The 117,022-nt window shown below is 42.5% G+C and overlaps 9 protein-coding genes and 1 pseudogene across 9 annotated transcripts; 5 read left to right on the top strand and 5 right to left on the bottom strand.

The window, feature by feature from the left end:
• Positions 1-2,490: 2,490 nt before the first annotated feature.
• Positions 2,491-18,932, top strand: LOC120027468 (zinc finger protein Aiolos-like). Its single transcript, XM_038972416.1, has 8 exons — positions 2,491-2,579; positions 3,321-3,385; positions 3,574-3,732; positions 12,854-13,231; positions 13,692-13,859; positions 14,805-14,921; positions 15,854-15,973; positions 17,693-18,932. The coding sequence occupies exons 2-8, from the start codon at positions 3,334-3,336 to the stop codon at positions 18,358-18,360; spliced, it is 1,662 nt and encodes a 553-aa protein (XP_038828344.1). The 5' UTR covers positions 2,491-2,579; positions 3,321-3,333; the 3' UTR covers positions 18,361-18,932.
• Positions 18,933-21,596: 2,664 nt separating this feature from the next.
• Positions 21,597-26,341, top strand: LOC120022792 (annotated as a pseudogene).
• Positions 26,342-27,147: 806 nt separating this feature from the next.
• On the top strand, positions 27,148-56,660 carry LOC120022783 (protein AF-17-like). Its single transcript, XM_038966783.1, has 18 exons — positions 27,148-27,512; positions 28,842-28,921; positions 29,111-29,165; positions 29,478-29,587; positions 31,592-31,695; positions 31,853-31,946; positions 32,309-32,428; positions 32,597-32,683; positions 33,086-33,236; positions 33,470-34,321; positions 35,067-35,233; positions 37,849-37,966; positions 39,113-39,179; positions 40,303-40,451; positions 42,494-42,805; positions 42,949-43,025; positions 44,789-45,153; positions 53,127-56,660. Exons 1-18 carry the CDS (start codon positions 27,404-27,406, stop codon positions 53,194-53,196), a joined length of 3,087 nt encoding a protein of 1,028 aa, XP_038822711.1. The 5' UTR covers positions 27,148-27,403; the 3' UTR covers positions 53,197-56,660.
• A 7,766-nt stretch (positions 56,661-64,426) lies between these two features.
• On the top strand, positions 64,427-66,522 carry LOC120066178 (CDGSH iron-sulfur domain-containing protein 3, mitochondrial-like). The gene is made up of 3 exons (XM_039017361.1): positions 64,427-64,745; positions 65,073-65,189; positions 65,424-66,522. Exons 1-3 carry the CDS (start codon positions 64,656-64,658, stop codon positions 65,607-65,609), a joined length of 393 nt encoding a protein of 130 aa, XP_038873289.1. The 5' UTR covers positions 64,427-64,655; the 3' UTR covers positions 65,610-66,522.
• A 385-nt stretch (positions 66,523-66,907) lies between these two features.
• On the bottom strand, positions 66,908-74,396 carry LOC120066172 (polycomb complex protein BMI-1-like). The gene is made up of 9 exons (XM_039017348.1): positions 74,283-74,396; positions 73,452-73,579; positions 73,195-73,291; positions 73,006-73,061; positions 69,291-69,429; positions 69,047-69,083; positions 68,685-68,783; positions 68,376-68,456; positions 66,908-68,205 (listed from the first exon to the last, which is right to left on the bottom strand). The coding sequence occupies exons 2-9, from the start codon at positions 73,567-73,569 to the stop codon at positions 67,831-67,833; spliced, it is 1,002 nt and encodes a 333-aa protein (XP_038873276.1). The 5' UTR covers positions 73,570-73,579; positions 74,283-74,396; the 3' UTR covers positions 66,908-67,830.
• A 563-nt stretch (positions 74,397-74,959) lies between these two features.
• LOC120066158 (phosphatidylinositol 5-phosphate 4-kinase type-2 beta) lies at positions 74,960-85,428 on the top strand. The gene is made up of 10 exons (XM_039017322.1): positions 74,960-75,609; positions 78,129-78,226; positions 79,462-79,558; positions 80,249-80,401; positions 80,694-80,840; positions 81,632-81,670; positions 82,363-82,476; positions 82,738-82,996; positions 84,072-84,175; positions 84,343-85,428. Exons 1-10 carry the CDS (start codon positions 75,466-75,468, stop codon positions 84,421-84,423), a joined length of 1,236 nt encoding a protein of 411 aa, XP_038873250.1. The 5' UTR covers positions 74,960-75,465; the 3' UTR covers positions 84,424-85,428.
• A 328-nt stretch (positions 85,429-85,756) lies between these two features.
• LOC120066165 (proteasome subunit beta type-3) lies at positions 85,757-87,673 on the bottom strand. The gene is made up of 6 exons (XM_039017334.1): positions 87,534-87,673; positions 86,780-86,964; positions 86,558-86,665; positions 86,277-86,454; positions 86,087-86,181; positions 85,757-85,913 (listed from the first exon to the last, which is right to left on the bottom strand). The coding sequence occupies exons 1-6, from the start codon at positions 87,534-87,536 to the stop codon at positions 85,865-85,867; spliced, it is 618 nt and encodes a 205-aa protein (XP_038873262.1). The 5' UTR covers positions 87,537-87,673; the 3' UTR covers positions 85,757-85,864.
• A 445-nt stretch (positions 87,674-88,118) lies between these two features.
• LOC120027459 (pre-mRNA-splicing factor CWC25 homolog) lies at positions 88,119-92,295 on the bottom strand. The gene is made up of 9 exons (XM_038972405.1): positions 92,117-92,295; positions 91,507-91,679; positions 91,050-91,286; positions 90,859-90,928; positions 90,603-90,751; positions 89,496-89,577; positions 89,095-89,363; positions 88,805-88,978; positions 88,119-88,717 (listed from the first exon to the last, which is right to left on the bottom strand). Exons 1-9 carry the CDS (start codon positions 92,132-92,134, stop codon positions 88,603-88,605), a joined length of 1,287 nt encoding a protein of 428 aa, XP_038828333.1. The 5' UTR covers positions 92,135-92,295; the 3' UTR covers positions 88,119-88,602.
• A 5,106-nt stretch (positions 92,296-97,401) lies between these two features.
• On the bottom strand, positions 97,402-98,319 carry LOC120022772 (transcription factor Sp6-like). Its single transcript, XM_038966770.1, has one exon. The coding sequence runs from the start codon at positions 98,317-98,319 to the stop codon at positions 97,402-97,404; it is 918 nt and encodes a 305-aa protein (XP_038822698.1).
• Positions 98,320-114,784: 16,465 nt separating this feature from the next.
• On the bottom strand, positions 114,785-115,716 carry LOC120027453 (gamma-crystallin M2-like). Its single transcript, XM_038972395.1, has 3 exons — positions 115,678-115,716; positions 115,216-115,458; positions 114,785-115,084 (listed from the first exon to the last, which is right to left on the bottom strand). The coding sequence occupies exons 1-3, from the start codon at positions 115,705-115,707 to the stop codon at positions 114,785-114,787; spliced, it is 573 nt and encodes a 190-aa protein (XP_038828323.1). The 5' UTR covers positions 115,708-115,716.
• Between the last annotated feature and the right edge of the window lie 1,306 nt (positions 115,717-117,022).

Below are 117,022 nucleotides of genomic sequence, written 5' to 3'. Positions count from 1 at the left end.
TTGCACACTGACACACAAACACACACACAGAGAAAAACGTATCTGGAAAGCTATTATTCTCACTCGCAGTAAAAGGCATTCATATACACACAAAGGGGATAAAGAGAACCACTTCCATGCCATCTTAAACTCTCTTTCACAGACACACACACATACACCTCCAGCTAATGACAAAGCATTGTTGAAATAACAACGCTTGGGCAACCTCATGTCCCTTTCCTGCACATGGCCGTGGTTAGCGTGGCCAGTGTGTGTGTTGTGTGAGAAGACGAGTCCATTAGGCACCAGCATCCCTCTTTTCCTCCCTCTGCATCTGCCCTTTACTCAATCACTCTCTCTCTCCATTCAATTCAAGGGGCTTTATTGGCATGGGAAACATATGTTTACATTGCCAAAGCAAGTGAAATAGATAATAAACAAAAGTGAAATAAACTCACTCTATCTTTCTCTCTCTCCAACTAGCTGTGCGGGGCAGGTCTAAAAGGCAAATTGACAGTGCCGTCCACACAGTAGACCTGCCCCCACAGGTCTTAAAAAAGCCTCCCCTTTCCAACAGAGGGAACTTTGAACTACACCGCTAGCTGGGAGTGTTTCGATTGTGGGTGTGTGTTTGTAAATTAGAGAATGTAAATTAGTAGGTCGCCTACATGTGTGTTAGTGTCTGTGTATTTTGTGTACGTATGTGTATATGTGTGTGTCCAGGCTCTTTCTCATTCACAACTATTTGGTTCCAAAGCTTACAGAGGGCTGGGACGACGCCAATTCTCTTTTATGTTCCTCTGCTTGTGTTTTACCATGGTAACCCAGCATGTATTGTAATGCCTTTGTGTGCTTTCCTTCCCTCTTTTTTTCATTCTTCAGACTGGTGGCCTGCTGCCATAGGCTGGGCCATGGGCCGTGGGCCAAACCTCACTAGGCAGGGTAGTACCACTCAGGTGGGTGGTACGTGTTGTTAGCGATGAGATTCCTTCCTTCCTCTCTTGATAAATGAGCAGAAAACGACAGGGGTATGCAACAAATGTCTCAGCGTTCTGCAAGATATCAACGTCTAGTCTCGCACAGTGAATGTACGTTTTTTCTATTTTGGACTACATCAGTAGTCCTCTTTACTGATGTAGTGGGCCTCATTTATATTCAGTACAAATCCCCACATGGAACCATCATTGCTTTTTGGTAATACCTTTTGTAATTTCTATCCAAGTCTCTTGGTATAGGGGCCATTAAGAAATGAATAACAAACTATTACAATATTGGAACACGTACTGTAAATAGTACAATATAACCTTTCTTCAACCTTTTGCTTTTGGCATGTCAAATATCTTGTTCAAGACATAACTCGAATAAGGGAATAAGCCTGTACTGTAACAGTGGTAGAGAAATCCACAGGTGTCATCAGTGGAAGTGTTTATTGGTCTCCCATCTCTCGTGAAATAATAAGGCCAACTGTAGTGTGTGTGTGTGTGTGTGTGTGTGTGTGTGTGTGTGTGTGTGTGTGTGTGTGTGTGTGTGTGTGTGTGTGTGTGTGTGTGTGTGTGTGTGTGTGTGTGTGTGTGTGTGTGTGTGTGTGTGTGTGTGTGTGTGTGTGTGTGTGTGTGTGTGTGTGTGTGTGTGATCTGTATGAGAGACAGGGATACAGCATTAGGTGCTGCCTGGGTCAGTTGGTGGATAGTTAGCAATGAAAGGGGGTGAGTCAGTAATGTGCGTTCTGCTTCAGCCCTCACAGCAAATTTCCAGATACGATTGTGATTCTGTTAGTCAGTGTCATACAATACACACACACCTGATTGCTTGTCCCAAGCTGCAGTAAAGCACTTTTTGCTGCTCTGTATTAGTCCGAAATGTCCAATGCCACAGCTCTAATGAGCACATATTCACACACACAGTTTAGGCTATAGAAAGTGATGATCCCGTTATAACCAAAAGGCTTCTTGTGGTAGACAGAACAAAAGGCTGTTTGAACCGGTAGACCACAACACTTCACATGAATGCATCAATATCCATGACTCAAACAAAAGTTTATTCTGACAGCATTACCATGCTTGGTCATGGTCTATTCATACAATCAGTGGATAGACTTACTGGCAAATTATTAAATAATTGGCAGGGATACGTGCACAAAAACACTTTAAATGGAAAGAGGAGGCAGTAGCAGTCTTTGGCCACAAGGTGGATTACTTGTATATTATATGGAGCCCGTCGTTGAACATCTATTGTAATATCCTGTTTTGATAAATCTTAATCATTCATATCATAATGATAAATCCATGCATACATGTATAACGCATATTCACCACTTGTGAATATATTCACAGTTTCACTTCACCTCCATTCTTAAAATGTCTTCAGTCTAGTCTTCCTATACTAGTACAAAGTATTTCCATCCTTTCGTTTTGTCAAAAATTAGTCCCTGTTCCTTTAAGACGGTCTCCAAAGTTTAGCGTATAACGTCAACCTTGGCATATCCATACCGCGAGCCAGATCCAGTGGCGGAGAAGGGAATCTGAACGGCGGGAGAGACAGGTGAATTTAAAACTGGACGTGAGCGCTTCAGTATCAGGAGGAAGGAACATAAATTACAGGTAGGACATTTTAAAAAGAGATTATAAAAACTGCTGTTGTCTTCCTTGAATTAAACATATTTTTAATAGGAACGGGAAATGGGAATAGGAAGATAAGACTACTGTATAAAAACGGAATAGTTCACATTAGAATAGGTGCATTTAGCTATAATTCTAAAAGTCTTATGATAATGACAGTTTTATATTATTTTAAGCATCAACTATTAGCTTTAATGTATCCTCAAAAACAGACGTAGGTGTGCTGTAAGAAATAGGGCTTAACTTTGTCAAATATATTAAAACTACTTCAATGGCAAGGTGTCTTTTCTGTTGAAAATAAAATCATATTCTGGAGAATAGTATGGCTACATTGCCGTAGAAGTTGGACGTCACTTTCACAGTTTTCTATTTGCATCAATTTGGCAGGAAATGCATGTTCAGTGAACTCATATTTTTTCTTCTTCATTTGAATGAACTGCTAGGGTTGAGCAATGGACCATGCACGAACAATTTACCACACATTTTTTTGTAATTTTCACAGTTATTTTCATTAAAATGTTTGAATTTATATACGTATTGCATTGAGTATGCCCTACTTAATGGCTTCTTGCATGAAACGTCACTAATTCCATGGGAATATGCCAAATTAAATGATTTTTATTTTGCATATAATAACTGATTTAGAACTTTCTGAGGTAAATGTTAACTTTTGCAGTAATGGGTTGATTCACACACTGCCTCTTTTGTGTTTTATTTCCACAGAGAATCATTGAAGATGAACACAGAGGAAAAACAAGAGCTCAAGTCATCACAATATGAAACGATGGGTAAGAACTTTCACTATAAGACTTATATTCCATACCGTAGGCTAATATTGTTGCAAAAACAATGTTGTGCGCAGTGCAATGGTCATAAGTTGACTTACAAAAACAATGGTGGCCCAAATAACGTATACGGTTTGAGATGTGTGTTAGGCTCCGTATTAAAGATTAAGATGGTGATGGTCTCTTCACAGACGTTAGCACCGCTGTGACAGATGAGAGGCCACAGACAGAGGAGGTGGAGAGAGGAGAAGAGGCAGTGGAGAGGCAGGGAGTGGAAGAGGAGGCCCCAGAGAAGACCTCAGAGAGTGGAATGGAGTGCTCAGAACCCACAGGAAACGAGGGAATGACAGGTACGAAACACATGTTGATGAGAACATTGCCCCAAAACCATGCTGTATTGACTAGTTTACCCACTTGCGTTCAATACTCAACCGACCTATGGGATGATATGCAACAAGCCATTGGGCTTAACAGAGGCTGTGAACAAAGGTGGTCAGACGCCCAAGACCACCAAAGTGTTAACCAGTCATTGACTCCATTTTACAAGTTAGAGGAGTTGCTGGTAACACTTTATTTTAAGGGTCTCTAATAAACAATTTATAAGGCATTTATTAATCATTACTTCCACATTAATAAACCATTTATTAATCATTGGTAATCATAAGTATACATACATTTTCTTTGCAGTCTCTAATCTAAAGTGAGCGCAATTTATACTTTATGTGTACTTTATAAATGTTTTGAGTGACCAGTGTAATATCTCACAAAAAGACGGGCATGCAATTGGTGGACATTCCTGCAGTACCTGGTAACAACACAGGATGTTTAAGGAAATATATATACATGTGTGAATAACTAACTTACTAACATTTACAGATGTGGGAGCAATGATAAATAAAATGGTGAGTAAACTGTTTTTAAATGCCTTATAAAGGGTTTATTATGGACCCTTAAATAAAGTGTTACCGATTTGGTGTAAGAGTCTACTGGAGCTACTACTGGAGGCCTTGCTCTTCCTTATTTAGTATTTTGCCACAGCTACACGGTCCGGGTGTAACTATGTACCTCTGAATATCTACTGAAGCGTGCCCCGAGGTTCACTGCTCTCAGGTCCTGGACTCTATATGGGGCCTCTCTCTGTGCAAAGTTTCCATCGCACCTCTGAGCGCTTTGCATGACAACGAAGCACGACTTTTCAGCACATCAGCCACCGCTGAGACCACAGTGTGGTTTCTGGATGGAATATAACTTGAGTCTCGACAGGGGTTGGTTGACTCTCAGCAGGGGCAGGCATTGCAGGCCAGAGCCCAGGACTTGAGTTGTACACAGTTGCAGTTGTAGGATATATAGACTGTAGGACTTGGGGGATAGCCTATACTCTGCAGGGCTTGAGATGTACTTGTATGGTATCAGGTGCACACTTGCAGGGTTTGGGGTACACACTTGTAGGGTTTGGGTCTTAAACTTGCAATGCTTGGGGTGTAGGCCTACTCTTGCTGGGCTTATTGGTGTGGGGCTGGGCGATATGGCCAAAATATAATTTCACTATATTCTTCTCATTTTTGATGGTTTGGCGGCATTTGACAGTATTTTATGTTTCTGAATAATACAAGTTCCAAATATGTTTTAGGAGTAGTGCATGACCCTAGAATGACAACAAATTCTGATCGCTTTTATTCGCGATCAAACTAGGACAAAACTGACAGTGAAGTAGTCCAATATGTTGAACTTTTAAGTTATTTAGCACTGTATAAAAATATCTTTAAATATGGTATTGTAAAAATCCATACCGGTATGTAGGTATTCACAATATATTGCCCAGCCCTATATTGTTGTACATTTGCTGGGTTTGAGTTATGCACTTTTAGGACTTGGGGTGCACAGTTGCGTGGTTTGGGGTATACACTTCTAACTTGAAAGGCAATGCTACACTTTTGGGAGGGCTATGCTCTCAACCTATATGTTCAGAAGAAGATGAAGCGTGGTTGTTGTTTTCTTTTCTTCAACGTTGACTGAGAGGTTTCTCTATGCCGCTTTGTCCTGCCCTGGTTCTGGTTTCTAAGCATTGAAAGGAAATGCCTTGCTGTTATCTCAGGAAACATCTACTAAATCTTTCTCTGACACTCTGCCTTGTCCTAAATTAGCCTAACCCCACTAGGAGACGTGCTAGTGTCAATATATTAAAATATTCTACAAATGTAGAAGTGGAGATGTGGCGTTTATCACAAAGCCTTGTGGAAGTTTCTGTCTGATGATTGGCTCCGTGGAGCTCTGCTAACCAAGCTAGCACATTTGATGCCTTGGAAGTTGTGGGAATGTTCAGTACCAGTAAAAAGGTTGGACACACCTACTCATTCAAGGGTTTTTCTTAATTTTTACTATTTTCTACATTGTAGAATAATAGTGAAGACATCAAAACTATGAACTAACACATATGGAATCATGTAGTAGCCAAAAAAGTGTTAAACAAATTCTTCAAAGTAGCCACCCTTTGCCTTGATGACAGCATTGCACACTCTTGGTATTCTCTCAACCAGCTTCACGAGGTAGTCACCTGGAATGCATTTCAATTAACAGGTGTGCCTGGTTCAAAGTTATTTGTGGAATTTCTTTCCGTCTTAATGTGTTTGAACAAATCAGTTGTGTTTTGACAAGGTATGGGTGGTAAAGACCAAGTCCATATTATGGCAAGAACAGCTCAAATAAGCAAACAGTCCATCATTACTTTAAGACATGAAGGTCAGTCAATGCGGAACATTTCACAAACTTTAAAAGTTTCTTCAAGTGCAATCACAAAAACCATCAAGTGCTATGATGAGACTGGCTCTCCTGAGGACCGCCACAGGAAAGGAAGACCCAGAGTTACCTCTGCTGCAGAGGATACGTTCATTAGAGTTAACAGCAGCCAACAAAAATGTTTCAAGTAACAGACACATCTCAACATCAACTGTTCAGAGGAGACTGCGTGATTCAGGCCTTAATGGTCGAATTGCTGCCAAGAAACAACTACTAAAGGACACCAATAAGAAGAAGAGAATTGCTTGGGCCAAGAAACACGATTAGACCGGTGGAAATCTGTCCTTTGGTCTGATGAGTCCAAATTTGAGATTTTTGGTTCCAACCGCCGTGTCTTTGTGAGATGCGGAGTAGGTGAACAGATGATGTGTGATTCCCACCGTGAAGCATGGAGAAGGTGGTGTGATGGTGACACTGTTGGTGATTTATTTATAATTCAAGGCACACTTAACCAGCATGGCTACCACAACATTCTGCAGTGATACACCATCCCATCTGGTTTGCGCTTAGTGGGACTATAATTTGTTTTTCAACAGAACAATGACCCAAAACCCACCTCCAGGCTGTGTAAGGGCTATTTGACCAAGAAGGAGAATTATGGAGTACTGCATCAGATAACCTGGCCTCCACAATCACCCGGACTCAACCCAATTGAGGTGGTTTGGGAGGAGTTGGACCGCATGAGAAAAGGAAAAGCAGCCAACAAGTGCTCAGTTTATGTGGGAATTCCTTCAAGACTGGTTTATAAGCATTCCAGGTGAAGCTGGTTGAGAGAATGCCAAGAGTGTGCAAAGTTGTCATGGCTAATTTGAAGAATGTAAAATATATTTTGATTTGTTTAACACTTTTTTGGTTACTACATGATTGCATGTGTTATTTCATAGTTTTGATGTCTTCACTATTATTCTACAATGTAGAAAATAGTTTTAAAAAATAAAGAAAAATCACTGAATGAGTAGGTGTGTGCAAACTTTTGACTGTTACTGTATATGTTTGGTTTCACATTGGTTGTGGGAACGAAGCCATATGTTTCCTGACCGGTAAAACTGAACGTTTTTTAAACTTTATGAGAATGTTTTATTTTTAAGTTGCAGGGAGGTTATGAGAATCTTTTACTCTGGTTCCTTGAAAGTTTTCCTGGGAGGTTTTATTAAAGCTCTGAGAATGGAAATTATAGGTTATTTGTAGGTGTTTTAATAACTTCCTTAAACATTTCACAAAATGTTTCATTATCACTGCTAGCTTATTGTGGGTTAAATTTTTTGAAATCCAAGCACAGATAGGACACATGAAAATCCATTTCCTTAACATTTCCTGAAGCAATAATTATGCAAACACGTTTATTTTTTATTGTGACACACCATCAGTGAGATTTGAACCTATAATCTTCTGTTCTCTATCCATGGAATTAGTCCACTGCACCACCAGGATGGAGCTAGCATGTCATGTAAGCACTCATTAAGATCAGGTGTGATCAGGTGTTGTGTTCATTTCATGTTAATTAATTCTGTGTTCCCGGTCCAAAATGTCCACCCCATTATAGCTGATTATAAATTCATAATAATACATATATTATCACCTATTAGTGGGCAATTAGTGGGCACGGCCAACACACCTGAACACCATTAACAAGATAGAGGATAGATAGAGTTTTGTTGATGCTGAGGACGGAATGTAAATTTAAATCTCTGAACGTTACGAAAGTGTTCTTATGTTTTTTATGGAAAGTTTTCTTCACGTTCTGAAAACAGAATGTATGTTTTTAAATAACATTCTTAGAACGTTCTCTGAACGTTACAACATTTTGGTTCTCGGGAACAATTTGAGAACATGTTTTTAAATAGAACCATGAGGAAACCTGTAGGAAACGTAATTGCTGAAGTACTGAAATTCCCACAGAAGAACATTGTTTCTTAATGTTCTTGGAACAATTTGAGAACATTACTTTAACCCTCCTGTTGTGTTCATTTCATGTTAATTAATTCTGTGTTCCCGGTCCAAAATGTCCACCCCATTATAGCGGATTATAAATTCATAATAATACATATATTATCACCTAATGTTGTGTTAGTCTTTTTATCTTAAGTTCTTGTGAACATTATACGTTTTGAACTTCTATTTGCTATTTATGGCCTGTAGGCCTCTGACCTGAGCTCATACAACTCGTTTTTTAGTTTAAAAAAAGCATAATGTATGGATTATTTTGACTATAGCAAATACTCAGATGAAACATATTGTGCTATTTATAACAGACTACTTTGTGTCAAAGTTTAACAAGGACATTTGTTTTGAAACCATTTCACATTTTTAAATAGTGACAGGATTTTATGTCATCAACCCGGGGTATTATCACGCCCTGACCTTAGAGATCCTTTATTCTCTATTTTGGTTAGCTCGGGTGTGACTAGGGTGCACATTCTAGTTTCTTTATTTCTAGATTGGCTTGGTATGGTTCCCAATCAGAGGCAGCTGTCTATCGTTGTCTCTGATTGGGGATCATATTTAGGCAGCCTTTTCCCACCTGTTTGTTGTGGGATCTTGTTTTTGTATTGTTGCCTTTGAGCACGACAAAGCTGCACGTTCGTTTCTTTGCTCTTTATTGTTTTTGTGCTGGTTCTCATAATAAAAGATGATGAACCCAAACCACGCTGCATTTTGGTCCGATTCTTACAACAACGTTCGTGACAGGTATGGTGTATCTCGTTGGCCCTGGGGTCATCCTGATAACATTTTCAGCCGACAGCCGACCTCTCCTCTCAGGTGGGGATGAAGACCAGGACAAATTCCCATTCTTTGACTGGAATGTAACAACAACCTCAGCAGGGCCCTCTTTCTCATCACTGGTTGTCTCTTGGTCTGGATCATATTCTGTGGTGTCTTCAACTTCTGACACTTCCTCCTCTAATGCATCTTCATTGTCAGTTTCCTGGCCTCTCTCCTCACCAGTGTCATGATCAAAGATATGAGCCTCACATACAGTATATCGTTTGGTCATTGTGCTGTTGTGAATTGTGAGCAAGGCCTCAAAAAAGCTTTATATACCAGATATACCAAACACACATGCATGTGGGGGTCTGGGAGAGGAAGTGTGTCCATCTGATGAATGGGCATGTGCCTGAACTCAATTTTATACACTAATTGTAGTCTCACCCATTAATTTCTAATGACCGGTCATTTTTGACCGGGAACACCACAGGTGTACAAAAGTTAAATAAAACAGCCAAAATGTTCTTTAAATGTTTGTGTTCAGATGCCCTGTGTGGGCACAAAGTCATGGAACCTTATGACAATCAGATTAAATTAACTACATTTTTCAGAGAGAAAACTTGTAAATCGGTCCAATTCGACCGGAACACAGCAGGAGGGTTAAATGGAACCATGTAGGAAACGTTATAATGAAGTAATGAAATTCCTGAAGAAGAAAGTTTTTTCTTAACATTCTCTCAACAATTTGAGAACATTCCCAATGTCACGTTCTGACCTTAGTTCCTTTTTTATGTCTTTATTTTAGTTTGGTCAGGGCGTGAGTTGGGGTGGGCATTCTATGTTGTTTTTCTATGTTTTGTTCTGTAGGTAATTTTCTATGTGTTTGGCCTAGAATGGTTCTCAATCAGAGGCAGGTGTCAGTCGTTGTCTCTGATTGGGAGCCATATTTAGGTAGCCTGTTTTTCATTGCGTTTTGTGGGTGATTATTTTCTGTTCTGTGGTTTGCTTCACTGTACAGGACTGTTCGTTTGTCGTTTTATTGTTTTTGTTCAGTGTTCAGTATTCTTATTAAAACAATATGGACACTTACCACGCTGCGCATTGGTCCTCCTCTTCTTCCACCCACGACGAGCGTTACAGAATCACCCACCAACCAAGGACCAAGCAGCGTGGTATCGGGCAGCAGCGAGTTCTGGACTCCTGGACATGGGAGGAGATTTTGGACGGAAAAGGACCCTGGGCACAGGCTGGGAAATATCGCCCCAAGGCAGAGCTGGAGGCAGCGAAAGCTGAGCGGCGGCAATATGAGGAGGCAGCACGGCAGCGCGACAGGCACGAGAGGCAGCCCCCCCCCAAAAGAATTGGGGGAGGCACACGGGGAGTGTGGCAGAGTCAGGTTGGAGACCTGAGCCCACTCCTCGTGCTTATTGTAAGCAGTGCGTTACTGGTCAGGCACCGTGTTATGCGGTTAAGCGCACGGTGTCGCCAGTACGCGCCCATAGCCCGGTGCGCTATAGGACAGCCCCCCGAAAGTGTCATGCGAGTGTGGGCATCCAGCCAGGGCGTATTGTGCCGGCTCAGCGTGTCTGGTCTCCGGTACGCCGTTTCGGTCCAGGGTATCCTGCGCCGGCTCTGCGTGCTGTGTCTCCGGGGCGCTGGGAGGGTGCAGTGCGTCCTATGCCTGCGCTCCGCTCGTGCCGGGCGAATGTGGGAATTGAGCCTAAGGGAGAGGTGCGCGTAGGATGCACCAGATCTCCAGTGACCCACAGCCCGGTTCAACCTGTGCCTGCAATCTGGAGGGTCCGGGCTAGAGTAGTCATCCAGCCTGGGGGAGTGGTGCCAAGGCTGCGCACCAGAGCTCCAGTGCTCCCCCACAGCCCGGTCCTTCCGGTGCCTCCTCCAAGCACCAGGCCTCCTGTAGGTCTCCACAGCCTGGTGGGTCCTGTGGCAGCCCCACGCACCAGGCTGTCTCTCCGTCTCCTCCCTCCAGGTTCTCTCTCCAAGCCAGAGCCGCCCGTCTGTACTGAGCTGCCTGAGCCGCCCGTCTGTCCTGAGCCGCCCGTCTGTCCCGAGCCGCCCGTCTGTCCTGAGCCGCCCGAGCCGCCCGTCTGTCCTGAGCCGCCCGAGCCGCCCGTCTGTCCTGAGCCGCCCGAGCCGCCCGTCTGTCCTGAGCCGTCCGTCTGTCCTGAGCCGCCCGTCTGTCCTGAGCCGCCCGAGCCGCCCATCTGTCCCGAGCCGCCCGTCTGTCCTGACCCGCCCGAGCCGCCCGTCTGTCCTGAGCCGCCCGTCTGTGCTGAGCCGCCCGAGCCGCCCTTCAGTCCGGAGCCGCCCGAGCCGCCCTTCAGTCAGGAGCAGCCCTTCAGTCAGGAGCCGCCCGAGCCGCCCTTCAGTCAGGAGCCGCCCGAGCCGCCCTTCAGTCAGGAGCCGCCTGAGCCGCCCTTCAGTCAGGAGCCGCCTGAGCCGCCCTTCAGTCAGGAACCGCCTGAGCCGCCCGTCAGTCCTGAGGCGCCCGTCAGTCCAGAGGCGCCCGTCAGTCCAGAGGCGCCCGTCAGTCCAGAGGCGCTCCTCAGTCCAGAGGCGCTCCTCAGTCCAGTGGTGCCCTCTACTAGGGTCTCCAATCCGGAGTCGGTGGCGAGGGTCGGTCGCTACTCCTAAGGTGCCACATAAGTGGGCCGAGACTGTGGTGGAGTGGGGTCCACGTCCCGCTCCAGAGCCGCCACCGCGGTAAATGCCCACCCAGACCCTCCCCTATAGGTTCAGGTTTTGCGGCCGGAGTCCGCACCTTTGGGGGGGGGGGGGTACTGTGTCTGTGTTTGCACCATACGGGGCTGTTTCGATTTTCATTTGTTCATTCACTTTGTTATTTTGTATTCTTGTAGTGTTCAGTTTTTCATATTAAAATGGACACTTACCACGCTGCACATTGGTCCAATATCTCTTACTCCTCGTCAGAAGAAGAGGAAAGTCGTAACACCCAATTACAAACCATTTGGAGAAGGTTCCTAGAACATTGCTAACATTGAAATAAAATGTAACCATGGTTGAACTTTTAGGAAACATTCTGTTAAGGAAATGAAACACCAAGAATTGTATTATAATTTTTTTGTCATGTTCCTTAAATGTGCTGAGAATGTTCCAAAGCCAAGCAACTATCCTGCACCATTCCCAGAAAGTTGTGGGAAGGTTGTATGTAAAATAACCATAGGACAGACCACGCTCTCACCAAGCTCTATGAAACATCTGGTTCTCAGAATGCTGTGTGTTAGCTGGAAAGCTTTTTTTATGTCCATATTTGCAGAAAACTGCATGTAGAATCATTAGATAGGTTTTACAGCATAGACCGGCATTTTTCTCTTCGCACACTGGCAGTGGACAAAATAATAACTTTTGGGGTTTAAAGTGGTAATCAGCAGTAGAAACAATAACAAAGCCAGCTCCCCACCCCTGGTTCTGTAAAAAGCAGAGGGATAGGGCTGGAGAAATTTAATCACTCTCAAATTCATAGGCAGAGCTATGGATGCAAGAATTGACCATCCATGATATCAAAATAATGGTTTTAACCATGTTTTGAGGCTATACAGTGTTTGTTTACATGTTCTTTGTTTACAAACATTGGAGTAAAACAAGCTTATATTTTGGGTTCTGATGGGCTACGACAGTTGAACTGAGCTCATGAGGCATTTGCAAGTTATATTCTTCAAGAATCAATGTGCACATATAATTCATTTATAAGTCCAAAAATGAATGTAGCAACTGCTGATTGCCCCTTTAAAGTCAGCCAGTCTGTTTATGAAACCGGTCAGCTGAAATAAGACTAGTCAAAAATCCCCCAAATATATTTTTTAATGTTGTTTTACCACCATAGACCAGTCACAACTAGTTTCATGCAATTAGCTCCAGGTGCTCATGAAGTCAAATAACCAAGAGGGAAATATATTTAACCCTCTCTTTCTCTCCCCTCCTTCCTAGATGGGGTTCCCGTGAAAACTGAGAGGGAAGAGTATGACGACAATGACGATCAGTACCCCAAGAGTGAAGAAGAAGGTGAACGAGACAATTACCTTTATGAAGAAGAGGAAGAAGAGGAGAAGGAAGGGGATGAGGAAGACGAAGGAGAAGAAGAGGGGGAAGGGGAGGAAGAGGGAGAAACCCTTAACGAACCACAGGACCTGTCTCTGGCAGATTATGTAAAGTATGAGAGCACAGACCCGCAGGACGCCCACACCAACTCCTCGTTGTACGCAGCAGAACCCCGCAGCCAGGCAGCAGGCAAGCTCAACTGTGACATCTGTGGCCTGTCCTGCGTCAGCATCAATGTGCTGCTCGTGCACAAGCGAAGCCACACCGGTGAGCAGAGTAACACAGCCAAACCAACCCTGATCTTAAATAATGGTGTTTTTTGTTATATAACACTGTGGCATTGTGGCTTTGATAAACTTAGTAGATCAAGGTGTTTGATTATAAGATTTGTGTTTCAATATGTACAGTGACTCATGCGTTACACTTTGAATGGACACATTTGACTTTACATGTACTCTACATTTCTTGCCCTAGTACTGATAAAATGCCATTTCAACATCTGCTATAACACAGTAATTACACTTCACTCAATGGTCTGCTTTATTAGACGTGTGGAACAAACCAAGTGTTACTCCTATTTAGTCACAGTACTACTGAGTAATACATACCAGTAAAGGTACCACAGTAGCTCAACTATATGCTACATAACTACTGTATCAGTAAGTCTTGGCAGTGTTGACAGAGTTTCTCCATGACATAGGATCCTTCGGTTTTTTCCTACACCCAGGTGAACGTCCATTCCACTGCAGCCAGTGTGGTGCCTCCTTCACCCAGAAGGGAAACCTGCTTCGCCACATCAAACTGCACTCCGGGGAGAAGCCCTTCAAGTGCCCTATGTGCAGCTACGCCTGCCGCAGACGAGACGCCCTCAGCGGACACCTGCGCACTCACTCAAGTACCTATCCACCATCTGTGTGCCACCTGCGTTTACATATGTATGACCACACATGCATATTATAATAACACAAACTCAGGTATTTTCCACCTGTTCGCACTTACTCACACACGTACACAAAATATATGTGTACACATGCAAACACACACACACGTAGGTACCTATAACCTGTCTGCACACAGTTATTTAGATATACCACTTCACGTTGGGGCTGTCAGTGACGCTCATTTAAAGGAGGTTCTTGAGGCCTCCTGAGTGGCGCAGACCCAGGTTCATTTCCCGGGCTGTGCCACAACCGGCCGTAGCCGGGAGTCCCATATTTCTTTTTTTCTTTTTATTTATCCGTTATTTTACCAGGTAAGATGACTGAGAACACGTTCTCATTTACAGCAACGCCCTGGGGAATAGTTACAGGGGAGAGGAGGGGGGTGAATGAGCCAATCGTAAACTGGGGATTATTAGGTGACCGTGATGGTTTGAGGGCCAGATTGGGAATTTAGGGTGTGAGGACGGAGCACAATTGGCCCAGCGTCGTCCAGGTTAGGGGAGGGTTTGGCCGGTGGGGCTTTACTTGGCTCATCGCGCTCTAGCGACTTCTTGTGGCGGGCCGGCGGTTGCCAGTTGAACGGTGTTTCCTCTGACACATTGGTGCGGCTGGCTTCCGGGTTAAGCTGACGGGTGTTAAGGAGCGCGGTTTGGCGGATCATGTTTCGGAGGACGCATGACTCCACCTTCGCCTCCCGAGCCCATTGGGGAGTTGCGGCGATGAGACTAGATTAAAAAAAATTGGGAGAAAAAGGGGGTAAAATACAACAACAACAAAAATAAAGGAGGTTCTTGCAGAGATTGTAGTTGCCCCATTATTTAACAACAGCCTCAGTAAGCAAAGTGTATGATGGTTTGAAGTGGGAGTTTGTAGTTTTAACTGAAACTCTTTTCTCACAGTAGAGAAGCCCTACAAGTGCAACCACTGTGGTCGCAGTTACAAGCAGCGCAGCTCTCTTGAAGAGCACCGAGAGAGGTGCCATGTGTACATCCAGAACAAAGGCAATGCTGAGAGAGGTGAGAGGCCCCGGGACACTCCTACATACCCTCTGTTACACACACACACACTTCAGACACCACACATATACACACTTACACAAACGCACTTTAGACATACACACATATACACTTTACTCATGCAAACACACACACACACACACACACACACACACACACACACACACACACACACACACACACACACACACACACACACACACACACACACACAACATTCACAGGCACTCACTTACACTCAGATGTGTGCACATTCTGTTATCTACTCACACATTTGTGCACACACGCATACACACATACACATTTGCTGGCTGCAGAGTTGTGTAGCTTCATTCCATTGAGTTCATGGTCGTAAGTTAGCCCACCATTAGAGCTAAATAGGTTGTGGCTGTTTCTGTGGGAGACGTTGTGATGTAAGGACACCAGAGGGGAAGTCAGTCAGAAGATATGTAGGACAAATGTCTCAGTGTCGTGATCTGACTGCACACCCCCCAGAAATCTGTTTGCCTGCCATGGTGGACAGCCAAGACGGTTGCGACACAAACAATACTCTGTTGTTTTGTGGTCGGTTAAATGTCGTAAGTACGGCAGATAGATAGCGTGTGGTGAGGAAGCACATCCTCGACCTGCGGTCTTCCTCCTGCAGGCCTCACTAGTCGATGAGGCACAACACCAGGAAGTGAGGTCACAGGCTTTGTTATCTTGGCTGCGATCAATTTTTCATTGGTTTCTCTGAGGGTGAGTTTCATTTTAAAGTCATTTTGTTTGTTAGTCCTGTAAAAGAAAAAGATCATTTCACAACCTCAAATGCTCGAGGCAGTGGACAGTTGCAGCACCGTGGACAGAAAGCACACTCTCTGTCCCTACTGTACCTCTGTACTGCTAAGAGGCCTCTCTCTCTCTCTCTCTCTCTCTCTCTGTGTATCTCTCAGCCGGTGAGGACACCCACGTGTCCAGGACTACTCACATGGGCACGGAGCGCGCTCTGCTACTGGACAGGTTGGCGAGCAACGTAGCCAAACGCAAGAGCTCTATGCCACAGAAGTTCACTGGTAAGACCAGTCTGACTCATTCCTCACTTACAGTTCAACTGTCTCGCAGGTTGTCCCCTTGGTAGGGTTAACTAGGCATGGGCGAGTGTGTGGGCGGTAAAAACCGTGGATGTTTAAAAAAATATATATATATAATCATTCAAACAAAATTAGCAATTGCAATTTTGATTTGATGATTACTTTGTGACTAGACTGATGGTTGATTACTCTTTTGAGAAATTGCTCATTTGGTAATTCAATAGCAATTTGATTAATTGTATGTCTGTGTGTAATGGGTCTCTGATTACTGGCTTCATTGCTGCACCTGTCAGATTTTTACAATAATTTGACCCCTTGCTACTTGCTGCTGCTGCTATTATTGTATTCGTGTTTACTGTCAGTTGCATTTAATTAAAACAAATTTAAGTTTTTAGTGTATCATATGGTTGTCTGTCTAAGCTACATGTCTGTCTGTCTCTCTGTCTCTTTCGCTGTCTCTCTCTATCTGTCTATCTGTCTCTCTATCTATGCAGTACTCCTGTCCCCCCTTGCTTTGCTTGCAAAGCAGGAATTTTGGGCAGAACGGCAGCCTCATCTGCTGCACCGCGCCATAGGGTGGTAGACCACTGCCCTAATTTCCCTGCCTGATGTATATGTTAGGTGGGTATGGTTAACCACGCATAGGAATAGAATGCCAATAACATGAAGCAATCGTGGGAGATGTGCCTTTTGCACACTGGAACTCTCTCACACACAAACTGACAAGTATAAACATCCAAGTTGTAGTGCTTCATTGAATTGAAACTTCTACACTACTACTACTGCTGAGTGTTTGAAAACCGTCAGTTTCAGTAAATGAGTGATTTGTCATCACGTTGACTTCCCAAACCCTAAGGCGTTGTATCCATTTCCTATACCCAGGTCACACTTTCTTGTCAAGCATCTCCGCTTATCATAAAGTGTTTAGTTTCAGAATTCGAGTCGCTGCAAAGAAACAGCAAAGCGTCTGGCCTAAAGAGATCCTCCTATCACCCATCACCCTGACAAATGAACTGAAATCTTGCAATATAACGACCACAGGAGGAAAAGAGAGGTGGTGTGTTCGACCACATTGTTGAAAACAGGCGAGAGCGCGAAACGTGAGCAGATGCCTCCGTCTCCTCTTGTGGTGGAACAGCAGCTGCAGCAGTGGAGACTGAGAGGCCTCTTCGTCTCCTCCTCGTCTCTGTGTCTGTCCTAAATGGCACCCTATTCCCTATAGTTCACCAAATGGCACCCTATTCCATAATGCACTATATAGAGAACAGGGTGACGTTTGGGACACAGATTCTCTGTCCTGTCACGCCCTCTTAGTGTTGTTCTGTGGTAAGAAGCTCGTTTATCTACAGGGTCAGCGTCTGCCTGCTAGTTCTCTATTGTACGAGCTATCAAGATTTCAATTGTACAGAATGTGCTTTTTTTCTTCAAGTGTGACCAAGCTTGCTCTTTTGCTGCTGAAGCTCCTTATAGTTAGTGGAGGTGGCTATCTTGTGGCTCCCTCTCCACTGCACATCTCTGGCTCTTTTCTGTCAGCGAAATGGTTACTGCAGAGCCATTTATATAGAGATATATGTATATATATGGCCATATGTATATACTGTATATAGAGAGATATACAGTTGATGTATTTTTGGTTCTGGGTTAATGCACAGTGCTGAGTGAGTGAGTGCTGAGGTGTCTCTCTCTGTGTGGGTGATCCAGGGGACAACGGCGTGTGTCTGGACCTGAGCTTCAACAGGGAGTTGATCCACCGCTCTGACGTCATGGACCCTCCCCTCACCTCCCCAGGATCCGAGAACCACCACATCCACCAGCCCCTCTACACAGGCCAGGACCCTGACTCTGCCTCCCCCCACAGGGCCTACCCCATCCCCCTGAGCCGTGCTGACATGAGCCCCCTGGCCCTCACCAATGGTCACAAGCTGGAGCAGCAGCAGAGCACCGGTCTCGCCTACCTGCCCCGGCCCAACCAGGGCCACCCTAGCATGGACTCACTCCAAGCCGATCGGGCCCAGCTCTCCCAGCCTCTCATCTACAACCTGGGGCACCTGATGGGGCCCAGTCCCCACAACAGCCTCTCACACCCCCATACCCAGGCCCACGCGCTCCCCATGCCCCCCCTAGAGGCTCTGAGGGTGGTAAGGAGCGAGGGGGAGGTAGGGGTTGGGGTAGGTACAGGAGCGGGGGCGGTGTACCCCTGCGGTCACTGCAGGGTGTGGTTTCTGGACTACGTCATGTTCACCATCCACATGGGCTGCCATGGCTTCCGTGACCCACTGGAGTGCAATGTATGTGGCCACCGCAGCCGGGACCGCTACGAGTTCTCCTCACACATTGCACGTGGCGAGCACCGCCTGGAGTTGAAGTAGTGTAGACACACATGTGCACGTGAACACACACATACACCCATACATGTAGTCAGACTCCTAAACGGAATAATGCATACACATTTATACACTTACACACATGAATTGTGTATATACATTACATACACACAAAAAGTATCTCAGGGACTTTCCTTTTTGTTTTTAATTAGCACCAGTATTATCACACACAAACACAAAGAAATGTAGCATTTCAGTAAAGTAGCATTTAAAATGTTTTATAGAGTTTATTTTTCCATCTAAAATGATGGAAATGTATGTTTTATGTGGGACTACATTTTATTCTGCTTCACTAAGCCACGGAATAACTTTAAAAAAATATATATTGTTTATTTTATTTTTGATGACTATTCAACAAAAGTGTCAATAGTGTCAATAGAAGTGGTAATAGGCAGTCAATATTTGGCATTACCTTTGCCATGCCTGCTGCTTTTAGGATGTGATAAACTACAGTATGTCCAAATGTCCTCTGTATATACAGCAGTAGTAGTAGGACATAGTACTGAGTACATTTTACGTTCACTGTAAGCTGACTGACAGACTCTGCTGTACATTTGTTTTCCTGTTAACTGTGCTGAGGTTCGAAAATAAAAAAAGAGAATTAAAGCTAATGTGTGGACTGTACCTTGTGAAAGAAGTAGCAAGCGTCACTACAGACAAATACATCTTCTTAATAGTCTATGTGCAAAAAAAAACAAAAAACTATCCTTATGATCTCAAAGGTCATGTGTCTCGTTTTAGGCTGTGGTTTGAGAAGTTCACAGCTTCAAAGAAAGACAGCACTTCACAATACACTCCCCTCTTCACAACTCCTCAAAGTCAAACTGTTTCTCTGTCCTGGATTTCAACTTACAGTATTTATCTAGCGCTCCCAGAAGTTAAGGAGATGTTGTGCTATGAACACGTGCTGTGAGAGACTGCTCTGTAGACATGTTCTGTGGCTCTGCTTATTGCACAAGTAGACAGTCATTAATAAAGAGCATGTAGGATTGATAGTAGGAATTATAATTTATTGCTGCTTGATTATTTTTCATTAATACCAATGTTTCGGCTGTGTTTTATGTACATACAGTGTGACTTTAATGGGGAACTGTGCTTGCATGTAAAAGTTGGCTAAAGATATGGCAGGTGGGAGCAAAATGTAAAAACACACTTGATTTGATTTGGGGGAATGTTCCAATCACCTTATGGGATTTTGAGATCCATTGTCCAACCCGGAGGCTGGTGCAATTCACTGATAGATTTCATTCTGCTTTTGTGGCTAAAGCAGGTCACTACTGTGGTTCGTCACCCAGTCAATAGTCTTGCTCTCCTGCTACGCTATACGTCTTCAGTTCAAATCAATATGAAACTAGAAGTCTGGCACACAGTAAGCAATTCCCAAAGGGCAGAAGGTCCCTTAGGAAAGAACTTGCCTACCCCAATCCAGATAAGAAATACTCAAACCAATCGAAACTGCTTATGTCCACCTTCACCTGAGTATCAATCAGTCACACCAGTAACCTTAGGGCCAACTCACATACCTCATGACAACAGGTGTAGACTAACAGTGAAATGCTTACTTACAGGTTTTCCCAACAACACAGAGAGAAGAAAATTGAAATTATAGAAAAATACAAAAATAATAACACAAGGAATAAATACACAATGAGTAATGATAACTTGGCTATTTACACGGGGTACCAGTACCGAGTCATTGCGCAGAGGTAAGAACGAGGTCATGGAGTTAGATATGTACACATAGCTAGACTAATCAGACTCCCTAGTCGTATCAGTAACAGTAAGCAGGCAATAAGTTGACGAGCCAGCCACATATCAGACAGACCAGGGACACAGTCAGTCTCAACTCACTGCTCGGGCCGGCGTCAGACCACCAGAACAGGTGTGATTCACATCCAGCTGCTGACATCTCTTTATCTGTCCTTTCCATCAGCACTCATTTCCCCTTTCTTTCTTTCTCTCTCTCTCTCTCTCTCTCTCTCTCTCTCTCTCTCTCTCTCTCTCTCTCTCTCTCTCTCTCTCTCTCTCTCAATGCAGAGTTGAGTGAAGAGACTTGATACCTCTAAAGCAGGCTGTGCTCTCAATGAATATGCCCAGATATGCTTATCAGGTTGTTTATTGTAAAGATGACAGGTTTGTATGTCTCTGCATTGAAAACAATGATGCTAAGTATATATTTGTCAATGTTGAGAGTAAACTGTAATAGAAACAACAGAACTGACTCCTAGGTTGAAAGGGGAGTATAGAAGGGTAGAGAGGTGGGGTGGGTGTCAATGGTAGGAAAGCATACATCCAGTCATTGTTACTTCCCTTGTTTGATGGCCCAGTCTTTTGTCTAACTTTCTCCATCTGCCCAAGTGTCCCTGTAAAGTTCGCTGTCTCCCTGTCTTCTACAAGTTTAAAACAAGTTACCCAGCAGCAATTTACTTACACAGAGAGCAGTGGAGGCTGCTGAGAGGAGAACTGCTCATAATATTGTCCAGAACAGAGCAAATGGGATGGCATTAAACACCTGGAAACCATGTGTTTGACATATTTGATACCATTCCACTGATTCCACTCCAGCCATTACCACAAGCCAGTTCTCCCCAATTAAGGTGCCAACAGCCTCCTGTGAGAGACAGAAGTAATACATTGACCATGGAGAACATACGATGCACAATGGAATAGGGCTCACAGTGACATCTACTGACTGAATCAAGGTCGAACTTATTTTCGTCCAAGAAATTGCTTTGATTGATAATTACACAAATAAAGAGTTTGAGAAGAATATTGATAGTTCACAAAAATCACAAAAGTAATTATTTCCATAAATAGTTTTCAAGGTAAGGAAACAAATGTGTAATTTTGTAATTTAGGTGAACTATCCCTTTAATATCCCTGTGGTCCATTTTATTGGCTGGGGGCTATTGTTCTGTTAAAATTAAGAACCTTGCTCAATTTAGATTTCAAGCACGCATTTCCTACTATGTCCACTCAAATCATTGTTTTCAGTTTCAGTTTGACCTAGTAGGGAGGATTGGGTTGTTTCTGGACTCAGACATGATTTCTATGAAGTCAGATGGTTCATCAAGACCTGCCTATATAAAGGGAAATCCCACTGTGTCCACGAAGATGTACAAACTGAACTTTCTCAACAAGGTCAGTTATCAGTGAAACAGCCACGCTTGAATCATTTTGAGGATCTTCCAGTTTCAAGAATTTTAAGAGAAAACATCAACATGGGTGAGCTTTATTCAGCTCTATCATGAATTCTGCATAATATTGTAGTTGTAATTTTTCTAAAACCAGTTAAAAGATCCTGTCATATCTTTCTGTATTGTAGGATGTGAATTGCCTGTGTGTGTAGTAGAACTCTCTAAACATTGTGTCTGGAATATAAGCCCACAGCAGGGCTTATTGAAAAATAACCATCAATGATTATGTTGTGGTATGAGTTAGTATGCACTCAAATAATAAATAATTGTCTTTATTTTAGCAAATCGTTATGGCGACATTAGGAGATTTGACACTACCGGTGCCTCATGGCCAACAGCAAATGCTGACGGGAAGGGTTCCAGTGGTATGTGGTTTCTGACAACTGTTATATATACAATACCAGTCAAAAGTTTGGACACACCTACCCATTCAAGAGTTTTTCTTTATTTTTACTATTTTCTACATTGTAGAATAATAGCGAAGACATCAAAACTATGAAATAACACAAAAAAAGTGTTAAACAAATCAAAATATATTTGATATTTGATATTCTCCAAAGTAGCCACCCTTTTCCTTGATGACAGCTTTGCACACTCTCGGCATTCTCTCAACCAGCTTCATGAGGAATGCTTTTCCAACAGTCTGGAAGGAGTTCGCACAAATGCTGAGCACTTGTTGGCTGCTTTTCCTTCACTCTGCTGTCCAACTCATCCCAAACCATTTCAATTGGATTGAGGTCGGGTGATTGTGGGGGCCAGGTAATCTCCCGAGTGGCGCAGCGGTCTAAGGCACTGCATCTCAGTGCTAGAGGCGTCAGTACAGACACCCTGGTTCGAATCCAGGCTGTATCACAACTGGCTGTGATTGGGAGTCCCATAGGGCGGCGCACAATTGTCCCAGCGTCGTCCGGGTTTGGCCGGTGTAGGCCGTCATTGTAAATAAGAATTTGTTCTTAACTGACTTGCCTAGTTAAATAAAGGTTGAATTAAAAAAAATATATATAATAATCTGAGGCAGCACTCATCACTCTCCTTGGTCAAGTAGCCCTTATACAGCCTGGAGGTGTGTTTTGGGTTATTGTCCTGTTGAAAAACAAATGATAGTCCCACTAAGAGCAAACCAGATGGGATGGTGTATCACTGCAGAATTGTGTGGTAGCCATGCTGGTTAAGTGTGCCTTGAATTCTAAAGAAATCACAGACAGTGTCACCAGCAAAGCAGACCCACACCAGCACACCTCCTCCTCCATGCTTCACGGTGGGAACCACACATGCAGAGATCATCCGTTCACCTACTCTGCGTCTCACAAAGACACGGCGGTTGGAGCCAACAATCTCAAATTTGGACTAAGCAGACCAAAGGACAGATTTCCACCTGTCTAATGTCCATTGCTCGTGTTTCTTGGCCAAAGCCAGTCTCTTCTTCTTATTGGTGTCTTTAGTAGTGGCTTCTTTGTGGCAATTCGACCATAAAGGCCTGATTCACGCAGTCTCCTTTGAACAGTTGATGTTGAGATGTGTTTGTTACTTGAACTCTGTGAAAAATGTATTTGCGCTGCAATCTGAGGTGCAGTTAACTCTAATGAACTTATCCTCTGCAGCAGAGAGAACTCTGGGTCTTCCTTTCCTGTAGCGGTCCTCATGAGAGCCAGTTTCATTATAGCGCTTGATGGTTTTTGCGACTGCACTTGAAGAAACTTGAAAAGTTCTTGATATTTTCCAGATTTACTGACCTTCATGTCTTAAAGTAGTGATGGACTGTCATTTCTCTTTGGTTATTTGAGCTGTTCTTGCCTTACCAAATAGGGCTGTCTTCTGTATACCACCCCTACCTTGTCACAACACAACTGATTGGCTCAAACGCATTCATTTTAGAAGGAAAGAAATTCCACAAATTAACTTTTAACAAGGCACACCTGTTAATTTAAACGCATTCCAGGTGACTACCTCATGAAGCTGGTTGAGAGAATGCCAAGAGTGTGCAAAGCTGTCACCAAGGCAAACGGTGGCTAATTTGAAAAATCTCAAATATTTGTTTAACACTTTTTTGTTGGTTACTACATGATTCCATGTGTGTTATTTCATAGTTTTGATGTCTTGACTATTATTCTACAATGTAGAAAATAGTAAAAAGAAAGAAAGAGCCTGGAATGAGAAGGTGTGTCCAAACTTTTGACTGGTACTGTATGTATAAATTCAGTACACATAAATAATCAATATTGCTAGTCTATATGTGACATGGTTATGTCTTCATTAATGCCCAGGTCTATCTGTGTGTCTCAAGGTGCAGCTTGTTGCAATTATGGGTGGGGCTTGGCTGTTAATTAGCACGTTTTTAGCTTATTCCTGGGCAAGACCTTAACCATGTCACACACACATTCATCTAATAATTCAATGTCATAGAAAAGCAAACACAGAATGGTAATAACATTCTTATTCTTCTTTGCAATCAATTCTCAAGGTGTGTCAGCATCTCATGAAATGGCAAAGCGTGATCGCCCCTACGTGGACAAGTACAAGGGCCGCATCACCAATGCAGGGCAAAAGTATGGAGTGGACCCAGCTGTCCTCGGTGGTGTCATCTCTAGAGTCCAGGGGTGGGACAGGACTGGTCAATGGCTCAGGGGACAATGCAAATGTCCATGGGCTACTACAGGTAATATAAACATTTGCGTGAGAATGAATGTGAGACTCTGGATCAGGGGTTGAAATAACATAATTACAATCATGATTGTATGCAGGTTGTAGAGACGTCATTTGTACACCCATTATTGTAATCTGGTTGTTTAATTTCAAACGTTTTTTTACCCACTGTGCAACTGCTTCCCAGGAGGTCATGTCTAAGTTTTTCTAGGTTGACAAGCGCTGCCACCGTCCACAGGGGGCATGGGACAGTCAGGAGCATATCGAACAAGGCGCACAGATTTTGGCTGGCTCCTATTCAGATGTTGAGAAAAAATATCCTCACTGGACCAAGGAGCAGAAGCTGAAAGGTATTTACTGACCCACTTCTGGATTGAGCTGATGAATCATACATGTTGTAGTACTGTATGCAACTCCTAACCTATTGTGTTTATGTTTTTCAGGGGCGTTGGCAGCCTACAATATGGGGCCTGGCAGCATCTCCTCATATGAGCAGGTGGACGCTAAAACCACTGGAGGGGACTATTCAAATCAAATCAAATGTATTTATATAGCCCTTCTTACATCAGCTGATATCTCAAAGTGCTGTACAGAAACCCAGCCTAAAACCCCAAACAGCAAGCAATGCAGGTGTAGAAGCACGGTGGCTAGGAAAAACTCCCTAGAAAGGCCAGAACCTAGGAAGAAACCTAGAGAGGAACCAGGCTATGAGGGGTGGCTAGTCCTCTTCTGGCTGTGCCGGGTGGAGATTATAACAGAACATGGCCAAGATGTTCAAAGATGACCGACAGGGTCAGGGAGAGAGAGGGAGGGAGGGAGGGAGGGAGAGAGAGAGAGAGAGAGAGAGAGAGAGAGAGAGAGAGAGAGAGAGAGAGAGAGAGAGAGAGAGAGAGAGAGAGAGAGAGAGAGAGAGAGAGAGAGAGAGAGAGAGAGAGAGAGAGAGAGAGAGAGAGAGAGAGAGAGAGAACATACTTAAATTCACACAGTACACCAGATAAGACAGGAGAAATAGTCCAGATATAACAGACTGACTATTGCCCCCCGACACATAAACTACTGCAGCATAAATACTGGAGGCTGAGACAGGAGGTGTTGGAAGACACTGTGGCCCCATGCGACGATACCCCCGGACAGGGCCAAACAGGCAGGATATAACCCCACCCACTTTGCCAAAGCACAGCCCCCCACACCACTAGAGGGATATCTTCAACCACCAACTTACCATCCTGAGACAAGGCCGAGTATAGCCCACAAAGATCTCTACCACGGCACAACCGAAGGGGGGGGCGCCAACCCAGACAGGAAGATCACGTCAGTGACTCAACCCACTCAAGTGATGCACCCCTCCTAGGGACGGCATGGAAGAGCACCGGTAAGCCAGTGACTCAGCCCCTGTAATAGGGTTAGAGGCAGAGAATCCCAGTGGAGAGAGGGGAACCGGCCAGGCAGAGACAGCAAGGGCGGTTCGTTGCTCCAATGCCTTTCCGTTCCCCTTCACACTCCTGGGCCAGACTACACTTAATCATAGGACCTACTGAAGAGATGAGTCTTCAATAAAGACTTAAAGGTTGAGACCGAGTCTGCGTCTCTCACATGGGTAGGCAGACCATTCCATAAAAATGGAGCTCTATAGGAGAAAGCCCTGCCTCCAGCTGTTTGCTTAGAAATTTTTGGGACAATAAGGAGGCCTGCGTCTTGTGACCGTAGCGTACGTGTAGGTATGTACGGCAGGACCAAAGATAGGTAGGAGCAAGCCCATGTAATGCTTTGTAGGTTAGCAGTAAACCTTGAAATCAGCCCTTGCCTTAACAGGAAGCCAGTGTAGAGAGCCTAGCACTGGAGTAATACGATCAAATGTAGAATCTAGTCAAGATTCTAGCAGCCGTGTTCAGCACTAACTGAAGTTTATTTAGTGCTTTATCCGGGTAGCCGGAAAGTAGAGCATTGCAGTAGTCTAACCTAGAAGTGACAAAAGCATGGATTCATTTTTCTACATCACTTTTGGACAGAAAGTTTCTGATTTTTGCAATGTTACGTAGATGGAAAAAAGCTGTCCTTGAAAAAGGCTTGACTATTCCAATGATGTTGTAGCCAGAGCTCAATATTTCAAAAAGCATGGCTATTAAAGTCTCACAGGTTGACTGGCAGTCTGTCATTCCAAGGAAAGAGAATTATATCTTCTGTTTTTGAGTTCTGCTATAATCTCCTATTAAAACTTTGGATTGCAATTGTATGCTCATAAACAATAGTTGTAATCTGTTGTAATCTGTAGGATATTACAGACATTATTGTATTGTTTTTTGCACATGTTTATGCATTTATCTCTAACATTATAGTTCCCTTCACTTTCTGAGAAAGATCATGTAATAAGTCATGTAAGGCTTTGCAGTCTAAGGGTTTACAACAATGCTTTACATTACACATCACACAAGTGCCTAATAAAACGCATTATAAACCTACAACTATATTTTATTGACCTCTGATTAAGCAACCATCATTATGAGACTTTATAATGCCTCTAGCACAACATACGTTACCTGATTCTGTTTTATGGACTATTGTTATGATAATACTTTTTAATATGCCTACATATTGGATATAGTTGTTATAAAGTCTCTAAATAAATCGGCAAAGTAGTTGACCTGGACTACATATTGCTGAATGATATTAACAGTTTCCTCAAACTATGTCTGGATATTCAATTTAGGTTAGTAGGCCTAGACATTTGTGTTTTCTCTGATCCCTAAAGATGGCGCTATGCATTTAAAGTGCTTTTATCCACAGTTCAAAGAGAAGAGGCATGCTTTAGTCTACACCTGTCATTATTGCTTTTCGACAGCAGGAGATCGGGCTGTTTTGTCATTATAATGAAGAAAGGGAGCATATATATTGTCATTGAGCATGGACAACTGAGGACATACAACTTCAAGGGATGGAAATATTGTCATCTTCACACAGTGAGACTATTCTGCAGATGTGGGCATGCGCACTGCGTCGGTTCTACGGGGGACGGGAAGACATCACGGAAAACTCGCTGTACCCGAACCCCACGCTGAAATTCATTCTTGATTGCAGTGTAGCACGACTACCGACTACCATGTTTGATACACCGTTGAAGTCAGGGACTACTTGACACACTGGCGATTTAAGTCGCCGCAAAACCGTATAAAATACCGTATGGGAACAGTATGCGGGAAATGGTTGGAGGTTGCTGCGTGTGTTCCGATGAGCGAGGCTGGGCTGAAAATCCTCTTGTATACTGTGATGGGCACGGATGCAGCGTCGCTGTGCACCAGGGTAACTAGCTTGCTATATTACAATGTAATTACGCTATTGGGGGAAGGATGGGGTGGTGCGTGCCTACGTGCGTGCGGGTCTGTCTGTGTTTATGTGGGAGGGGGTGTTTTCCTTCAGCACGCGTTGACGTGGTGCGAGCGCGAGAGGAGACATATAAAATTACATCAAGCCCTTATGGCGCCGACTAATGCGGTTTTGGTAGAATGGCTATTATTCGATACAAAGTTACGCACCGTTAGGAAGCATTTGCTACTACTGGAGCAGCAGACTTGCTGGCCTATCGGGCCTTGCGGATGAATTGTTTCCTCAACGATATATCCACATTCTTGGTTGACATCTTTGTATCTCAGCAATGCAACAATGTATCCACTCAATATGTCCATGAGTATTGATTTGAATAAGAGCCATTAATTATGATTTAATGTGTAAATATTTACAGTTGTACACACCTTCACAGTATATCCCCCATGGCTTTTATTTATTGTGTTATGTAGGAGACAACAATAGCAATATCGTATGTAGCTGACACACAATACGATCTGAGTTTATAAACTGTTATTAATGTCAGATTATTATAAATCAGCCTGTCTTGCCAAGTAAAACCACTATGGCTGCATTCAAAACACCACCACTATTTGAAAAAGGTGACCTACATCGATAGCCTATCAATATTTGGGTCATCTCAGAGTATTTGTGACAAGAAATCTATAAATCATTGTCACACTTAACTTCATGCCCTGACTATGCCTTCTCTCAATTCAGTGGCCTTGTGGTAAGAGTGTCTGTCCTGAAAAGGTTGGGAGTTTGATTCCCGCCCGAGTCATACCAAAGACTGTAGAAATGGGACCTGCTGCATCTCTGCTTGGCACTCGGCATTAAGGAGATAGATTTGGGGTAAAGCCCGGTGATAGACTAGCATCCTGTCTGGGGGGTGAACTTGTACATCAAGCTGCTTCACGCTACAGAAACAGGAGACGGGCTCATTCTCCTATGAGTCGTTCCGCTTCGTACAAGCCAAGGCTCGTGCAAGCCAAGGCTCGTGCAAGGCTACTTACTTACTCGATGCTTGCTCTCAACAGTAAAAAAAAAAAGACTAATTAAAAGTTGAAGGTATACCAAGAAGTTAGTTAGTTAAATAACTAATAAGTTAGGTAACTGTTTTTGTTCCTTTGTTTGTGTCTCATTCATTTGAGTGGTAGACTAAAGATGTCTGTATTTGTGTCTTTATTTATGTGTGTGTGTGTGTGTGTGTGTGTGTGTGTGTGTGTGTGTGTGTGTGTGTGTGTGTGTGTGTGTGTGTGTGTGTGTGTGTGTGTGTGTGTGTCACAGCGTGCTATGGCATCGTCCAGGTGCCCACTGGACCGTGGTTCTGTCGAAAATGTGAGTCTCAGGAGAGAGCTGCCAGAGTGGTGAGTATATATGTCCAGTATATCAACATATTATCCGTATACTCATTCAAATCAATGTAATGTACTGCATGTCTATCAATGTACAGCAAATCCCCTGCCTGTTGTAGTAATAACACTGGTAGTACAGTGTGCTATTGAAGCTACTGTGCGTAGTTGGTTATTGTGAGGTGTGCTCTCATTTCTCATCAGAGATGTGAGCTGTGCCCTCACAAAGATGGCGCCCTCAAGAGGACAGACAGTGGAGGTAATCTAGTGGAGGCTGACTTTCTTTCCTTTTATTCTTCATCCTCCACTTTCCATCAATCCCGCCATCCTCCACGTTTCCCTTGTCTTACAAATATATGATGTGTTTGTGTTAATGTGTGTGTATGCACGTCAGGGTGTGCGTGTGTACGTGTGTGTGTGTGTGTGTGTGTGTGTGTGTGTGTGTGTGTGTGTGTGTGTGTGTGTGTGTGTGTGTGTGTGTGTGTGTGTGTGTGTGTGTGTGTGTGTGTGTGTGTGTGTGTGTGTGTGTGTATGTGTGTGTGTGTACTAATGTGAGCTGTTCTCTCTCCAGGCTGGGCCCATGTGGTTTGTGCACTCTATATTCCCGAGGTGCAGTTTGCTAACGTTCTCACCATGGAGCCTATCGTACTACAGTACGTCCCTCACGACAGATACATCAAGGTATTCTTCACTGTTCACGTCAACTTTTGATACGCCTGTTTGTCTTTCGTGAAGGATGTTTTGACCGTCATTTAAAATGCATTTTATAGGCCTGTGAAGATGTAATCCATTTGGATATATTGTTTCTTTAGCCAGAGTAAATGGCTGTCCATCTATGTGCCTATCTTCAATATTCCACACAAACGTGTGGGGGCATTTTTGTCCGATTCTGTGATTTGCAAGCAGTCATTAGTATACAATATATTTTTTTGCACAGGCAAAGCTTTCATGAGATCATCCAGAGTTTTTCCTCAGCCCTCTCTGCAAGTTATCTCTGCAAGTTATCTCTTTTAGAGTTGGCATCTGGACGGTCATGTGCCATGTATCCCACCACAGTCTGCATGCTTTTAGGCCTAATGGTCTTGAGTGATCGCTACTGTGGGAAAAATCTATATACAGCATATGCCCACCAGACAAGATTTTTGGAACGAAAGCTTTTATATGATTGGATTACAGTTCTATTAGAGTCAATGGGAAGCTACGTAGACGCCTGCTGCCGTACAATAGTGAGGGCTTGTCTTGTCGTGGTCTCATGTTACAGTGTCAGGGGCAGCTACAGTAAATGGCTTGCACCTATCTGGTCTGGATTGTCCGAGCCATTCATCCGGATTTGCTGCCCTGCATTCTTAGAGAGCGTTTGACTGGACAATGGCCGTGTCCCAAATAGCACCCTATCCCCTATGGGCGCCTGGTCAAAGGTAGCTTTACTACACAGAGAATAGGGCGCCATTTGGGACACAGGCAATGAGTGAAGGTTCAATAAGCCCACCACCCACCCTCCTTTACAGTAGCTCCAGATGCCGTTTCTCTGTTTCCCTTTGGCCCATGATACTTATGGCTCACAAGAGGAGAGGAGGGGTAGACCAGAAGAAAGGTAAGGAGCCCGCTGTTCCTTTGTCCAGCACCTGTTGCTAGGCAGGCAGCCCCCTCTGTCTCTGTCTGGGTAATAGCCGTGGGGGAGCGAGGTGTGGAGGGGGGCAGAATGTTTCATAACAGCCTGCTATCAATGACAGGCTAGGGTTGGACTCTGGGCACTGTTGAGGCCCATACAGTTGAACAGTATCACACAGGCTGTGTCCCAAATGGAACCCTATTCTCTATGTCGTGCACTATTTTTGACCAGAGCCCAGAGTATAGTGCATTACTTTTTAGCCATTTGGGCCCTGGTCAAAGGTAGTGAGTGCGCTCTATAGGGAATAGGATGCCATTTGGGATACACCTACAGACATCTAGATTTGGCCTGTTCCAACAATTAGGTACCTTTTGAGTAGTCTAACTTTTTATTTCACTTAATTGTGTCATTCTGTCATAAAGAGCACATGTTCAACTTAATAGAAAACACTTTTTCCCATCTCCAATATATAAATATACTATTGTAAGTGTCTATTAGGTGCCAAATAAAGTAACATGGTCGACGACTTCATCTAAAATCAGACATAAATCTCCTTGTGACGGGGAATAAAAGTTTGTACACAGCAACAGATAGGGGCAATTATATGCTTACTTCACTTTAAAAAATAAAATCAAAATACATCTCTAGTCTATCTCTGGATAACAGGGTTGACGTGTTATGCTCGACCCACTCAGAAATGTTGGGGTTAAGTGGGTTAAAATCTTCATATAAGTCACAGAGGATGCACAGAGAGACATGTCATATTGCTGAATTTTGGCAATTTAGCAAGTCTTTATTCATATTAAAAATCAGATGCATTGAATGTTCCATGTGGTCTATATTAGGCCACTTCATTTACAGTAAAATAACACGCTTTTGAAATGCAATATTTGTGCACAATTCCTACTTAATAAATCAAAGAGATGCGAAAATCACTCATTTCATGGAACGACCTGATTTACCTTCCATAGCGAAGTCTGCCCATTACATCTGCGAGTGATTTCAGGTGGACATGACATCTGACGTTGATAAGAGGAGATATGTTCTCCAACTTTCTCCTCCCCTCTCTCTAGACGTGTTATATCTGTGAGGACCATGGGCGAGAGAGCAAGGCTGCTTGTGGCGCCTGCATGACGTGCAACCGTCAGGGCTGTCGACAAGCCTTCCACGTCACCTGGTGAGTGGTCTGTGTGTGTGTGTGTGTGTGTGTGTGTGTGTGTGTGTGTGTGTGTGTGTGTGTGTGTGTGTGTGTGTGTGTGTGTGTGTGTGTGTGTGTGTGTGTGTGTGTGTGTGTGTGTCCTCTCCCATCTGTCTGACTGTCTGACCCTGTGCAGTGCTCAGATGGCTGGCCTGCTGTGTGAGGAGGAGGGCCCTGAGGCTGACAACGTCAAGTACTGTGGCTACTGCAAGCACCATTACATCAAGATGGTAAGAGACTGGCAAATGTATCCAAGTCTGTTTTCAACTTTCTAGGAGATCTCCAATTCTTTTTTATTAAAATGGAATGAAATATGGAAATGTTTTCTAAGAGTGTAGTGTAATAAGAAGACTTTGGAAAGGACTTACAACTTCCTCTTGGATTTGTAACGTCCATTCACGTACTGCATTGAGGAAGGCAAGGAGACATAGCTTTTCAAGCCGGCGTGGAGAAATAGCTTCTTCCCCCTAGTTGCCCCTGTAGCTCTAGCTATTGCCCGTTTAGCTATTGCCCTTATAGCTGTACTTGCCTCTGTGACCGTTACGGTTGGCAGCAGTGTGACTCTCTGCCTCTCCTCTGTGGGGTCCTGTAGCAGAGGAAGATGCGCTCCAGTGGAGAGAACACAGAACGCAGCTCCTTCGGCCACTCCAGGGGGCGCTCCACATCCCCCGCCCAGGACAAACACGGCTCCCACCACCACAGGCTCAGGAAGGTGAGTGTGTGTGTATTGTGAGTGTATTGTGTGTGTGTGTGTGTGTGTGTGTGTGTGTGTGTGTGTGTGCGTGCGTGCGTGCGTGCGTGCGTGCGTGCGTGCGTGTGTGTGTACTGAATGTGCATTTGGCTAATGCTTTGTGTGGCTTTTCCCTTTGGTTTCATTCAGAGTCACAAGGACAAGATGAGGCAAAAGGAGCGGCATAAAAAGTCATCTGATGGTCTGGGGTCCTCACTGTCCAGCAGTATGGACAAGGTAAAGCCAACCCCAATATTTACACCCCTAAAATGCCCTCAGTCTCTGTCTCTTTCTTTCTAACCTCTCATCTTTCTCTCTCTTTCTCTCTCTTCTCTCTCTCTCTTCTCTCTCTTTCTCTCTCTCTAGTCTCTCCCCACCTCCACCCATCCTATATGTCTTCCTTCATTGTTCTAGTATAATCATTTGGGCTCCTAAATAGTTTCAACTATTGCTTATTGCTAAGTTGATACATTTGAGAAAATGGTTTTATTCAGGTGAGGTCCTTGGTTGAACTCTCTAACAGGACCGTATTACAATATTTTCTAACGAGCGTAAATGGCTTTAATCTATGACATCAAACCCCTTCTCAATCCATAATGACACACTTTCCCCTGTGACCTCTCTGTGTTGTTGATTTAGTTGTCGTCGGGTCACCACAGCAACAAGGACAGCGAGGGGAATTCAAAGAGGTTGAGCTCTCACGGCCAGGTGGGACATCGCATTAAGAAGACAGGAAGCATTGGCAAGAGCTGCTCCTCTTCCTCTTGCTCCTCCAGTCCCTTCAACACTGGTACAAAGCTAATCCTTTATGGGCCAACCAACCAGCCATTTTGTGTCCAACAACTTCTCAGTCAGTTCTGTTTGTGAATAACCAACTCTCCAGTGCAGAGCACTTTGTTTTGGTATAACTTCACTGTGTTTAGTCTGAACGTGTGTTTTATAATGGTTTAGGTATAACTGCACCGTATAGTGTTGTCTGGTTATTGTGTTGTGTTTAGGAATAACTACGGTGTGTATTCCCAGGTGGCGGCTCCCAAGACTTCCTCCCGTTCTCCTCTACCTCTCGTTTGGAGCGCGACCCCGACCGAGGAGCGGACGAGCATGGTGCCGAGGAGCACCGCGACGAGCGGACCAGACGGACAGCGCCTGAGGAAGATGACGAAGAAGAGGAGGAGGAAAAGGAAGAAGAGAAAGAAGAAGAAGAGGAGGAGGAATTGGACAATAGTAAATATCACAACAAGGCCTCTCTGCAGCCCCCGGCCCTGACCCCGGTTGACGGACCTCACGGAGGGTCGTCGCAGGGTCACGAGAGGTCAGAGGGCGAGGCCAACTCTTTTGAGACCAAGGTCACAATCTCCACCTTCGGCTCCATCATGCGCATCACTTCCTCCTCGAGTGGGCTAGGCGGCGGCAGCAGCAAGCTCCGCAAAATCTCCTCCTCCTCTTCCTCGGGGGACTACAAGCTTTCAAAGTCGCTTCTCAAGTCCCCGCACCTAGCCACGCCCCCTATACTGGAGGAGGCCGACGTAGAGGAAGACAAGGCCACGCCCCCACCACCGCTGCCAACACACCGGGAGAGGAGGCACCGTGGCAACAAGAAGAGCCGGCACGGACCGGGGCGCCCGCGGGGGAGCAAGAACCGGGAGCGGACGGAGAGGCGAGAGGAGGAGTACCGGCAGCACCATCACCACACGGCTCCTGCTCCACCTCCTTCCCTAACCTCCTCCACCTCGTTCTCCTCGCTCTTCCCCAGCTCCTCCACCCTCCCCCACACAGCGTACTCCTCCACCCTGCCCACCTCCTCCCTCTCCTCCTCCTCCTTCCCCTCCTCCTCCACTTCCTCTAGCGTCAGTTTCTCCACAGGCCGCGGCTCCGGTGAGTCTCACCAGATCTGTCTGAGTGGGCGTACTTTCTGTGCGGAAGCCCTCTAGCTTCCTGTGTGCGCACGAGTGACTGCAAGCGTGCACTTGCATGTGAAAATAATACACAGCATTTCTGTCTATTGTGGCTGTGGATGATGAATGTACACATTATAAGTATGTGTATTTAGAGATGTTCAGGAAGCAAGATACCTCATTTAGAAAATGGCGGCCAGATTTAAGCTTGTACATATTTGCACGACAGAGAAAGAAAAGGAGGAAGAAGTGTAACAGATTGAGTAAAAATAAGAGGGAAGAACCCTGGTATGTGTAAAGCTTTTTGCTTATGACTTTTTGAACAGAACTAGAAGTGCAGACTGCACATACGTAGTACATCTTAGGTAGTTAGTGATCTGTGCGTCGTAAAGAGATTTGTTAGATTGTGGTTTTGTGTTGTGTCAACAGAGAGAGCATGTGCGTCAATGGCTGGGTTGACTTCCTGCTTTTGCTCTCCTCTGACAAGATATGACCTCAACACTTTTAGGTGTGCTGTTGTGTGTGTGCGTGTGTGTGTGTGCGTGTGTGTGTGTGTGTGTGTGTGTGTGTGTGTGTGTGTGTGTGTGTGTGTGTGTGTGTGTGTGTGTGTGTGTGTGTGTGTGTGTGTGTGTGTGTGTGTGTGTGTGTCTGTACATATGTGCATGTGTGTGTTCTATAAATGAATTGCATTTATGAATTAAGTCTGACATTACTCTCTTGGTTAGGAATCCACACCGGTCACAAGGACCCTCTGTCTTTGAGTGACGGTGTCTGTAACACCCCTCTATCGTTGGGCGGGGGCATATGTAGCACCGCTCTCTCTTCAGGACTCCTGCCATCTCACGTCTCCACGCTGTCACTTCAACCAGTCAACTCTGCCCTCAACACCCAGGTACTCCAGAAATCAACATCATGTCTGCGTTAGAGCCTTACCCATACCCGCGACATTCAGGCCCTACCCTACCCAGGCCCGATTGCTTCTGCCAAATTTAAGGCAGAAATCAGAAATAACTTCCTGCGTTAGTCATTCCGTTAGCTGCTCCTCTCTGTCTGTCACGAGCTCCCTGCTCTGCTCATGGCGGCTCTGAGTCTGTGAGTAGCCATAGCAACGGCTCCGCTTGGGCTACTCTGCTCAATGAAGAGACATGAGAGAGCAGTTAGCTGTTGGTACTTTTCATCACTCTAAACTCTGTGATATAAACTCTTCTTGGTCTTATATTTGATGAGGTTGAAGCAATTGTGACGTCATGTTGTGATCTTAGTCAGATATGACTGTACTGCGCAGCAGAGCACGAGCAAATGGCTCAGGTTCAACATTTTTGTGATCAATTTAGTGATACCCAAACCCTGCCCGTACCCTAGTTATTGATGAATAAACAGGCCCCACCCGGCCCTAACCCCATGTATAATGTCAGAGCCCGTCGAGCTCGGGTCAGCTAGCAGAGCTTTAGTCTGCTTCCCAAATGGCACCCTATTACCTACAGTTGAAGTGGGAAGTTGACAGACACCTTAGCCAAATACATTTAAACTCAGTTTTTCACTATTCCTGACGTTTAATCCAAGTAAAAATTCCCTGTCTTAGGTCAGTTAGGATCACCACTTTATTTTAAGAATGTGACATGTCAGAATAATAGAGAGAATGATTTATTTCAGCCTTTATTTCTTTCATCACATTCCCAGAGGGTCAGAAGTTTACATACACTCAATTAGTATTTGGTAGCATTGCCTTTAAATTGTTTAACTTGTGTCAAACGTTTCGGGTAGCCTTCTACAAGCTTCCCACAATAAGTTGGTTGAATTCTGGCCCACACCTCCTGACAGAACTGGTGTAACTGAGTCAGGTTTGTAGGCCTCCTTGCTCGCATACGCTTTTTCAGTTCTGCCCCCAATGTTCTATAGGATTGAGGTCAGGGCTTTGTGATGGCCACTCCAATACCTTGACTTTGTTGTCCTTAAGCCATTTTGCCACAAGTTTGGAAGTATGCTTGGGGTCATTGTCTATTTGGAAGACCCATTTGCGACCAAGCTTTAACTTCCTGACTAATGTCTTGAGATGTTGCTTCAATATATCCACATAATTTCCCTCCCTCATGATGCCATCTATTTTGTGAAGTGCACCAGTCCCTCCTGCAGCAGAGCACACCCACAACATGATGCGGCCACCCCTGTGCTTCACGGTTGGGATGGTGTTCTTTGGCTTGCAAGCCTCCCCCTTTTTCCTCCAAACATAACGATGGTCATTATGGCCAAACAGTTCTATTTTTGTTTCATCAGACCAGAGGACATTTCTCCAAAAAGTATGATCTTTGTCCCCATGTGCAGTTGCAAACCGTAGTCTGGCTTTTTTATGGCGGTTTTGGAGCAGTGGCTTCTTCCTTGCTGAGCGGCCTTTCAGGTTATGTTGATATAGGACTTGTTTTACTGTGGATATAGATACTTTTGTACCCGTTTCCTCCAGCATCTTCACAAGGTCCTTTGCTGTTGTTCTGGGATTGATTTGCACTTTTCGCACCAAAGTAAGTTCATCTCTAAGAGACAGAACGCGTCTGACGGCTGCGTGGTCCCATGGTGTGTATACTTGCGTACTATTGTTTGTACAGATGAACATTGTACCTTCAACCATTTGGAAATTGCTCCCAAGTATGAACCAGACTTGTGGAGGTCTACAATTTTTTTCTGAGGTCTTGGCTGATTTCTTTTGATTTTCCCATGATGTCAAGCAAAGAGGCACTGAGTTTGAAGGTTGGCCTTGAAATACATCCACAGGTACACCTCCAATTGACTCAATTGATGTCAATTAGCCTGTCAGAAGCTTCTAAAGCCATGACATCATTTTCTGGAATTTTCCAAGCTGTTTAAAGGCACAGTCAACTTAGTGTATGTAAACTTCTGACCCACTGGACTTGGGATACAGTGAATTATAAGTGAAATAATATGTCTGTAAACAATTGAAAAATGTATTGTGTCATGCACAAAGTAGAAACTCTAGTTTCTTAACAAGAAATTTGCGGAGTGGTTGAAAATCGAGTTTTAATGACTCCAACCTAAGTGTATGTAAACTTCCAACTTCAACTGTATATACAGATGTATGATCTTCATTTGAGCCAGTTTGCTACAGCAGAAAAAGAATCCTGCTGCAACAGGAAATATTAATTATTATGTGGATTTTAATTAATGGACACTTTTGTAGGGGTTGATAAATGTTTTCGTAAAGGAGTCTGAAGTTTCAAAGTGGAAATTACAAACTTCATGCGCCGTTTTAAACCTCAAGTACACTACAAGTTAAAAATGTCCTGCTTTGCAGGAAAGTTCTCCTGCAACAAGGTGATCAAATTAAGGTCCTACATCTGTAGTGCGCTACTTTGACTATGGGCTCTGGTCAAAGTAGTGCCATTTGACTGAGCCTATCAACGATATCATGTTACACCTAAAATAGTATCCCACATGTATTCAGTTGCCAGGTAAATGAGATCCTAACTTTGTTCTGTGTGTGTTAAACCCTTGTAGGTGCACCCATGTTCCAGCTCTTCCTACAGCCTCAGCTCCTCTCAGCCATTTAGCAGGATCCCTTCTACTGCCCGTACACTGCCCTCACTACTGAGCCAAGCCCAGACCTCACTTCAAGGTAACACACACACACAGTCGTTAGTGAGATACTTATGTTTGCTATGAAGTTACATAGGGGAGAGTGGGGTAAATTGAGACAAAGGCGTAAATTGAGCCACCTTTGTTTCTAGGAAACCATACACAAAATTAATAATCTGACCAAATATTTAGGAATATTTGGTCTTCATTTCAGTCTGAGACGGAAGAAATCACATGGATAAAGTGGTAAGCAAGTTAGGTAAAAAAAAACACCAGGTCAAATTAATTTATTGTGTTAGAGGTTTCATTATGCTTGTGTCTAAGCCAAAGTAGATAATTTGCAGATTGTTCTATACAGCAGTTGGGGTCTCTATAAGCTTCAATATGAGGTCCTAAACCTAGCATGAAAGTACATCCTTGTACCTGTGTGGGATAATATAGTCAAAATGTTTGCCTTGGGGTAAGTTGAGCCAATGACCATGGGGTAAGTTGAGCCAATGACCATGGAGTAAGTTGAGCCAATGACCATGGAGTAAGTTGAGCCATGGCCATGGAGTAAGTTGAGCCAATGACCATGAGGTAATTTGAGCCAATGACCATGGGGTAAGTTGAGCCAATGACCATGGAGTAAGTTGAGCCAATGACCATGGAGTAAGTTGAGCCATGGCCATGGGGTAAGTTGAGCCAATGACCATGGGGTAAGTTGAGCCAATGGCCATGGGGTAAGTTGAACCAATGGTTGAGCCAATGGCAAGTTGAGCAAATGGAAGTGTTTTCTTCCCAGGCAGAAAAAATCAAGGCATTATCTCTGAGATATGAGGTAACAACAGGGCCTTAGGTGTTAAGCCTCTGTTAAAAAATCTTTAAAAGTATTAAAAGACAAAAAGCGATTGTGATTGTGTTGAATTGTGTTTGGGAAATGAAGATGGACATGGTTTTAAAAGGGTAGTGGTAATATTTAATTTAGTACAGAAATGTGTATGCGGCTTAACTTACCCTGTCCCACAGCTCAACTAAGTTGTGCCAAGAGACCACTTTTTTTGGACAAGCTATGTTTCCAAAACAGAAAGACATACTGTATTTCTCTTGACGGAGTGATGCTGAATGTAAAAACGTCTCAACTTACCCCACTCTCCCCTACTGTAGCTCCCTGGTAGTTTATCGGCATTGCTCTCTCTCCTCTCAGAGTCCGAGATGGACGACTGTCGCTTCCCATGTCACGACAACTCGTCACGAGAGAGCCTTTCCTCACAGTAAGTTTCTCTATGACTCACTGTCACTATCAGCACAATTCTCTCTCACTGTCACTATCAACACTTATATCTGTCATTGTCACTATCAACACTGTTCTCTCTCACTGTCACTATCAATACTATTCTCTCTCACTGTCACTATCAATACTATTCTCTCTCACTGTCACTATCAACACTGTTCTCACTCACTGTCACTATCAATACTATTCTCTCTCACTGTCACTATCAACACTTTTATCTCTCACTGTCACTATCAACACTGTTCTCTCTCACTGTCACTATCAACACTATTCTCTCTCATTGTCACTATCAACACTATTCTCTCTCACTGTCACTATCAACACTATTCTCTCTCACTGTCACTATCAACACTTTTATCTCTCACTGTCACTATCAACACTGTTCTCTCTCATTGTCACTATCAACACTATTCTCTCTCACTGTCACTATCAACACTATTCTCTCTCACTGTCACTATCAACACTGTTCTCTCTCACTGTCACTATCAACACTGTTCTCTCTCACTGTCACTATCAACACTATTCTCTCACACTGTCACTATCAACACTGTTCTCTCTCACTGTCACTATCAATACTATTCTCTCTCACTGTCACTATCAACACTATTCTCTCACACTGTCACTATCAACACTATTCTCTCTCACTGTCACTATCAACAATATTCTCTCACACTGTCACTATCAACACTATTCTCTCTCACTGTCACTATCAACACTGTTCTCTCTCACTGTCACTATCAACACTGTTTTCTCTCACTGTCACTATCAACACTGTTCTCTCTCACTGTCACTATCAACACTGTTTTCTCTCACTGTCACTATCAACACTGTTCTCTCTCATTGTCACTATCAACACTGTTCTCTCTCACTGTCACTATCAACACTGTTCTCTCTCACTGTCACTATCAACACTATTCTCTCTCACTGTCACTATCAACACTGTTCTCTCTCATTGTCACTATCAACACTATTCTCTCACACTATCTCTTTTACTTGTGTATACTTTACCATTCCATTTAATTCTGTGTACCAACTTTATTCCATTTCGATCTGTTTCTGTTCTCTGTAGCCGTATCCCTGTTTATTTACCACTGTTCTCTCAGGTCTCCTATGAGCAGTCTGCCCTTACTGTTTGACCAGAGGGAGGGCGTGGGCCCTGGGGTCAGAGGTCGCCCTGAAAACGTCCCTCCATCCAGCTCCCACATAGAGCTCCTCCTGGAGAAGCATGGCAACGGAGAGATGGGAGCCAACAGTAAGTACAGTGGGTTGCGAAATTATTCACACCCCTTGGCATTTTTCCTATTTTGGTGTTTGTATCATTTGATTTACACAGCATGCCTACCACTTTGAGCATGCAAAATATTTTTATTGTGAAACAAAGAAATAAGACAAAAAAACAGAAAACTTGAGCGTGCATAACTATTCACCCCCCCAAAATCAATACTTTGTAGAGCCACCTTTTGCAGCAATTACAGCTGCAAGTCTATTGGGGTATGTCTCTATAAGCTTGGCTCATCTAGCCACTGGGATTGTTGCCCATTCTTCAAGGCAAAACTGCTCCAGCTCCTTCAAGTTGGATGGGTTCCGCTGGTGTACAGCAATCTTTAAGTCATACCAAAGATTCTCAATTGGCTAGAGGTCTGGGCTTTGACTTGGCCATTCCAAGACATTTAAATGTTTCCCCTTAAACCACTCGAGTGTTGCTTTAGCAGTATGCTTAGGGTCATTGTCCTGCTGGAAGGTGAACCTCCATCCCAGTCTCAAATCTCTAGAAGACTGAAACAGGTTTCCCTCAAGAATTTCCCTGTATTTAGCGCCATCCATCATTCCTTCAATTCTGACCAGTTTCCCATTCCCTGCTGATGAAAAACATCCCCACAGCATGATGCTGCCACCACCATGCTTCACTGTGGGGATGGCGTTCTCGGGTGATGAGAGGTGTTGGGTATGCGCTAGACATAGCCTTTTCCTCGATGGCCAAAAAGCTCAATTTTAGTCTCATCTGAGCTGAGTACCTTCTTCCATATGTTTGGGGAGTCTCCCACATGCCTTTTGACGAACAGCAAACATTTTTTTCTTTAAGCAATGTTTTTTTTCTGGCCACTCTTCCATAAAGCCCAGCTCTGCGGAGTGTACGGCTTAAAGTGGTCGTATGGACAGATACTCCAATCTCCGCTGTGGTGCTTTGCAGCTCCTTCAGGGTTATCTTTGGTATTTTTGTTGCTTCTCTGATTAATGCCCTCCTTGCCTGGACCGTGAGTTTTGGTGGGCGGCCCTCTCTTGGCAGGTTTGTTGTGGTGCCATATTCTTTCCATTTTTTAATAATGGATTTAATTTGTGCTCCGTGGGATGTTCAAAGTTTTGGATATTTTTTTATAACCCAACCCCGATCTGTACTTCTCCACAACTTTGTCCCTGACCTGTTTGGAGAGCTCCTTGGTCTTCATGGTGCCACTTGCTATGTGTTGCCCCTTGCTTAGTGGTGTTGCAGACTCTGGGGCCTTTCAGAACAGGTGTATATATACTGGAATCATGTGACAAATCATGTGATACTTAGATTTCACACATTTTGACTTTATTTAACTAATTATGTGACTTCTGAAGGTAATTGGTTGCACCAGATCTTATTTTGGGGCTTCATAGCAAAGGGGGTGAATACATATGCACACACCACTTTTCCGTTTGTTCTTTTTTAGATTTTTTTGAAACAAATTATTTTTTTAATTTCACTTCACCAATTTGGACTATATTGTGAATGTCCATTACATGAAATCCAAATAAAAATCCAGTTAAATTACAGGTTGTAATGCAACAACATAGGAAAAACGCCAAGGGAATGAATACTTTTGCAAGGCACTGTACACTGGGGTGCTTTGTGGCAGTCTATAATATATCTTCATTCTCTGAGAATTTTCTGTTTGTCTTTTTTGGGTGATGTGTCTGCCTTTATGACACAGTCTGTCATACACACCCAATGTCAAATGTATTTTTGGACTCTTTGAAGAGGAAGTGGATTCTTATCAACCCGAGTCAGTCTGATACACTTGCTTTCAGATCCTTTAAAATGGGCTGTGCTGTTCAGCAATGATCATTAGTGTATCCCTTAGGACCTGTCTTTGCACAAACAGTACTGTGTGACACAACACTCAGTATGGAAGCTGTAACAAAACGGAAGGGACTCTAATACAGTGCTATACTCTCACTCTCTTATTTTCTCACTTTCTTTACTACCCCTTTTCCCTGTTTCTTTCCCCCTCTCCCGCCTCCCTCCCCCTTTCCGTCTCTCTCCTCCAGTTGTAGAGATGCTCCAGTCCCTCCACTCGCTGCAGCAGGAGAACCAGCGTCTCCAGGACCAGATTCTCAGCCTGACGGCCAAGAAGGAGCAGCTGCAGCTGCTCAATGTGGAGCTGGCCTGTCCCTTCCCCCCGCAGGTCCATCACTCCCACCACTCCGCCCATGGCCTAGTGCCCACCACCACCCACGCCCACATCAGCTTCCTCTCCTCCGCATACGGTCAGATTCAGAAAGCCCTCCTCATCCTCCACTCCTCACTCATCTCCTCTCAGAAGCTTTCCATCCTCCTTACCTCATTCGTTGTTAGAGTTAGTTTGCTAGTCTGAAAAGAGTGCCACCATCCCCAAACACAAACCTTGTATTTTGACATTATAATCTGGACAGTCGTGTTTTTGTAGTTGGTTCCCTGTCCCTGTATCTATATCCCTGTGTATGTACCTCTCTTGTCCCTATAGACCCCCTCAGCACCAATAAGAGTCCCCTGTCTAAAAGCTGCTTCCTGAATGACACCTCCTTCATCACCTCATCCGAGGTGAGAACCCCTTTGTGCCCACCATACCTTACTTAGTACCGGCCAACACCTGAACCCACTGTGTAGTTAGTTATACAACACTCTTACCCTTTATCCCAAACTGTAGCATTAAAGGTGACATCTGAGTTTCATTTCCAATCAAAGGTGCTGCCTCTACTTGTTTGTACATTGAGTAGCAATGGTCATCTAAATTGTTAAAAAGGTTTTTTAAAACCATTCTAATAAATGCAACTGAAGGACAATGGAGGAAGATACTTCAGATATTGACAGAATTATAGCACATAAAACATCTTACTGGCACGGACAAATAATGAGTTTAGGGATTTAGGTGGGAATTCAGATATTCAATTTATTGTGAAATTGCATTTTTGTTATTAGAATGCAGTCATATATAAATGTTCTTATTGTATTAGGTATTTTGGGGGGTATTTTGTGTTAAAATAAAGAAAATTCTATGTGCAATGTTTGCATAAATACACCAGGTGTATTTGCATATATGAGTAAATTAACATAAAGGGGTGGCACAGGGCTGCAGCCCCCAAACACTACCTCTGTCTACCCTATCTGCACTCACCTGCGCAGACTAGACTGCCTCATTAATTACTGTTGTTCTCACGTTCTCTTGCATAATTCAACAAGTGTGTCAATAGCAGGATACCCTCAGATTAAAATCAACATGCTTGGCTCTAGATTACACCTACAGTATATAAACATACTTTGCATTTTTTTGCGAGATCAAATATAATATCACTATAATCCAAGTGTTCATTTTCGAAAGTTGCTTTTGTTGGGTTCTGAGAATATGAAAATAAACGTATTCATGTCACTGATGGAGTGCTGAGGTTTAGAGGATATACACATGAAGTTAATGGTTATAGGAGGAAGGTATATAGTGTGTGCAACTAAGCTTGGAATGTGTTGAGTGCAGGGAAGTGATTACATGTGGCAGGCATTGATAAGGGCAGAGAGCCATGGATTGGTGATGGAGGGGGGTTGAGGTCAGGTCACCTTAGGGGAGAAATAAACGTTTATGGCCCGTATCACTAGTGTCCTGCCTAGCAGTAAAGAACGATGTTTGTACAGATGGGTAGGAGGAGACTCAGCCTATGAGGAACGGTTAAATATCAGTGCTTGTGTGAAAATGTTTTTGTCTAATGCAGCTGTATTGATCCTCTGGGAAGAATTCGACTTGGTTAAGCTTTCATAATGTCCGTTGAGTGTTTTACTCTGAGAATTAGAACCTAACGCATCTAATTTGTAAACATTTCAACTGTATAAAAGGATTACTTTTTCAAATTCCACAAAAAATGAACACCCATTAAAATCAAGTTATCTTTCTTGTGATGTAAGTGTCAAGATGGTGCGTTATATCCCCAACGAAGGTTTAGCGTTTTTTTATAGAATCAGTGTAAAGACAATTTATTCCATTGAGCCCATTTTAGCCATTACCAGAGTGTGTTTGACAGGTCATTATAAACGTTTCCACGGTCGTGACGTTAAGCAAGAGTATGAAAGAGTCGCAGGAATAAAATGAAAGCAATTCATCCAGCGAGATTTAAGTGACAAGTGGATTTTCATCCATCAAACACAGGAAATAGATGACTGAAAAAGACAGATCTTCAGGTGGGCGCGACATGCATGTTATTACATCGAGGGAATGTTAATATATGAAATATGGGGAAATGAAACTTACAGAATGCACCTGTAAATGAACCATAACTGTCCCATTAGTTTTACCCTGTGTTTTTCTCTTCCGACTCTAGGAGCTCCACTCTGGTAGTCCCTCCCGCAGTAGCTCCTCCCTCTCCTTCCAGAGCACTCCGCCCCCTCAGCAGAGCCCCGCCTCCTTCGGCCAGCCCTTGCTGAACGGGCTGGGTGGGCGGGTTTTGACTGACAGCCTGGGGGGCCTCAGTCAGGCCAGCAGTTCCATGGTGGGCGGGCTCATGGCCTCCCAAGCAGGAAGTCCCCAGCTGAACATGAACGGCGTGCTGGGCAGCCTGAACGGGGTGATCCAGTCACCTGTCCAGAACGGCCCCCAGCCCACCCTGCCGGCCCTGCGGCCCCAGCCTCCTCCTTTGGGCCCCCAGGCACTGGCACAGGGCCTGCAGCTCCCCAAGAGCATGAGTCCGTGAGTACCTCCTCCCTGTCTGATCACCAGAAAAGTATAATGATTGGTGATAGTGTTGGTTGATTGCTGTTGATCAGTTGTTGTTGTTGTTGTGATAGCCACGGCTACTATTTTTGTGAGAGTGATACATTTTTATATAGTCTGACACTGACAGACAGTTGATTTCTTGTTGTTACTGGCTGTGCTGACTGATTCTGGTCTAGACTGTTACTGTAATTGATTTTTGTTGTGACTAATGGGTTGGCTGGGTAAGTGTTGTTTGGACTGGAAGTGTCCCATGATGAGTAATATTTGTATTTCAGGTCTTCTCTCCTGTCTGAGCAGCAGAAGCAGCTCCTTCTCCAGCAGAACTTCACTCCAGTAATGACTCTACCATGCCCTACAAACACACTCAGACATGCAAACACTTGCAGTACACGCTCGTGATGTTTGGCAACGCAATACAACACAACCGTGATGATAAGACGGTTATCATAAGAAGTTAAGATAAAACAGAAACAGTATTAATGGATGAATTGTCAGGACCGAAATAAGAGATACATTATTAAAATATAGCGGCGAGCAGCAATGAACGGGGTTCACAAAGCAAGCACTCAATCATGTAGGAACTATCTTGCTTTATGGGCAATCATGATTCTAAATACAACATCTGGAGTGAATCTGATGTGTGGTTCACGAGGAGAAGATGATTTTGAGCATTAGTGTGACATATGCAAAGAATGAGTTGTTATTCATATTTTCCTTGTTTTTTTTAGATATCATTACCAAAGTCAGTGTGGTTCATCTTAGGGATGTCTGTGATAGTGATGACAAGTTTCAAGTTGATAGGCCGCTGTGGAGTGGATTTACAGTGTTTTAAATGGACATGTGAAATCTGATTTTTTAAATTTGAAGCTAGAGGCTTGTTAGGGGGCGCTACAGGCTGGAGCTGTATAGGGTGAGGTTAGATAGGATGAGTCTGGGGGTGAGGTGGCAGAGGTGATTGGTAGGGGGCGCTACAGAATGGAGCTGTATAGGGTGAGGTTAGATAGGATGAGTCTGGGGGTGAGGTGGAAGAGGTGATTGATAGGGGGCGGCTGCAGCCCTGGAATGGCAGCCCACTGCTGGTGGTTCAGGTGTTGCCTGAGCTTGATCAGGTGTAACTAATGCCAACACTGGGAGCTGCGTTGGTGTACTGTTTTGGACTGGAATTTGTGCTAGAGGTTGCCATCTGAAACCTCAGCTTCTCCAAGATTACTCCATGATTTTCAACAGTTTTTTGCTTTTTGTGGATGGGATTGTCATGACCTATGATGGATGAGGTCATGGGTTGTCTTTGGTGTCTGGTTATGGGTTTTGGACCTGGATTAGGGTTGAACTTTGAAGTCTCTCATTTGTTCCTCAGATTCTTTGTACTCCTGTGCAGGGGTGAAAGTAGAATTAATTTCATCCCGGTACGGGACGTCCTGTAGTGCACCAATTTTTTTTAATAACATATAGAATCCCTATTAATTCAATAGGATCTCTGTGGGCCTAGTTGTAAAGAATTGTAATTTAACTTTTAAAATGTATGACCTTTTATTTGGTATTTTATTAGGATCCCCATTAGCTAAAGCAAAAGCTACCCTTCCTGGGGTCCACACAAAACATGAAATAATACAGAACATTAATAGACAAGAACAGCTCAAGGACAGAACTACATAAATTGAAAAATGGCACACACAGCCAACATATCAATACATATACACAAAATATCTAGGTCAAATAGGGGAGAGGCGTTGTGCCATGAGATGTTGCTTTATCTGTTTATTTTCAAAGATTTTTGCTGTTCATCTGAGAAATATGAGATGGAAGGGAGTTCCATGCAATAATGGTGCTATATAATATTTGACACTTTCTTGAATTTGAATTTGTGGCATAAACACAACCAGTAAAGATGTTTTCATCTGATTGTCAAATAATCACTTCAAAAGGCTCCTTTACTAGGCTACCCACGCACGTTCATCCAAATGCAACATATATCCAGCCTCTTAATAGTGGTGAATGAAAGAGACATCTGTTACACAAAACTCCAAAAAGTGTAATGACATTTGGCAATTGTCATTAGGCCAGAATGTATGCGTCCACTGCTGTCCGTGCACGTCTCGGTGTCAGCCACTCATCACTGCCTTGTCAAAATGTCTGGGTTTTTGTCAAACCACATCGCATTTTGGAGCGTAGGCTATACGACCCGTTTGCAAGTCCATTCGCTCATTTTACATGCCTCTGACATGCGGTAATGATAAAAAGTGGTGTAATAGCCTACAGTTTTCTTGACATTTTGTTATAATTATTGTTACAGGCTCATGTTTTACCGGAAAGGCGTACCTCCATTTAGTTTGTTGGGACGCCGCATCTTTTCTGTACAGCCTTACTTTCACCCCTGGCTGTGTGGTTTTGGGAATGGCTCCTGTGCCTCATCTGGTTGTTCCATACAGTAAAGGTGGACTGTAGAGGGAGGTTTTGACTGGTTCAGAGTTCAAGGAGTCACTATGGCACATCGATAAGAATGCAGAGGAAATTAAGCAAGAATCCAAATAGAGCGGTTTATTGAACACAAGACAAAGGAGCAAATCTAATTTATTTATATAGCCCTTCTTAGATCAGCTGATATCTCAAAGTGCTGTACAGAAACCCAGCCTAAAACCCCAAAAAGCAAACAATGCAGGTGTAGAAGCACAGTGGCTAGGAAAAACTCCCTAGAAATTCCAAAACCTAGGAAGAAACCTAGAGAGGAACCAGGCTATGAGGGGTGGCTAGTCCTCTTCTGGCTGTGCCGGGTGGAGATTATAACAGAACATGATGTTCAAATGTTCATAGATGACCAGCATGGTCAAATAATAATAATCACAGTAGTTGTCAAGAGTGCAACAGGTCAGCACCTCAGGAGTAAATGTCAGTTGGCTTTTCATAGCCGATCATTCAGAGTATCTCTACCGCTCCTGCTGTCTCTAGAGAGTTGAAAACAGGTCTGGGACAGGTCAGGGTTCCATAGCCGCAGGCAGAACAGTTGAAACTGGAGCAGCAGCACGGCCAGGTGGACTGGGGACAGCAAGGAGTCATCATGCCAGGTAGTCCTGAGGCATGGATCTAGGGCTCAGGTCCTCCGAGAGAGAGAAAGAAAGAGTGAGAAAGAGAGAATTAGAGAGAGCATACTTAAATTCACACAGGACACCGGATAAGACAGGAGAAATACTCCAGATATAACAGACTGACCCTAGCCCACCGACACAAACTACTGCAGCATAAATACTGGAGGCTGAGACAGGAGGGGTCAGGAGACACTGTGGCCCCATCTGATGATACCCCCAGACAGGGCCAAACAGGCAGGATATAACCCCACCCACTTTGCCAAAGCACAGCCCCCACACCACTAGAGGGATATCTTCAACCACCAACTTACCATCCTGAGACAAGGCCGAATATAGCCTACAAAGATCTCCGCCACGGCACAACCCAAGGAGGGCGCCAGTGACTCAACCCACTCAAGTGACGCACCCCTCCTAGGGACGGCATGGAAGAGCACCAGTAAGCCAGTGACTCAGCCCCTGTAATAGGGTTAGAGGCAGAGAATCCCAGTGGAGAGAGGGGAACCGGCCAGGCAGAGACAGCAAGGGCGGTCCGTTGCTCCAGTGCCTTTCCATTCACCTTCACACTCCTGGGCCAGACTACACTCAATCATAGGACCTACTGAAGAGATGAGTCTTCAATAAAGGCTTAAAGGTTGAGACCGACCGAGTCTGCGTCCCTCACATGGGTAGGCAGACCATTCCATAAAAATGGAGCTCTATAGCAGAAAGCCCTGCCTCCAGCTGTTTGCTTAGAAATTCTAGGGACAATTAGGAGGCCTGCGTCTTGTGACCGTAGCATACGTGTAGGTATGTACGGCAGGACCAAATCGGAAAATAGGTAGGAGCAAGCCCATGTAATGCTTTGTAGGTTAACAGTAAAACCTTGAAATCAGCCCTTGCCTTAACAGGAAGCCAGTGTAGGGAGGCTAGCACTGGAGTAATATGGTCAACTTTTTTTGTTCTAGTCAGGATTCTAGCAGCCGTATTTAGCACTAACTGAAGTTTATTTAGTGCTTTATCCGGGTAGCCGGAAATTAAAGCATTGCAGTAGTCTAAACTAGAAGTAACAAAAGCATGGATTAATTTTTCTGCATCATTTTTGGACAGAAAATGTCTGACTTTTGCAATGTTACGTAGATGGAAAAAAGCTGTCCTTGAAACAGTCTTGATATGTTCGTCAAAAGACAGATCAGGGTCCAGAGTAACGCCGAGGTCCTTCAGTTTTATTTGAGACGGCTGTACAACCATAAAGATTAATTGTCAGATTCAACAGAAGATCTCTTTGTTTCTTGGGACCTAGAACAAGCATCTCTGTTTTGTCCGAGTTTAAAAGTACAAAGTTTGCAGCCATCCACTTCCTTATGTCTGAAACACAGGCTTCCAGCGAGGGCAATTTTGGGGCTTCACCATATTTCTGTCAGCGTGTGTAAAAGAGGCGAAGTCAGGTGCAGGAGAGTAGCGTGATGTAAACAGGGGCACTTTATTAAAGTTCCAAAGCGAGAGCATAACATAAATAAAATGCGCTCAAAAACACAGAACATAACAAAAGTAAAGCGCGTAAAAAGACACCACAGCAACATGAAACAATTACACACAAAACATGATGGGAACAGAGGGTTAAATACAATTGGGGAAATGAAAACCAGGTGTGTATGGAAACAAGACAAGACAAATGGATATATGAAAAATGGAGCGGCGATGGCTAGAAAGCCGGTGATGTCGATCGCCGAACGCACAAGGAGAGGAGCCGACTTCGGCGGAAGTCGTGACAGTTTCATTGAAATGTACAGCTGTGTGTCATCCGCATAGCAGTGAAAGTTAACATTATGTTTTCGAAGGACATCCCCAAGAGGTAAAATATATAGTGAAAACAATTGTGGTCCTTAAACGGACCTTGAGGAACACGGAAATTTACAGTTGATTTGTCAGAGGACAAACCATCCACAGAGACAACCTGATATCTTTCCGACAGATAAGATCTCAACCAGGCCAGAACTTGTCCGTGTAGACCAATTTGGGTTTCCAATCTCTCCAAAAGAATGTGGTGATCGATGGTATCAAAAGCAGCACTAAGGTCTAGGAGCACAAGGACAGATGCAGAGCCTCAGTCTGACGCCATTAAAAAGGTCATTTACCACCATCACAAGTGCAGTCTCAGAGCTATGATGGGGTCTAAAACCAGACTGAGGCATTTCGTATACATGGTTTGTCTCCAGGAAGGCAGTGAGTTGCTGTGCAACAGCTTTTTCAAAAATAATTGAGAGGAATGGGAGATTCGATATAGGCCGATAGTTTTTTATATTTTCTGGGTCAAGGTTTGGCTTTTCAAGAGAGGCTTTACTGCCACTTTTAGTGAGTTTGGTACACATCAGGTGGATAGAGAGCCATTTATTATGTTCAACATAGGAGGGCCAAGCACAGGAAGCAGCTCTTTCAGTAGTTTAGTTGGAATAGGGTCCAGTATGCAGCTTGAAGGTTTAGAGGCCATGATTATTTTCATCATTGTGTCAAGAGATATAGTACTAAAACACTTGAGTGTCTCCCTTGATCCTAGGTCCTGGCAGAGTTGTGTAGACTCAGGACAACTGAGCTTTGGAGGAATATGCAGATTTAAAGAGGAGTCCGTAATTTGCTTTCTAATGATCATGATCTTTTCCTCAAAGAAGTTCGTGAATTTATTACTGCTGAAGTGAAAGCCATCCTCTCTTGGGGAATGCTGCTTTTTAATTAGCTTTGCAACAGTATCAAAAATAAATGTTGGATTGTTCTTATTTTCCTCAATTAAGTTGGAAAAATAGGATGATCGAGCAGCAGAGAGGGCTCTTCGATACTGCACGGTACAGTCTTTCCAAGCTAGTCGGAATACTTCCAGTTTGGTGTGGCGCCATTTCCATTCCAATTTTCTGAAAGCTTGCTTCAGAGCTCGGGTATTTTCTGTATACCAGGGAGCTAGTTTCTTATGACAAATGTTTTTAGTTTTTAGGGGTGCGACTGCATCTAGGGTATTGCGCAAATTTAAATTGAGTTCCTCAGTTAGGTGGTTAACTGATTTTTGTCCTCTGACGTCCTTGGGTAGGCAGAGGGACTCTGGAAGGGCATCAAGGAATCTTTGGGTTGTCTGAGAATGTATAGCACGACTTTTGATGATCCTTGGTTGGGGTCTGAGCAGATTATTTGTTGCGATTGCAAACGTAATAAAATGGTGGTCCGATAGTCCAGGACTATGAGGAAAAACATTAAGATCCACAACATTTATTCCATAGGACAAATCTAGGTCCAGAGTATGACTGTGGCAGTGAGTTGGTCCGGAGACATGTTGGACAAAACCCTGATGTAACAAAAATAGAACAGTTTGGCTATAATGACCATCATTATGTTTGGAGGAAAAAGGGGGAGGCTTGCAAGCCGAAGAACACCATCCCAACCGTGAAGCACGGGTGTGGCAGCATCATGTTGTGGGGGTGCTTTGCTGCAGGAGGGACTGGTGCACTTCACAAAATAGATGGCATCATGAGGGAGGAAAATGATGTGTATATATTGAAGCAACATCGCCAGACATCAGTCAGGAAGTTAAAGCTTGGTCGCAAACGGGTCTTCCAAATGGACAATGACCCCAAGCATACTTCCAAAGTTGTGGCAAAATGGCTAGGATTTTACGAGGATTAAATGTCAAGAATTGTGAAAAACTGAGTTTAAATGTATTTGGCTAAGGTGTACGTAAACTTCCGACTTCAACTGTATTTGGCCTTGCGTTTTAGGTTATTGTCCAGTTGAAAGGTCAATTTGTCTCACAGTTTCTATTGGAAAGCAGACCGGTACTCAGTGATGTGTTGTGTTGGATTTGCCAAAACATAACACTTTGTATTCAAGACATGAAGTACATTTCTTTGCAGTTTTACTTTAGTGTCTTAGTGCAAACAGGATGCATGTTTTGGAATATGTTTACTCTTTACAGTCTTTCTTCTTTTCCCTGAGCGGTTTCCTTACTCTCCTGCAACTGAGTTAGGAAGGACGCCTGTATCTTTGTAGTGACTGGGTGTATTGATACACCATCCAAAGTGTAATTAATAACTTCACCATACTCACAGGGATATTCAATGTCTGCTTCTTTTTTTTTACTCATCTACCAATAGGTGGCCCTTCTTTGCCAAGCATTGGAAAACCTCCCTAGTGTTTGTGGTGTTTGAAATTCACTGCTCAACTGAGGGACCTTACAATTAATTGTATGTGTGGGGATGAGGTAGTCATTCAAAAACATCTTAAACACTATTATTAGTCCATGCAATGTATTATGTGACTTGTTGAGCAACTTTTTACTACTGAACTTATTTAGGCTTGCCATAACAAAGGGGTTAAATACTTGACTCAAGACATTTCTGCTTTTCATTTTTAATTCATTTGTAAACATTTCTAAAAACATAATTTCACTTTGACGTTGTGGGGTATTGTGTGTAAGCCTGTGACACAAAATCTCAATTTAATCCATTTTAAATTTGGGCTGTAACACAACAAAATGTTGAAAAAATCAAGGGGTGTGAATCCTTTCTGAAGGAACTCTACATACAAAGTTTCAAGACTCTAGGTCAAATGGGGCGGTGGATATGACTGTGACGGTTTATAGGACAATTTTTGCCCAAGTTGCTCATGGCCTCTAGTGCCAAATGATAAAAAAGTGAACAATCTGCTTGGCTGTTAACCCCTAATTATTCAATGAGTGTGACCATGGCCAGGTTTATTTTGGTCCCAAAAAATAAATGGAGAAAAAAAACAGCATACAGTATATGCTGCAGTCTTTTTTTGGCCCAGCACCGTTGGATTAATTTTGGATGTGCATATCACTACACATTTTCAAGTACCTTATCTCTTGGGCTGTGTGTGTCTCAGGAGCAGCAGGTGGTGGTCTATCAGATGCTGCAGCAGCAGCGGCAGAGGGAGCTACAGCGACTCACGCTAACCGGGGCCCTCACCTCCACCCCCACTTCCCAGTCCCCCAACCTGGGGGCCTCGCCACTGCAGGGTGGCCAGGGACACCCCCTCTTCGGCCTGCAGGATAATGCACTTCACAAGCCCGGGGTGAGTGTCGATATGCAGTTGTTCGAGACTCCTTATTTGAATAGACCATTGTATAGGTCAATTCTTGATCAACTGAAGCTTTAAAAAATGAACTGCTTTCTAGGAGGTTGACTTGCTTCGTAACGCTGTTAAACCTGATGATATACTGTAGCTGTATACTCCATCAATGTTGATAAATGTATGTGTGGGCCGAACATCTAAACTCACAGGTCAGTTTTAAATGTGTTTGATTTCAGGGGGTGGGAGAGAAGGGCGGAGACAAGAATGGCTGACATGTCATCTTCATGTCTGAACTGTTGCAGCTGTAACAGCAGCTATAACAGCAGCTATAACAGGGGAAAGGAAAGTAATTGAGCTGTTCCATCCAGAAACTAATGTCACCTTTAATCTCCACCTGAAAGACTCTTGAACTCTCTGTCTTCTATCATCTCTGTCTTTCCCCCTCTTTTATGAATGTATAATGGATTCCATTTAAACGGTTATGTTTTTTTTAATGCATTGAATTCCTTTTATATGAGAACGTTTTTTTCTTCTAGGTCTGTACGTGTGTAGGCAGCTTTCAGAGAGCATGAATACAGTGGTCTGTAATTGAATTGCACTAATCTGTTAGCTAGACCAATTGGGTTCGCTCTTGTAGCAGAGCCAGAGACTCTGGAGTCCTGACTGTAAATGTGGAGAGTATTGGGGTCCAGCATAGAAATTGGACTCTGGTGATCAATTCCAAGTCAACCCCTAGCCGCTACTCTCAAGGCACTTCCTGAGATCTGAAATGATTAGATGGGCGTAAACAATATGATGACTATTCCACCTAGCCAATCAGAAGACAAGGTAAATCAATGACCTTATAACTTTAAACCTATCCAATCCTTTTAGATCTACTGGAGTGCCTATGGGTAGGGCTAAGTGTCGACTTGGAATTTGGGTGTGAGTGTTTTGGGCCAAAGTGTCCTTAGGCCATAACTTTACTGAAGCACTGACCCTCCACTTAAGCAATTATACCCCTGTGGAACCAATGTATGTATCCCTCCAAACATCCTTGTTGAGGACAAACTGTCTGACACCTCTCTAAACATCAACTGTCTTCCTCAAGGTCTGTCTTCCTTTCATTGTCTTCCCTCCCATATATTGTACAACTATGCTATTCCTATTCTACCCTATTAAATGTCACAGCTACAGACTGGCACCAAATGATCTGGGGACTGGCATTGACAGTGTAGAATGCTAACTATGCCTCAGTCCACCCCTGAGAATTTAGAGAGAATGTATGATGTTCAATATGTGTGCCACTGCCGAGATTAATCCAACGAAACCAAACATTTGAATATTGTCAAAGTAAATATGTAAGAAATTCATATTTTTGTTTCCTCAACCCATGTGTACTTTGCTGATATAGAACCTAATAAGGGACATTTGGTACTTACTGTTTCTAGGCTACTTGGAACTGACAAGTTAGTGATGGATTAGTATGAATATTTTGCACTCTATCCTGAAGTGTTAGTGTTTTCTTATTTGTTTCGGTTGTACATATTGTTCTTTTGATGCCCGGAAAACGAGTTGTTCTTTTAGCAATACTGTATAGTTGTCAATGCCTTAAAATAACGCTAGAGTTACTGAGGAAAATCAACACACCCATAACAGCCAAAAGGCAGCTTCTTTTCTCTTCTCCATTTCTTAATCTAGTTTTTGTTCTGGTTACATTTACCGTTATTTCAGATTTAGGCGCAAGCACTCTTTTCAATCTTACCATTTATACTATTGATAGGCAACGGTGATCATGTCAACAATTGTACAATGAAAATATGTTTATTGGTAAGTCTCAAATCATCTGTAATTGTGTCTTAAGATGCTGCTCATTGTTCTGTTTCTTAGAAGAACTAACAAGCAACATCCCATGTTAGATGGTATCACTTTACTTGGTCGTAAGATCTATAAAAGGCTGTCATAGTAATGACATAGCAGTCATGGTATTTGTGACTATGTTCTTATACAATTGTGACTCAAACTCTTATTGCTTTCGTCAGGTCAGTGTTGAATCAATTGTCATCAGGTGACTTCATCTGTTATGATACGACTGCCTATGACATCTGTTACGTCATTCTAGTAACACCATTATGTCTACAGTATGTCTTACTACTGAGATCATGATGCCAAGTCACAAATGTTACCATTCAGAACACATAGGCAACTCGGAGACTCTAATATGTAACTTTCTTTACTGCCTGCTGCATCTACTTTCTTGTGTGGCACATAATAACAGGTCCTTCTGTGCTGGGATCAAGCTAATCTATTATCATTGGCCGTTCTCCCAGGTCTTTTAACTCACTGTTAGACTGGAATAATATTTTTCCTTTGTGGTGTTCGTTACTCATCTTATTTTATCATTTCCTAATTTAACTATGGTCAAAGGTCATTTCCAAATGTGTATTGGTTTTCTGTTTGCAACCTCGATATTGACCTCCCGTACATGTGATGTCGGTAAGTATTGGAACTGTTCTGTTTTTTGTAGTTAGTTGTCAGTGAGGAACTTTCAAGCGACTATGTTAGTTGGTAAAATACTGTACCAACGAGACTATAGGAGAATGTTAACGTTGATAACACATGAGCCTATTCCTCCATATTGACAGGACTTCCAAAGGAGGTCTGCGGTTGAACAAGTACGTCCTTATGAGTTGTTGTACGATTAAGGTAAAAATCTAGGAAAGAACATGTCGAAGAGATTGTTTTTGACTGAAAGAGTACTGCGAAGGAATCTTGAAAGGGAATCTTTCCCATGTTGCACTGGGGCGATTTGGCCCAATGAAATGTAAATCATTTTTTTAATATACTTTTGTTGTTTTTTATTGTTTGAGTACAAATTGTATACTTAAATGTGTTTGTGTATAGACACATTCATTTTCTAAGCTTTGAAGTTGGGTAACCAAGATAATCCATGTTGTTATGTATGTATGTCGTTATGTGTATCTGTTATGTAATACAGCATATTTAAGCACCTCTCTCTCAATGAAGTTTGATGAAAATGGAACTAACTTCTTGGGACATAAAATGCATGAAATGCAGTTAAGTCTCGCAAATCAGTAGCTAAATACCAAGTTAGACTACGCATAGTTTTTAAATGCATTGTTCTCAAAAAATGTTTTATGAAATTTAAATTGAGCACTGCATTTGAGAAAAGACAAGCATTGTTGTCAATGTACAGTGTATTTGTTTGAGAGAATTAATCAACAATGAATTTGCCAATATTCAGACTTAATGCCCCTGTAAAGTATTTTGATATTTTTGTGTAAAAATTAAAAAGGTACAATTAAGACGACTGAACTTTTACTGTCAATAAATGTATTTTACTGAGTTGATTTGCATGTTCTCTTGGTTTCAAAGCTTTATTTACAGACTGCAACATTGACAAAGTCCTTATTGTGTGCATCACTAACTTGAAGCAGCCTGTCATAATGCCTTCATGAACCAGTTATAACAGTGTTATGAACAGTCATAACTGAAAGAGAGCGGCTCTCCAGTTGGGCTGGCCTGTGACGCACTGACACATTTTCCAGTCAGAGGAATAAGGCAACCTCACAGAGAGTTACACACAATAGAAACTGTTATTTCCAGAGGACATACGTATGAGATGGATGTGGTTCTGAGTAATAGCACAAGATAAATTAGTAGTTTGGGGAGACAGTTTATGATCCCCCTAGTCCAGGGATGGGCCACTTTGATGGAAGTAGGAGACACAAAAAAATCTGAAAAATCTGAATTCATCCTGAGGGCCTGCAATTGCTCCCGGATCTGCGTACCCACATGTCCCTGGCCTAGTCTCTCTGGCACCGCCAGGGGATGGGTGGAGTGAGCTGCATGAAGTTAAAAAACTCAAAACCAGGGGAATCTGTAACAATAACAGTGTCATGAACCAGTCAAAACACTGTACAAGAAGACATGAAGGATTGGTGACATAGAGATAGATAGAGGTGAAAGTAAGGCGGTATGGTCCCGACAAAATAAATAGTGGGGAAAGGCCATATCGGTAAAACATGAGCAAAAATGAGTGAATGGACTTGAAAATGGGCGGTATAGCCTACAATCCAAAATGTGATGTGGTTAGATATGAATACTGAAATTTTGCAAAGGTAGAGATGAGTGGCCGACACAGAGACGCTCGCGGACAGTTCTGGCCTAATGGAAATTGCCAAATCTCATTACACTTTTTGGTGTTTTGTGTAACAGGTGTCTCTTTCCATTCACCACTGTTTGGAGGCTGGAAATATTTTACAAGTGGATGAACTTGCACAGGTAGCCTAGTAAAGGAGCTCTTTGAAGTGATTATTTGACAATCAGATGAAAACATCATAACTGGTTGTGTTTATTCCACAATAAAGTTAATACATTTTAAAAATGAAATTACAATTATTTACGACTAGGCCCACAGAAATCCTATTGAATTAAAAGGGAATCTATATGTAATTCTATGATTAGGCCCATAAACATGTTTGCACATATAATTAATTCTACTTTCACCCCTGGATAGAGGACTCCTCTTTATATCTGTACCATTGTAGCGTCTGTGACAGCATGGGCAGCGCCATCGTGGCTACAACCCATAGGAATCCCCACCCAGTTGACTAATTTGACTACTTTAAAATGCTGGAAGTATGGTGGAAAGAGACAAAGAGACAGGAAAACAACCTCTCCCTCAATGTGAGCAAGACAAAGGAGCTGATTGTTGACTACAGGAAAAGGCGGGCCAAACAGGCCCCCATTAACATCGACGGGGCTGTAGTGGAGCGGGTCGAGAATTTCAAGTTCCTTGGTGTCCACATCACCAACGAATTATCATGGTCCAAACACACCAAGACAGTTTTGAAGAGGGCATGACAAAACCTTTTCCCCTCAGGAGACTGAAAAGATTTGGCATGGGTCCCCAGATCCTCAAAAAGTTTGACATCTGCACCTGTCACGCCCTGATCTGTTTCACCTGTCTTTGTGTGTTTCTCCACCCCCCTCCAGGTGTTGCCCATCTTCACCATCATCCCCTGTGTATTTATACCTGTGTTCTCTGTTTGTCTGTTGCCAGTTCGTTTTGTTCGTAGAACCTACCAGCGTTTTTCCCCTTGCTCCTGTCTTAGTTCCTGTTTTCTAGTTTTTCCCGGCTTTGACCCTTCTACCTGTCCTGACCCTGAGCCTGTCTACCCTCCTGTACCTTTGCCTCACTAATCTGGATTACCGACCTCTGCCTGACCTGACCCTGAGCCTGACTGCCATCCTGTACCTTTTCCCCTGTTGTTGTAATAAACATTGTTACTTCGACACAGTCTGCATCTGGGTCTTACCTTAAAACGTGACAGCACCATCGAGAGCATCCTGACCGGTTGCATCACCGCCTGGTATGGCAACTGCTCGGCATCTGACCATAAGATGCTACAGAGGGTAGTGCATACGGCCCAGTACATCACTGGGGCCAAGCTTCCTGCGATCCAGGACCTATACAATAGGCGGTGTCAGAAAATTCTCTGATTTCGCACGGCAAGAGGTATCGGAGCACCAAGTGTAGGACCAAAAGTCTCCTAGACTTCTACCCCCAAGCCATAAGACTGCAATTAATCAAATGCCCCCCCCCCCCCATTTGTTTTGTACACTGCTACTCACTGTTTATTATCTATGCATAGTCACTTCACCCCTACCTACATGTACAAATTACCTCAACTCACCTGTACCCCCTCACACTGACTCGGTACTGGTACCCCCTGGATATAGCCTTGTTATTGTTATTTTATTGTGTTACTTTTTATAATTTTTTACTTTAGCTTATTTGGTAAATATTTCCTTAACTATTCTTGAACTGTACTGTTGGTTAAGGGCTTTTAAGTAAGCATTTCACGGTAAGGTCTATACTTCAGGCCATGTATTCAGGGCATGTGACAAATAAAGTTTGATTTGATTTTAAACCCTCAATGGCACAGCCCATGCTAAAACAGCCTTTTGGCCACTAGAGGCCTCTATCTTCCTCTATGATTCTAGTTTTTCGCTGCTCTGGCACCCCGCTGCTCTGGCACCCCAATGGTGGAACAAACTCCCTCACGACGCCAGGTCAGCGGAGTCAATCACCACCTTCCGGAGACACCTGAAACCCCACCTCTTTAAGGAATACCTAGGATAGGATAAAGTAATCCTTCTAACCCCCCCCCCCCCCTTAAAAGATTTAGATGCACTATTGTAAAGTGGTTGTTCCACTGGATATCATAAGGTGAATGCACCAATTTGTAAGTCGCTCTGGATAAGAGTGTCTGCTAAATGACTTAAATGTAAATGTAAATGTAAATGATTGGTGATGGCTGAAGAAATTTGGCTTGTCACCAAAAACCCTCACAAAATTTTACAGATGCACAATTGAGAGCATCCTGTCGGGCTGTATCACCGCCTGGTACGGCAACTGCACCGCCCACAACCGCAAGGCTCTCCAGAGGGTGGTGCGGTCTGCACAACGCATCGCCGGGGGCAAACTACCTGCCCTCCAAGACACTTACAGTACCCGATGTCACAGGAAGGCCAAAAAGATAATCAAGGACAACAACCACCCGAGCCACTGCCTGTTAACCCCGCTACCATCCAGAAGGTGAGGTCAGTACAGGTGCATCAAAGGTGGGACCGAGAGACTGAAAAAGAGCTTCTATCTCAAGGCTATCACACTGTTAAACAGCCATCACTAACACAGAGAGGTTGCTGCCTACATAGAGACTTGAAATCATTGGACACTTTAATAAATGCATCACTAGTCACTTTAACTTCTTCGGGATCGGTGTTATATGTATATATTCTTACTCAATTCCTTACTTAGATGTGTGTGTATTAGGTTGCTGTTGTGGAATTGTTAGATTACATGTTAGATATTGCTGCATTGTTGGAACTAGAAGCACAAGCATTTCGCTACACTCGCAATAACATCTGCTAACCATGTGTATGTGACTAATAAAATTTGATTTGATTTTGATTTGTATGGAAGTGGACCTCGCCCTGGGGTGTCTTTTTACATTTATAGGCCAATAGCTTACCTGTCTGTGTTACAAAATATCGCAACAATCATTGTCATTGGTGATATAAACCCATTTGGAAGTTGATACTTGTTGTGGGCGGTCTAACTTGTCTTTTTAATTCATTTTTTTGTGAAAAGGGTGAAGTGAAAGCTACTGTAGATTGTTTTGTCTGACTTTTCTTAGGAGGCAGCCTTACTAAAAACCAGGACGTCTACAAAGACGCTCGCGCGCCGCTTCAGGAAGAATAAACGTGATCATAGGAACAATGCGTAATGGGACCATGGCAATTTTGAGGCAACCTCGGCTATTTGCAGCTGTTACCAGTTCAAGCATATGTATAAACTCAAGGCAAATCCATTTTTGTAAGTAGGTCGCTTGTGAGATTTGACTGCAAGTGCAGTAGTTATAGAATAACACCTTTTGTCAGCTTTCTGTGGCGATCTGGATTCCAGCCTCTCTGTAAAGCCTCACTAAAATACTTGAAATAGACAATATGAGTATTAAAGTATCACTGTTGACATGTGCATTTGAATAAAAAATATATATAAATCTAGATTCTAGCGTTTAAAGACTAATTATAAGGCACTGTATGAAATACCAACATGTATGTTGTTCATAGTAGATAAAGAAAGGGCAGCTGTTCAAAGAAAACCTGCATAGTCATTAGAGAAGACACCTTATTCACCCATGGCACAGAAATGCCATTCATATGGTAGTGAAAAGGAGGGGTGCGTCACTTGAGTGGGTTGAGTCACTGGCGTGGTCTTCCTGACTGGGTTGGGCCCCCCCTTGGGTTGTGCCGTGGCGGAGATCTTTGTGGGCCTTGTCTCAGGATGGTAAGTTGGTGGTTGAAGATATCCCTCTAGTGGTGTGGGGGCTGTGCTTTGGCAAAGTGGGTGGGGTTATATCCTGCCTGTTTGGCCCTGTCCGGGGGTATCATCGGATGGGGCCACAGTGTCTCCTGACCCCTCCTGTCTCAGCCTCCAGTATTTATGCTGCAGTAGTTTATGTGTCGGGGGGCTAGGGTCAGTCTGTTATATCTGGAGTATTTCTCCTGTCTTATCCGGTGTCCTGTGTGAATTTAAGTATGCTCTCTCTAATTCTCTCTTTCTCTTTCTTTCTCTCTCTCGGAGACTACCTGGCATGATGACTCCTTGCTGTCCCCAGTCCACCTGGCCGTGCTACTGCTCCAGTTTCAACTGTTCTGCCTGCGGCTATGGAACCCTGACCTGTTCACCGGACGTGCTACCTGTCCCAGACCTGCTGTTTTCAACTCTCTAGAGACAGCAGGAGTGGTAGAGATACTCTCAATGATCGGCTATGAAAAGCCAACTGACATTTACTCCTGAGGTGCTGACTTGTTGCACCCTCGACAACTACTGTGATTATTATTATTTGACCATGCTGGTCATTTATGAACATTTGAACATCTTGGCCATGTTCTGTTATAATCTCCACCCGGCACAGCCAGAAGAGGACTGGCCACCCCTCATAGCCTGTTTCCTCTCTAGGTTTCTTCCTAGGTTCTGGCCTTTCTAGGGAGTTTTTCCTAGCCACCGTGCTTCTACACCTGCATTGTTTGCTGTTTGGGGTTTTAGGCTGGGTTTCTGTACAGCACTTTGATATTTCAGCTGATGTAAGAAGGGCTATATAAATAAATTGTAACTTTTAAATTAGTGAAGCAGCATTGTGCCATTACATCTCAATCCTTAATGAAATAGTTGAGCTAAAGCAAAGTTCAACAGTCATTTGGCAGGTCCACTGAAGAGGCTATTAAATTCCAAGTTACATTATTTTAGTACGTTTTCGTGGTGCAGGGTTGGAACAAAAAAGATTGTCCACCATGGCAGGGGTTCCCAAACTTTTTAACTCAGGCCCCCCTTTCCAGCATTGGGGAACATGCCCCCCCCCCCCCCAACAATTTCTATCACAAGCACTGTTCATGACACAAACCAAGGAGAGAACATTTAGCATATTTGAAGCTTTTTTTCTGCAATTCTACACATTTTGTCATTGGGTGCAGATAATTATTTTGCCGTTTTAAAGCAAATTTTCTTGTAATTCTATACATTTTGCCATTTCTAATGTGTATTCATCTAATATTGAGTGACTTGACCATTACTACAAAATCTTTGGACTAAAAAACCTAGCTTAAAAACGTTAGCTGACATGGGCTTGTTGATCTGGACATTTCTGTTATAAATAGCTCTCTAAGGTATGCAATGACTGACATGACAAGAGGAATACTGATGATGCACTATCCAATTTCGAAATGTCACCTTGCGCATTCTACTATTACAACTTTCAAGATGACATTTAAAAAATAATAATAATAATGGGGGGGGGCTGCTACAGTTTGCACCAGTTTGCACCATGAGTTCTCAGTGCCAGGATCAACACTTCTGTCATATGACAAGACTAAGCAATGCTCTATTATTGTGTGACTAAACTACTACTTCCTCAGATGCAATGCTCCACTCAGATCAATAAAGCCAGTTGTTTCTGCCAAGATGCCTTTCAGGGTGAAAGTGACTGGAGGCAAATGCTACGTCTGGTGTGCATGTGGACACAGCAAGAAACAGGTGAGTGTTAGGCATTGAATGTTCAAAGAGCACTTTGGCTTAAAATTCCTGCCTGTGCAGGACTCTAGCCTGTACCCTAGTTATTGATGAAAAAACAGGCCCGACTAACCCGATGTATAATGTCGGGGCCTGTCGGGCTCGGGTCGTGTAGCAGAGTTCTAGTTCAAAGCATTGAATGTAAAAAATTATAATAAAGAAGGGTTAGGACTGATGAGCCAAAATGTACGCAGTATTAACCCTTTCCTATTCCAGCAGAGGGGATTTATGCCTATATGCTATTTTTAGGTCTTCTACATGAGAATAATGTTTCAGATTGTAATCTGTGCTATAATTTACAAATGAAATCAGTGAAACAATAGCTCTGACAGTCTCGCTATCTCTCTCTCTCTCTCTCTCTCTCTCTCACCCTTTCTCTGTCAGCCCTTCTGTGACGGTGCTCACAGGACTCAAGCACCCAGCATCTCTCCACGACACTTCACTCCCGAGAAGGACAGCACCCTTATGCTGTGTGCCTGTAAGCTAACCAAAAATGTACCTTACTGTGATGGCACACATTTCAAGGTCATCTTCTAGCATCTAGTCAGCTCAGTGAAAAAAAGTGTTTAAAATGAATAAAATAAAATAAATGGCATGAAGCAGCTAACTTCCTTATACTGTACTGCCTATATTCATTGTTCATAAATCACTTGTTGACAAACATTTTATTTATGATAAATGGATAAAGGCATTTATGTTTTGTCACTGTCCATAAGATAATAGATAATAGCCTACTATTTCAATACACATTATGTCATTCTTATTTTTTATTCCTTAAACCATGCATTATTTTGAGAAACAGTCAGGCAATGTAGATATTAAAAGAAGACAGTGACTTTTGGCCTACATAGAACAAAGCTCATGTTCATGTTCAAAGGAAATCATCAAGGAGCCTGAGCTCAAACTGGAGGCAAGACATGATGCAATGATAGTGAAATAGGCCTACTGCGACAAATCAAAAAAATATGTTGTATTCATATTTGTCTAACATGCTGGCGTCGGGCAAGTTCATATAGCTGATATATGATGATCGTTCTTAAACTAAGTTAATGTGTAAAAAAAATATAACCAAAATTTTACTTCTGCTTTTAACCCTACCCCTCCCGAAAAACACACAGGTTTTGGAGAGGTGTGGGGTGGTAGCCACACTGAACACTCGGGGAGCTGTTGTTGTGAGGGTTAAGTGCCTTTCTCAGGGGCACAACAGCAGGCAAATAGATGCCAGCAACCAATGGTTGCCAGCTCACAGATTTTTTCCAGTCGGACCTGAGATTCAAACTCGCAACCCTCCGGGGCACTGGCTCACCTCTCTAACCGCCAGGCTACCTCCAGTTCTAAACTAATTCACTTTTCACCCGGTGAAACTCTTTCCAACGGGGTAAACCGGGCCAGATAATCGAATCCCCTCAATGCTGCGCATCTTGGTTGGAGAGAAGCGCATGCAGCGGCTCACGTGACTGATTTCCGGAAGCCACCTCTACATGACCAGCTGTTAGCTACACAAAGTCTCCGCTCGTCCTTATCTCAAGTTCAGCTAACGTTGGTTGTTTGTTGTTGATGCCATTTTCATTTTGTTGCAAATTGTCTGTCACTAATATGAATAAGTTGAATTTGAAGGCTTTATTTGGTTGTAAATAACAATATACAGACCACAGAGTAGCAGCCGCAGGCTACTTAATAGCACGCACCCACAACCAAATATGAACACGATCATGTCAGACAGAGTGCGCAAATTAGTTTCTGCAACCTTGATACAACCTTGGACATGGCCGATTATTACCGCCCCAAAGGTAAGCAAACGATTAAGTCTCAAGGAAGAAGTTTCACATGGTCAACAACTACAAAACACAACCTCTCTTTTGCATGTAAACAAGTTGTCTTTGGTTACAATGTTGCAACGGTAGCCTGCAAGTCAAATGGTGGGTTACAATGTTGTGAGGTGAGGATTTACTCCTACTCTATAGCATTGGGAGGAAGTGATTTATTGTTATCTGCCGTAATATAATTTTCCATGTTCTTGTTTGCTGACCACACACAGGCATTTGTAGGATGCATTCACTGAATTTGCATAAAGGAAATCAGTTTTGCTACCCTAAATCTGAAACTTATCGTTACAGGTCCAGCTCTCCAGTCTATCCAGTGAGCCTGTCATCGCTTCCAAAAAGCCTTTCAAGGTGGAGCTTGTAGGGGGAAAGCGTTACTCGTGGTGCACTTGTGGACACAGCAAGAAACAGGTGAGGGCACTACAATCATGCTTTACATTGGTCACCATGCGCCCATCACTCTGCTTTCAATGAAACATGTTCATTGAACTCTGTCATGATCCCAATGTGGAATTGGATCAGATTTGCTTTAGCATACCAACGCAGCAGATTATTCAGTAAAGACCACAGAATCTAGCAGCAGTAACTAATTTAGAATTTGAGGTTCTCAATCGCTGGCTTGTTTCTCCCATCTTTCTGTCTTAGCCTTTCTGTGATGGAACCCACAAGACTAAAGCCCAGGGCCTGATGCCTCTGCGCTTCATCCCTGAGAAGGACTCCAAAACTTGGCTGTGTGGCTGCAAGTACACCGCTAACCCACCATACTGCGATGGCACTCACAAGCAGGAATTCATCCAGTCTGCCCTGCTCCCAGAGAACACAGACTCCTGAATGGCTAGGCACTGAATATGCTTTTGTCCAATTCACTGAGGTGTGGGTCCTCTGAGTTCTGGTCCTGAAGATGTAGGACCAGACTCACTGGTTCAGAAAGTAGCTCTGCACTTGGGTGATCAATGGCAAACAGATGACTTATATACATATCTGACATACTGTGACATGCTTAGATCTGATGTGAAAAGATCTGTGATTAGTGGAAAAAATATCAGAATTGGGCTACCTGTCTAAACGCAGCCTTAGGAACCTCATTAGAATATAATGGGAAACTCTGGGCTTAGAACTAGCTTTGAACAAATCTCCCATTGTCATCCATACAAGATTTGCATGACATAAGAGCTCTGTGAACAACTCAATTAAGGATTAATCCTATGATAAGCAATCTGCAAAGTGATACTTGTTATGGGGCAATTCCACAATGATGCTGAGATTCAGATATTTCACTTTAAAATGTAAAAACCAATGATTAAAGTTAATCAAACCATTCAACTTTATGCACAAGAACTAGTTTTAACAATTTCCACAAAACACATTTACTTAGAGTGCGGATGCAAAGTTAGGTAACAGAATCAGTTTCTCATTCTTTGCAATCATTGGTTTGTGTTTGGCATACATTTTAAAGTTAAAAATTGTTCTGTCACCGTGGAATTGCCCTGTGTGTGGTATGCACTGGTGCTTCTGTAAATGTTTGAAATTGTGATGAAACAGATATTTAAAATGTTAATGCTCTGCTAATGATACGCACAAGTATTGTGATGGACTGTGTCTCAAAATCAAGTATTGTAATAGAACACAATCATAGGCTTGCTGTAAGATTAACTGTTTAAGATGTATTTTTATAGATCTAAAAACAGTATTATTCCCTCCATGGTGTATTCTGTCTGTGTTGAAATTAAAATGATCAAATACATTTTTTACTTTCTCTTAATTACGGTCACATTTTGCCATGCTATAACCTGTTTTGTACATCACTTATGAAGAAATGCAACGGTTCAACCTAAAGCATCCTCTGCATGGAAGTCATGAAAATCCACAGATTCTTTGGAGGGCACATAGTTGCCATGGATCCCAACTTAAAATCAAGTTAAGTTAAAAATTCCTAAATAGCAGCATAATGATAATGCATGCTTTAAAGCTCTGCTACTCATGAATTGTTGTTGATAGCAATTTAACAGATTTCTATGTATTAAAGGTCCAAATGGAGACTTATCACAAGAGCACTGGCAAGTTCTGATATTTGAACTACTCAAGAACATAACCCCAAAACTAATCAGAACGGGACACTGAACTCAAAACCAAGTAAGTAAACTTTTTAATGACCTAAACATGCACATATGGCTGATATTTTAGAATAATATCATTGAATGGTCAAAATATACATTGAGGGAATGTCAAAAGTGTATGAAAATACAACATGGTCAGATATACAATTCCCTTTGAGCTAATTTCTCTAAGTAGAACGGGTACCAGTATGTAATGTTGAAAAACATGTACGGTAAGCTACGTTTTTCAGACAATTGTAGTGCTGCTTGGGGCTTGATAAATAATGGCTTTTCTAATGTCAAAGCACAGGGAAGTTCAGTACTCGTATACTGTGATCTGCATTTCAAAGAAAAGTGCATCAAACTTTTCGTACATATCTATTGTCCTTGATGATTGGGGCCATTACCAGTAGAAAGTACTGCATCTATCTACATACACCAGAGTTATTATATACAGTGTGACTGACGGCAAGAAGACAGATCTTGCTTTTTTATTTCTAGTTAATATTTATATATATATATATATATATGGACATTGGCATTGCAATGCCATTCAGCATTTTGTCAATTTATATTTTAAAGCCAAATTAATTCTGAAGAATTGAGGGAAGGAATCATTGAACCGACTGCATATTATACAGTTACAAAACAATTACAATATCCTGTATAAAAGATACTCTATATACATGGCCAGGTATGCATGAATGCTCACATTGGATACATATTGTACATTTTGTATGTATGTTTTACTCTAACACACAGTCACACACACACACATTGAAATTAAATGTCTATTTGGCTGCACTTGACAGTCTTTTTGCTGATCACAATCGCCCTCTCCCTCAGTACTCTCTTGGCAGATTTTCTCCTTGTCTGTCCATTGGTCCATTGAGGGGCTACTCTGACATTTTGGGGCAATTCCGTTCCACTCTCCATGTTTCTGAGATGTATCAGGTTTAGGTTGGGGCTGGTACAGCCCCTTTGTCCCCTCCCCTAGTCTCAGTCGCCGCTCCATTGCTTTTGCCGTTGACATTCACCTTGCGGGCGTTGCTCCCTGACTTGGAGGCTAGAGGGAGCCGTTGAGTACCGTTGGGTCCTGTGGTACCGCTGGGGCTCTGAAGGGTAGAGGGTTGGCCTCGGAGGGCTGGGCTGGGCAGGGTGGAGGCTCTGGGGGCCTGACCAGCTGGGCTCAGGGCCTTGTCGCTGTGGGAGTCGCTCTCAGAGGTGGGGCTTGTGTTGACGCCGTCGGAGTGGGCCTGGGCGGCACCTTGGGACAGCCTTCGACGCTTCCGGGTGGGCTTGACCCAGTACTGCAGGGGGAGGGGGCCATTCTGCAAAGAGTCACAGAGAGAAGATGAGAACTCTCCAGACACGTGAAAAATCACTCCGATCCTAGGACCTAGCAACGTAGATGTTTAGTGAAGTTGGGATTAGAGTTGGAAGTGACAACTGAAGCTTGGTCAGTGTTGTTGTTATAGCCAGTGTGTCAGTTGGCACTTACACGTCGCCAAGAATACATGTAGGCAATATCCATCAGCGTGTAGTAGTCCTTTAAGGGCTCATCAGCGTACAGCACTTCAATCTGTCAAGGTAGAGAGCACTATTACACATGAATAGCACACAAGTCCAAGAGAAGGGTGTGAAGGATGGGAATAGTAGGGCTAGTCTACCTAGGCGAAAGCATGCATGATCTACTGTATAGGAATGCAGCTTGTCACTAAAATAGAGTATTGCGACAAAGCCGTTGTTGGTGTATACTATGGCTTTCTATGGAGTTGTGAGGCGGTTCTGTGCAGCCTGTAGAAATTACCCGTAAGGTGTTTGGAATGTCCATCTTGCTACGCAGGAACTTGGCTAAGTGCAGGACTGTCATGGCTGCCGGGCATTGCAGGAAGCGTTTGCTGTTGGTCTGAAAATGAAGAGAACAGTACGTGTGGTTAGAACAGAGTTATAACTAGAGGGTAAGGGCAGGACATAATATGAAAGGTTATAAAAATGTGGTCCTGTATGGCTCAGTTGGTAGAGCATGGTGCTTGCAATGCATGCACGCATGACAGTCGTTTTTAAAAGCGTATGCTAAATGAAATGTATTATCATTTAGATGGTGTGGATGACAAATTGACATTAGCGTTGGCATTTATTGGGTTAGCATTTTATGGTTGAATCACTCACATTGTCTCCTTCTGTATCCACAGGTTGTGTGTCACTTCTATAAGCAAATGGAAAAACAGCATGGGTTAAGATGAGCATAGCTTTGCTTTGAAATGCTTTTTTTACCCAGCGTTCTGTTAAACGTATTAGCACGTAGAGATACAACCCTATTGTAACACATTTGGTCTGTTCGACAGGAAACAGAAACATCCTATCTAATTGGTTGCATGAAAAAGATTAAGAGATCACACATTCTAGAACTTACTTGTTCTTCTCATGGAACTGAATGGAGAGACTGATGATTTCATCTTCTGCAATAATAGTTGGCTCCTCCACCACTTCTCCTGGCTCCAGGTGTTGGTTTTCCTGGTTTGTGTAGAAGTCCCGCCTTCGTTTCATCTCATCTGATGTAAACAAAAAGTCAGAGTGAAAAATACGTTGGCACATGTCCGCTTTTAATTATTAAAAGGGGGCAACTGTTCATGGGCAAAGTCTCAAACAGGCTTATTATACTGTAATTAGCACTAAATATGCTCCTTGTAAAATACACTGAACACAAATATAAATGCAACATGTAAAGTGTTGGTCACATTTTTCATGAGCTGAAATAAAATATAAAAAATGTCCCATACGCACAAAAACGTATTTCTCTCAAATTGTGCGCCCACATTTGTTTACATCCCTGTTAGTGAGTATTTCTCATTTGCCAAGATACCTGACAGGTGTGGCATATCAAGAAGCAGATTAAACACCATGATCATTACACAGGTGCACCTTGTGCTGGGGACAATTAAAGGCCACAACACAATGCCACAAGTTTTGATGGAGCATGCAATTTGCATGCTGACTGCAGGAATGTCCAACAGAGCTGTTGCCAGATAATTTAATGTTAATTTCTCTACCATAAACCACCTCATACGTTGTTTTAGAGAATTTGGAAGTACATCCAACAGGTTACAACCTCTCACTTTCGGTTATTTGAAAATGAAATAATCTAAGAAATATTGCCATTTTTAAAACAAGTCTTAAAGTTGGTTGCAATTTCAGTTTAATCCACCAGAAAAGACTGAACAAATATTACAACAAATATTATGGTTAAACTCAAATATACTAACTGATCAAATAAAAATTGAGCGAAAAAATGTAAACAGTATAATCTTTGTAAATGATATCATAAATAGGACTGGTGGAGTCACACTAGCAGCTAACAAAAATATATGGAAATGTCTGCTCTATCCAAAATTACAACCAACTAATTGCACCATTACTGCAAAAAATGGAAGAGGCAAGAGGAAGGGGGAAAAACCTGTGTCGGCCCTGCATTAAAGACCATAATTGGTTAAAGAAAATTGTGATAAAAAAGTATACCAGTTTCATTTAAGGACCAGAAAATTGACAGCTGTGCCATACAGATTGCAAAATAGTTGGGAAGAGATTAGGGATGTACTGATTCCATTGCACATGGTTTACGAACAGATACACAAATGACAGCGAAAGTTAAATTAAAATTATTATACACTATTCTAGCAACCAATAGTATGAGATGTATATTATATATATATATATCATACTATTGGTTGCTAGTAAACCTCTGACTTCAACTATATATATATATACACACACACACACACACACACACACATATTATATATATATATACACATACAGTTGAAGTCGGAGGTTTACATACACCTTAGCCAAATACATTTAAACTCAGTTTCACAATTCCTGACATTTAATCCTAGTAAAGATTCCCTGTTTAGGTCAGTTAGGATCACCACTTTATTTAAAAAAAAATGTAAATGTCAGAATAATAGTAGAGAGAATGATTTATTTCAGCTTTTATTTCTTTCATCACATTCCCAGTGGGTCAGAAGTTTACATACACTCAACTCAATGAGTATTTGGTAGCATTGCCTTTAAATTGTTTAACTTGGGTCAAACGTTTCAGGTAGCCTTCCACAAGCTTCCCACAATAAGTTGGGTGAATTTTGGCCCATTCCTCCTGACAGAGCTGATGTAACTGAGTCAGGTTTGTAGGCCTCCTTGCTCGCACACACTTTTTCAGTTCTGCCCACAAATGTTCTATAGGATTGAGGTCAGGGCTTTGTGATGGCCACTCCAATACCTTGACTTTGTTGTCCTTAAGCCATTTTGCCACAACTTTAGAAGTATGCTTGGGGTCATTTTCCATTTGGAAGACCCATTTGCAACCAAGCTTTAACTTCCTGACTGATGTCTGGAGATGTTGCTTCAATATATCCACATAATTTTCCTCCCCCATGATGCCATCTATTTTGTGAAGTACACCAGTCCCTCCTGCAGCAAAGCACCACCACAACATGATGCTGCCACCCCCGTCCTTCACAGTCGGGATGGTGTTCTTCGGCTTGCAAGCCTCCCCCTTTTCCTCCAAACATAATGATGGTCATTATGGTCAAACAGTTCTATTTTTGTTTCATCAGACCAGAGGACATTTCTCCAAAAAGTATGATCTTTGTCCCCATGTTCAGTTGCAAACCATAGTCTGGCATTTTTATGGCAGTTTTGGAGCAGTGGCTTCTTCCTTGCTGAGCAGCCTTTCAGGTTGTCGATATAGGACTTGTTTTACTGTGGATATAGATACTTTTGTACCTGTTTCCTCCAGCTTCTTCACAAGGTCCTTTGCTGTTGTTCTGGGATTGATTTGCACTTTTCGCACCAAAGTACGTTCATCTCTAGGAGACAGAATGCGTCTCCTTCCTGAGCTGTATGACGGCTTCGTGGTCCCATGGTGTTTAAACTTGCGTACTATTGTTTGTACAGATGAACGTGGTATAATCAGGCGTTTGGAAATTGCTCCCAAGTATGAACCAGACTTGTGGAGGTCTACAATTTTTTTTCTGAGGTCTTGGCTAATTTCTTTTGATTTTCCTATGATATCAAGCAGAGGCACGGAGTTTGAAGGTAGGCCTTGAAATACATCCACAGGTACACCTCCAATTGACTCAAATTATGTCAATTAGCCTATCAGAAGCTTCTAAAGCCATGACATCAAACATTACTTGTGTCATGCACAAAGTAGATTCCTAACCGACTTGCCAAAACTATAGTTTGTTAACAAGAAATGTGTGGAGTGGTTAAAAAAATGAGTTTTAACGACTCCAACCTAAGTGTATGTAAACTTCTGACTTCAACTGTATGTATGTATGTATATATATATATATAGTTTTGTATATATAGCTTTGATGTCTTCACTATTATTCTATAATGTAATGAGTATATATATATATATATATATATACACACACACATACATACAAACACACACACATACATACAGACAATACCAGTCAAAAGTTTGGACACCTACTCATTACAATATAGAATAATAGTGAAGACATCAAAACTATGAAATAATACATATGGAATCATGTAATAACCAAAAAAGTGTTTAACAAATCAAAATATATTTTATATTTGAGATTCCTCAAAGTAGCCACCTTTTGCCTTGATGACAGCTATATATATATATATATATATATATATTTTTTTTTTTAAATAGGGTTTTGGAAATGATGCAGACAATTACATCGATAGAAGCCACAATCTATCTTCAATATTAAAGCTGATCTACCCCCTAAAAAAGGACATCCAACCGGCCTTACAACCGCAGATCATGAGTAACCACGCCAGCCCCAAGACCTTCATATCCGACTTCTTCAACCTGGGGGGGTGCTGAGGAGTATTTCTGGCTTTAATAAAAGCCCTTTTTTGGGGAAAAAAATTATTCGGATTGGCTCGGCCTGGCTCTCCAGTGAGTGGGCCTGTGCCCCTGCCCAGTCATGTGAAATCCATAGATTAGGGCCGAATGAATTTATTTAAATTGACTGATTTCCTTCTATGAACTGTAACTCAGTAAAATCTTTGAAATAGTTGCGTTTATATTTTTTGTTCAGTATTTGTATAGAAAACCCCTTACTCAAGAGATATGGTCTTACCTTTGAATAATCCAGGCACCAGCTTGTATACAATGTCCTGTAGAGTCTTGTCTGACCTGAGAAAGGATATGCAAATGATAAAGCCACTTACTAAAGATAAGACCATGTTGGTTGCACTTATAGACGGATAATAACATAAGTCCTCCGAGAGAGACGTGTGCACGCACACACACATGCAATGTAACTAACCTGATGCTGAGCTGTGGACACGTCTTGTGTACTTGCACATCACATCTGGGGCAGAACTTGTTGGTTTCCAGGAAGGCAACAATGCACGTCTTGCAGACTGAAGTAAGAACACAGACTTAAAGCAGGTGACTTACTGTAGGACTTTTTATGAAAAGAAAATGCATTGTAAATCTACGTTCCTTTTCTACATCAGTTTATAGGCCATATAGTCTAGCCCATATGCATTTAGAATAATGCAGTGGCCCTAGGAAACTTACATGAGTGCAAGCACTCCACGATGGTTGTGGCATCGATGAAGTAGCCCACACACAGTGGGCATACCAGGTTAGGATTCAGCTCTGTGATTTTTAGCCGACTGGGTTGCATTTTATCCATCTGGAAGGATCTGCAAAAAGAACAACCATCAGCCAAAGAATGACTTTGAATATTTATTGGATAGCAAGATTTGAACCACTAAAGTACATGACACATTTAGTGACCTTTTTCTGCTGTAGTTGAATTGTTTTCAAACACAAAGCCTACACATACAAAATGTGTACTGACATATTGATGTGGTCCACGGATATTGTCTATAATAATATGGATCACTTGTTTTTGTTAGAAGCAGTTATGCTTCTTGTAATGGACCAGTGTCATAGCTACTACACAGAATGGCTACTAGTATATGACCATTTATTAGTAATTATTTCCCGCCTGGTTGTTTTTTAGATATTACCCATCCACCAATCTAACAAAATACGTTTGGAACTGCTGTAGTCTAGACCTGACTACCCCAGTGGGGCCTCCTGTGCACGATGAGGCACGTACCCCAAACACCGAGAAGACCCACAATGAGCCCCTCCTGTACCAGTGGGTTCTTATGCATTATAGATAATTTTCATAAAAACTATGTAAAGATAGACGAAAAATATGCTTAGATGGATAGTGGGAAACAAAGCAGCCATCTTAAATTCAGTGACAGGACTGGATATGAGAAACGAACAAGAGAGAATCTAAACATAACACCGAGTACCTCAGTTTGTGAGTTGATGTACCTGTGCATCGCATTATGCGAATAAAAACAATTGATGCCTTTCTTTGCTTCCTACCTGATTTGACATGAAAAACACCCGTACCGCCCGACGTGGATACAGGTAAATTATTTTGAGTCGGTTAACGTTAGATTTTGCAGCAGCGCCAGAAAATGGCTTTTTTTCCCCCACATAGTCAGAGGACCGCCCATTGTGGTCACGTGATATTATTTTCAGTCCCTGCCGCCTGACATATACAATGTATTTGCTACATTTTAAAAAATACAATACAACTGTCGCTGATAAATCGCTAAAAGACCCCCTCTATACATTAACCACATTTGTTCATAAAGGAGTCATTGCATACATTTTCTTTTTGACAACCATCCCTAGACGGAAAACCACGCCCCCTAGACAATGCTCCTCTAGAGAGAATCCTGAAGTTTTTACTACAGACCATTGATTACTATATTATTGGATTTATTGTAGAATTTTGCGGGTCAATTTGACTGTAAAAAGTGCACGCTTCATAGCCACATGAAATGTATGCCTCTTCTGCTTCATCGCCATTCAATTAGAATGAGACATTTACTCTGATAAATCCTGATATCTGATTCATAGTATTCATTTTGCCATCAGCAGCTTTTACAAATACAGAGATTTACCGATTTTCTCACCAAAATGTCGCTGCACTTTCAAGGTACCAACTACAGCACGAGCGCTTCTACTCTCTGCCTCTTGGGGGCGCACTTCGTTGCGATGTTCAGTCTAGACGCCATCTTGAGGAGACCCCAAAACTGGTGACAACAATCTCAGGCGCATCATAATGGGATTACTAACCTCTAAATAAAATCACCTCAAATCGTTGTGGGTAGCAAACGACACCAGAAAGGAGAGGAGTCGTCCACCAAGAGTGTATTACTTATCAAAGAAGACTGCGGCTTAGCTAAAGGCAACCTTGCCTGTAGCTAGATGGCCGGCTAACAATCTATGCCAGAAGCTGGTCTGTGTGCCGCTCCGGACTGAAACCGTGCGGCCTCCTCTGGAGGAAGAGTGGTGACCGCGCAACATGCAATCCCGTTAATTTACTACCGAATCTAATTTGATTTAAAGACCCAGCAAATCGGATAGCGGATACGACAATGCACGTATAGATATCACGCTCTTACTGCAAATTTCGTTGTCTGGAGTGATAAGACCCAGCTAGCCTGTTTGATTACAGTGCTGTCTTGCGTTGCCTAAATTATTCCCAACTGGAGACATGTCATCCAACTGTACCAGCGTTGCGCCGGTGAGCGCTAGCAAAACGAAGACGAAAAAGAAACATTTTATAGGACAGAAAGTTAAATTATTCCGTGCAAGTGAGCCTATTCTCAGCGTTTTAATGTGGGGTGTCAACCATACGGTAAATGCATTTTTGTTCTTGTTCCCAGGCTAGCTTGTTTGTCTATGTGGTGTTTTGAATAGCTAACGGTAACGCGATAGTTAGCCAGCTGCTTGATTGACAAAAGCCAATTTTAGAACTCATCCATCGTCTAGTAGTCTGTAGTGTATGGGTGTTAGCCAGGTACTTAGTCTGATGCTCAGGTGAAAGCTGTTAACCCCTCATTCACCATTCTCCCTGGTAAGGAATATAAATGTAGCAACAATCTAGCTATTTGGTGTGCCAGTCGCGTGCGCTTTAAAAATGTGCAGCAAATAGCTGCGACGTTGAACATAAACATTTGACATTACCCGCGCACTTTGCAGGCATTATTTGGCACAAGCTGCATAACGTCTTCTGTTCTGTGGGATGTTTGGTGGTCTGAAGTGAGCTGGTTAGGAGAGGAGGTCGTGAGCACTGCTCCAACCTAAGCATTCATTCTGTCTAGCGCAGGCCAGAGAGGGGTGTGACTGTTGGAGAGCAGCAGGTTGCGTTGAGTCTCAACCGCAGCCTGCCTGCCTATTGTTTTACAGGCATCAATGAATGAGAAAGCGGCAAATCTAACATTTGCATATTCTAGCCTATATTCCTGATTTTAATGTGGTTTAGTGTGAAGTACACATTCAACCATAAAAACTCAACCATAAAAATAATAGTTTCACAGTCTATTTTGAGTGGGAGAAGGATGGACAGTGTCTTCAACACATCCTAAAAGACACTTTATTGATACTGTTTTTCACCAAATGCATCAAGTTTCTCACTCATATGAATGCAGCGATCACCAAATGGATTGCAGAGAGCTTCAAGGCTCAATTTTTGTGGCCAGCAGTTGTAGGCGAACACACCCCCTTCCCTGCTTGACTGACACCTCCAGATCAATATCTCTGGCATGAATATGATGCCCCAGGCTTGCAGTTTTTGATTCGCTTCACTCACCATTTGAATAACAGTGCTGATGCATAATTTCCCTTCCAATGTTTGCATGCATTTCAATATGTTGCCTACACTAACGTGTACATTACATCTTGCATGTACTATTGTCTGTAATTATTCTTGATTTCCCCCTCTATTTGCTGTGTTTTTAGTGAGCCTCTTTTATGTATATTTCAATACCTTATATAAGAAAGATAAGGATAAATATAGACTATAGTCAAACAGACCGTTATTGTATGGAGAAGACAATGGAATTTAATTAACCAATTAGCATATTTAGTGAAGCTGTAATAATCATCCTGTGACGCATTCTGCAATAATCATCATGGACAAGTTCAGTGTGTGGTGGATGCTGGGTGTAGATTCAAGGTGTAGGCGGCAGGCTAATTTAGGCGATTACAAGAAAGACGTCAAAGAGCCTTCTCCTCAAAGCTCTCATAACCATAGTCATAACCAGAATATATTTAATCTTGGTAGTCAGTCGTAACATTGTTCTGCTAGTCACAAAGCTGGATGAATTCAGTTCCAAGCTAAGCTTTTGCTCAGAGAAGACCTTTGTCAGTCGGAGCATATAGCCAAATACAGATTTAATTGAAACTCCCTTCAAAAACAGATTCAGTCTTGATGGTAGATAATGCCAGCCTTACAGGCTTTCCAACACCGGGAATAGCCTACATCTTCAAATCTGATATGAGCCTTCGTCATACTTATAATAAAATCTGCCATTTAGCAGACACTTATATCTTAGGCGACTTACAGTCATGCGTGCATACATTTTACGGATGGGTGGTCCCAGGAATCGAACCCACTACTCTGCCTTTACAAGCGCCATGCTCTACCAACTGAGCTACAAAGGACCACCTTCATCAAACTTTGTGTGTAGGTTGATTAGACATAATCCAACATATAGTCAGGATATTGATTGTCTGCCTGCTGAAGGCATTAAGCTATGCCTCTAATGACAAATAAATATGATACTTTTGAAGGACACACTATCTACCAGAGCCTAACCTGTGGGCATGTTAGACAGTGATTCTTCATAGCATGTCAGACAGTTGAATGAGAGTCTATCCCTTGAAGCAGCAGCTCTATGAGAGGCTACTAGGCTATGTTCTGCATATTCCATACAACTCGATGTGTTTGTGCTCCATATGCTATTATTTTCCCACCTCAAGATAACTTTTCAAATGTCTCTCCTATTTTAGCAGCGTCTGTGTCTCCTGGATGCATTCTTGTCTCCTTTTTCTTTGAAGCGTTTATTCACGTTCCCTCCCTGCCACTCCTCTTACTGTCTGGAGTTTATAGATCTATGGAGAGGGCTCGCTCGGGGAATCAGTCTGTTCCTTACAGTGAATCTGTCTCGGTAGATAAGATCAACAGTGTGACAAGGGACTCGGCCAGAGAGCACTGCTGTCAGTTCGCTTTGGTCCAAAGTGAATGATTGTCAGTAAATAGACACTGGTTCACTGCAGTTTGGTCTGGTGTGGGGATTAGTGTGTTGACCTCCTCTTCCCTGCTCTACCATTCTATTCTGATCTCCTGCTCTTTCTATCTCCCCTCTGTTTCAGATCAACGAGTTAAGTAACGTGCCTGTACCAGTAATGCTGATGCCTGATGATTTTAAAGCCTACAGTAAGATCAAAGTGGACAACCACCTATTTAACAAGTAGGTATCCTGAGTTGTAACTTTGCAACCTGCCATACCATATTACTGCACACCATATTACTGCCCATATAAACTCAAACAAGAGGCCAATTTAGCTACATTGTCTAAAATATACAGTACGGTACTACCTGAAGTCTGTTAACACTATGTTAGGCTACTGATTAGGAGAGAAAAGGTCTTGGCTTGGTTGGCCCAATGGTCTATGACGTGGTGTGCTTTTAAATCACTAGCAAGATCAAGCTCCTCTATCACCTGTAATATAACTCACCATGGGTCTAGCGATCCCCAATACACTGGAGTTCTCGTCAAAACATGAATTGAACACTTCACTGAGCAGCTTTGCAATGCAAATAATCCTCATAGTGAAGCACCTCTAGTATGCTGGTCAAGAGCTTCTCACATTTCCTTTATCTACTTCAGTGGGTTCCTCAGATTACATCAACACTCTGACTCTGCTAATGGACTAACTATAGAATTAGAATAATAGAATGGACATGAACCTTCATATGATGGGATAACAGTCAGCCATTTGGGTCAGGGAGTTGGTCAACCATGATTTGCCAGTGCTGTGATAAGATATTGTGTAAAGTAATGCATTTGAAGAATTTAGCTAGCCAGACAGTTTAAGAGGAATGACTCCATACATTTGTCAAACGAACTGCCAATATGCCAACATTCCATTCAAACAATGCAATCAATCCACAGCCATAAACTGGCTGAAATCAGTTGATAGGACTTAGACAAGTTGTAATGTAACAAGTACTGATATTGTGTCATGTAATAGCACTCCAGGAAAACAACACAAATTGAGACAATAATGGTCTGTTTACATATATTTTAGAAGCTATTTATCCCGAAAATTGGTTTAAAACCCGGATGAACTGTATGATTATATGACTATTTTAGGTTGTGTAATATAATTATTACCATCTTCTGATATATCACATTCCTTAATTTGATTTTCCTGCATAAGTAAAATCAAGATTATGCCTCTGGCGATCTCCACTACGCTACACTACACTGGAGTTGTAGTCAAAACATGAATTGAACACTTAACTGTGCATCTTTGCATTGCAAATCATCCTCGTAGTGAAGCACCTCTAGTATGCTGGTCAAGAGCGTCTCACATTTCCGTTATCTATTCCAATGATTCCTCAGATTACACCAACACTGAATGCTAATGGTCTGACACACTCTTCTATATTAACACTCTTCAACACTCTTGTATCTCTCAGAGAAAACCTGCCCAGCCGCTTCAAATTCAAAGAGTACTGCCCTATGGTGTTCCGCAACCTGAGGGAGAGGTTCTGCATCGATGACCAGGATTACCAGGTAAAATATGGTCTCCTGTGTGGAGATGTCTAAGGGGAAGAATGCAGGATGGGTTCACTGAAGAGAAAGACCATCGAGGATGGGTTCACAGTAGTGAACTGAAAGACAGAATGAGGATAGACGTTTGCTTGGCACGGCTCGGTAATGTCAAAAGGGTAGAGGACAATTAAGGAGAGAGCAGATCAGAGTACCAGAGGGAACTCCCTGTTGTTCCCTGCCCAGTTTGACTCATTGCAGATTCCAATTCTTCCCTCAGCCCAATGTAGTAAGGCTTTATCAGCATTTCATCCCTCAGCCTAATGTAGTAAGGCTTTATCAGCATTTCATCCTTCAACCCAATGTAGTAAGGCTTTCTCAGCATTTGTTGATATAGAACTAAAATACTGTCCCCTTTTTACTGAGTTCTCACATGTAAACAGTGGGTGTTTTTAGTGTTTAGCGATACCAAGCATAGTTTATTACATTAAGTTCAACTAACTTGGTAGCCTTGCTGAATGGATCGCTATGTGAAGTGTTTTTTGTTTAGCTTGGAATAGCTCTATGTAAATGAAATCCATTGATCCATTACTAACTCGTGAAATAATTATGAAACATTCTTTATAGAGGGCTTTTCATTCATGTCAAAGCCTCAATTTTCTGCTCTGTATGTCTCTCTCCCCCGGGCTCCCTCCTGTGGTGGATCGTCATCAGAACTCTCTGACGAGGAGCGCCCCGCTCAACAGCGACTCCCAGGGGCGCTTTGGCAACCGCTTCCTGTCCAGCTACGACCACCGCTTCGTCATCAAGACGGTGTCCAGCGAAGACATCGCCGAGATGCACAACATCCTCAAGAAGTACCACCAGGTGGGAGAGTTACCACATACACAAATATAACACTTTTGAATTTAAAAAAAATATTTTCTGTACATACATACACCCTCTTAATACATGTTGAAGGGAGCATGTTGGCTTCAAATATTGAGGACCTTTCAATGTGGTGCTGAAGAAATATCGGTGAATTGTTCAATTTGGTGGGACTATCCTTTTGTAATAGCTAACAATTTATGCCGACTTCATTACTGGAGCTCTCTCCCTGTTTCCTTTGCATCACTCATTCCCCTTCCTCTTTCCCCTTTCCTCCATTGGGTGTCTCCAGTTCATAGTGGAGTGTCATGGCAGCACTCTGCTCCCCCAGTTCCTGGGCATGTATCGGCTAACAGTGGACGGGGTTGAGACGTACATGGTGGTGACCCGTAATGTATTCAGCCACCGTCTCACCGTGCACCGCAAGTACGACCTGAAGGTAGGTGTCGATATGCACAGTAGCTTGGAGGGAACTAACTGGGAGAACACTTACTGGTAGTACACTAACTCCAGTAGGGCACTAGGAGCACACTTACAGCTCTAACACTGTTAGCATTCATTGGGCTAAGGGCATTTGTAACAAGCTCAATGCATAGGGTGCTTGCAGAGTATTCCAGTTCTCAGTAGAACTTGAGGCTCCAATGGTTATGTGATGTATTATTATATATATATTTTTTTTTATTTAACCTTTATTTAACTAGGCAAGTCTGTAAAGAACAAATTCTTATTTACAATGATGGCCTACCCCCGGCCAAACCCGGACAACGCTGGGCCAATTGTGCTCCCCCTATGGGACTCCCAATCACGGCCGGATGTGATACAGCCTGGAATCGAACCAGAGACTGTAGTGACGAGATGCAGTGCCTTAGACCGCTGCGCCACTCTGGAGCCCATTTTCTAGAATGGGAAATGGTTAAGAATGCTGCTCTTGTGGAAAAGCTCAGCAAATCTGTCTCTTTGTGCACGGGCAACAACACCGAGAACAGAGGTGTGACGGCGTGCATGCCTATTGGCTCTCAGAACACCGTTTCCCGTACAACAAACAACTCTGTGGCTGCCAGGCATTCTCTGGGGGAAACAGTTCTGCTTTCTGAAATATGACAATGTTCTAACCATACTGTCAAGTCCAGGAGAAACAAAGGGTGAACAAAGATGTAAAGAATGTCTGTCTCTAACTCTGCATTCCGTTACATCTCTGTGAATTATCTTCTTCTTTTTTTTTTCGTTCAGGGTTCCACGGTCTCAAGGGAAGCCAGTGACAAAGAGAAGGTGCGTTCATTTACATTTATACGATGATGAGAGGAGTGTTGGGGTACAATGACAGCACCCCAAAAATAACTGTAGATCATGCTAAAAAAAGCATCAAACTAACCAGCTAAAAACAAAACTCATTTACAGCCCAAAATACTTTTAGAAAAGTGCAGAAGTAATGATTTTTCCATCTAATGATAATGAAGCACAAATTAAATAACACATCCACAGTTGGGCCATGTTCGACTGCTGTCTATGCTGCGCAGAGGGGGAAGTCAAAAGGGGGTGAGTGTAGTCCATGTGGAATAGTTAGCTGTGTGTGCGCTAGTAGTATCCACCGTGCGAGTTACATTACCCGCTCTGAAACCTAGAAGTAGTTATTTCCCTTCCTGGCTACGTCTTTTGTAGAGTGGTGCGTAAATACTGCTTTGTGAGTGCTGAGTTGTTGTTGGGAACAGAAGGTTGCTGGTTCACGCCCAGTGAGGGACGGACAGAACCTGGTGGAGCCAATGTCACTGGTCGGATTCGTACTGCGGACCTCGCGCTCGAGAAAACCAACGTCTTAACCATTACACCAAGATGAAATACCTGAAATGGTCGTTCTTCCTAAAAAGTCAATCTAAGAATAATGAGTTGAAACTAAATCAAGACCTCAGTCATTTGTGCCAATCTCAGAATATTTTGATTCTAATTTCTATCACTCTGCTCAGGCCAAGGAACTCCCCACCTTTAAGGACAACGACTTTCTGAACGAGGGCCAGAAGCTGCAGATAGGAGATGACAACAAGAAGTACTTCTTGGAGAAACTAAAGCGCGACGTAGAGGTAGGAGACATCTCTGCTCGATTTGATGTTGTTTTTATTATCATTACTGTCATTGTTAAAATATCCGGGTAAATGGACTTCTGCACATTGTGTTTTGTTTCTAGTCCTTTCAACCAGTTTCACCTAAGTACCTGTGAACAAAGACATGACTTTAGGTTGACAAATAGAAGAAGAATAGTGAGTTTAATGTCCTCCAGGGAAATTTCCCAAAAGAACATTTGTTACAATATCTGACATCTCTCCCCTGTTTGTGTACATCAGTTTCTGGCCACTCTAAAGATCATGGACTACAGTCTGCTTGTGGGGATCCATGATGTGGACCGGGCAGAGCAGGAGGAGATGGAGGTGGAGGCAGGAGGAGAGGAGGAGGAGTACGAGAACGATGGGATGGGAGGAGCACTCACCGGCTCCTTCGGCACCCCTCCAGACAGCCCTGGGAACCCCCTCAACTTTGGCGGGTTCTTCGGCCCTGGCGAGTTCGACCCCTCCGTGGACGTCTACGCAATTAAGAGCAACGACAGTAAGAGACTGTCTTTCTTGAGTTTTGTCAAGGGATTTTTTTTATATGCAATTATGCTATATTTGTGCTACTCTCTATCTACAGTGCCTTCAGAAAGTATTCACACCTTGACTTTTTCCACATTTTGCTGTGTTACAGCCTGAATTTAAAATTGATCAAATTTGAGATTTTGTCACTGGCCTGCACACAATAAATGCCCCATAATGTCGAAGTGGACTTGTGTTTTTCTAAATGTTTACATATTAAGACTCACAGCTGAAATGCCTCGCAAAGAAGGGCACCTATTGATAGGTATACAAAAAATACAGACATTGAATATCCCTTTGAGGAATGGTAAAAGTTATTAATTACACTTTGGATGGTGTATCAATACACCCAGTCACTACAAATATACAGGTGTCCTTCCGAACTGGAGAGGAAGGAAACCACTCAGGGATTTCACCATGAGGCCAATGGTGACTTTAAAACAGTTAAAGTTTAATATCTGTGATAGGAGAAAACTGAAGATGGATCAACAACATTGAAGTTACTCCACAATACTAACCTTATTGACAGAGTGAAAAGGAAGCCTGTACAGAATAAAACATATTCCAAAACATGGATCCTGTTTGCAATAAGTCACTTAAATAATACAGCAAAAAAGGACCTGGAAATGGTTGTCTTGCAGTGATTAACAACAAATTTGACAGAGCTTTCAGAATTTTTAAAAAGAATAATGGGAAAATGTTGCACAATCCAGGTGTGAAAAGCTCTTAGAGACTTACCCTTAAAGACTCACAGCTGTAATCGCTGCCAACGGTGCTTCTACAAAGTATTGACTCAGTGGTGTGAATACCTATGTAAATGAGATATTTCTGTATTTCATTTTTAATACATTTGCAAAAAACATGTTTTCACTTTGTCATTATGGGGTATTGTGTGTAGATGGGTAAGCAACCAGGAAATGCTGAAACAATTTCTGTATAGTGCATCTTTAATTAACATTGAACATTAAACTAATTTTAGAACAGACATCATGGGACAGCCCAGTGAAAAGTAATACTTGCTATTTATACTCCTTTGCTCCTTGTGGTAGGTGCTGTGAAGAAAGAAGTGTACTTCATGGCTATCATCGACATCCTCACACATTACGATGCTAAGAAAAAAGCTGCACATGCTGCCAAAACTGTGAAACATGGGGTGAGTAATGGACTAGCTTTGACCAAACATGAAGCCAAGTGTTTAGGCTGCAAAGATGCTAGATCCTATAGTAGTTTCAAGGAGAAGATGTGTTATTACATATAAATTGTAGTTGTATGTTCCTAATGTGCATATGTTTACACTGAACTCTGTTCTCCCTCCTTCAGGCTGGGGCAGAGATCTCCACCGTAAACCCAGAGCAGTACTCCAAAAGATTCTTTGAGTTCATGTCCAACATCCTGTCATAGAATCATCTCTCCTACCCCAGCCAATCACATCCTGTCATCAGCCACACCCACCCCTCTCTCGCTCCTCCTGCCCCTCCCACCTGACTTAGCCCCACCCCTTACCCTCCCACTCTGGGGATGACAGACTGAAAGGATGCACAGACACGAGCCTGTTACATTGACCCACAGGGAGGGGGCGCCGGACTTTTTCTTAAAAAAAAAAAAAGCAACACGTCTCTTCTCCCCCCCATGTCCCACTCCCCCTGCCCAGCCTTCCCTGCCACCTCAATCTGAGCGCTCGACAAGGAAGGCTTGTGAAAGAGTTCAATAGGATATTTGAGACCCTCCCCTTTTCTGCCTTCCCCACCACCTTATACTAGTCCTCACGCCAGCACGGGAACTGTCTCACTAATGCCTTGAAAGAGTGTCAGCTTCAGCAGTAGGAGTCTGTTTAGTACCGTCTGTTCGTTTCCGTTCGTTATTATTTTCAGACACACACAAGTACACACACAAACCTCTCACAGACACAGAAGCGGTCAGATCGCATGAATCTTTTGACCGAACTCTGCCTCCTTGACTTGTCAGGAGATCCACAGCCGACAGTATCAAAATTGGAAATGCAGGAGATTAATATAAGGGTTTTACGTAAATAAATGCAATATCAAAATGCATGGCTGAAATGTACATGACTCTGCCAGTTAGTTGAAATGTCAAACCACTGAATTTAGCATCTGAGCATTATGACTAAAAAAGAAAAAACAGTGTCTGAATGTTAAGTTGCCATATTGTTCTGAAAACTTTTGACATTTTTACCATGGACTTGGTTGGTAAAGGAAAATCCACATAAAGGGGAATACTAAAGCAAATGCTTGTTTTATTACCATAAGAATCATTTTTATATCTCGTTTACATTAATGTAGCATTTGTGTTTGTATACAGTATTGTTTTGTAACAGACATTAGATCAGAAAAGTTACTTGAAAAGGATTCATTACATATTAAAGGGAGTTATTGTTTTTTTCCTGAATCTAATTTAACTCATTTTCTCACCTTTGACTAACAAAGATCATTCTTTTGTGCTTTGTAGCGGTGGTTTTAAATTGGGTTATTATGAGTCGAGAGACAAGTGTCAAGACAATAGCCGTTTAGCCTCTCAATTCATTCAAATTAGTCCCTGGAGACTGTTCTTCTCAAGGTTACTGAATTAGGCTCCTGGCTATATTTCGCTGTTTTATTAAGTCACCACAGCACAGATAATCCACACAATTATCAATCTGATAAATCTGGCATTAAACAAAGTTAAGTCCTCATCTTTCATTACTTGCTCACATAACATACCAGGCAAACCAGAGTCATTGTAACACTAATAGTAATTCATTTTATTGAACAGTATCATAAGAAAAACAGTACACGCAGTGTTGATCATTTTCATACAAAATAGTGGGAGTTGGTGGAGAGGAGCTTTAATCCATTCTGGCCTTCAGGGTACGTGTGGTGATCTTGTCCTTCTCACTGTCAAAATAAGTCAATTAAGGTACTGTCACTACAACAACACTGACCAGAGCATTACTAATATCACCATCTAAATGCCATGTCATTTGTATTAATCCTCTGATTAATTACACATTTAGCAGGTATTTAATCCAAAATGTAGGCAGTGGAAGAGGAAAAGTATGACTGCTTACATGACTTGCACAATGACACCCATGCCTGAAACGGCATCCCTGTCCACTGCATTCAGCATGGCTTGGGAGATGGTCTCAAACAGGTCCTCTGGTTCCTGCAGGTGTCAAAAATAACCATTGTAAATAAAGACAGAGATATAATTAACTATCACACTCAATGTATTATCTTACAATACAGTACACAACCTACCATGTCTGGCTCCCAGAGAGATTCACACATGCCGTACATCTGCTCTGAGCAAGTGCCGCTCACAACAAAGTCCTCTGTCACCATGGGGCAGCCAATCAGGTCCAGCGAGCAGATAAATGGCTCAAAGGTCTTGGGGTCCAGCCCAGCGATCACAGGCTCAATGTAGTATGGCCCAAATCTGAGACATGGGATTCACGTTTGATCAGTCACAGACTTGCTACCAAGGCAGAAGTGTAGACTTGTATATGAAATACTGTGCTTTTTCACATCAGTAAACTCACCTCCTCTCATACAGCAGGTTGGAGACCATGCTCATGAATGTCTTGGGTTTGATCTGACGCCCCTCCTTCAGCTCATAGAGGTTCAATCTGAATTTGAGCCTCTGGGAACTGTTAGAAAAATAAAGTAGATAATTAATAATCACCTGCAAGGTCAATCTGTTGCACTAACCATCCAAATACTCTGGAACTTGGGAGAGAAGAGGTGCACTGATGGACACTTACACTGTCTGTACGTCAGTAGCCAGGCCAGCCAGGCCAATGTAGAGTCTGTCTCCCATGGGAAAGATCTTCTGGAAGTCTGTGGTCACCATCTGAGCCTGTACACCGAATCTTCGATCTGCTGCAATGGCTACACATTGCTTACCCTTCATCGCCATGACGGCACCACCATTATAGGACATAATAGACTGGAGATGGAACACAAGGAAGGAAACGAGGGAGAGAAGTTATGAGTAGCAATCATGACTGGGACAATTTCAAAACAACATTGTTTCCATCACTAACTATTGAGTTAGTTACTAACTTTGACGGGTGACCATTACTTCAAACATTGGTGAATCAGTAGAAACATTGGTATAACTTAACTAGGAACGTCAAGATTATAAACTTCCATCAGACTCAAGTTGCATGATGTTGCATCCCCCTTCAGATAGCTAGTGCTAACATTAGCTAGTCAGCTCATTCATAGACTAGCGTTAGTGACAAGAATCCAGTTTATAGCTAACTAGGTAGCGAGTTACTGTTGTAGTTACGTTTGGAAAATGATTAACACTAGTTACTTTTTCGTTGAACTTGTTAGTTAGCCATGCCAAAAGTCACCTGCAATAGTAACTAGCTAGCTAAGGTTAGCAAGCTAAATGCTAGCTACCATACTGATTAGGCAGCCGGTTGCTAACGTTAGCTGAGTTAGTTTTACAAACCAATCTACGGACCACAAGTACTAGCTACATGCATACATTATTTGACATCATCTTACCATTGTGAATACGTTGAGGTATCTTCCTTAGCCGTTGAAATATCTTGTAAATGTTCACTATTTTTAATGACTGCGGATAACAATCCCACAGTGACTACACGATTTGGAACAGTCGGAAATCAGCCAACCTTGCTGTTTGAAACGTCATTCCGTACTACACGATGATTGGGTTTGTAAAAAGTTCCGGGTGGCCATTGGTGTTATCGTTGACGGTTGTTAGGGGACTGTGCAAACGTTCCTAGTTTGTTTGAAGCGTGCTAAAGTGAAACAATAATGAAAATAAAGACAAGTTACGGGACCATACATTGAAAAAATGTACAGTAAGCTATGAGCCTGTGACTAAAACACCAAACCACTGGAGATGGGCACCTCTTAAATCCAGCATTATTATCCTATAAAACAAAAGGCTTTTATGATAGTCATTCAACAATGTATGTCTACTTTATGATGATGCTGGTGACAGTGTGCCTGAGAAGTTTTCTTTATTTCGTCTTCATAGGACGTTTTCAATTATCATAGTTTTCTGAAGGTGTATCAAAGCAGTAATCAGCAACACATACAACACATGTAAACTCAAAGACAGTATTTAGTTTGTTAGTCCCCAACTCAAGAGCTTTAGGAACCATTTTTTATTAAGATACACAATTCTTCTCCGTTACAGCAATACACTAAAGATTTCCAAGGAACATCATTTACAAAAGGGTTGTGTGTGATAAAAGTTTGAATAATTCTAACCATTACAGAGAACACAATATACAATTTCCACTTAAAATAAATCCAACATTGCTCATACTATAAAGGTGAGTATGGCTTGCTGTTGCTGGTGAATGGCACGGGTGAGTTTTTCCATTACAGTGGAAGTCAGAACCTTTACATTGCTTTAGTCAGGGCAATGGCTAAGGGGTAGTTTCACAGGGCCCGAGTGCAAATGCATGGTGCCTCTGCAGTGTCTGTTTTGTTTATTAAATTATTTGGAAGTCCTGGCAAACCGGTGCACATATTTCAGTGTGGTAGCTGGTGCATATTTTTACTCTCTCCTCCATCAACCCATTCCTGCTTCTTCTAGATCTCATCTCCTCATGAAATTCTTCTCCAGGGATGCGGGGGTCCTCTGTATGGATTGGATGTTTCTCTTGACTCGATCCTCCAAGGAAGAGGTGGAGGCACTCTCCAGCTTCATGTTACTGTAGGGACGGACGCAAGTTTTAGAGGACCCGACAACAGCCAGAGTAAGCATGCAATACGTGCGTGTCAGTCAGTGAAATACTTACTGGATAAAGCCAGCGTTGCGGTCATGCTTGCCGCCTTTCTCTTTCTCCCGCTCCTTCTCCTGTTCATCCTGTCGTTTGTAACTTCTAATGTTGCTTTCACGCTCTTCGTCTCTCTGTTTGGCATAGTCCATCATCTCCCTCCTCTTCTTCTCCAGCTCTTCAGCAGAGAGACATCTAAGAGAATATCAGACAGATAAATATAGGGATAAGAAAACACTTTAGGATGGGGTGGTGTGATTACCATTAGTTCACTGATGATAATTGTATAAACAGGTGCTGTGGACTCTTACTTGGTGGTACTGCTCTGACGCCTTTGGTGGCAATCTTTCTGTGGGCTGGGGGGGGCTTTGGGGCGCTGAAACTGTGGAACTTTGAACTGGTCTGTCCTGTGGGATGAGTGGTTCTCTGATTTGTGAGAGGAGTGGTTGTCTGTCCTGTGAGAGGAATGATGGCCGTTCCCGTCTGTCCTTTGAGGCGATCGAGAGCGGCTCCTCTCCTGAGAACGGTGCCTTAAGTGGTTGGGGGGCTTTGAGGACTGATGATGCCTCCCAGCTGGAAACTGAGGAGAAAAATTAGGCGATGAGCGGTACACATCTCTCTCAGGAGGATTTAGGTAACTTTGAATTGATTGGACTAAGATCTAACAACGTTCACTGTCAATATATAAAGATTGAGATTGAGCCGTACTGACCTGTAGTCCATAGCCAGCGGGGACACTGCGATGGTGGGAACGTGAGTGGGTTGTTTCTTTGGATTCCTCTTTAGAATGGTGCCTAGGTAAAGATACATCACTCAGTTAACCCAATGAGTCCCACCACAACGCTGGAATGTTTTGGACTTCTAACCCCTTTTAAACATTGTGTGTTTGAGCTACATACGTATGGCTTGTACCATTGGATTAATCTACTTATTCTGCATCCGTAGGTACTAAGCATTAGTCTGTGTGATTATTTACGGTGGCTGAGATAGAGTGGTGTTTGTGAGACAAGGGCGAATGTCTGTAGAGTCCGAATGGTTTCAGCTACCCATCTATGAAAAGCTCAAGAACACGCACATGTAACATGTTTTGCTCTATGACGCTCACAAGCTACAAAGGAGTCATTAGAAGGTGAGAGATTCTTCTACATAGAATATCATAAGAAATCCCAAGATAGTGTCTATAATACTGAAATAAGCTCAGTTGTCACTGACTAGTTGGATATCCATTTCCCAGTGAGCAAACTATTTCTGTAATTACAGCATTAATATAAATTCATTTTTATCAGGTTTTTGCTTTGGCGGTCCTTTTTTCTTTATGGACATTTGTCAATTTACACAACTACTTAAGTCAAATTGCTTTGTGTTCTACTTGTAGCCCTGGTTGTCCTGAAAAGAAAAGAGTAAAACACTTCACTGAGAGGCTAAATATAAGGGCTAGACATGCAGAATCTTGCTGGGGTCTAAGGACTGATAGGATTAGAGCGTTGGGCCAGTAACCGAAAGGTTGCTAGATCGAATCCCCAAAATCTGTCGTTCTGCCCCTGAACAAGGCAGTTAACCCACTGTTCCTAGGCCATCATTGTAAATAAGAATTTGTTCTTAACTGATTTGCCTGGTTAAATAAAAAATAAAAGAATAATAAAAAAAATTAAACAAACAATCTACCCCATCCAGAAGTTGCTGTCAAAAATAGAAGCTGCAAGCTAGATTTTGTAAACTATCACAAAATGCTTACAAGATCAAAACAGTTAAACTGGTCATATTGGCATCTGTTTACTGATCCTGAGAAACCTCTATTGAAGTTAGGTTTCAGGTGCACCTGTATTTTTTGTCTTCGTCCACAGAGCTTGAGCTCAAGCTCCTTCTCTTATGCTTCTTCTCCTTTCTCCTCTCTTTCTCCTCCCTTTTCTCCTTCTTGTCCTTCTTCCTCTTCTTTTTCTTGTCTTTCTTTTCAAGATTCTGACGCAGCTGAAAGAAAATAAAAAGTGAAAAACTGTTGCTGCTTTAGAACCAGGTTCATCTGAAACTACAACAGGCTGAAACTGATTTCATCCCAGTTTGAATGGAGAACTTACCATTTCTTTGATCTTCTTCATTTTCACTGGGTTTGTCAAGACCTCCCTCTTCTTCTCCTCCTCCCGTTTCCTTGAAAAATAAGACGTGTCATTATCATCAGCTCTTGGCTAACAGCAGAACATCAATGTATGGTATAACAGTTGCTAGCTGGACACACTAAATGGTAAAGAAATAGACAAGAGTGACTGACTTGATATCAAACAGCGGGTCCTCTCTGATCTTGGCGGCCATGTCGAGGTTGGATGCAGGGGTGGAGGGGTTGAAGATTGAGCCAGGCAGGAGGCCGGTTTGTTCGGATGGACCGCTCTCTGGCTCCTCAAACTGCTGGGTGATCTGCTTGTCGACGGGGCGGCCCAGCAGGTACTCATCACGGGACACCTGACCACCTGGCCCCTGGTACATCCAGTCCAACCGGTCATCTTTTTTCCTGGAGTAAAACAAAAAAAAAGTGGTTGAGTGTTAGTGACAACATCCAAGGGGAGTATCTCTGTCCATTTGTCTGTGGTGAGGGCACACATGAAAATTGGAAAAGTATTAAATAAAGCTAACTCATTTGACTTCTAAAACTAGACAGGACAGTGGTTTCTCTATCAAGGTGAGACCTATTACTTCCTCCTCATCACAAGGGTCAGTGAGGTGAGCATTACTTTAGAGCCCCAGTCTGCTGAGCGAATCTGGTTATATCTTCTCGAGCTCGTTCCTCTCTCAGCTCCTTCTGAAGCTCCTCAATCTTTTTCACCTCAGCCTCGTGCTTCTGTTCAGCCTTCCATACCCGCTCTATGTTTTTCATAGTCTGGGGATGCCAGCTCTTCTTCAAGTTCTGACAGAGATAAAGGAAAGTGATATTCGATATAATTAAACAAACAGGGAAAGACCGCTACAATTGATCAATACAACCATCCTTTCTGAATTCCAATTGTTCTTCAGGGAAGGTAAGGAATTACTACTTCTGAGTAACGTTAACTAGCTAGGTAGTTGTGTAACAACATAACTGGGAAAATATAAAATAAACACCTTCAAAATGTAATTTAGTTAGGGGGTCAACTTAGTTAACTAGCTACGCCAACTAGCCATCGTTGTCATGGCAGTGATAGCGTTTCTCTTCACTAAACGCTAGTTCATAAGTTGGCAGTAATTTAATTGTATCGAACATTTAGGTGTTTTTGTGATTAGTTAGCTTGCTAGACACAAACAAAACAAGCATGCGTAGCTAGCTAAGTTAGTTAGCTTTGTAAGCTAATATTTGTTCATACTTACGAGATCACCTCCTCCCATCTTGACTTAGATCGTCCAATTGAGAAATAAGATATGAATAAACGTGTCCTCTACCTATGTGGTTATTGTACCTGACAAAACAAATGTATGTTATTATCTAAATAACATCGACATTTGCATGCTAGGTTAGCGTGTTGTGTTTTTATTTGTACTTCCGGACTTTCTGATTATTTTTTCCGGTTGTTTAAGAGTGCGTTCTTCTTCTTCGGCTTCTTCTTCTTAGGGATTGGGTTGGCGGATAGCATCAAACTTTGAAGGTGCATACACCACCACCTACTGTACTGGAGTGTGAGGCCAGTCACGGTGTAACTATATTAAATTCCCTTCATTAGTCCTGTTCCTCTAAGAAAGTGAAATAGAGCCGTAGACACCACTTTCCTCCCCCACTACACCACCCAAACCCCAACCCCATCCAGCCTCTCTGACCCTTTCACACAATCTCTCCCTGTCTACATCATACAATTCACAAAATATCAACACAGGCTCCACCGTTTCCTCCACTAAACATTCATCATACAGACCTGTTTCACGTCTCCCTATTATCCACAACATGGCATTCAAACCTGTGTGCCCAAATCATAGTCTACTCCACACAACTTCCTCTGTCCTACATCCCATACTCCCCACCTCTTCCTTTACTGACCGATGCATGCAATAAAATGGCCTCCCCTTACTACTAGCATCCCACTCCCTTTACCAAAAATTGAGCCCTTTTGCCCAGATCAAGGACTTAACTTCCCTGCGGCCCAGTGGGACCTGAATATCTACCCCCTCTCTCCTCACAGCACTCTTAGTCACCACATCGGCCTTCTCATTACCCTCCACACCCACATGGGCAGGAACCCAACAAAAGCTTGCCACCACTCCCATCCTTTCGAGTCTCATTAACAGCACCAAGTCTCCCCTATCCGACCTGACCGTCTTCCTTCCTTCCGTCTTTAGTCTCCCTGTCCCACCTCCTTAAATCTGTCATCTATGATCAGGGTGAACAACATCGGACTAACCACACTTCCCTGAGGAGTACCATTGTCCACTTCAAACCGCATTGACAATTCTAACTCCACCCTCACCCATATGACTCGATCGAACAGGAAATCCATGATCCAGTTATACAGACGTCCCCCAATTCCCAAGGAACTCAACTGGATCAACAACCCTTCTCTCCACACGATATCGTCAGCTTTCTCAATGTCAAAATACACAACACTCATCACCTCTTTTATTGTCAGGGCCTTGGTTATCTCTGTACTAACTGTCACCAGGGCAACCATGGCAGACCTCCCTCTCCTGAATGAGAGGAGGCAGGTGGGAGGAGCTATAGGAGGACAGTCTCATTGTAATAGCTGGTATGGAATAAATGGAACGGTATCAAACATATGGTAACCATGTTTGACTCCGATACATTTATCCAATTCCATCCATTACAATGAACCTGTCCTCCTATGTCTCCTCCAACCAGCCTCCACTGTCCTGAACCCTCTCTGTGCTAAGCTCATCAAACCCCTATCTCCCAAGAAATACATAATCCTACTCACTATCTTCTTTTCCATCAACTTACACATGTTGGTTGTCACTGCGATAGGCCTATAATTGCCCGCCCTAGTTGGATCTTTACCTGGTTTTACAAACAGCAATATCACTGCACGTTTTCCACCCAGCAGGTATCACCCCAGTCTTCCACACCTTATTATACAACTCTAACACTGTTTCCAACACACTGTCCGGTGCATGCTTAAACATCATTTAACACACTTTATTTTCTCCATAGCCCTCCAACGCCCTTGTCATCTCAAACATAGAAAACTCTGCATCCATTGCTTCTCCTGACTCCCATTTTCTCTTTAAGACATCTCCATGCTCCTTTAACTTTCCCTATGTCTCCTCTAACTCACAGAATGCGTTCAATGCAAGAGCAACTTCAAAAACCTGTTCCGGGTGCGTTCAAGGACAATGCACAGCGCAGCATTGTGCACACACACGCACGCACACACGCACACACACACACACACACACACACACACACACACACACATACACTCACTCACACACACACACACACACACACACACACACACGAGCTGGTTCCAGCAGTGCGTCTTATAATAAACCACGATGAAGTACTGAATAAATAGACAACATACTACTTAGTGATATTTTTATTTTTATTTCCATGAAGGACATTTCTCTATTAAAATTACAAGTAAGTCTTAAAACCAAGCAATAGTACAGCAGTACTTAAATTATTACAAAATATTGTTTAAATTCATATCTACTGAGACAACATACTACAGTAATCCTTAAAATAAGGTCAGTTTTAAATAATATTTTAATAATCTTCAATCTGCTCCTATCTAACACATACAACTTAATAATAGCATTTATGATAATAATAATAGAGATAGCCAATAGGCCTTTTTAATACATGTATCAAGTGTTCCTAGGTAGGCCTATTGGAAACGCAAAGCTACAACAGGGGAATTCCGACCCGAGTTAAGCGTGTGTAGTAGGGAATGTAATTCCCTTTTTATGCACTTTTCTCTCTACAGGTATTCTGACCTTGAACTTAAGCATGAGAATAGCATGCTATGTGTCTACAGATACGGCATATTCTTTTTATTTGAGTATTTCTCTCCCCAATTTTGATCTTATCTCATCGTTGCAACTCCCCAACCAAACCCGCCAAACCCTGACAACCAAGGTCAGCCTGCAGGCGCCCGGTCCACCACAAGGAGTCGCAAGAGCGCGACGAGCCAAGTAAAGCCCCACCTGTCAAACCCTCCCTTAACCCGGAGGACGCTGGGCCAATTGTACGGCGCCCTATGGGACTTCCGATCACGGAGGGTTGTGATACAGCCCAGGATCGAACCCAGGGTCTGTAGTGACGCCTCTAGCATTGCGATGCAGTGCCTTAGACCACTGTGCCACTTGGGAGGCCCTCAGATACGCCATATTTGAACCTTGTCTTGGCTTAATTCCCTCATAACTGATTATTCATAAATACTTTCCTAACCCTAAATAATATACAAGATCTACCAATTGGTGCTGAAAAGTAGATGAATATGCGTGTATTTAGGCCTACATGGCTTTCTTTCGTTGATCCATAATATTCTGAACTGTTCTATCCATATATTCTAATGAGTCTGTCAAGACAATTCTATTAAAGGTACACCACATTTAAAGGAATAGCTTTAGATAAATGTACTGGAAACCCTATTGAAAGAAAACTCCACAACAAAATCTATTGGCCAGCAAGTGGGAGGGTTTTCATCGGTTTAATTAAATGTATCAGCGTGCGCAAGGGAACCGCACCTGCATAAGGTATGACTGAATACCAACTACTGTGAAGTGCGTAGGAAAGACGTGTGTAGCAAAGGCGTACATTTCCTAAGTCTGAATCGGGCCCCAAGTGATTTGCAGTAGATGAGTCTCAAAGTGATGTCCTTTCATCACATTTGATACACAAAATGCAAGTAAACCATCAAAAAACATATTTTATTTTATTTAGGGATGTTTCTAATGGGGGCTACAATAAACACCTCAGTAAGAGATCTCTACATAGCTAAACCTCAGCTTAGACCCTTTTAAGCACATTTTTACTAAGTCACTACTCAAAATGCAACCATGTTTTCCTAACAAGGCTAATTTGTTTTACTATAAGCTAAGAAGCCTAAACCACGACACACAGGCCTAAGCCTATTTTAGAAAGGTCTATACTGGATTCCTAAAACTTTATCGAAGTGCATCTTCTATCAAGATATAAATGATTATTTATGACTATTAATATCAAAATGGGTTCTAAACAATTCCACTCTATCTGTTTTTGGCTATATGCTTGAACAACCTTGGAGGAGGAATTGTTGCTTACCCTGGAAGTTGTTGTTGTGACAAAATATGGTTTACATAAGTTCCTCTCAACTAGGGATGTCAGTTCAGCTTACATTTCAGTCTAGCGTACATTTCATGATTAGTGATGTATCCAGCCTCTCTTTTGTCCGAGGAAATCCTCATCAACCTGTTACTACAGTAGGTTCTGTGAAGTGTGAACTTGGTATTGTGTGGATCATACACTATCAGGGACAAGACCATGGAATTACACATTCCCTGTGAATGAGATAGGCTGCCATCATGTAACATTCACACCTGCATAGCCGAGATAAGGAGTGTCAAAAGAGGAGCAACGGTGCTTTTCAGTCACAGTTGAGGGATATTTAAACATGATGATACATACGGTGCGTTTAAGTGAAATACATTGATAACACAATTAATGTCTTCTTACTGTACATTAAGCAGAAAATATATTTTTGACATAAAACATGGAGTATGAATACCATGCCATAATGTGCTGTAGTGGGACATCTCTGCACTTCAAGTGCCATATTTTTAATTCATTTGCCATCTACAGAGCAAATGCAGTCATTTTTTATTTGCACCGCCCACATACTGCACCAAACTGAATTATAGTGGTGCTTACTGTGGTGCTCTTTGGCAAAAGGTTGTGCGTGGTCAAAACCAAAAATACAGTGTGGAATTTTCCAGTGACATGTTCATACACTCACATACAGTATATTATACACAGCAAGTCAAGGGGATGGGTTAAAGGGTGGGAAAAGGAAGCCAACACAACATACCAACATATTCTAACCCTCTACTTCCATTGCCTTAAATTCAGTTAGATGTGTGCAGTGGAGACTGGAGAGATTGATGGCTTCCTGGAAATAAATCTCTCTCCAAGTAGCTAGTAGTTTTACTGTAAACACATCAAGCACCATCTTCAGTTTAACTCGTTCTCAAAGTCTCTGTGGATGGATGGTATAATAGTAGTAGCAGCAATGGAAGTCCTAGCAGCTAGCAAGCTTTGGCTCTGGTTTGGTTGCCACCAAAGCTATCTTTAAATGGAAGAGATTATCTAAAAAATCATTTTCCTTGATTCCTTAGATGGATATCCTTCCAGTAAGCCACTTGACAGCTTGTCCTCTGTTGGTGATGTAACATATGCTCTTTGGTTTTATGTCTGTCTATGCTGTATGGTGCTGTTATATGTGATATGATGCATTCTTAAAATCAGAGGGGCATTTGTTGCCTTATGTTGTTCAATGCATCTGGTAGAAATAAACTATCAATTTATAATATAAAACCCCCTATGATTCTACCTCCGCTGGACTACATGTATTATAAACTATGGATTCTCTGTCTGATAGACAGGGGCTGATTGTAGCCTACTGACATTACATGATCTGTATAGCATTCCAGATGTGGACGGGATACAGTTAGCTGGACTGTCCTGTCCCAGAGGGGTCTTTCTCACATTTCGGCTGCTTAAGGGGTGCCTCTGTGTCAGATGCAGTGGCGTGGGAGGGCTGAGGAGAAGGCGTGTCAAAGCTCTTCCCCATTCTGCCCCCCTCTCCATACATCCTCTCCTCCCCTGGCCCGGATGGAGACTCGTGCGTGCGCATGTGCTTGGCCAGGTGGTCGTTGCGCATGAACACGCGGGGGCACATGGTGCAGCTGAACTTCTTGGCGCCGGTGTGCGTCTGCAGGTGTCGCTGAAGTTCGTCGGAGCGTGTGAAGCGCTTGCCGCAGAAGAGCCAGTTGCAGACGAAGGGCCGGTCCCCGCTGTGCCAGCGCAGGTGGGCCTTCAGGTGGGAGGTCTTGGCGTAGGCCTTGCCGCAGCCCGGGATGTGGCAGTTGTGCATGTGTTTCCTCCGGTCATCATCGGTGCTCTGGCCCATCTGCTCGGCGTGGACACAGTTGGGGCACCGGCACACAGACTGGCCCGAGCCCCTGGAGGCAGAGCGGCGCTGGGGCTTGGGCCGGACCGAGGTGGCACCCTCCTGTGGCTCCTCCAGGGAGTATGACTCCGGCTGCAGGAGCTCAGGTCCTCCCAGCGGCTCCATCTTGAAGCCATCCTGGGGGTAGAGGTGAGAGTGAGCTGAGTGTGAGGCTGGGGCCAGCTGGGCTAACTGAGCAGGAGTACACAGCTGGGGCTCGGAGCCGTAAGGTCCCAGGGAGGACTGCAGCCCCATGGAGCTCTGACCAACTGCCTGTAAGCCCACACCCTGGCCCGCCTGCAGGTCCATCCAGCTCCCTGGCCCGGTGTGGAGGTCCCACCATGAGGGAACGTTCATCTCGTCTGAGCTGCCACCAGGGGGTGCTGTCCGTAACCAGGGTTCATAGGGGTGGGCCATGAGACCAGCTGCTGTCTGTGGTATACTGTTGTTGAAGGCTGAGTCTGGTGAGGAGTGAGCGGTGGCCAGGTGGGTCCGGGGTGTGGTGGGCTGACTGATAACTGGGTAAAGATGTGTAGACTACCACATGGCTGGATGGAGAGCTTGAGGGTCCTGGTCACGATTACAGACCTGTGGGCAAAAAAACGGAATGTCAAATTGTAAAAGGGTGTTGTAAATTCTTGTAAGATTACTGCTTCTAGCCAGATGACTTGAAATACTGTTGGGCTTCAATGTAACAAACACAAAACATGCAAATACTTGATCTCAAATCCTCCAAGCACATGTAACCCCTCCCCCAAACCCAACAGACACGCCCCCGTCTTTATGGACACCCCACCCCAGTTCTCACGCTGCGTGGCCGAGGAGAGAGCAGACAAAATGAGGGGAAGGAGACGAGGGGAAACGTGTCCGGACAGAAACCTGCCAAATGCATCGGATGCCAGGTACTTCCCATGGTGGAGGACAGTCGAAGAGAAAACAAAGAAAACAACTTCAGCAGCCCTGTGGAGAGGCAGAGTGGAGATAAATACGAAAGGTGGCGGAGGAAGGAGGAGGAGAGCGAGAAAGAGAGAGAGGAGTGTTGACAGGAACAGCCCCGTGCAGAGACGGAGGTAAAAAGGAAGAAGATACAGGGAGGTAATGGCTGCGGGCCAAGATCTACAGTGTCTGTACGTCTCTGAGATTTTCGGAGATGAAGTCTAGCAGACAGAAGAACCTGTTTTTTTATGAATCACACATGATTTACAACAACATCCCTTCGAGGCGACTAACAAAACAAGAGACGTTGCGATGAACAACCCGCCTCCTACACACTGGCGGCAGCATGCATCCACAGTTGCTGACTGACGTCTTTCAGGAGCCTGCGAATACAAGTACAACAATAACACAAGAACAATGCTGAACAATAATTATGGCAGCATGCTCTAAGAAAGTCAGCATCTTGTCCCCCATTGCATTGCAGTGCGTAAACTCCAATGGACCATAGAAATGCTATAATACATACCCCACAAATGAGGTTACCTTAGAATTTTGAGAGGTGACGGAATGCACTTTTCAAATTATAGGAGTCGAGAGACATTTTTGTCAAAAAGCTGTAACACAATCTACAGGAGACGCTTACTTCGTTCAAAACACGAAAATGATTCCAAAAATGAAAACAGTAAAGCAGGAAACAGTAAAGCAGTCTGGGTCTGAAGAGGTTACTATCTTGTTCGTCTGAAGATCCTAGGTCGTGATACCATATCTGGGAGAGAGACCATACAGCATTGGCCACCCAGACAATCAAGCTTCAATAGAAGGGTCAAGGTTCAATGGTAGACCTGCATCCTGTCCCTTGTCCACAAAACCATTAAAGCCAGGCTGAGCAAGCTATTTCCACAACTTACAGAAACTTTGCAAAGATAGCATACAACTTGCGAGATTCAGATTCACTCTTATCCCTTCCAGTGCTTGAAAGGGAATGGAAAGGGTATCAGTACAAGTTAGGTACTGGTACTCAAGCAGTAGAACATTTGGGATGCGGGTACTCCCTACCAATGAGCACTGCCCAAACTCAAGCGCTGATCCCTTCAATTGATTTTCAATTTGCTGAGACAACAAACAAGGCCTTGAAGACCAATTGCTTTGAACTGGTCTTCCCATGGCCCTCTTCAGACACTAGAGAGGAGATGCTCTTGAGTGGTAATGAAATCGTAAAGCGATTCGTTTGGAATTCCAGAATTAGAGGTCTGGTGTTAAAGGTCAAGCTGATTTATTTCACGTCGCGCCGGAGCCAGAGCTCCGCCGATGCTCTGTAATTTTGGGGGAATGCGAGTCAGGTGCACCGTGGCGTGAATCGTCCCCCTCTTTCTCTCTCTCTTCCCCCTCCTCTCGTTCGCTCTCTGATATAATAGCCCTGTAAACAAGTAAGAAAGTGGCCGATCCTCCTCCATTCACAAAAGTGGCTGGCTGGAACACTCAAGAGTATCCTGAGAGTAACAGCTGGCATGGGGCCCCTGGGGGTGAGGAGACGGGGAGGAGGAAGGTGCAGGACGACAGGGCTGCATCGTAAAACCTGCCCGACCAAGACCTAACACAGTCCCCGGTTTACTAGTCTGCCAGAGACAGAGGAGGCTCTGCCCTACCAAGACCCAGCACAGCCCCCCCCCCCCCCCCCCCAGTTTACTAGTATGCCAGAGAGGAGAAGATGCTCCAGGGGAGGAAAGCATCACGGTAGATGACGAACTGACTTTGGGGTTATTCCATGTTGGTTATTGTTCTGATTCTGCCAGTAAAGGGAAAAGTACAGATACAATTTAATAGCAGAATAAGATTCCCAATCTTAACTGTCACACCAATGAATAAAAACTGATAATGGACCGGAGTTTGTGGATTTCCATACTTTTCTTTTTACCATCCAAAATGTATTTCTATCAAACACAGACATTTAGAATTGTCAGTACAGTATGAAGTATCCGTACGCCTACTTCTAAATATCTGTGTTTGTGTTTGAATGGTTTTTGAGTTGAGAAAATCTTGTAGTTTAGTCTGATATGTGATATAACGTCACAGGTTCCAAGACGTTATAGAAGACTAAGATCCCTGAAGGATAGTGACTGCCTGACAGTTGTTTGTCTACTAGTATCACGGACAAATGCAACAACCTCGATTTGTTGTATGTTCATGTGGTTTTACATCAAATGTTGTAAATGTTACGCATTATGTGTCCAGATTTGAGCATATTTGTAAACACTCTTGCACAGACATGAAATTCCAATTCAAATACTCAATCAAAATGTGAAGATGGAGTAGAGGAAGTGTCTCAACTGGTGTGTCAATAAATTATCATGACTCATATCTAGACAGGTCTACACAGAGGAGCACAACCCATGTGTTGACAGTTGGACATAGAGTACACAAGTGATATGACACCTCCTGTCTCATTGTATTAGACTACGAAAGAAACTTCTAATACACCTTCACATTTCTATGGTCATTGAATGGGAAAACTCCCTAGCCATTGTGAAAACCGTGAGGCTTAGGGTCCTCTGAGGCATATTGCCTGTCAACTTTGACATTTAAATGTCATTTAGAAAGGCAAGTGCTCTGGTAGGTTTGGCCCCCAAATTCCTTTTACACTTAATAACAAATTAGGGTATCCTTCTTAAACACCTACGTTTGAGGTAAGTATTTAGCTAGTAGAAAGAGGAGGAAGGGAAGCGCTACTAAGGTACACAATAGTACATTTTGGTAGATAGAAGGTGCTCTTTGGTAAAAGGGGTAAATTGGTAATCAAAAAGAAAGGAGGACCAAGGCACTGTTCAAAACGGCTGCCGAAACGCGTCTGTTTCTATTGAACATGCCATACTAATAAAGGCATTTTAATTAATTACATGAAGAGTGCCTTCAAGTATTTAGCTGTTTGACAATAAGCCCTAAATTGATCTCCAAGGTTGAGCTTACACAAGTAGGGCTAGTATAGTGATTATTGTGTAGGCCTATCATACACTGATTGATCAGTAGTCTACTCAAACTCACAAGTAGCTATGTAACTTGTACTGAGGAGTATTTTTTTTGTTCGCTCATACAGGAGTAGTAAAGCTCTAGTTCACACAGGAGTAATAACATTCTGTGATTTATAAAATGTTTTAATTGTATTCAATTTCTATTTATCAAAGGGGTGCTGCAGCACCCTCAGCACCCCTACTTCGAATAACAGGAAGTGGTTGAAGAGCTTTATGTTAAAAATGATAATAAACAATTATTTGTCAATCATCATTTATTTGAAAAACACAGTTACCATCATCATTTCTCACAATAAAGAAAGTTAGACAAAATAAATATCCACCCGTCGAGTGGATAAAAATGTTGTCGATCTTTAGAAAAATGTGCTTATTACTACCGTTTCCATTACACATGTCGCAATGATTTATTCAACATCCCTGTTGTCGAATAAACCTGGGTCAATGGAAACCTGCCTAGACAGTCTACAGGGAGGAGGTAAGAGCCTGGCAGAGTGGTGCCAGGAAAATAGCCTCTCCCTCAACGTAAAAAAAACAAAGGAGTTGATCGTGACCCTCTCCCATTGGAGAGTGTCAAAAGCTTCAAGTTCCTTGGCGTGCACATCACTGAGGACCTGAAATGGTCCCACCACACCGACACCGTGGTGAAGAAGGTGCAACAGTGTCTATGCAACCTCAGATGGCTGAAAAAAATCAGCATGGCCCCTAAGACCCTCACAAACTTTTACAGATGCACCATTGAGAGCATTCTGTCGGGCTGCATCACCGCTTAGTACGGCAACTGCACCGCCCTCAACCAAATCGCTCTCTAGACGGTGGTGTGGTCAGCACAACACATCACCGCGGGCACACGAGTCACGGTCTGTTCACTCTGCTACCATTTAGCAGACAGAGACAGTACAGGTGCATCAAAGTTGGGACAGAAAGATGGAAAAACAGCTTCTATCTCCAGGCCATCAGACTGTTCAACAGCCATCGAGCCTTCTTCTGTAGTAAGAGACAAAGATAGACATAGTACACACACACACACACACTCACACACACACAGCCAACGCTGCTGTCCCATGTATATATAGATATTAAACACTGGACCGTTTATTTTATACTTTTGTTTACTCTGTGTATTCATATACTGTATTCTTCATATAGCTCATTGTAATATACAGTGTATTCAGGAGGTTTTCACACCCCTTGACTTATTTCACATTTTGTTACAGCCTGAATTCAAAATGGATTAAATAGATGTTTTTTCATTCTCCATAATGACAAAGTGAAAAAATGTTTTCAGAAATCTATTGAAAATGTATTGAAAATGAAATACATAAATATCTAATTTACATATACTACCGTTCAAAAGTTTGGGGTCACTTAGAAATTTCCCTGTTTATGTCCATTAAAATAACATCAAATTGATCAGAAATACAGTGTAGACATTGTTAATGTTGTAATTGAATATTGTAGCTGGAAACTGGCAGCTTCATTAAATAGTTCCCACAAAACACCAGTCTCAACGTCAACAGTGAAGAGGCGACTCCGGGATGCTGGCCTTCTAGGCAGAGTTCCTCTGTCCAGTATCTGTGTTTTTTTGCCCATCTTAATCTTTTATTTTCATTGGCCAGTCTGAGATATGGCTTTTTTTAGCAACTCTGCCTAGAAGGCCAGCATTCTGGAGTCGCCTCTTCACTGTTGACGTTGAGACTGGTGTTTTGCGGGTACTATTTAATGAAGCTGCCAGTTGAGGACTTGTGAGGCTTCTGTTTCTCAAACTAGACACTTTAATGTACTTGTCCTCTTGCTCAGCTGTGCACCGGGGCCTCCCACTCCTCTTTATATTCTGGTTAGAGACAGTTTGCGCTGTTCTGTGAAGGGAGTAGTACACAACGTTGTACGACATCTTCAGCTTCTTGGCAATTTCTCGCTTGGAATAGCCTTCATTTCTCAGAACAAGAATAGACTGACGAGTTTCAGAAGAAAGTTATTTGTTTCTGGCCATTTTGAGCCTGTAATCGAACCCACAACTGCTGATGCTCCAGATACTCAGCTAGTCTAAAGAAGGCCAGTTTTTTTGCTTCTTTAATCAGAACAACAGTTTTCAGCTGTGCTAACATAATTGCAAAAGGGTTTTCTAATGATCAATTAGCCTTTTAAAATTATAAACTTGGATTAGCTAACACAACGTGCCATTGGAACACAGGAGTGATGGTTGCTGATAATGGGCCTCTGTACGCCTATGTAGATATTCCATTAAAAATCAGCCGTTTCCAGCTACAATAGTCATTTACAACATTAACAATGTCTACACTGTATTTCTGATCAATTTCATGTTATTTTAATGGACAAAAATGTGCTTTTCTTTCAAAAACAAGGACATTTCTAAATGACTCCAAACTTTTGAACGGTAGTGTAAATATTCACACCCTTGAGTCAATACATGTTAGAGTCACCTTTGGCAGCGATTACAGCTGTGAATATTTCTGGGTAAGTCTCTAAGAGCTTTGCACACCTGGGTTGTACGATATTGGCACATTATTCTTTTTAAAATTCTCCAAGCTCTGTCAAGTTGGTTGTTGATCATTGCTAGACAGACATTTTCAATCTTGCCATAGATTTTCAAGACGATTTAAGCCAAAACTGTAACTAGAACTCTCAGGAACATTCAATGTCCTCTTGGTAAGTATATCTGGCCTTGTGATTTAGGTTATTGTCTTGCTGAAAGGTGAATTTGTCTCTCAGTGTCTGGTGGAAAGCACACTAAACCAGGTTTTCCTCAAGGATTTTGGCCGTGCTTAGCTCTATTCCGTTTATTTTTATCCTAAAAACTCTCTAGTCCTTGCCAATGACAAGCATACCCATAACATGATGCAGCCACCACCTTGCTTGAAAATATGAAGAGTGGTACTCAGTGATGTGTTAACGCTTTATATAACGCTTTATATTCATATATTCATACATAACGCTTTATATTCAGGACATAAAGTTTTTGGCCACATTTCTTGCAGTTTTACTTTTACTAGTGCTTTATTGCAAACAGGATGCATGTTTTGGAATATTTTTATTCTGTCATTTAGGTTAGTATTGTGGAATAACTACAATGTTGTTGATACATACAAATGTTTTTCCTATCACAGCCATTCAACTCTGTAACTGTTTTAAAGTCAACATTGGGATTTCACCCCTGCGCGGTTTCCTTTCTCTCCAGCAGCTGTGTTAGGAAGGATGACAGTATCTTTGTAGTGACTGGGTGTATTGACACACCATCCAAAGTGTAATTAATAACTTCACCATGCTCAAAGAGATATTCAATGTCTGCTTTTTAAAATTTTACCCTTCTACCAATAGGTGCCCTTTGCGAGGCATTGGAAAACCTCCCTGGTCTTTGTGGTTGAATCTGTGTTAGAAATTCACTGCTCGACTGAGAGACCTTAAAGATAATTGTATGTGGGGTACAGAGACGAGGTAGTCATTCAAAAATCATGTTAAACACTATTATTGCACACAGAGTGAGTCCATGCAAGTTATTATGTGACTTGTTAAGCACATTTTTACCCCTGAACTTATTTAGGCTTGCCATAATATACTTATTGACTCAGGATATTTCAGCTTTTCATTTTTCCACTTTGACATTATGGGGTATTGTGTATAGGCCAGTGACACAAAATCTAAATTGAATACATTTTAAATGTAGGCTGTAACATAACAATAATGTGGAAAAAGTCAAGGGGTGTGAATACTTTCTGAAGGCACTGTATCTACTACTGTACATTGCATTCTGTTACATATACTGGATTCTCGATCTACTGCTGTACATATTGTTTTTGGTGTATATACGCATAGATTGCATTTGGATTTCTAATACAGTGTTATTTGGGTTGTCAACTGGATTAGTTCTGACATTCGTGATTTCTTGTTTCCTTTTTTTGTACTTAAAATCACTTAGGATTATATCATTCCCTTTCACTGAATGGGTTGTTCCCTGCCCCTGTTGATTACAGCTACATTATCAAGGTCCTGAATGTCTTGGATCAATCTGGGTTGAAGAGAAATCAGGCCTACGCAGGTCTATATGAGGCATGATGTAATGTTATTTTATTTTTGTCAACTAAAAGTCACCTCGTTATGCATTTCAGTCACCATAACATTCATACTGTAGTTTTGTAGTCTACTACAGTATTGGAATATATTGTATGAGAGAGTGCAAGATAGGCTACTCCCCTATACAAATTGGTAAAATATTCACTATAACATATTCTAATGACTGGAATACCATTTTTGTAAAAAATAAATTATTATAAAAAAAGTTCCTAAAATGCTTTTTCGTTGATTGTTGGTTTTGATGGTTTTGATGGTTCACCATCATCCTCAGTGTGCTTTTCAACATTGGAAGGCATACAGATTACTGGTGCTAATTGTTTCCCTCAATCATAATGAATACCCCTGTGTGGGATAACCAATTTCTAAATCGAGGTCTTTGGGGTGGTGAAAACACATAAAAACATGAGACATTCAACAACCTTTTAGGGACTCTTTACCTCCTGCTTTATGTTTCATCTGGGACCAGAAAACATCCCCCTAAATATTAACTCAAACTGGAAAGGAGATTTATTCAAATTTCTACTTTATTCTACTTTATTTTGATGCAAATTGTACAAATTATACTATTTTCAAATATGGTATCAAATGCACAACCTGCCACTCAAACCCAATCCTTTCCATGAGTGGGGAATGAATTTGAATAAGGCCTACAATAATATATATATATTCATGACTTCATGACTTTCATTACAAATTATGAATTGAAATATGTCTTTCCAAATCTAAATTAAAATACAAATTGAAGATAATAAATACTTATACTAAGATATTTCCAATATTTTTTCTTACGTTTTCTTAAAAACAAATGTTTAAACAAATATTTTCCATATTTCTTTATTTCAAGTGGTTCTAGTTATTCCAGGTACAGTCCTCTGTTTCATTGTTCATGCAAATGTAAAAAGGATGTACCCGTCACTTCGATATTGTTCCACCACACAAGAAATACAATGCAACGGTTACCTCGTTGGTTAACAATGCGATGCTTATGAAACAAAAACGTTTATATTGAAACATATATAGCTACCTGTTTATCCAATGGTGCCCGTAGTTCTATTCCCGACGCGATGTAGGAATAGCTTTTTGTAGCCTATTATATTCACTGGTATGAAAATAAATAAATCACCTTGGCAGAAGTCAAGTAAAACCCTTTGGTTAAAAAAAACTCGAATAAAGAAATAGATATCCTGGTATATCATAAAGTTCCCTCCATCTCGAGCAGTTCAGGTGAGACAAGACAACGCTTCCACGTACAGGTAAGCATACTCAATGGTGGCAAAGTTTATAATAGGCTATGTATCTTTTTCTTTTCGCAGGCTCCGCCCTCTTTCGGTGTGTGTCTTTCCTTTGAAGATGGTACATGGGCATGGCTCACTTACGTTACAACATTCGGACCCATTAGAAAGTTGACAACTCTTTGAACACTCTTGTTACATCATTTGGGGTTGTCTCAGTGTATAATACTTGTATTTCAAATGGCTCTAATGTTTGCCCACTGCAACTTACTCTCAGAAAAACTTTATTCAAAGCAATTCTATAAAGAATTATGTCGCAATGCACCAATGCATTACTAGCAGCTAGTCACTTACAATACAGTAGCCCACTTGTTTAATAGATTGCGTGTTAAAAATAATAAATCATTTATAACTGAATAAACTATGAATCATTAAAAAACATCAAAGCTGAGTTCACCAATACATGTCACCCATCTTATTGACCCCATGGTGACACAGTGGCATCTGGTACCATTGCAATGGTCATTATTGTCACTGGTCTGGTCACCATGTAGGCTCCTATGTCATCCTATGTAAACTACAGGCAACAGGTCTCTATAGCACAGATTGTATCTCTTAACTGTTATGCATACACAATCTACTGTAACCTGTTTATATAACCTTCAGTATCAGATCAATTCTCAATCGTCAAGAGACCACAATTTACAAAACAGTATCATATCCTTTCATCTTCTGCATGTTACAGGCAGTGTAGGTGCCTTATCAAAGCTCAGTGGTGCCCAAATACATAGCTGGTTCTCTTACTTTTGCCAAATGAGAGGAAACACTTGTTAACTGTTGTCGGTCATACCAATGAAAATACGGATTAAATCCAATCCAACATCACTGCTCTTCACTGTTTTATTAGCCTCTTCTTCTAAAGTTTTTTTTCCCCCTCTCAGTTAATTCCTTTCCTGTCACAGCATGTTGTTGGAGTGACTTCAAATCAACTGACAAACAGAGACCACAGACAGAACGGCGGGAAGTGGTTTACTTACTTACTGCCATCTTCTTCTCTTTCTCTGAAGCAGCAGTTTTTAAAACTCTGAGTTTGTATCAATAATGCATGTATATTTTGTCTATGGCTTGGACTGCAACATAATAGGATACAGATGTATTTTGTTTTGTATCAAATTATGAAATATTGACTCTGATTCACGTTTTCAGTAAAAAATGAATGATACAGGGCCTTCAGAAAGTATTCATTTTCATTAACATATTCCACATTTTGTGTTACAACCTGAATTCAAAATGCATTAAATATACGTTTTTTTTCACACCCATCTACACACAATAGCCCATAATGACAAAGTGAAAACATGCTTTTCAAAATCTTTGCAAATTTACAGCCATTTTCAAGTCTTGCGTAGAGTTTGAAGCAGATTTAAGTCAAAACTGTAACTCGGTCACTCAGGAACATTTACCATTTTCTTGGTAATCAGTGTAGATTTGGCCTTGTGTTTAGGTTATTGTCCTGCTGAAAGGTGAATTCATTTCTCAGTGTTTGGTGGAAAGCAGATTGAACCAGGTTTTCCTCTAGGATTTTGACTGTGCTTAGCTGCATTCTATTTATTTTTTATCCTGAAAAACACCTCAGTCCTTAACGATTACAAGCATACACATAACATGATGCAGCCACCAATATGCTTGAAAATATGGAGAAAGGTACTCAGTAATGTCTTGCATTGGATTTTCCCCAAACATAACACTTTGTAGTAAGGACAAACAGTAAGTTACTTTGTCACATCTTTTGCAGTATTACTTCAGTGCCTTGTTGCAAACAGGATGCATGTTTTGGAATATTTTTATTCTGTACAGGCTTCCTTCTTTTCACTCTGTCAATTAGGTTAGTATTGTGGAGTAACTACAATGTTGTGGATTCATCCTAAATTTTCTCCTATCACAGTCATTAAACTCTGTAACTCTTTTAAAGTTCACCATTTGCCTCATGGTGAAATCCCTGAGGGTTTCCTTCCTCTCCGGCAACTGAGTTAGGAAGGATACCTGTATCTTTGTAGTGACCGGGTGTATTAATACATCATCAAAAGTGTCATTAATAACTTCACCATGTTCAAAGGGATATTCAATGTCTGATTTATTTTATTTTCCACCAATAGGTGCCCTTCGTTGTGAAGCATTGGAAAACCTCCCTGGTCTTTATGGTTGAATCTGTGTTTGAAATTCACTGCTCGACTGAGGGACCTTACAGATAATTGTATGTGTGGGGTACAGAGATGAGGTAGTCATTCAAATATCATGTTAAACACTATTATTGCACACAGAGTGAGACACAAAATCTCAATTTAATCCATTTTAAATTCAGGCTGTAACACAACAAAATGTGGAGAGAGTCTAGGGGTGTGAATACTTTCTGAGGGCACTGTATGTGCGTAGCGTGTTTCAATAAAACAGACCGACTGTGTATTACAACAGAAAACTGTAGCCTACATGCACTGTGCTATACAAGTGCTTCTTTGATAAGGGATGTAGGCTATTCTTCATTACTTACTAGCTTTCCCAACCTGTATTGAAAAGTTCACACAGAAAGAATTCCTTTCAATAGGGGATTGATCTTGTGTGCGTTCTCACTAGTGAAATTAATCTGGATACGCATGTACACAGAGAGGGATCAAGTTGCTGAATTGGGGACCACACACAATGCCTAAATGATGTTTACCAATGTCTTTCAATAGTCAGGCATATTTCCTTGTGAATAAAATTCTTCCAACTCCAAAAGAGACTGTTTAATAACATTTAATTACAGTGCATTTAAGATGAATTACAAGGGGCTTACAAATTCTCTTAAGGTTTTGAATCTGTTTAGACGGCATGTTGGCCCCTTTTCTGTCAGTGGCTGCATTCTTTTAAGCGTCTTTCATAAGGTTGTGTGTGTTTCTAAATTGTCTGAGTATGTTCGTGGATTTCACCTTCAACCCCTCAAACTAACATCAAAGACCATTTGATAGGGCTTGTACTTAAACTGTAGCCTGTTCAGATGTCAAAGGTGGTTTACCTAAAATTCGGTCCGCCCTCTTCCAGGCGTACAGCTGCTAGTAGGCCTATACACTGTTCACAGCTGGAGTTGAACCTCTAGCAGTTGGTTGGAGATGCTTAGTCATATACTGTAAATATATAGTATATCGTATATACTGACAGTACACTGTCTCACAGACTCCATTTCAGGACAGGACACACCATCATTTTGGACCTTAAATCCTTCAGCTATAACCCGGGTGCCAAGGACCCACTATAGACCTCATCCACCCTATGTGTCAACTCATACAAATCCATTCACACTCTCGGAGGCTTATATAGCTCTCTAGTCCTGAGGCACATTCTGTATAGCTGAATCTCTCTAGTCGAATGCGGCAGAAAAATCCCACAAATCCCTATGAAATGAATCATCTATCACATCGTTGTCACATTGTTGGCCATTCTCCTTGGATTAAAGCTGTTTCATTGAAGTATCCAATGATAAACAATTCAAGGACCTTATCTTTTGTAGTTTTCTGTTACATCGTTGCCTTCATCCTCCGATATCATTAAGAGGCTTCTAGATGATTTTTTTATTTTTATAAATGCAAATGATAAAAGAAGACAATTATTATCATAATCGTACTCATAGTTGATGTGTTCATTCTATGGTGTACTAATTTCTTTTCGTTTATGTCTATACCTTATTTAACTTTTATTTGTACAGATTTGTCTCATAGAGACAAAAATCTCATTTAAATCTAACCTGTTGTAAGTAGCCTAACATTGACTAACCAACCATGAAGCATGTTTTACGTGAGTCCCACGGGAACTACAATGGTGTCTCGGCTAAAGCCTAATATCATCGTTGGAGCCTCCAGAGGGATTGGCCAGGTAAAGCCTCATTTCCCCTCTGAGGGAAAAAAAGTCAACTAGAGTACACAGTAAGTGTACAGTAGTAGACTTCCTATATCCTTGTTTACTATTCAAAATCCCATAAGAGGAGGTACCGGCTGCCGGGGGTTCTGAGTCTGACTGAGTCACGTTTTTTTTTCTTCCCTTCTTCATGCAAACGCACCTAGACACTCACTCACCACAGCAGCCCCCTCTCCCTCGCTCTCTGCCTCCCCTTTCAACTTCAAACCCAGTCATTTCTGCAAGCTGCTACTTTGATTGTACCAAACACCTGTATTTTTGGGGAGAGACTTCCTCAGTAGCCCCCGCCTCCCATCTTTGATTGTTAAACAGCAGTGGCGCCGCCATTACTGTCTGAGAGACTGATGCCGCCCTGCTTCCCCTCCTCCTCCTCCACTTAAGTTCCTTTTAAACCAGAACTTAAATTGGCCTCAGAGTACGGCGAGCTCCATTCTATTTGAACCAAATTCCACCATTCCAAAGTATCTCAGTTGTAGATAAAGACTTTGAATCTCATATTCCTGTGTGTGACAGCTGCGTAAATCAGAAAGAATCATAAAATAATCATCATGCCAGGAAGCAGAGCCATAACATTCTAGCTCTAAATCAGCTAGATCATGACTATTCTTCCGAATGTGAGGAAAGTGAGAATCAGAGGTAACTTTAGTAGAAAATGCTGTCAGAGTTGTTTGCCCTGTCTTATGTTGTATAAACAGTACAGGAAGAGTGTGAACAGACCACACACACACACACACACACACACACACACACACACACACACACACACACACACACACACACACACACACACACACACACACACACACACACACACACGGCCCTCTTCCCCTCACCCTTAATACCAGGCTTTATTATCCAACCTCTCATCCCTGCCATCCTGTCTTCCCCTCCAGATTAATGTCCTCTCCGCTCTCCACCAGCTGTTTCCGTGCCAGAACACCCCTCATCTTCCCGGGCCGCTGGCCTCTTGGTTCAGGTGGTAGATGGTAGTCACTCTCTGGGGCTGGGCTATAGGGCCGCATTGTCGCAGTGCCTGCGTGTCTATGAGAGAATAACTGCCCTCACGCCCATTAGCAGGAGTGTCAGTGTGTTCACATCGCCACATGCCAGAGCACCCTTGTAAATAAGAATTTGGTCATAATTGAGGTTCTATAAAAATGTATTACCTGTATAGACAGCTTTAAGGGAAGAGCCTTGTGCTACATAGCTAAACATTTTGGAGGGCCTCCACCTTTTGTTGATGAAATAAAATTAAATGATAGCCTTTCACTTTATTCAGTTGGACTAAATCAGAAAATTTAACATTTTAGATTACAATACCATTTTGTTCATCATACTCGGCCTTGTCTCAGGATTGTAAGTTGGTGGTTGAAGATATCCCTCTAGTGGTGCGGGGTCTGTGCTTTGGCAAAGTGGGTGGGGTTATATCCTTCCTGTTTGGCCCTGTCCGGGGGTATCATCGGATGGGGCCACAGTGTCTCCTGACCCCTCCTGTCTCAGCCTCCAGTATTTATGCTGCAGTAGTTTGTGTCGGGGGGCTAGGGTCAGTTGGTTATATCTGGAGTACTTCTCCTGTCTTATCCGGTGTCCTGTGTGAATTTAAGTATGCTCTCTCTAATTCTCTCCTTCTCTCTTTCTTTCTCTCTCTCGGAGGACCTGACCCCTAGGACCATGCCTCAGGACTACCGGGCATGATGACTCCTTGCTGTCTGCTGTTCCAGTTTCAACTGTTCTGCCTGCGGCTATGGAACCCTGACCTGTTCACCGGACGTGCTACCTGTCCCAGACCTGCTGTTTTCAACTCTCTAGAGACCGCAGGAGCGGTAGAGATACTCTTAATGATCGGCTATGAAAAGCCAACTGACATTTACTCCTGAGGTGCTGACTTGCTACACCCTCGATAACTACTGTGATTATTATTATTTGACCATGCTGGTCATTTATGAACATTTGAACATCTTGGCCATGTTCTGTTATAATCTCCACCTGGCACAGCCAGAAGAGGACTGGCCACCCCTCATAGCCTGGTTCCTCTCTAGGTTTCTTCCTAGGTTTTGGCCTTTCTAGGGAGTTTTTCCTAGCCACCGTGCTTCTACACCTGCATTGCTTGCTGTTTGGGGTTTTAGGCTGGGTTTCTGTACAGCACTTCGAGATATTAGCTGATGAACGAAGGGCTATATAAAATAAACTTGATTTGATTTGATCATAATGCAACTAAATATAGAGATGTAATGTTAACTTACGTAAATATGCTGTGTACGTCATCAACCGGTGTTTGTTTTGAGAGTGACTTGGGGGGGGGGGGGGGTACGCCCACTGTGTGTTTGTTTGTTATAAAGTGTGTCTGTTTTGTTTAGTCTGTGTGTGGTATACGTGAGTGCGTAAGTGTGTGTGTGTGTGTGTGTACGTGTGCGTGTGTGTGTGTGTGTGTGTGTGTGTGTGTGTGTGTGTGTGTGTGTGTGTGTGTGTGTGTGTCAGTCTGAGCGGTGTTAACTGGGTGTGGCTGTCTGTGCCAGAGGTGGGTGTTTACTTTTCAGGGCTTTTAGTTTAGTGTTTGTGTCTTAGCACAGACAGGATGTGCAGAGGTTGTCAGCATGGTTCATGAGATGAAAGAACGCGGGGGGGGGGGGGGGGTAGTCGAGCCGGTCAGATAGCAGGCTGTCTACCTGAAAGAATCAGAGCCTGCTGCCTCCACCTCCACCTCTACATACATTCCAAGTGTGCTACACAGTGCCACAAGGAAACACCTCTCACCACCTTAGTGCTTTGACATCCTTTTTCATCCTTTTTAGACACTCAACACCCAAACAAAGCTGGGCATAGCTGAGCACTGATATGGCCAAGTGTTCAACGACAACTGGAATCACAAGCCAAAAACCCGAAGGTTAAAGGTGTTTGTGTTTATACTTCACTTTCACAGGTATCATTTGATATGTGTGGACGACACCCTATTAGGCACCCTATAAGGGAAATCCATTAGCTAAGCCTGAAGAGACTTGTAGACTTGTGGACTTGGAATAGACTCAACCCCTTTACTGGTGCCAAACATATTAGTTACAGAATGTAATAACAATGTCCTAAACTTAATTTTGACAGCAATTTCAGAAATGCTGTTTGGCTGGTTTATATCGTTTTGTTTTGTATCGCCAAGCTACTTCCATGGAGTATCATTGTCAAAACAAGTAAACTCACAGACGGGGTCAGTGTCCTGAGGCTGACAGTCTAGTCCAGCTACAAGACCACCAACTGTGATGTAACATTGAGAGTTTTAGCACTGAAACAATTTGCATAGAAGGCCTAGTGCATGTTTTGCACAACAATGAGTGACAACTAGATACATACATATGTCATATCTTAATTTGATCACTCTGTTGTTGCTGAGAATCTTCCTGCGCTAAATGGAAATACCATCAAATAAAAGTTGCCATTATGTCCTCTCGCATCATATGAAACATTTGATCTCAAATCCAAAATACTCCAAATTTTAATTCTTAGCTTCACTGTCCAAATACATATGTAAGTGTGTATATGACAAGGGATGCAGGTGTGTGAACAACAAATCAGCAGGAATATTTTTTGTCACACAAAAAAGGGAAAGATTTAATAGGTTTGTGAATTATTTTATTCAATGGCTTTACTTGCTACGGGTATTTAGTACCAGGAGTCCATGATACGCCTCATGCTCATGAACCTCATACCACTCATGCCGCCCATGGCTCCCATTCCCATGCCCATGCTGAAGTTGCTGTACTCTCCAGGCCTCATGTACATCATCTTGCCTCTGAAGTGGGGCTGCTCATACATCAGCCAGTGGCCTTCCATCACGTTGCAGGACTGGCATTTGGACATGCGGTAATGATCCATGATGTTGTCACAGTCGTCCATCATCTCGTGCATCTCACCTCCGAAGTTCTCTCTCTCGTAGATCCTCATCCTGTAGTTTCCTCTGTGCTGTTAGGATAAAAGTACAGCTTTCATTGAGGAGATAATTATTTCAAACATATGAGAGTGTGACCATTAAAATATCTTTTACCTTCAATGACAAGATGTGAGTATTTTAAGCTGAAATACTTTCAACCTACCATGGCGATCATGCGGCAGGACTTGATGCAGTCACTCATTCCAAAGTGCTGCATGTAGTCAGGGTACTCGCCCCTCCTCATGAAGTACTGGTTTCCCATGTAGTTGTTGCGGTTGTACAGCATCCAACAGCCACTCTCAACCCTGCAGGAGTGGCACCTGCTCAGGTAGGAGCTCATGTCACTGCAGTCACTGCTGCACTCATAGGAACGACCCTGGAAGTTCCTGTCCTCGTAGAAGACGATCTGAAAATAAAATGGAATAATTATGAATTAAATAATTGTATGAAAGAAACATTTTAGAGACATTTGGGATAGTCTACTATTCAGTCACAATGGAAACCAGGATATTGGGATGAGTCAAACATTAATGTTTTAGTTTGTGGTGCTAGAGCACTAGAGCCCTTTTGTATACCAATCTAGAAAAATGTTGGTATGTATTTTCAAAACTTTCCCAGTGCTTACCTTGCCCCTGTTCATGTTGGTGGTGGACATGTTTGCTAACTGTGCTGCTGGTTGCTGCTCCTGAACTGACTTCCTACCTGGTTTAACCCTTTCTTTTATACCAGACCAAACCCAAAGAATCGCTAGCTCCATTGTTCAAACCCCTGACCCAGCAACATGCTATAGAGGCCTATTGAGGCCACTGAGGTTACGTCCACCTTTCCAGAAAGGCAGCTTTTCAATTGGTTGTTTATCTTACAAAGTAACATAAAGCCTTTTGAGAGTTTACTCTCAAATTTCTCTCAAATTTGAAAGTTCTTCATACATACGTTTTCAAATCTTACTTGAAAGATCACTTTTATTGACTAGAAAATGACATTTCCTGAAGTAAATTTGTGTGCTTGAAAGTCTTGAAGTATTTATGGTTGTGAAATAGTAGTATAGTGGTAGTGGTAGCAACAGCCATAGTAATGGTAGCAATAGTATTGGTAGTAATTGGATTTTCATAGGCTATGGGTTAGTTATAGTTACCTATTTTGGGGTGGTTTGTTGGTTTGGAGTTATTATAGTGGGTTATAGTGGACTAGTATAGTAAGATAGAGTGAGTACTATAGCATCATTAGCCATATTATGTGTTTTTAAGCTCTGAAAGGTCTTTAGTTTGAACATTCTGAAAGTTTTGTGGTGGTGATTTCAGTTTAGAATGTTGAACCCTGCATTCTGCCTTTAAAATGAAATGGGATATAACAAGCTTTATAGTTTATGAAGTATGAATGGTCGCAACTAACTGTGTTGATTCAGTCCGCACATGTCCACATTGGGTTGGTGTTTAAAATGATTATAGTTCAAAAAGTACATGTGGTATAAACAATCTTCTGAAAAGCAATCTAAGTTGAGTCAGTCTGCACATGTCAACTTTGGGTTGGTGTTTGTAGCTGAAACAGTTCAAGAGCAGTGGCAAATCCACATTTTGCGTTAAATCTATGGAGCTTTTATGCAAATTTCAAACAGTCATGTTCAAAAAGTATACATAGTATCAAAAAGCTGTATACAAGCACACAATTCCAGACCATCTGCACGTTTTAAAGATTGAATGGAGTTTCTAACTTTAACGGTTCTAGAGGAGTAGCGGCTCCATTTTTTACCTATCCTCTCCATTTAAACCTATGCCATTAAAAGTTATTGGGATTTACGCTAAAGTGTTTGTAGTGTGAAAGGTAAGCTATAAGTAGTATTTAAAAGGCATTGCTCTTACAACCTGAAGACAGCAAGCCTGCACGTTTTAAAGTTGTTTTGGTGTTGGTTGCTTTTACAGTTTTGGGCTACAGGTGGAAACAGAAGGAGAATAATAAGTATGTCGGATGTT

Source organism: Salvelinus namaycush, chromosome 2 (assembly GCF_016432855.1).
Source record: "Salvelinus namaycush isolate Seneca chromosome 2, SaNama_1.0, whole genome shotgun sequence".
Classification (NCBI taxonomy): domain Eukaryota; kingdom Metazoa; phylum Chordata; class Actinopteri; order Salmoniformes; family Salmonidae; genus Salvelinus; species Salvelinus namaycush.
The sequence above is the reverse complement of the archived record's forward strand: the minus strand, read 5'-3'. Positions and strand labels throughout refer to the sequence as shown.

What these genes read in the sequence shown, in the direction of transcription:
- LOC120027453 (XM_038972395.1), bottom strand. Translation starts at nt 115,707, where the DNA reads ATGTCCACCACCAACATGAACAGGGGCAAG. An exon ending in CCAACATGAACAGGGGCAAG is followed by an intron (nt 115,459 to 115,677) that starts GTAAGCACTGGG and finishes TTTTATTTTCAG; the next exon opens with ATCGTCTTCTACGAGGACAG. An exon ending in CCTGCCGCATGATCGCCATG is followed by an intron (nt 115,085 to 115,215) that starts GTAGGTTGAAAG and finishes TTATCCTAACAG; the next exon opens with CACAGAGGAAACTACAGGAT.
- LOC120022772 (XM_038966770.1), bottom strand. Translation starts at nt 98,319, where the DNA reads ATGGCCCACCCCTATGAACCCTGGTTACGGACAGCACCCCCTGGTGGC.
- LOC120027468 (XM_038972416.1), top strand. Translation starts at nt 3,334, where the DNA reads ATGAACACAGAGGAAAAACAAGAGCTCAAGTCATCACAATATGAAACG. An exon ending in AGGAAACGAGGGAATGACAG is followed by an intron (nt 3,733 to 12,853) that starts GTACGAAACACA and finishes CCTCCTTCCTAG; the next exon opens with ATGGGGTTCCCGTGAAAACT. An exon ending in GCACAAGCGAAGCCACACCG is followed by an intron (nt 13,232 to 13,691) that starts GTGAGCAGAGTA and finishes TCCTACACCCAG; the next exon opens with GTGAACGTCCATTCCACTGC.
- LOC120066172 (XM_039017348.1), bottom strand. Translation starts at nt 73,569, where the DNA reads ATGGATAAAATGCAACCCAGTCGGCTAAAAATCACAGAGCTGAATCCT. An exon ending in GGTGCCTGGATTATTCAAAG is followed by an intron (nt 69,430 to 73,005) that starts GTAAGACCATAT and finishes TGTTTACATCAG; the next exon opens with ATGAGATGAAACGAAGGCGG. An exon ending in TGGATACAGAAGGAGACAAT is followed by an intron (nt 68,784 to 69,046) that starts GTGAGTGATTCA and finishes CTTCATTTTCAG; the next exon opens with ACCAACAGCAAACGCTTCCT.
- LOC120022783 (XM_038966783.1), top strand. Translation starts at nt 27,404, where the DNA reads ATGCGGGAAATGGTTGGAGGTTGCTGCGTGTGTTCCGATGAGCGAGGC. An exon ending in CTCCACAGGCCGCGGCTCCG is followed by an intron (nt 34,322 to 35,066) that starts GTGAGTCTCACC and finishes TCTCTTGGTTAG; the next exon opens with GAATCCACACCGGTCACAAG. An exon ending in CTCATTCGTTGTTAGAGTTA is followed by an intron (nt 42,806 to 42,948) that starts GTTTGCTAGTCT and finishes TTGTCCCTATAG; the next exon opens with ACCCCCTCAGCACCAATAAG.
- LOC120027459 (XM_038972405.1), bottom strand. An exon ending in GACCCGCTGTTTGATATCAA is followed by an intron (nt 90,929 to 91,049) that starts GTCAGTCACTCT and finishes TTATTTTTCAAG; the next exon opens with GAAACGGGAGGAGGAGAAGA. An exon ending in TGAAGAAGATCAAAGAAATG is followed by an intron (nt 90,752 to 90,858) that starts GTAAGTTCTCCA and finishes ATTTTCTTTCAG; the next exon opens with CTGCGTCAGAATCTTGAAAA.
- LOC120066178 (XM_039017361.1), top strand. Translation starts at nt 64,656, where the DNA reads ATGAACACGATCATGTCAGACAGAGTGCGCAAATTAGTTTCTGCAACC. An exon ending in CGATTATTACCGCCCCAAAG is followed by an intron (nt 64,746 to 65,072) that starts GTAAGCAAACGA and finishes TTATCGTTACAG; the next exon opens with GTCCAGCTCTCCAGTCTATC. An exon ending in GTGGACACAGCAAGAAACAG is followed by an intron (nt 65,190 to 65,423) that starts GTGAGGGCACTA and finishes TTTCTGTCTTAG; the next exon opens with CCTTTCTGTGATGGAACCCA.
- LOC120066158 (XM_039017322.1), top strand. Translation starts at nt 75,466, where the DNA reads ATGTCATCCAACTGTACCAGCGTTGCGCCGGTGAGCGCTAGCAAAACG. An exon ending in TCGATGACCAGGATTACCAG is followed by an intron (nt 79,559 to 80,248) that starts GTAAAATATGGT and finishes GATCGTCATCAG; the next exon opens with AACTCTCTGACGAGGAGCGC. An exon ending in AACTAAAGCGCGACGTAGAG is followed by an intron (nt 82,477 to 82,737) that starts GTAGGAGACATC and finishes TGTGTACATCAG; the next exon opens with TTTCTGGCCACTCTAAAGAT.
- LOC120066165 (XM_039017334.1), bottom strand. An exon ending in AACCTGCTGTATGAGAGGAG is followed by an intron (nt 86,455 to 86,557) that starts GTGAGTTTACTG and finishes CCCATGTCTCAG; the next exon opens with ATTTGGGCCATACTACATTG. An exon ending in GGTGTCATTGTGCAAGTCAT is followed by an intron (nt 85,914 to 86,086) that starts GTAAGCAGTCAT and finishes TTATTTTGACAG; the next exon opens with TGAGAAGGACAAGATCACCA.